The 144,179-nt window shown below is 36.8% G+C and overlaps 1 long non-coding RNA gene across 1 annotated transcript; it reads right to left on the bottom strand.

The window, feature by feature from the left end:
- Positions 1-37,465: 37,465 nt before the first annotated feature.
- On the bottom strand, positions 37,466-118,771 carry LOC123926715. Its single transcript, XR_006815303.1, has 9 exons — positions 118,662-118,771; positions 106,531-106,694; positions 59,883-59,927; positions 54,440-54,506; positions 53,709-53,784; positions 46,175-46,206; positions 40,818-40,928; positions 39,679-39,774; positions 37,466-37,880 (listed from the first exon to the last, which is right to left on the bottom strand). It is a non-coding gene; the product is annotated as an uncharacterized LOC123926715 (long non-coding RNA).
- Between the last annotated feature and the right edge of the window lie 25,408 nt (positions 118,772-144,179).

The following is a 144,179-nucleotide window of genomic DNA, read 5'->3' as shown; positions in this document are numbered from 1 at the left end:
CTACAGAGGCAGGTACATGTTTTACTAAATGCAGGAAACGTAAAAAGCTTTCTCAGATGATACAGCTTTCTGGTTTTCTTTAAGACCGTTCATCATTAGGTTTTTGGTGTTTCCAGTAACTTATTGCAATTTGATGAACCTACAAATTGAATTATAGATTGTGATGACTGGCTACACATTTGGGGATAAGGCTTGTAGCTTATAAATCTTTGTATACCACACCTAGAAGAATGCCTATAGACTGTGTTGAATACAGGATTTCTTTTTAAAATCTGGCAGTACATAGAATTATTTCTTCCTAACTCAGTTACCATCCCGCCACATGAGATATTCAATTCCGTCAAATCTCTATTCCTCCTTCTTCACTGTTTTCTTCCACCCTTTTATCAAAGTGTTCCTAATTGTGACAACTCTTTCCCTAAGTATAGAGCTAATGCCAACTAGTAATAAAATAATAATTTCTTTCTCTATCCTGCTATAGTTTTACATAGTGAGTAAATTAAAGGACAAAAAAAAGTTATAAAAATTTACATTTCTATGCTTACTAAAAAGCAGAATGATCTTTTATGGCTAAAAGAACCAAATCTGATTTTGAATCTGCAATCTGTCTTATCCGAAAAAGGCCTCCAACTCTACCACCTGCATTCATTGGCCAGCTCATGTTCCTATTACACTTCCAGAACTTGCTTCAAATTTTCTTCTCCATGAAGCTTAAACACTGGCTAAGTCTAGTGGCTCAGATTGGGCTATAAGAAAGAGCTTTAGAGAAGTTTCTGAAAGCTCCTTTCAAAGATTCTCCCTAAGTGATGGTCAAGGCATCAGAAATCTCTCTGTTAGAGATTTATTTCTCCACTTTAAGCAGTTGTATTTTCCAAATATCGCTGTCAAAATAAAAGTGATGCAAGTAACTATACAACTATTCAGATAACACTATACTTGACTACAAAGACCTAGATATTTGTGTTCTCTGACAAATGTAAGCCCTTCAGGAAACTGTTAAGTTCTTCTAAAAAATTATCTTTTCTTAACAAGTTTTATTTTGGACAGCTAAAAGTACTTTCAAGTAAACAGAAGGATATCATTCATAATTTCATTGTATTTAGTAATTGTCAATATTTGATATAAACCTTTCTAAATGTATATATACATTTATGTCTGTATTATAATTATTTCACCTAACAATGTATTTTGAACATCTTTCCATGACACTTAGTATTATGTTATATTAGTATTATTTTTTATTGAATATATCATTGTGTAATCACCTCCTGTTTTTGAAATTTAAGTTGTGTCCTTATTTTTGCTACACTAAACAACATTGCATTAAATTCCTTATAATTAACTCTGAATATTATGACAGTTTCTTTAGAATAAATTAGAATTTATTATCTGTAGTTCCACTACCCTCCAAAATGTTGATAGGTGCTAGGTACAATAATTTTTGAAGAGTTGCAGGCCAGGTGGGACTTCAGAATGAATGGAGGAAGGGTCATTGGCAAAGATATGTGAAATGATGTAAATGATAAACTGCCTTTTTTTTGGTTTTATCAAAGCATTTCTCATCCTTTATAGAGTGGTATACCGAGTTGAAATTTGCTAAAACTCTGCTAGACAATGCTTTCTTTTTAGTGTTCTTTTGACTTGCCCACAGTCATTAGTCCACAGGCTCCCATTAGACTATTAGCAACTTATGACCAGAGGCTATTACCAAATAAAGACTTTATATTTCCAAAAAGGAAACGACATCAGATCTTTAAGTCAGAATGTTATCTTTACTAGTACTCTGAACCAGCAGCTTTTTAAAATTGCAAGGCTGCTGTATTTCAGAAAATCGAAGGATTTTTGTCTGCTATTGACCCTTCATTTGGCATGGTGCTAAATGTTTAATAATCATTATTATCTTAAAAGGAAGGCTAATGTTCTGTGATGGAAAAACACACACAAAAATAAGTAACATGACTTACATTTTTTAAAAAAGAAAGCTTTTACTCTGACAAATATTTCTGTGGACAGTTGTCATCAGTATATATAATATTTCTGAAAATAATATAAATAGCCTAGAGACCTAAATTAGTGAATGCAAATAGCTCTTTCTTGTGCACTAACAGTAACTGAATAGAAATCTCAAGCCATGGTGCTCACTGATTCTTCAAAACCAAATTAGTAAAATACCTTATGCACAATGGATTTTTAAACACCGTTGAAGTGTTCATCACAACTACCTGATGGATCAGTCTCAATTTAAGGGGTATGAAATTCCTGGACGCATTGGGAATCTTAAAGGAATCTAAGAGACTGGCTCAACATCTGCAAATGTATGCCACGTTCTTTAATGCAACTTGTTGGCATTGTCTATCTTTATTTTTGAGGAAAAGGAAATGCTGGGAAACAATGTGTTTGCAACATCGTCCCAAGGTACAGGTTCAGTTCAATAATTCAGATCTATGAATGAAAAGCAGAGCTCTTTCTTGGTACATTAATTATACTTTCAATAGGCTTTAAAATGGAGGAGTTATGTAGACTTCTTTTCTTAATTCAACAATTTTCTAAGAGGTCACTGAGAGCTTTGTCTTTCCTACAGTATTTTTTGGGGGAAAATGTGTTTTAATAAGTAAAATTATTTCTCAAGAGCATGAGGACTTGACACTGATAGACCAGAGCTGAAGATGCTCAGCACTGCCGGAACCTTTTGCATTAGTTCATATCCTCAGGAGTTTTGGACTGTCAGTGCTGAAGGGTTTGAAATTGGGAAATATATTACTCAAGTTTGCCCATTAAAATACCGGAGGAAAAAAGTACCGAGTTGCAGTCGGCGTGACGTGCAGTATGTGACACTGGAAAAATGCTATGAATTTCAGGGGTTGTCTGAGCATAGAATCATGTGATGTGACAAGTGCAGGCAACACACACACACACACACACACACACACACAGCTGATTTAACAGGAAGAGAAAATTCCATGGAAAAGCATTAGTGCATAAATTGTTCCTTCCCTGAACTCATGAACTCCAGGCTATTAATTCTTTGATGCAAAGTGTCAAATTTTGTCAGAAACGGAATACACTCTGACACTCTCTGCCAAATGGATAGATACCCAAAAAATGTCATTAAATGGTATTCGTGTTCTTACCACCTTACTAAAGGCTACTCGGAATTATTGTTGGCATGGGACTTTCTTGTTTAAAGTTCACCACACTTCATTGTCATAGGCATGTATTTTGCTATTTTGACTATTCACCATCATTTATATTGGGAAAAATCATTCTAACGTGGTATCCTATTTGATATTACAAATAGAAAAAAAATAATAAAGCCTAAGTGTCCAGAGAGGACAATGATGATATTGGTGGTCTCCCTTGAGAATGGTTGTAGAATTGGTGAGAATAATAATCCTATTCAGATTCAGTGACTTTTTAATGCACTCAGTGTATAAAGTCATTTAAAAATAATACAAAGCACGGTATCTATTGCCAGGAATCTTGCAGCAGGTTCATAAATACCAGGCTCAATTTCCTTCTCTGTATCAGAAAAGGGTAAAGAGCTCTTCTTCCCTCTCTTGTATTGTCTTTTAATATCCAGTTGCCCTTGGGCTCTATGAGAAAATCACTAACAGACCAACACCCGGCAAGGAGCCTATACAATTGAGTATGTGTTCACATTTCTTTAAATATTTCCTAAAAGATAAAGCAAAGGTGACACAAGAGATCCAAGAACACACAATTCCATCCCTAAAAGCATTCTCCAGGGAGATTCTCTTTCTCCTCTCTTATAATGGTCAAAACAAATGACTCTTCCTTCTGGTATATCCCTAGAAGAGTGCCCTTAGTGAATATACAACTCCTTACATTTGCAAAGTTCTATGACATATACAAGGAATGTTAATATATGTTATCTCATTTGATATTCACAACAATTAAATAAGGTAAAGTAGATAATAAATCCTCAATCAGAACCCGGTCTTCTGATTTCCAGGGCAGGACTTTCCATCTCGTCTCCAAACTTGGAGGTCAGAGATTGGGGAAGGTTGTTTCAAATGTCATGGTAGTGCTTCGTGGTGGGACTCATCAGACAGTATAATTCAAATTGTCTGCTATCCAGCTCCTGTCAAAAGCCTGGCTGAGATAGTAGGAGAATAAATTTCTGGAGATCAGTTTGGCAGTATGTGACAAAAGGTTTAAAAATGCTCCAACACTTTGACATAGCAATTCCACTCCTAGTAATTTATCATAAATGTGTGCAAAGATATATGTGCAATGATGGTAAGGAACGATCTATAATATAGGGAAAATTTAAACCTAAAGTCTAAAATTTAGAAATCAATTAAAACCCTGATATATACCCATATGGTAGAATATGAGAATTTAATTAAAAATCTTGCATGATGCTATTAATCGATTAGGGACTGTGTTCCTGATATATTTATAAATGAAAAATCAGATGTAAAAACAGCATATATGGTCCAATAGCATTTTTAGAAAGAAAAGTACACATTTTATGCATGAAAAAATATTGGCTACATATATGCAACAAGGTATAAAGAGTTATCTCTAGGTGGTAGGGTTAGAGGTCGTTTATCTTTTCATTTATCTGTTTCTGGTGTGTGTGTGTGTGTGTGTGTGTGTGTGTGTGTGTGTGTGTTCCCACTAGGCATGTGTTACTTCTGTACTTCAGGTTCAAATGTCTATACAAAAAGAAAGCCTAGATGAAAGAAGTGAAACCCACAGAAGATGTCATTAGAAACATGCTGTCCAGCCATTTCTTTAATTCATAGTTCTAACCTTCTGTTAAATTAGAGCACAAAGTTATTTTAAAATTTTTAAAATTTAATTATGGAAGAGAGTTTGTCTTTTCAGTTTGGAATGTTTCCATCTAGGTTCCAGAATATAAGGCGAAGTTGTAGAAACCCATTTTGATTTCTTTCTTTCCTTCCAGGTGTGCCAACATTTAAAGATGTACACAACACTTAAAAATAGATCTCAGGAACTATAATTGATCTTGTGGTTAGCATATTTTTTCCCTTCTTCATTGTTTCTTTTTTTTAAGAAATTTCTATTTGTATAGCATTATTAGATATATACCTTTTATTTTAACCCTTCTTATTGTTTTGGAAAAAAGGGATATAAGTTATGAAACAAATAATATAGCCCAAAGTGAATTTAAGGACTTTTTACTATCTGTATGAAAAATTGAGAAACAACACCTAGTTATGTGGCTATTGTGATAGAGTTGAAATTTTAGAAGAGAGTCAAAAACTTATTTAAAACCACGGGGACACTGGATATTATCTCTAGGACACTAGACAAATCGCAATTTCTCTGGATCTGTGACCCTATCTGAGAAATTTTTATAATAATACGTAGGAGTGGAAGCTGCTATTGTCTCACTTCAAAGAACTGTTTCTAACCTGTACCCTTAACTTGCCTCCCACTGGAGATACTGTAAAAAGTTAACTGCTCACCTTCCAGTCTCCTTTATGACTGGGTGTGGCCATGTGACTAGAATGTCTCTTGAGAAGATTTTTTTTTCTCCTTAAAAGAATACTTTACTAAAAGAAATAAATTCTGCTTGCTTCCTTCCCTCCCTAGTATTTGCTCCAACCCCCGTTCCTGCCTTGTTTTACCTGGAGCTATAAGAAACATCTTGCAAATACAAAATGAAAGTATAAGAACAAAGTCAACATGCCTGGAATGGTGGACGGACATAATGGAAGGAGCCTAAGCTCTTGATGGCATCACTGAGCCATTGATGCGATGCCAACAACTGACTACATCTGGACTTACTCCTAGAAAGGAGTAAACTCTTATTTGATTAAAGAACTGCCATCCAGACTCTATGTTACCTGCTGCTGAATGATCCTAACTAACAGTATCATAGAGTCGTGAGAATTAAATTAAGTGAAATAAATATGTACAATTGCTTTACATACTGTAAATAACGCTGCAGATCCGTTGTTATTTAGACAGGCAATAAAGAGCAGTGGAAAAAACATTGGATGTGGACTCAGATAGATTGAGGTTTGAATCCTATATGGTCAATTTATTAACTTATTAGACATTGTTCACTGGAAAATAACCTAACTCTGTGTATCACCTTTAAATGGAAATGCTAAGTATCTCAGAAGGTCCTTGGGAAAGCTCTTTACACAGGGTTTCATACATCTTGCTCAATAAATGTTGGTATAAGAGAAAAATTAGCAAGTGGCAGTGATGTGTGGTTTGAAAAGACTCCCTTTTTCTGAGTCAGATTGTCCCTTGAACATTTATATCACTATGCAAAGTTTAAGATACTATGAGATACTTCAGGATGCCCTTGTTAATAAAAGTAGTGGAAGGAGTTTTATTATCTTACTAAGTGTGATGGAGCCGGGAACCATTCTAAGAATTTCACATATGTTGACTGATGTAATCTTCACAGATGTCCTGTATCTATAAATCTGTTATACAGATGAGGAAAATGCGGTACAAGGAGGTTAAGAAATTCACTCCTGATTACATGCCTAATAAGTGCAGGAATCAGGATTCAAACTCCGCAGTTTGGCTCCAGAATCTGTGCTCTTAATTGTTAGTTAAATCTTCTGATAAGATTATTAAGCACGTTGCACTGAGCCCTCTATCTGAGTGTGGAAAATTCTGAATCTAAGTGATTCCTGCTTGCAGGTCAGCTGTACACAGAAAAGAGTGTAGGCCTACTTCCCATAGTTGAGCTTTTAGAAAAACATCGGGGACCATTCCATCTAGGAAATAGAGTGGCAATTCAGTTTCTAGTGAATTGAAATGGCAGAAGGCTCAAAATCCCCCTGGGGCTTCATCACATTAGAACTTGCTGGGCAAAGGTCCAAATCTAGGCTTTCTTATTGGGCTTTTAAATAATAGGATAAACTACTCCCTAAATAGATAGAGAAGCACTAGGGAGAACTCAGAGTATAAGTTCTAGAATTTGTCTGGTAGGCTATTCATTCTTCCTTCTTATAAACTTGCAGAGACTTTAATGGAGAAGACTTGTTGGTATTTTGGCCTCCTCTCCTAGGGAAAGAATGATACTTATCATTATTTTTTATTCCAATAAAATGAAATTTCTTTATAGAGATATGAGTAGTATGAGACATAAGGTTCCCATTAGGATGTCCACAAAAGTCCCCAGGGTAAGCAGGCTTCTTAGCTAGACATAGATCTATGTAAAGTTTTAAGAATCAGAGTAATTAAGGGCTTCCTTGAAATGGATATGATAGTTTCTCTCCTTCTAGTTTGTCTTCCTGTATTGCAGAAGTAGAAAATTAGAATATATCATTTCCAGAGTTTCTGACTGCTAAAGTTCTGGATGTGAATCAGATTTTGCCAATTAGATGAATTTGCATGCTATTGAGAAAGTGAAAAGAAGGACAGGGTCATCTTCATCCCATTTGACCACTTCTGCTGACTGTTGTGAAGGTGTATACCGGGAGGAGTGGGGTTGGCAGTGAGCCTTACCGCCTGTGCGGGGAAGGGGTGGCCTCGTAGGTTTCCAGGACCAACCTGAATAGTTCAATCACAGTAAACTGCAGGCAGCATCCTTAGGCAGAAGGAGGGCCAGCTTTAGTCTTCAGTTCTTGTATAAAATGAACCAAACTCTGATGTTTCTATAGGAAAAGTAAGTGTAAAGGCTTGTGGTCTTTGGTCTTTCATTGTGCTGAGGCAAATGGCACATGTTTCAGCTACAAGGATCTTGGTTGAGATGGTTCAGTAAGGGGAGGGATGGAAACCATGACAGATGTTCCACGTAGTCTACAGAGCCTTTAAGAATCGAGCTGCTGTATTGAGAGGAAACGGAATTTGATCCTAGCCAAGTAAGAAAATAAAAATGGATCACAGACACAACCTCAGCAGGCTGTAACATCAGAAGTTGGCAGAAGTCCTGAGATGGTGCTAGTTAGCCACAAAAGACATCTAGTCCACGGGGGAAGCCCAGACCAGCCTATCTCTGGCTGAGATGAGTGAGGTTAGAAAGCATACCATGAGCTACAGAGCTCCACATCATTTCTCTTCCACCACTGTCTCCTGTGCATATCACCCATATCCTGGAGGAGCAGAGGAGGCACTGGAAAGCTAGAACACTGGACATTTTAACCCACAATGTTTGAGTACTGGCTAAAGGAAATATTTAAATGATTGCATCAAAGTTTAGTAAGTAAGTTGAAAATTTAGATCTTCCTCCCAATCTGTTTGCTAGTAGGTGAATCATGGGAATGATCAGGACCAGTGAAGGACTGTAGCATCTATATATTTTTTTCTGATTGGAAAACCATCTGAGTATCTTTCTGATTCTATGGCATTGACTCTATTTAGTTTACTCTGACTACCTGTATCGCTAATTACCTGCTTTCAATCCAAGAAATAAGCAATCCACAAAGTATAAGTTTTGAAATAAGCGATCCACAAAGTATAAGTTTTACCTGGGTCAAATATGATACTTTTTTATCTGAAGAAGGGGAAAAGGGGGAAAGAGTTCTGAGCAGGGAAAGCACACAATATCTCAGCTTTCCCTGTTAGGATTTAAGGATACAGTTTTATTATTTTAAGTCGGTGGAATATTTGGAACCCAGACTAAGGCATATATTCAAATTTATGTACAAAATAAGGTTAAATCTACATTGGTTTTTTAAATAAATCTGGGACATAACTCACACAGTCAACGTGTATAATCAACGGCTCACTGTATATTTCTTAGATGCCATTTCACTTCCCAACCCTAATCATTGCAGGTGAAGGATTATTGTAAGAGGCCATCTGTGGTTCACTGACTTGCCTGGAGTGGGTTAACACTAAATGCACACTTTGTCAGCTGACATAACACTCATTCCCTCAGCTGAGCTTCTTTCTCAGCCTCCAACGTTGGCTGAGTGCAGTCCCCCTTTTCTCCTTATTTATTTTTTAAGAGATCCTGTAATGCAAATAGATGTATTCTTTTCTTAAGGTAACAGTTATTTTCCGCCCCCCCCCAAAATGTTTTACCTACTAAGTATAGTAAAACTCACTAATCCTTTCGCTGCATGCATGTGTTTTGAAATATATATCTCAGTCCTACTTTTAGCATTTATGCCTTTATCAGTTTAATGCCCTTTTAAAAGTGACTCCTGTTTTCCCTTTGAGATGCAGATAGTTTTGATTACTTTCTCTTGGCATATGTTAGTGGACCCCATAAAGGAATCATCATGCAAAAAATGCACCTGTGCCATATTCAGGGACATTCTGCAATTTGTCAGTGAACCCAGAGTATTACTGAGTATTTGTGTGTACTTAGAGCTAGTACAAAGAACTTACTCCCTGACCCTAACATTGAAAGCCATTTTCCTGGGAATCACTGTTCTGAAAAAGCCTTGTAGAAAATAGGATTTGTTTGAGAGTTGTTAAAAAAATATACCCAAATGATGGTTACTAAAGGAAAATGTCAGTGTTAAGGATCTACTTCCTTACAGCCAAAGTGTTAGTAGGATTTTGTTAAGCTGTGAAATGTCAGGAAAATGTTGGTACCTATACCATATTTCTTTGGTTATGTAGTTCTTACCACTGCCAACATGTGAGGTCCGGGCACTTTGCCCTTGTTCGTTGACTGACTGAATGATTGACTGACTCCTTCATTTATTCCGTTACTGTTTACAAACAGTGATGACCTCCTGGGTTCCATCCAGGTACTCAAGGACTGGAGGTACAACAACGAACCATACAGCTTTAGCTCTCAAAAGGCTCCACAGTCAAAGGAGACACACTAGGGTCTCCAAAGAGGTACGCATATTCATAAGTTGTCCTAAACTATCAATGGAAAAAAAATAGCTTCTACTTTTAGCTTTATTAAAAATTCAGATAAATATTAATTTCCTGATAACCAACATATGGATTATCATTAATGCCATAACTTGTTTTTTTGGGGAGATGGTCAGATGTCACTAACGTACAAGTTTCCTTCAGCAAGAGTGGGACTTCTATGATATGGGAGAGTTAAGAGTTGCATTCTCACTCGTTTATTCATATTCAGTTTATTTATATCATTTGGAGTTTATGTGTGCCAGGTTTAGTGGATTTATGGGTTATAATCTCTTAAAGGATAGGTTTTTTTTTTTTTACAAGCTTCTGTAATGTGACTCGAAGTGATCATGAAGTCTTGTATGTATATTCATTGAATATCTTGTGACAAAATATTTGAAGAGGCTACTGACTTTAGTACCAATAGTTAACTTTTGCCTGTTTTTAAGTTTCATTAAGTGTAAAGTTAGAGGATGCTAGAATATTCTATATCTTGATCTGGTTACAGTTACCTGGCTGTTTGCATATAAAACTCATATTGCAGTATAGTTAAATACACTTTATATACACTCTATGCACTCTATTGTGTGTATATCATTCCTTATAAAAATAAACTCAAAAACAAATCAATAGAACTATTAGACTTAAAGAAAAGTTATATAATTTTCCTCTGCAAAAGAAAATATATTCTGAATTTGCTGAATCTTTCAAAATGACTGGTTGCCATGCTTGTGTGCTACCTAGCAGACATTAAATGCACACACCCACCACACACACACACACACACACACACACACCCCCCACAGAATATTCCCTTCTATGTAAGGCTGACTTTTCAATAATAACCAAGAAAGTAATTGTTTTTCATTGGAAATTTAAACAATGGAGAGAACAGTTTGAAAATAGATATTTAGAACTGTTTCTGTCATCATGAGATTTTGTTGAAAAAAGAAAGCTGGCTTCTGTAAAACCTCTCATATGGCCATACTCAGAAAATTTTGTAGTAGGATTTTCTACCATGATAACAAATCTCTCAAATGAAGACTTTTCTATGAGCTTTGATCCCATTAAGAATTCTTTGAAATTCAATGCAATGCAGTTTTGTTGGCTTTCAAGAAAAAAATAGATCACATCAAGAATGAAAGAGAATTTCTTGATGAATTAAAAAACAACAACAATAACAAATTTTGTGTAAGCGGAGAATAGGGTCACCATACTTACCCAGTTCCAACAGTTTCACTTCTGGAATATATTTTCCAAAATTCCTTACACAGGCTTTTAACAAGATATATTTTACACTGTTCATTGCACTCTTATTTATGGTGATGGGGAATCAGAGACAAATGATGCCCATCACTGGAAAAGTGGATAGGTAAAAATGTTTTTGGATATTATGCATCAATTAGAGAAAATTAAATGTACATATGGCAACATGAATGGATCTTAAAAATAGAATTCTTAATGGGAAAAGTGAGAAACAGAATGAGATCTATAAGCCAGAAGCATTCATATAAATTAAAAATACATCCACACAAAATAATAATTCACTTCTATAAGAGCACAAATACACCAAAAGATAAACACTGATGTATTACTTCGGGAGGACTCGTAGGAGAATGAGATGAAGGCGTGGTGATAAAAGAGCGTAGATAAGGAAGTAAGAGAGGCTTTCAATGAATGGACTTTGATAGCACGTCATGTATGTAAAAGCATGATTAACTTTAACCTGTAATACCTGGGATCCCATGTCAGCACCCTACTCCTCCCTCCAAAAAGAAAAGGACAAACAAAAACCAAAACTATAAATGAGTATCAGAATTTTTGACTTGGAACCATCTATTCCAACTAGGACAACCATTAAAAAGTGGTATCAAAATAAACTGAATTCAGAATTGTATCTTTGAATTCTTGTGTCACAAGGTATTAAAGCAAGATTTTTTAAAAATTAAATATGTTACCACATTTATTAAGATCACAATGATACTATTGAATTTTATGACTTTCAGTGAAATTGAAATTGAGGTTTTTGTAACATAAAATAAGGAAAAGTACTTGATAATAATGTTTAATTTCATCTTTATTGCATGATTTTAGTTTCTATTTTGAATGTATACACAATGTGCATAAATATTACTACAGTAGTAAATGTATGTCATTTGTAATTATACAAATCAACATATATATTGAATATGTGTGCAACTTTTTTTTGCTGATAGGGATATGTAAAAATAAAAACTTCAGAAATGGCTTACGTCAATACCTAGAAAAAAATGATGAATGCTACAGTAGGTAAGAGGTATGGACAAACAAGACCTAATGAGAACCTAGTGGCAGACCAATCAGACTCTGCCCTTAATTTGGGAAGGATCAGAGGAGGTGTTTGAACAAAAGATAGAAAAAAGTGAGAGAGTGGGGGGCGCCTGGGTGGCTCAGTGGGTTAAAGCCTCTGCCTTCAGCTCAGATCATGATCCCAGAGTCCTGGGATCAAGCCCCGCATCGGGCTCTCTGCTCAACAGGGAGCCTGCTTCCCCCCTCTCTCTCTGCCTGCCTCTCTGCCTGCTTGTCATCTTTGTCAAATAAAGAAAGAAAATCTTAAAAAAAAAATGAGATAGTGGGATAATATTTTTAGGGTTTGCTGTATAAGTAAAAAATATATTTCTAAATGTATAATAGTATATACTATATATAATATAATGTGTAATATATAATATGTATGTATATATATATTTGATTTAATGGTACCTTTTTAGATCTATAATTAAAAGATTTTTTATTTTGTAGCTTTTAGTTTATACTTTGGAGCCTATTTTCCAGGTCACGGTTTTCTAGTCATGAAAAAATATCGTAGGTCACTGGTCTATAAAGCCAAATGGATACAAAAGCTTGTAGGCAGAAAAGAAATTATAAAACAACTTGCATCACATAGACCTATGCTGATGATTTTTAGGGGACACTCAAAGAGATATAGATAATGGAGAAACATTTTCAACTTTGTGTTCGGAAGTTTCTGATAGCATGGGAAGTGGCCCATTGGCATATTGGAGCAGATAACCCATAAGAAAGCTATTAAACTGTTATTCTTAAATTTCCTAGCATTCAGAGTAATTTATTTTATTTATTTTCACTGACTTGTTTTTGTTTGCTTTTTCCACTAGAATGCAAACTTCGTATAGGCAAGGACAAACTACATTCACTTTTGTCTATAGGTGTATCCAAGTACCTCTCACAGTGTCTGACACCAGGAAGGGACTCAGTATTTGGAGAGTAAGTGGATAAGGTAGAGGAGGGGGTATATTTGAGAGACATTTAGGAAGTGTGCACTTGTAGATTGTATTTGAAGTCTTTAAGACATTTGTGTTCTCATTCGCCCAGACAAGGCCATCAATCATAAGGTAAAAAACAGGCCATTTTCTATTTCAGTGTCCAGCCTGAGAAGGAATAGAAATCACTTGACTATTTCTATGTCTATGACGTGTGTGTGTGTGTGTGTGTGTGTGTGTGTGTAGTGATCAGTGTAATAGTCAAAGACTGAAAGACAGGGGTTCAAGATTTGTGACCTTGAGTATGTCCCTTGCCCTCTAAGTTTCTTCACTGGTGAAGTAAGTATAATAACCATCACTTCAGTGAGGTGTTCTGAAGAAAACTAAATGCAATCACATATAGGAAGATTCTAGCTGATTGTTTGTAGGACATAATCATTAGTTTCAGCTCACCACTGTTCTCTCCAAAGTTACATTTAGAACTGTTCTAGATACTGTGTGAGTAGAATGATCATATGAATTTTTTGCCCAAACGGTGATGCTTTGGAGAACACAAACTGCTAAACTGGAAAGGACATTGGAACCAAAAGCATAACTGGGATGGTATGGTCCAGCATATATGGTTATCCTACAGATAAAAAGTAATCTATTTGAAAGAATTTCTTCTTTTATGAATAAAGGATACTCTGAGTCATCCTGTTGATTAGAAAGAAACTGACAAATATCTTTCATGGGTGTAACTTACTGAAAATATAATGCATCAAATAAATATTAAAAAGGGATTTGCAGAGTTATCAATGTTGCAAAAAGAATAATATATTAATTTGTTCTTCATAGTAATTGTTACACTTTGTAATTCATATGAATTTACTTGTGTACAATATTTGTTTTCATGGGCCAGGAAGCATCATGAACACAGGGATCATGTCTGTGTTGTTCATCATTGCTAAGGTCTGTTTACCACAGGTTCTGATACATAGCAGCACATCCCCAAATAAAAATATAAGGCAAGTGAATAGAAAGAGTCACTAGGAGGCTTTTACAAACAGTGATTCTGTTACCTATTAGCTTTGAGATCTCGTCAAGTTTCTTAAACTCCCTCAATCTCACTTCTTTCATCTGCAAAATGGAGATAAATGACCCATCATGCTCTTATAGGATTAAATAAAAATAGTATGTGAAACACGTATCCCTAGTGCAGCCACATAGTATATGTTCAGTAAATGTTACCTATAGTAGGACCTGTTTGAGTAAGTGAAATGGAAACTAAGAGAAAGAAATTTACAAAACATTTATAATACCAAGGGCTTTTCAGGAACATATAGACGACACTGGACAATTGCCTCACTTAGAGTTTGAATTCTGACTTGCTACTTTTATACTAGTGACTTTTTGGTAGACTATTCATCAGAGATAAATTACCTTGGATTTTAGTAGGGGGCTCCATAGTAATGGGGATCAATAGATGGGGGTGGCCAGAGGCGTTAGTGCCCGGGCCGACTTAATGGGTCTTGGAAAGAGTTGTATTAAAAGCTTTTAGGGGAAAGCTCCCTGTTGCTGCTTTTTGTACTCTGTCTAGTACCTTAATGAATGCTGCCATAAAAGAGTGTTTTATCTCTGCATTATGAGCCCAGGTTTGACTGTTTGTGTTCTCAGAAGGATTTTAGCTGTCTTGGGATAAGATTTTATGAAGGGAAGAAAAACTCATATGGAAATATGATTTTTATGATGAGTACTAATCTGAAGAAATTAACAGCCATCACTGGCATTAAATCCCCAAATCAGAGATTTTGGATTGATTAAAAATACACACAATTCAAGCAACAGAATTTCACACCAGATTCTGATAGTATAATTATCTTTATATTATTGTAACATTTTGGGCTGAAGAATGGATTTGTTCTCTAGGATACTAAGAGCTTTGGGATAACAACATAAAATCCTAGTAAAGTTTTGTGTTTTCTTCAAGGTCACTCATACCTTTTAAAGCCTAAAGCTTACCCTTTACAATGATTTAAGTGTTATAGTGTTGAATATTGATTTAATTTTTAAAATATGAAGGCAATATTGTACCAAGCATTAATTGATATAACTTGCCTAACTTCTAGAGTGGGGTGGTATTCTAAAATAGCAGAGCAGAAGGCACTTCCTTTACATGTATCTAAGCTTTCCCTTTCACATATATAATTTGCTTCGTGAGGATTTTTCTATCTTGTTTTAGATTTTTTTTTCTGGGTTGTTTTTATGACTGTATTTATATATGGAGCCAGCACTTTAGCAGAGATCACTGAGAGCCCCTTTCCATACCCACTTATGATGGAGCTTAGTAAGTCTGGGAGGAAGTGTAGTATTGAATGCATTGAAAAGGTTCCCATTCTTTCCTCTCCTATGAGTTGTTTTAAAAAGCATAAACTGAAGAGCCATTAGCAGAAGCAATGCCGTTAAATTCTTTGGTTGAAATGGATTATAGGGGGATGGTTTATGATGATTTTACTGATAAATTGAAATTCTTCCTAAACTCAGCCAAAAATTTTATTTCTATTTTATTTTATTAATATCATGTGCAATCTAAACCTTATGATACACATTAATTATTGCATTTCAAAATATTGCTCATTTAAAACATCAATTTCTGAAATAGTTCGCTCACTTTTTAGAGTGTCACTATAGTAATGCATTTTTTTTTAGTAATGCATTTTAAAACAGTGATTCATTACATTCTGTTTTTAAAATTATCTAGTCCTCTAGAAAGTTGACTGTATAACCTCATCATTTAAAAAATTTTGTTTCCTCATTAATTTTGCTTGGTTTATTGACTAAGTTCCTTATACTTTTATTGGCATTTATTATGAGCTTTGATTAAGACGATAAAAAATGAATAAAACAATGATTGCATCTGATGACTCACGGTAGGTATAGTGAGGAAAGGGTCACTGAAATAGAGAACAGTACTGTAGACTGTTAAAAAGTTTGTGTAATTTTAAGCTACTAGTTTACTGGACTGACCTGATATATGATTTTTAAAATAGCAGTTTTCATTTTTTTCTGGTCATAAACTTACATATCTATTTAGGAAATTAATATTGTTAGCATTTTTGTGTATAAACTTTATCTTTTGCACATAAAATTGTAATCTGTAACTGTTGTACATGTTCGGGTACGTACTTCTTTGTGCTTGGTATTTTCTTTCACTTAACACTCTACCGTAAATATTTTTTCATGTCAATATTTATTATGCTATCATTTTATTTTCAATAACTGCTTTTTTCTCCATTATTTATATGTATGATGATTTATCTCTTTAGCCAGTTCTTCACAATTGATTATTTAAGGATTTTTAATATGAACATAAATAATATTTCAATGAAAATTTTATAGATAAATCTGATTGCTTTCTTTAGAAAAAATACTGGAAATAGGAATACTGAAGAAGTTGATTATAAGTCTGCTTTTATTTTAGAGAGAGAGATATCTCAAATATTCTTCAGAAATTGTGCCCTGTATAGGGTGCCCATGTTTTTTACACTTTAATATCCTTTTCAATATTTTCTATTTTTGATGAGTGAACAAATAACATTTTATTTTGTCTTTATTTGGTTAATAGTGAGATAGAATTTTCCATTTTTATTCATCATTTGTATTCATTAATGCCCTTTTCCTATGTCCTTATTTAGTTTGTAAGGTCTCAGAATTCTATCTCATAAAATGATTGACTATATTAGTTTTGCAAATTTGCCATCTTGATATTCAGAATTAAACAATCATACAACTAAGATGGCTAAACCTATCAGGCATGCCAGAAAGGGAAACCCTATGCACCAGGAACACAGAAGTCGCTGAGAGACAGAGCAGTGGTCATGTCAGCTGATGATATGGCAGGCCAGATGTGATCGAGATGGTGTGCAAGATTCAGTATTGCCACCCAGCTTGACTTCTGCCTCGCATGGAAAGGCAGGTTGTGAATGGCTGTAATGGAGTGAGTCTTTGTTTTGACTCTGGGTGGTAGAAAGCATCTCCTCTGAGAATTCAGAATCTACAACCTGTGATCCAATTAATTGGATCCCAATTTTACACTACTCAGTACTTGAAGAAACCCTGTGTTAAGAAATAAACATGGAAATTAATCTTTGGTCATGGACACATCTCTGGTGTCTGTTGGAAGCAAACGCAGAGCTCTCTGGAGAGATTTTAAAAGCTGGGATGTCCATAATAGCAATGTGCTTTATATAAGATAAGGTAATATAAAAAATTGTAAGACAAAAGATGAAATAATTCACCATTAATAAGATTTAGATAAAAAAAGAGAATTAACTGGGGCGCCTGGGTGGCTCAGTGGGTTAAGCCTCTGCCTTCAGCTCAGGTCATGATCTCAGGGTCCTGGGATCGAGCCCCACGTCGGACTCTCTGCTCAGCAGGGAGCCTGCTTCCCCCCTCTACTTGTGATTTCTCTCTCTGTCAAATAAATAAATAAAATCTTAAAAAAAAAGAGAGAGAGAGAATTAACTAACACCTGCCAAACTTAGGAATCTAGAACAGTACTATTAAAGAGACTGTAGAATAAGTATATTTAAAATTCATGTGATAAAATATAGAGAACAAGATGATAGGGAACTGATTAAGAACAAACAAATAGGTGCCATTTTGAAAAGGGACCAAATACAAATTCTAAAAATAGAAAAACATATTTGTTGTAATTTAAAACTTAATGAATGACCTAAAAAGCAGATCAAATGTCCCCAGAGTATGAGAGAAGAAGTTAACTAGAAGGGAAATGTGTGTATGTGGTGGGGGAGATACCATAATGTAGCACAGAGAGACAAAGATACAGGGATATGAAAGAGTGTTTTCAGTATCTGTTATTAAGGTTTCTGGAAGAAGTAAAGAGGATGACTCAGAATTTTCCAGAATTTCATATATCTCCAAGCCTAAAATACACAATTTCCAGAAATAATCCTAATAGCAATAGTAATAATAAATGGTAATTCATGCCACGATATCATTATTAAGTGAATAACATCAAAGACAAAGAGAAATTTTAATATCAGAAAAATGTTAATTAATTACAAACAATTAGACTAAAAATACACCTTTGACCTCAACCATGGAGGCTGGGAAATACTAGAGTTACAACTTCAAAGTACTAAAGTGAGAAAAAACTGTCAACATAGAAGCTTAAAATTAAACAATCTGTCCTTTAAGAATAAATTCAAAATGACATTTTAGAGAAACAAAGACAAAGTGCCACTCACAGGACTTACTAGAAGAATTATAAAATACAGTTTTCACTAAGAAAGAGCTTGAACCTAGGGGCAATGATAAGGGGCAATGATAAGCAAAGAACAGATAAACATGTAGGCAAATCTAAGTTGATATCAACAATATAAATAATAATAACTCATTTAGGTAGTGAAAAAACATGGAAGATCTAAATTATAGGCAAAAATGACACAGAAGATGGCAAAGAAGACTTGTATCATAGGTAGGTATGTAGGTAGAGGAATATTTCATTTCCAACAATATCAAATATATAATGTTAAAAATTTAAAATGAATGACTGAAAAAATTAGAAGTAGAATGAAAATAAATAAAATGGGGGAAAGGATTAAAGAAATGTCATTGATCAAAAAAATTTCAAGAAAGGAAACAAAAAAAGAAGCATAGAGAAACTATTGTAAATAAAATCACAGCATAATATGAAAAGCATATATCTAATATCAATAATCACACTGACATTAATGGAAAAAAAAACTGATTAGAGGGGAAAACAAACCGTAAGAGGCTCTAACTCAGGAAGCAAACAGAGGGTTGCTGGAGTGGAGGGGGGTAGGGGGACTGGGGTGGCTGGGTGATGGACATTGGGGAGCACTGTGAATTGTGTAAGACTGTACCCCTGAAACAAATAATACATAATATGTTACAAAAAAAAAACTCATTAAAATATGAAGACTAACAGGTTGTATTTGTACATGCATTATCCAACTATTTGCTATTAGCAAGAGATACAATTAAAAAATAGTGACTGGACAATGGAATACTATGCAGCCATCAAAAGAAACAAAATCTTGCCATTTGCGATGATGTGGATGGAACTAGAGGGTATCATGCTTAGTGAAATAAGTCAATCAGAGAAGGACAACTATCATATGATCTCCCTGATATGAGGACGCAGAGATGCAACATGGGGGGTTAAGGGGATAGGAGAAGAATAAATGAACCAAGATGGGATTGGGAGGGAGACAAACCATAAGTGACTCTTAATTTCACAAAACAAACTGAGGGTTGCTGTGGGGAGGGTGGGTTGGGAGAGGGGGAGGGGGTTATGGACATTGGGGAGGGTATGTGCTATGGTGAGTGCTGTGAAGTGTGTAAACCTGGTGATTCACAGACCTGTACCCCTGGGGATAAAAATACATTATATGTTTATAAAAAAATAAGAAATAAATAAAAAATTTAAAAAAAATAGTGACTGGAAAGTCTAACATGGAAGTAAAAGCATGGAAAAAGTTTGATAGGGGAAATGTTAATTAGAACAAAGCAGGTGTGGCCATATAAGCAAAATAGAATGAATGAGAGTCCAACTCTTTAATAAAATAAAGAAGTGGGTCACCGAAATATAAATTAATTCACCAGAAAGATGCAACAGTACTGAGCCTATAGACATTTCACAAATACAGCCTCAAATATGGAACATAAAGATTTTCTAAACGTTTTCTCAAGGATGGTTGTATATGTCCATTAGATCAGGCTTGTTAATTGTGAAAGAAGGGAGGGGGAAAAAGAGGAAACAAATTAGCATTGGAAGCAATATCTGGTAGCACAGCACCCTTTGACTTCCATTCATGCAGATGTTTATTATTTTTTGTCTAGGTTAGTCTCAGACACTTTCTCCTGACAGTCCAAAATAATCTTACAGTTTATTTTGTTAGGTTCCATATTAAACATTGAGATTATGACTGTAATTGCATTGAATCTGTAAGTTAATTTTGGAGAGGAACTGACACTTTTCCTTGAGTAATTGGACTTTCCATCAAGTAACATATTTCAGTATTTATTCAAGTATTATTTGTGTCTCATATTTTTCTCATTAGTTCTAAAAATTTCCCTAAGTCTTAATATTTTTCTTAACCCTTTTATGTTTTTGTTGTTCTGTTAATCTTTTATTATTTCTTATGATTGATTATAACATGAGAGAGCTTTTTTTTTCAATTAATATATAATGTATTATTTGTTTCAGGAGCACAGGTCTGTGATTCATCAGTCTTACACAATTCACAGCACTCACCGTAGTACGTACCCTCCCCAATGTCCATCACTCAGCCACTCCATCCCTCCCACCCCCTCCACTCCAGCAACCCTCAGTTTGTTTCCTGAGATTAAGAGTCTCTTATGGTTTGTTTCCCTCTCTGGGTTCATCTTGTTTCATTTTTCCCTCCCTTCCCCTATGATCCTCTGTCTTGTTTCTCAAAGTCCTCATAACAGTGAGAGCATATGATAATTGTCTTGCTCTGATTGACTTATTTTGCTTAGCAGAATACCCTCTATAGTTCCATCCAAAGAGAGAGCTATTGATTTGTATATTTACTCTGTATCTGGTGACTGTTGTGTGTTCTTTAACTTCCAGTCACTTTTCAGGTAACACTGATAGTTTTTCTAGTTAGGCTGGAGTATCATTTGGAAATAGACTGATTCTATTTTATTCTTCCTTACTGTTAACACTTTATGTATATTTCTCTTTAATAATGCAGTGTTGAGAAATGTTAGAATAATAGTTAAGTATTGGTAGTAAGAGTGGGTACCCTTCTTGTATTACTAAATACTTTTTACATTGATGTCAGGTATTGGCCTGAAGATTAATAATTATAAGGAAAAATTCATGTTCAATTCATAGCTTACAAAATATTTTTGATAAGACAGGAATAAACTAATTAAAGTTCTGACAGTCACTCACATTTTCTGATTTTGATTTTAAAGATACGGCGAACCCACCTGCTGCTCCGCCCCTTTCCCCAGATCCCAATATAAAATAGAAATGTTTTCTTTTCTGTGTTCTCTAACAGAACAGATATTATATTTGGTGTTTCCTCTCAATATTAAAACAATTGAAGTCCATTAACTTGAAGAGGGATATTTGGTTTGTTATTGATGAACATTCTTACTTACTGACTCCTTTTATTTGTCCCTTTAAATACATAGTATGTTTTGTAACCAACAATCAAAGAAAAAAAAATTTTTTTTAATACATTTTTTAAATACATTTTAAATACATACTATGTATTTAAAGAAAAAATTTTTTTTTCTTTGATTGTTGGTTACAAAACATACTATGTATTTAAAGGGACAAATAATGGCTTGGGGAAATCATTGTTTTAGCAACTCTTTCGAAATATTCATTATGTGTTATACACTATGCTCGGCACTATGAGGAGTGCATACGTAAAACACTAAATTGTGAAATAATAATGAAAAATTTCAGGCTTACTTTGGCATAATCGAAAAACAGGAGAATAAAAAACAGATCACTTTTGGACTTAACATCCACTTAGCTTTCCTTTAAACGTGTTTTCTTTATATGCTACACTCGGTTTATAAAGGTCTTATTCCTTGTGCACAGAAAAACAGCAGAGATGATAACTCCAAATATAGCATTAAGTGTCTGGTATTTTCTAGAACAAAAAGAATAATACATGAAAATTTTATACAGTGAATTATCTATCTCCTGCTATCATGTCAGTTTCTTGATTTATAAATGTCATTGCTGCTTTTCTGTATAGTAAGGTTACCTGGCTTTTCTTTGCTTGATTGGTTGATTCACTGTTAAAATAGTCCGAGAGTACTGAGCTATGAACAACAGTCTGGAGAATCTGGTGACTCTCAATGTAATGTCATCCAGTAACGTGAGTGGGATTTCTCCACTTTGTCTCACAGACATACAAATCATTCCTTATTAAAGAATCTATTTCCAAGTAAGATATTGAATTAGTATAATGCAGTTATAGAATCATAAGCCATAGTAATGGTCATTATATTCAACTCCTTCATTTTGAGAATGTGGAAACTGAGGTTCAAATAGGTTAAATAATATCCCTAGGGTGATGTGGATACAAAGAAACTTCCCTGGAATTGAAACATCTCCCTCACTGCCTGTCCAGTACCTTTTACACCACAGCACACTGCAGAATTTTAGAGGCAGGTTGTCCATTTTTAAAATTTAAATTATAATTCAGAAAAGAAGGGAATGCTTTTCTTCATTATTATTAATTTTCAGTATCTATGTCTCCTTACACAACATTCCATTCTGGAGAAACCTGTATAAAATAAATTTAGGTAAATTACCAGGGAGTATCCAAGCCCATCAAACTTTGTGAAGTGAGAATTTATCTCACAGTTGAATCTACTGAATTTGACAAATGCTTTAAATTTGTGATAAAAATTTAGAGAGAGAAAAGAAAGATGAGAGATGAAAGGAAGGAAGGGAGGGAGGAGGAAGGAAGGGAGAATAGAAGAGGAAGCCTAGCATTATCAGAGAATGGATATTAGATACAATATTTTCCTTAAGAAATTATTAGAAATTCCTCTCATGCATGACAGTGTTGGGCCTGTCAAAGCATATTTACCTTAAAAATCATATTTTAATAATTTTGAATTTTTAAAATTTTATCTATAATTTACTTTAGTGTGTCCTCTTTTGTTAGAATGCTACCCATCTGTCTTCATTCTCCTAATATTCATCTAAGTACTTTCCCACTTTCAGTTCCCAGTTGATTGTGGGTGATTATTTTTCTGTTATTAATTTTTCTTTTTATTTTGAATAAACTTTTTTGTCATAATCTTGACCACTTATTTCAAAAAATAAATGTATTATTAAAATATTCTGGATTTTTAAAAAAGATTTATTCATTTACTTTAGAGAGAGAGAGCACAAATGGAAAGTAAGTAAGGTACTGAATCAGCATAATATGGGGAAAGGGTAGAGGGAGAGAATTTGCAAGCAGACTCCCACAGAGCTGGGAGCCCCATGTGGGGCTTAATCCTATGAGCCATGAGATCAGGACCTGAGCTGAAACCAAGTCAGACACTCAGCTGACGAAGCCACCCAGGTGCCTCTAAAATATTCTGGATTTTTAAAGAAACCTGACAGCATTTATTTAGGTAAATGGATCTTGACTTGTCAAGTATAGATTTCTTTAATGGTTTTTAAGGTGAAAATACATCTTCTTACTTTTATTTTCTTCAGAATCCTAGCTGGACATATGTCAGATGGAATCTTCTGGGATTTTCCTCATGTAGGAAAAATCTGTAAAGGAAGCTTCATGAGGGCAGATACTTTTATCTATTGTCTTCAGTGTTGTATTGCTACAACCTGGAATAAGTTCTAACACATAATAGGTGCTTATGAAATACTTAATAAATTAATGAAAAACAGCACTTGCTGTATTTGCCCTTCTCAGCCCCTTTCTCCATGCAGAAGTTTGGAGCATGGGTGTGATGCTGGAGTCCATACTAAGCCATGGATACCTGGGCATTGGAATGCAAAGTTGGGAGAAGCATGAATCTCCAAGCCACAGAATAGCTCTTCATGACCTTCAAAATGCTTCTAACTTTCTTCCTTTTTTAACATCAGTGTTTTATCAATTTCAGGTGTACAATATAGTGATTCAGCAAGTCCATACATTACCTGATGCTCATCATGAGAAGTGTGTTCCTTAGTCCCCATCGCCTATTTAATCCAACCGCCCTCTTTCTCCCTCTCTCTTTTTCCCTTAGCTTATTTGTTTTCTTTCTTAAATTCCACGTATGAGTGAAATCATATGGTATTTTTCTTTGACTTATTTCATTTAGCATTATACTCTATAGCTCCATCCATGTCATTGCAAATGGCAAGATTCCATTATTTTTTATGGCTGAATAAATACATATATAATAAATAATTAATACACATTATTATATATATTTATATATAAATATATATTTAATAAATATAAACACACACACATATATATGTTTATTCCTAGGTGTCTTGTTATTTTTGGTGCAATTGTAAATGGGATTTTTATTTTATTTTATTTTTAAATGATCTCTACACCCCGTGTGGGGCTTGAACTCACAATCCCAAGGTGAAGAGTCACATGCTCTACCATCTGAGCCAACTGGTGCCCCAGTGGGATGGTTTCTTAATTTCTCTTTCTGCTACTTCATTACTGGTGTATAGAAATGCAACAGATTCCTACACATTGATTTTGTATCCTGCGACTCTACTGAATGCATTTATTTGTTCTTGAAGTTTTTGATGGAATCTTTCAGGTCATCTATATATAGTATCATGTCACCTGCAAATAGTGAAAGATTTACTTCTTCCTTACTGATTTAGATACCTTTAATTTCTTTTTGTTGCTTGATTGCTGGACTTCCCGTACTAAGTTGAATAAAAGTGGTGAGAGTGAAAAACTTTGTCTTGTTCCTGACCTTAGAGGAAAAGCTCTCAGTTTTTCCCCATTAAGGATGGTCAAGAAATGAGCAAAAGACATCAACAGACATTTATGCAATGCAAACATCCAAATGACCAATAGACACATTAAAAAATGCTCAACATCACTTGGCATCAGGGGAATACAAATCAAAACCATAATGAGATACCACCTCACACGGATCAGAATGGCTAAAATTAACAAGTCGGGAAATGACAGATGCTGGTGAGGATGTGCAGAAAGGGGAAAGCTCCTACACTGTTGGTGGGAAGGCAAGTTGGTGTAGCCACTCTGGAAAACAGTATGGAGGTTCTTCAGAAAGTTGAAAATAGAGCTACCCTATGACCCAGCAATTGTTCTACTGGGTATTTACCCCAAAGATACAAATGTAGTGCTCTGAAGGGGTACCTGCACCCCAATGTTTATAGCAGCAATGTCCACAATAGCCAAACTATGGAAAGAGCTCAGATGACCATCAGCTGACTAATGGATAAAGAAGATGTCACACACATACACACACACACAGGAATATTATACAGTGATCAAAAAAGGAATCTTGCCATTTGCAATGACGTGGATGGAACTAGAAGATATTGTGCTAACTAAACAAAATAAGTCAACAGAGAAAGATAATTATCATATGATCTCACTGATATGTGGAATATAAGAAACAAGGCAGAGGATCATAGGGGAAGAGAGGAAAAAATGAAATGGGATGAAACCAGAGAGGGAGCAAACCATAAGAGACTCTTAATCTTAGGAAATAAACTGAGGGTTGCTGGAGGGGAGGGAAGAGGGATGATAGGGTGGCTGGGTGATGGACACTGGGAAGAGTATATGTTATAATGAGCACTGGGTATTATATAAGACTGATGAATCACAGACTTGTGCCTCTGAAACAAATAATGCATTATATGTTAATTCATTGAATTTAAAGTAAGAAAGAATAATTAAAAAACATAAAAAATCTTTAGAGAGAAGGAAAATGATAGAGGTCAAAATTCAGATCTATAGAAAGAAAGGAAGAACACAGGAGAAGGAATATATTAAGATAAAAGGAAAAAGAAAAAAAGGATGATGTTAACTGGGTTTTTCATATATGAAAACATTATATTTCATATAATGTTGAGGTGTGTTCCCTCTAAACCTACTTTGTTGAGGATTTTTTATTGTGAATGGATATTGTACTTTGTCAAATGCTTTTCCTGTACCTACTGAAATGATCCTGTGGTTCTTATCCTTTCTCTTATTGATGTGATGTATCATGTTGATTGATTTGTGAATATTGTACCACCCTTGCATCCCAGGAATAAATCCCCCTTGATCATGGTGAATGATTTTTTTAATGTATTGTTGTCTTCAGTTTGCTAGTATTTTGTTGAGGATTTTTGCATCTATGCTCATCAGCGATGAGTTCTGTAGTTCTGTATTTAGTGGTGTCTCTGTCTGATTTTGGTATCAGGGTGATGCTGGCCTCAAAGAATGAATTTGGAAGTTTTCCTTCCTTTTCTATTTTTTGGAATAGTTTGAGAAGAATACTTATTAACTTTTCTTTAAATGTTTGGTAGAATGCACTTGTAAAGCCATTTGGTCCTAGTCTGTTATTGTTGTGAATTTTTTGATTATGGATTCAATTTCTTTGCTGGTTATTGTTCTGTTCAAATTTTCTGTTTCTTCCTGTTTCAGTTTATGTGTTTCTAGGAATTTATCCATTTCTTCCAGGTTGTCCAATTTTTCAGCATATGGTTTTTCATTATATTCTCTTATGATTGTATTTCTGTGGTGTTTGTTATTTCTTCTCTCTCATTTATGATTTTATTTATTTTTGATTTTATTTTCTTTTTTTTCTTGATAAGTCTAGCTAGAAGCTTATCAATTCTATTGATTTTTTTTTTTCAGAACCAGCTCTTGGTTTCATTGTTTTTCTTTTTTGTTTGTTGCTATATCATTTATTTCTGCTCTAATTCTTATTATTTCCTTCCTTCTACTGGGTTTCGGCTTTGTTGTTCTTTTGCTACCTCCTTTAGGTGAAGGTTAGGTTGTTTATTTGAGATTTTTCTTACTTCTTGAGGTAGGCCTGTATTGCTATAAGTTTCTCTCTTTTATGGCATCCTAAAGATTTGGGATCATTGTGTTTTCATTTTCATTTGTTTCCGTGTACTTTTTTTTTTTTTTTTAAGATTTTATGTATTTATTTGTAAGAGTGAGAGGGAGAGAGAGTGCATGCACAAGTAGGGAGAAGCAGCAGGCAGATGGAGAAGCTGGCTCCCTGCTGAGCAGAGAGCCTGGTGCAAAACTTACTCCAGGACTTTGGGATCATGAGTGGAGCCAAAGGCAGATGCTCAACTGACTGAGCCACCCAGGCATCCCTCCATGTAATTTTTTAGTTTTTCTTTTATTTTCTGATTGACCTATTTATTATTTAGTAACATATTATTTAACTTTCATGTATTTGTGGTGCTTCCAGGTTTTATCTTGTGGTTGACTTGAGTTTTATAGCATTGTGGTCAGAAAAGTTGTATGGTATGACTTCAATTTTTTTGAATTTGTTGAGGCTTGTTTTGTGGCCCAATATGTGATCTATTCTGGAGAATGTTCCATATGCACTAGTAAAGAATGTGTATTCTGCTGTTTTAGGATGGAATGTTCTGAGTATATCTGTTAAATCCATTTGTTCCAATGTGTCATTCAAAGCCATTGTTTCCTTGTTGATTTTCTGTCTAGATGATCTGTTCATTGATATAAGTGGGATATTAAAAATCCCTTACCAATATTGTATTATTATCAATTAGTTCCTTTGTTATTTGTTGTTTTAGGTATTTGGGTGCTCCTAACATTGGGTGCATAAATATTTACAATTGTTATATCTTTTTTTCAGGTTGTCACCTTCATTAGTATAGTGTCCTTTTTTGTCTCTTGTTCCAGTCTTTGTTTTCAAGTCTTTTGTCTGATATAAGTGTTGCTACTTTGGCTTTTTTTGACATCCATTTGTATGATAGATGTTTCTACAACCCCTCACTTTCAATCTGCAGGTGTTTTTAGATCTAAAATGAGTTTCTTATAGGCAGCATATGGATGGATTTTTTTTTAATCCATTCTGTCATTCTGTATCTTTTGATTAGAGCATTTAGTCCATTTACATTAAAAGCAGTTATTGATAGATATGTATTTATTGTCATTTTATAACTTGTTTTGTGGTTGTTTCTGAAGATTTTGTCTAATCCTTTTTTGTCTTTCATAGCTTGCTGATTTTTTTAGTGATATATTTGGATTTCATTCTCTTTATTCTTGGCATGTTTATTAGTGGCTTTTGACATATGTTTACCATCAGTTTGTATATAACCTCTTCTGCATATAGCAGTCTGTATTAGGTTGATGATCATTTAAATTTAAATCCATTCTTTACTCTTCTTCTCCCCACATTTTAGGTATATATTGTCATATTTTACATCCTTTTTTTTTAAACCAGAATTTGTATCTTTTATTTCTTATTTTTTTAATAAACATATAATATATTTTTATCCCCAGGGGTACAGGTCTGTGAATCGCCAGGTTTACACACTTCATAGCACTCAGCACAGCACATACCCTCCCCAATGTCCATAACCCCCCTCCCCCCATATTTTACATCCTTTTATGTTTTGAGTTCTTTGCTTTTTTTACATAAATAGTTGTGGAGTTTGTTCTGCCAGTGTTCAGGTCATTTTCTGGGATATTTAGGATGATTTGATAATTACCTGCATATGTTTGTGGGATGAGGTGAGCTAGGAAGCTCCTACTCTTTCTGTCATCCAGTCTACTCATCCCTCTGACTTTGGATGAAAGAGAAATGCAATTCTTTCTTTTTAAGAGATTAATAAGGCCAATGTTATTTGGAGATTTCTGTTACAGTGAACCTCATTCAAACCAATGAAGCTTTGCTTTTTAAAAAGGGTAGAAACTAATTGGTCAATTAGATGAAAAAATCTTATAAATCTCAGGTAACACAGTTTTCTTCCTTTGGTCAAAAATGAGTTTGATAACATTTGATGGACCTTGTCAATTTTATATTTTCAAAGCATGAAGTAGAAAGAAGCAAACAAGAAATGTTAAGCACTATATTTTGATATGTAATGAGTTTGTGTGTATGTATATCAAACCTCAGTAATAGTCCTATTCAAATAAAATATATTATATATACATATATATACATATGCATACATATATATATATATTTCTTTTCAAATAGGTATATGTTGTAGCGCTATTGGAAAAAATTAAGAAAGGAGTAGTCATAATATTTTAGTAACAAGTGTAATGTCTCTCAGGTGGTAAGAGGCAAATTTAAACCCTGACCTGAAGGGGCGCCTTGGTGGCTCATTCCCTTAAATGTCTGACTCTTTGTTTTGGCTCAGGTCATGATCTCAGGATCATGATCTCAGGGTGGTGGGATTGAGCCCCCACCTAGAGTACTGCATCAGGCTCTGTGCTAAGTGTTGAGTCTGCTTGTCCCTCTCCCTCTGCTCCTCCCCCTGCTTGCACACTCATTCTCTCTCTGTCTCTCTCTTTCTATCTCAAATAAATAAATTAATAAATAAAAGCTTTAAAAAAAAAGTCCTGACCTTAAGCCATGCTCTTTCCTCTCATAGAGAGGGGGTTGGGGGGATGGGTGAACCTGGTGGTGGGTATTAAGGAGGGCACGTATTGCATGGAGCACTGGGTGTGGTGCATAAACAATGACTTGGAGCACTGAAAGAAAAAAAAAAAGGAGTATGTGATAACCAGTAAGGGAAGACGTCTAGACCCTCCAATCCCCATCTTCACCTTGGAAACATAACATACCCAGATTAGACAACAGTTAACAATCTTTGGGGTATAAAAATTATATGATTTTAATTCAATATGTTGCATTAACAACATATGGGATATATTAGTTTAACAGTGAAACATTTCATATAAAGATGAAAGGCCATTCACATTGTCAGACCTCAATCTGTTTTATCAATGGCCAATTGATTCCAGAATGAATGAATGAATGACTTTTTAGCAAGTAGTTTAGTGAGAACTGGTATGGCCTAACTAAAGAACTGAAAACAATCCATATTACACACAACAAATTTCACTGAGGCTAGGATGGCTAAATTTGTAGATAGAAAGATTTGTAGGCCCAGAGTATCTGACTTTCAGTAAGTCACTGAGCAAGCTTGTGGAGAGGAATAAATAACAATGAAATAGTATTACAGAATAGATGAGGTCAAACATGGTAGGTGGGCTATATTCCAAGCTATTGATTAGCCGATTGATATAAATCAGAACCAGTACCTTTGCTCTGTAGTCACATTCCATATACACTTTGACACTGTTCCAATTGGTACAGAAAAATAAAAAAATTATCTTACACAGGTGATGTTGGAGGATTCATAATGGTAGCACAACTTATAGGCAGGGATGATTTTGCTCTTAAAACATTTTATATTTTTAACTTTAGCATGATGAATAAATAATATTTTACAACACGTGTCTTCAAAAACAGCAACTTGTATTAAGAGAAAATAACATTTTCCTAAAAAATTAGATGGCAAATTATAAAAAGTAGATTAGAATTCTTCCTTCCTTGTAAATTTCATTATTCCTAAAGGTGAAGATGGTGTGATTGCTGACATTAAACTCTGGCAACCTGTACAATGCATACATTTTGCCTCTTGAATGTCTAGGTAAGGAAACATATAGAGCAGGTGTACAGGTTGGAAATCATATGAGCTTTTCCTAGTTGCTGAAGCTGGTGAATAGCATGTTTCTATAGGTACTGAAAGAGGGTTGGGCTTATTGCAGACTGATCAATCTTGCTTAGTCGATTTTGTTTTAACAACAGCCAGAGCAACATCAAAAACCTTGAATATTGTCAGCATTGTATAGCACAGGGCAGACAATTGTCATAACATTTCCAGCTGTCACTGAGAAACTAAGCCAGATTTAGGGATAAACGATCATAATCATTATAGTGTTATATTTATTCCAGCCCCTTCATTATTAGTTCTGGATATGGCATGTTTATCTCTTAAATTAAGAATGATTTGTTCCCATGTAGTGCCTATCACTTGAGAATTTCAACGTGCTTTATGAGCGCTGGGCTGAGTTTATATCTCGCCCGGAACTTCTGCCAGAGCTCTTCTGAATCCCTCTGGAGCTCTACTGAGTGTGCTACTATTTCCTTAATGGCACTTCTCACTCAGATCATCTCTGTTGGGATGACAGGAAAGTCTGCTGAGGTTTGGAGGAAAATGTGAATTTGAATTTGGAGCACTATCTCTTTAATCCTTTCAGCCGTCTTTGAAGTAGAGAAGTGATGAGAATTATTGCATCCATTTTCTAGACTGGATTTCAAAGTGTTGCCATTGAAACCATTTCTGCAGGGGTGACTTGCAGGCCTTCGGCTGTCCTCCACCATATGCTGTCTCCCTGATATAAACTGAAGTGGGAAGAGAACAGAGAGAGATTTGGATCCCAGAGCTTGTTTCCATAAAATTAAGTAACATTTGATGTTTAGGCATTTGAAATGGATGACTTCGTGTCTTCTTTGTAAGGTATATGTCTAAGGTACTACACAAAATACTTGAAAGTAATTGTTTGAACTCTGTCCATTCTACCTATGACTGTCAGGTTTCTTATCCTTTTTTTTTTTTAATATCTGTTATTTTGACTCTCTTATTTTTTTTCTTTTGATCCAATTTGTTATGTTACCTTTGCTTCATACTTAAAATGTTATTGAATTATTATTTCATGGCTATCTATTCCTCAACAAACACTGTTGGAACAAGCGCCGCAACATACTGCCCGAGGGGCTGCATTGGGTGAGTAAAAGAAGGCAAAAGTGATTAATTTATTTATTTTAGAAGCCAAAGCCAATGTATACTTTAAAATAATGCTTTATATGCCATCTCAAAAATGCATCATAAATAAGTTGAGGTTTATATTTCACACACTTTTTCATCTTTGAAAAGATTTCAAATATATCTTCCCAACATAAATACACATGCACACACACACAAAGTTAAAGGAAAAAAAAAAAAAGCATTCTTGGAACTCTAGAGATAATCAGCACCAAAATCTGACATTTTTTCCCACTCTTTCCTTGTGTTAAAAACATACCACTTCTGTCAGTTATTGCTAGATATTTTTTTTAAATGCAGACTTATCCTTCTACCAAAATGGAAATGCCATTAAAAAAAAAACTTTAAAGTAGTTTTTCAAAAATCAGCATGATGGATTTTTAAATGTTTGCTCATCAATAATATCCCATCACAGAGACTGCACTGAAAAAGCATAAAATTCTATTTGTTTGGGACTGCTGGATGCTATAATGGCCCAATGGCTAATTGCTCCATAAAACCCAGAGGTAGTATTTCTTACACACCTCATTCTCAGAAAGCAGAATTTGATTAATTGATGCTGGATGGTTAGCTATCATAAGACGTGACATTTAGTTCATACAAATGAAAACTGGTTGAAAAAAATTGTGTGCAGAAGCATTGAAAAATAAGAACTGGAAGGGTCAAAGGGCAGCAGGAAAAAAACCTATTTGGCAGTTAGCTCATATTTACCTTATAAATTTTTTAATAATGGTTGATGCATTTTAATCTCTGACTGTCTTACACTACAAAGTGTAAGTCAATGTATAAGCTAATTGCAGCAAGCAAAAGTGGTATTTAATGCACTGGACACTTTCACTATCAAAGTATTGCATCCCTAATTAGTGTTTGTAACTGATGTGACAGCAGTTTATAGAGCACCAAAATAGTTCCTAATTTGTCAAGTGGGTCTGAAGCTTATGGCAGCTTTCTGATCATCTCCCTTGCCGCAGGACCTGAAAGCACCTTCAAAAAGCTTTCTCTCATTGATCTTTAGTCAGATGCTGACCGAAAAGCAGACAGCCCTGCCAGAAAGAAGATAGATAGGTGCTGCACTAGCATGAAAAACACCGCACCCTTAATGAAAAAGGTTCTTGCTTATAACTCATGTGTGTGTACAAACACATCCACACAGGGGGTTTCGATGGGGATTGCAGTCCTTGGAAATTAAGGGGAAGTGCATTTGTTATTTATTTTTTCATTCTTCTCACATACAATTGCCCACTATGAATGTCTGGAATGTACTAAACAGGCTATTTGTTAGTTCCTGCGTAGTTTCTTTTTTTTGTCTCTCACTAAGGTGGAAGGCTTTAATGATTAGCATATAATTCTCAGGAAGTCAATGAGCTAATACAGGCGCATAAGATAAATAACAAGTTGGGGTTGTTCTCAGGATAAACAAAGAATTATCTGATATAAATTGTGAGCTTGTTATAAGGAAATGTGTACTACAGATTAAAATCTCATTGCTGTTTTGTGACAATTCCCTTGCTGTCCTTTTGATGCAAAGGAAGTTATATTTGTATTTTCAAATACTTTATATACCATGAAAAATATCCAAGAAAAGTTACTAGCAGTACGCATTTGTCAACTACTTTTTAATTTGTCAAGTTAACAGAATGTATTACCAAAGATAACATGATGATTATCCCACCCACATCATATCTCTGCATCAAAGTCCAGGGTAGTGCACCCAGAAAACCATTTAGCAATTTGAAAAGGCACACTCTCAGCAGTTATGGGGACTGATTCATTGAAAAATGCAATCAACCCATCAATAAAGAGAGAAGGTTTTGTGGTTAGCAAGTCCAACCACCAAATTTTGCCACTTACTAGCCTTGCTAGTAAGTGGCAAATATTTTTATGCCTTATAAACAGATCTTCAGAATTACAAATCATTTTGCTCTACCTGTTAATTCAAGATCATTTCCAAGTCAGCTGTACTTTGAGATAAATTATGGGGGGAAACTGCATAAAATTTAGCTGACTATAACAGGGGAAATTCAAGCCCAACATGACCAAAAAAAAAAAAAAAAAAAAATCATCTCTCTCCTTTCCCCTTTCTTATCATCCTGTGTTTAATAGATTGGGAGATGATTCATTCTTTTACAAGAATCAGGAATCTGGGAGTATTCCTTGACATTGTATCTTTCTCCTAATTAACTCACACCAATTCTTCTCCAAGTCTTATATTGATCAGGTAATAGTTCTCAAATATGTTTACTACTCTCAATCTCCACTGACATCAGATTAATTTACCATCATCTGTAGACTGGATACTGCAAGGACCTGTTAATGAGTATCCCTTTATCCTACTCTATCTTGCACAAACTATTCTTTTTGTTTGTTTGTTTGTTTTTTAAAAACACATAATGTATTTTTATCCCCAGGGGTACAGGTCTGTGAATCGCCAGGTTTACACACTTCACAGCACTTACCATAGCACATACCCTCCCCAATGTCCATAACCCCACCCTCCTCTCCCTCCCCTCCTCCCCCCAGCAACCCTTATTTTGTTTTGTGAAATTAAGAGTCACTTATGGTCTGTCTCCCTCCTGATCCCATCTTGTTTCATTTATTCTTTTCCTACCCCCTTAACCCCCATGTTGCATCTCTACTTCCTCATATCAGGGAGATCATATGATAGTTGTCTTTCTCTGATTGACTTATTTCATTAAGCATGATACCCTCTAGTTCCATCCACGTCATCACAAATGGCAAGATTTCATTTCTTTTGATGGCTGCATAGTATTCCATTGTGTATATATACCACATCTTCTTTATCCATTCATCTGTTGATGGACATCTAGTTTCTTTCCGTAGTTTGGCTATTGTAGACATGGCTGCTGTAAACATTCGGGTGCCTGTGCCCCTTCGGATCACTACGTTTGTACCTTTAGGGTAAATACACAGTAGTGCAATTGCTGGGTCATAGGGTAGTTCTATTTTCAACATTTTGAGGAACATCCATGCTGTTTTCCAGAGTGGTTGCACCAGCTTGCATTCCCACCAACAGTGTAGGAGAGTTCCCCTTTTTCCACATCCTCGCCAGCATCTGTCATTTCCTGACTTGTAAATTATAGCCATTCTGACTGGTGTGAGGTGGTATCTCATTGTGGTTTTGATTTGTATTCCCCTGATGCCGAGTGATGTGGAGCACTTTTTCAGCAAAAACTATTCTTAATAAATCCAATCATGATACTCTTGCATAAAATATTTGATGCAGTTGTTCTTAAACTATTGTGGGCTGGGAGTCCCCCTTCATGTCTTAAAATTATTTACAGTCCCCTCAATTTTTTTGCTCATGTGGGCATATCTGTTGATATTTACTGTATTAGAAATTAAAGCTGAGGGGCGCCTGGGTGGCTCAGTGGGTTAAAGTCTCTGCCTTAGGCTCAGGTCATGATTCCAGGGTCCTAGGATGGAGCCCATGCCAGGCTCTCTGCTCAGCGGGGAGCCTGCTTCCTTCCTCTCTCTTTGCCTCTCTGCCTACTTGTGATCTCTGTCTGTCAAATAAATAAATAAAATCTTTAAAAAAAAGAAAAACAACCTGAGGGTTTTGAAGGGTCAGGGGTGGGAGGTTGGGGGAACAGGTGGTGGGTAATGGGGAGGGCACGTTTTGCATGGAGCACTGGGTGTTGTGCAAAAAGAATGAATACTGTTACGCTGAAAAAATAAATAAAATGGAAGAAAAAAAAAGAAATTAAAACTGAGAAAGTGAAAAATATTTATTTCTTAAATGATAGAATAATAATAACAAGCACATTATAATTTCTGTAACATTTTTTAATGAAATCTAACTATCTTCCAAAGCAAGTAATGGAAAGAGCAACATTGTTTAACATTTTGCAATGTCTTTAAGGTCTAGATTAATAGAAGTAGGTGGGTTCTCAGATTCTGCTTCTGCATTCAATCTATTACAATATATCACTTTCTTTGAAGCATATGAAGAAAATCCTGCATCTGAGAAATAAGTAGTTTGAAAAGGGAGGCATATCCTAATAGTTTTTTCAGATAGTCTTTTTTTTTTAACTACAACAAATATTTTATAAATCTCATTCTTAAATATTTGGTTTTTATTTAATTATTTAAGATAAGCTTTTCGATACTATACTAAAACTTTTGGTCAACAGATTTTAGTTTTTTAAGGAGAAAAAGTGCTTTTTGAACTGTTATTATACACAAATATTTCTTTTTTTTTCTTTTAAGATTTTATTTATTTATTTGACAGACAGAAATCACAATTAGGCAGAGAGGCAGGCAGAGAGAGAGAAAGGGGAAGCAGGCTCCCTCCTGAGCAGAGAGCCTGATGTGGGGCTCGATCTCAGAACCCTGGGATCAGGACCTGAGCCGAAGGCAGAGCCCTTAACACACTGAGCCACCCAGGTGCCCCACACCCAAATATTTCTTAAAGGTTAGTTGCATTGTGGAATCTGAAAACAGACCCATGAACTTTTTGTACTCTGATACATTAAAATTCATCAGTCTTTCTAGCATTGTGAATGGATATGGATCTTTTACCGATGAGTGATTTTAAACATCATGCACTCATTTGGAAAATATTAGTTCACAGAGTTATATAGATCTTCCCAATGTTGACACATTTCATTACACAATATCAAAATATCACATTTGTTACTATCACTACTGTATGTATCAAAAGTCTTTCTGTGTTAGGAATCTGTGAAGCTCATGGTAGTAGATACAAGTTTTCCAGAATTCACCTGAAACCTTATCATTTATAACAACCTGCATTTGTCTTGAAGTGACAGGCTTACTTAGTTCATTTTTGATAAAATGATTGCCACATACCAAGTCTGAATAAACCCTAGTTTGTCCACAAGTCTTTCTTTCGAGTAAAAGTGGTGTTCTGTCAAAAGAGTAGCTAGTTCAGCTCGCAACTCAAGTAATTGCACAAATGCTTTTCCTGGAGACAACTATCATACTTGGGTGTACACCCAAAGTCCTTTATTTCTCAGTTCGTATACAGAATATTTAAACGATGTATACTCAAAGGTTGATATTTAATAGAAGTGATCATTTTTACTACTTTACTAGGATATTCTTAAGTGAAATTGGCTTTCCCTCCCTCCTTTCCTGGGAGTACATTGGAGAATACAATACTAGTATAGTTTGGTGCCACAGCCTTGATTTTCTGCTAAGAGCTAGTGGTTTTCCTGCCATTGCTTTTGCACAGTCAGTGTAAATGTCAGTACAGTTTGTTCCAGAATAAATCATAAAATTCACAAGAAGTATTCAACTCTGAGTATATCAGTACCGCTTGTGTTCGTGGTAAAGAATTCGCATAAAATAAATTTTCTTCAATAATCATTGAATTATTTTATGCGAATTCTTGCTGTTGATACCATATGCACACAAACAAAACAACAATCCAAACACATCTGTGTATTGGTCCTCTTATAAGGCAAAAGTACAATTCTACAGAGCAGATACAAACTCAGTCTCTATGTTTACAGTTAAGTCTTTTTTAAAATTTTTTTTTAAAGATTTTATTTATTTCACAGATTGTAAGTAGGCAGAGTGGCAGGCAGAGAGAGAGAGAGAGGAGAAAGCAGGCTCCCTGCTGAGCAGAGAGCCCGATGCGGGGCTCGATCCCAGGACCCTGGGATCATGACCTGAGCCGAAGGCAGAGGCTTAACCCACTGAGCCACCCAGGCACCCCTACAGTTAAGTCTTTAATTCAGTACAGTACTGTGTAGTTGGAAACTGTCAATGCCATGACTCCTTTTATTGCCTTTTTATCCAACAGGTATTCAGCAGTGCCAGCCCTACAAGGCTTTGTTAGTTCTTTTAACTAGTGTATGCCTGTATTCATCCAATGCAAAGTATAACTTAACCCTACAATGCTTTAGTGACTTTTTTATTTCTGGTATACAGAATGGTGAACCATTTTTTTCTCTAAAAGTTCATTTTTCCTGGGGTGCCTGGGTGGCTGAGCATCTGCCTTCAGCTCAGGTCATGATCTTAGGGTCCTGGGAATGAGTCCCACATTAGGCTCCCTACTCATCAGAGAGCCTGCTTCTCCCTCTGCTGCTCTCCCTGCTTCTGCTCTCTCTCTCTCTCTCTCTCAAATAAATAAATAAAAATCTTTTAAAAATTTAAAAAAATAAAAGCTCATTTTTCCTATATGTAGAATATTCAATTCCTTTTCCTTTAAACTCTAAATGGTTGATCTCAAAATGATGCCTTAATTTTACTGGCATCATAATACTGTTCCAGAAGTTCTGTTGCAGAAGACACTGTAGGGTAAATTTTTAACACCTATAAAGCTGAGAGAAAGGTAGCTTTTGTCATATTTTCATTTTTTATTTACAATTTTGTTCAGTTTCTTTGGAGTAGGTTCTTCTTTTCTGTGAATAAGAGAACTCTGGTATGTCAGTTTTATCATTGTGGGCATCTTTAGACCTAGATGGTGTAGCTGTAGGTTATGAAAGCAAGTCTACTCTCTTTTTTGAAGTGAATGATCCATCCTAAAATATAATAAAAATTCATTGTAAATAAGCTTATTTTATTTTAGAATAAAATATTTAACTAGAAAATAGAAACAAAAAAGTCAACAACTTAGAACAGGTTTCAAATTTTAAAAACATATTGTAAAACAACACATATAAGTATGCTTAGTTCTTTATGTGTTTCTGCACAGGTTGGAAGAAAACTTTAGGATTTCAAAATAATAATTTCTTGAAAGATAATGAGGTTACAGAATCATAGCCAGTATATCCAAAAATAGCTGGTAAAAGCACAGTAGAAATACTGATAAGGAACTGAATTAATCTCTGAAAATATACATGTTTACATCTTGAGAAAACACAAAAATACACATAGCAACCCAAAAAATGATATCTTCATTGTCTTTGTTGCCTCTGGAAATCTCCACTATACACTGTTAAAGAAAGGTCGTATAAAAAGTGAGTGGTGTTTTAGAATTATTATGAAAATTGTTCTGACTCCTGGGACCCCCTGAGAGAGCCCCAAGGACATTTAGGGATCCTCAAACCACGTCGTGTATAACTTATTTAATGGAAGTACTCCTAAGATTAAAGTAATAATCTCTACATGCTTGGGAAAAAACCCTCCAAGGTTTTACTTCTCTGTACAGTTCTATGCTCACCTCTAATCAAGCTGCACAGACTCCACATCACATTGTGTCTGGCCCAGGGCCTGACCCCAGGGCTCACTCTGCCTGCACAGTGTTCCACCTGCCCACATCACCCAACCTTCCATCAAGTCCTCACTGCTTGGCTTCCTTTGGCTCTTCAGGCTGTTTTGATTCATAGCTCTAAGGCCCAAAAGGGACTTTGTGCTCACGATTATGCCTTATTTATTATTTTCAGATACCATCTGTGCTTTTCTTGTCATGGTAGAGGACGTCTTCATTCTCCTACACACTCCAGCCTACTCTCCTCGTCTCTTCTCAAGTTTGTACTCTAACAATTTTTAGTTAAAACAGTATGTTTACATTACTTTGTCTATGTAAATATTATTCACTGCATAGAAGAGTAATATATTAAGAATATTTTTATACATTGCAGTTTTCTCCTGAGATGACTAAAAGACTTATTTTTCCTCATGTGTACTATACTATAAATACATATTAGAAATTTTTAAATTCCTCTATCAGATCTATCATGCATTTATCACTGAGCTATTTTTTCCCAAATATTAAGACCTACCATAAATCTATCAGTCCAGTTTTCCCCTTTAAAAAATTTTTTTTACTAAAATCTGCACTGGTTAATTTTTAGGTCTGCTACACAGCTGTTGTCCTGGCTTCCTTTCACCTCAATCCTGTGTTGAATCAGCTGCTTCCTGGACCCCATATTTTCCATTTTCTTGGTGAAAGAGAAATTTTGCACTCCAGTAGCTTTTTAAGAAAGAGGTATATAGGGGCAAATAAACTGAGTCTTTGCATGTCAGAAAATACCTTTATTCTAGTCTCATAGTCAATGGATAGATTATTGTTTTTCCTGAAAGTAGTGGAGAGAATGATACTAAGGGTATTTTCCACTGATACGCAGATTTTCATTTGATTCTTTTGTTAGCCTGAAATTTCACCCCTATCCCTACCACCTCTAGTGTACCTAAATCCTGAATGTCTTCAGTTTAAATTATATAGAGAATGTACTTTTTTCTGCAGATGTGTTGGAAGGTGGCAAAGGATGCTATTATGTTGCTAGGTGGCTCAGGGAGGACTTCTTATTGTCAATATATACACTTCCAGTACTTTCTTCATTCTAAGCCTTGCACCACAATCCCACCTTGCTTTACCTGGTGCCTCAAAGTACTGACGGTTTCAGGGGTTCACAGCTCACATCTCCATGGTGTACTCTTTGCTGGCATTTCCGTATAGCTTCCTCAGCTCTGCTAGAGAAAGAATTATTTCTCAATCTAATTTCTAGCTTCAAAGACCTTTAAAAAATACTTTTTACTTCCTTTGGTGATTTTCTTTATCCCTGTGAGATGTTGCATTTTTAAAAATTAAAAAAAAAAATCCTTCCTCTTATTTTGGGTTTGGGGAGAGAGAAAAGATAAATTCATGTGGGTAATGTGGCATTTTTTCTAAAAGTTTATTGACCCTAGAGAAATAATTTTGGACTTACGTGTGTAATATGTAGGTCACATATAAGGTGACCAGCTGTCTTGGTTTGCTCGGGACTAAGGTTTTCCTCAGATGCATACTTTCAGTGCAAAAACTGTTAAAGTTCAAGGTAAGTCAGAACTATGGGTTACCCTAGAAATAGTTTCATGTTATGGCATACTTAGAAATATTGCACTCCATCCTTTTTTATTTCTTCTAAAGATTTATTTTTATTTATTTGAGAAAGAGAGAGAGCATGTGGTGGGGAGGGGCAGAGGGAGAGGGAGAGAGAAACCTAAGCAGACTTTGTGCTCAGCGCAAAGCCCCACGCAGGGCTCAATCTCTTGACTCTGAGGTCATGACCTGAGCTGAAACCAAGAGCTTAACTGACTGCAATACCCAGGGGCCCCAGTACTCCAATCTTCTAAATGGGAAGCTTTCCTGTTATTAAAATATTCCCCATGGATTCTCATATCACCCACTGATATCTGTTGAGTATTAATATGCATAATGCATTGCTCCAAGCACTTCAGAAGAAACATGTCAAATATCAACCCTATAAACTGTTCTGATTTTTTGTCATATATATCTATCTATCTATATATATATATATATGTATATATATATACATATATATATCATACATATATTTCAGTTGGGTAAAGGCACACATTCTAGAAAAGGATCTCTCCGTCTGTCCCACTATGGCAGGTGTTGTCCTTGAGAGTTTTCCTTTCTCTCTCTGTCTCTTTCTCTCAATGTAGATACAGATATATCCTAAAGTCATCATTTTTTTTTCTTTTTTAAATTAAACTCTACTAATCCTTACCTTGGATTGTCACATTTTGGGTTTTGCTGTCACATCACAAGAGGGCGGGACATTAGACATTGTCTAATTCAGGCAGAGTGTCAATGTCACCATTACAGGCATAACTATATTCTGTGGAGAAAGAAGCCAGGCACCACAGGCATCAGAAACTGGATTGAAACTTCTGGGGTTGCAATTTAAGAGCTTGTCAGGGCCTCAGAAAAGGGGTAGGGATACAGAAAAACTCCAGTCCTTTTGGGGGAGAAAGACTGATAACTGGGAAATTCTGGGAGAAAAACAACTATACAGACTGAGTCAACTTGGTGGGAAATTTAAAAGGACCATAGGATTAGTGAAGTATGGCAAATTCTTAATCCCATGATCCTAACTGAGATAAACCATTGAAGTATTTCCTGTCTTAAGCAATGTGGTCAAGAATAATAATAATAATAAAAATAATATTATAATATATAATATAATATATATAATATAATATACATAATAATATTATACTGTACTTACGTATTACTCACCAGGTTCTAGACACTGTTTTTAGTGCTTCATGTATACTACCTAATTTAAATCCTCATGCTAATTCTATGAGGTAGCTATGATTAATGCTGTTTTTCAAATGAGAGGAGTGACTCTGATGATGTCGTCATAGAAAGCAAGTGAGAGAGCAGGGATTTAGCCCAGGGCAGATTGGCTCTGGCATCCAAACTTTTATAACTGCTGCCCCACCAGGATGTGAAAGCAGCTGAATGGTCTTGGAGAAGGCATGGGCCACATCACTAAAAATAGGCACGCTGCCCATAGGGAAAGAGGTGGGCCATGGTCTGTCACTTCTTGTTGGACTCCACTCTCATTTTAGGCACTTTTGCTTCAGCATGTAAATGTACTTAAAGTTAGCCTATCCATCGTTTGACTCTGTGCTCCTATTGATCCACCACCCTACCTCCTTTTTACCAGAAGAGATTCATTTTTACCCTTGTCATCTCTACTTTTTCTCCTTCATTCTTTCTGAAACTGATCTCATTCTCATATTTACTAAACTTCAGCACTATTCAGAACATTCTTTCCTGTTGATGTTACCAATGCCTTAAAAGCTGCTAAATTCCACAAACATTTATTTTATTTTTTATTATGGAGAACCTTAAAAACATTCAGAGGTGAAGAGAATAATATACTCTACTTATCAACGTATAACAATCCTGTTACATCTATGACCTCATCTACTACCCCAGTCAGATTATTATAAAGCAGAATCCTATACACCATAACATGTTATACCTAATTAATACTTTTGTATGAATCCCTAAAAGATAAACACTTCTGAATAATCATAATATCATTATCACACCTAAAAATTTAACCAAGACTTATATTATCAAATAACCTTACAATAGAATAACATTTCATCTTTCACATGACGTTCTTCTCTTTTAACCCTTAACTTCCACTAGACATCTCTGTAGCAATTTACATTAATATCTTAAAATCTCTTTGTATTGCTCCATAAAAAAATTCTGAGTTTTCATTCTGCTTTCATTCTGCAGTAAGACCCCTTTGTCAAACTAGATGGGATATCTTGCCTTTGTTTTTGTACATTAAAGACCACTTTTTGTGTCTTTCTCTTGTTATGCAAATGTTAGAGGCAGGTATTCTCCTGTCATTATTTGCCATTAATAGCCCCCTTTTCTTCAACAAACAAATACCTTCCTGTTCCTCAGGGCTGTGTATATGGCTCTTTTCTCACTAATAACCTCTTTCTGGATTTTCTTTTATCTATTCCTGACAATTCCCAGAGCTGTATCTGTACCAGACTCTAACATTCTGGTACTTTGAGTAGATTTGTTTCTCGGCTTACCAAGATTTAGATCTTTTGGGGAATACCTCAAGAGTAACTTGCTCCCTCTGTTCTACTATAGCTAACCAAAAACCTGAAATGTGCATAAATATCTGCCCAGTTATCCCTTTTCTTTTATAAATCTCTCACTCAGTATCCAAATCCTATGTATCATACCTTTTTGACATCCATGAAATGTGTCCAGTCTCCTAATCCCATGACCTTTTGCCTTCATTTCAAAATCTAATCATTTAATCATCTGACTTCTGTAAGCTCTTAGCTTATCTTATTTCTAGCTCTTTCCTTTGAAAACTATTCTCCATATTGTCATGACTGATTAAAATCCATCAGTATCTCATCATTGCCTTCCAAATAACATCCAGATTTATCACCATTGTATAAGATATTCTTCAGGCTTGACCCCAGTCTGGCTTTCCAAATCATTTTCCCAACTTGTACCCAGTGCTCCTCTTATATGGGACTGTTTGCATGATCTCCAAGGCCTCTCTGACTCCATTCTCTCCCTGCCCTCCTTTTCTTCCTCCATGCTAATATCTTCTCAGTCTTTGAAGACAGCTGGTACATCCTTCATCCTCCTTTCTGAGTTGCATTCTCTGCCCTTGGAGCTCTCTCCTTCATAGACCTCACCACACTCTGATGGAAATTGCTTTGCTGAATGTCCCCCCCCTCTAGGCTGTTATCTCCAGAAGGGCAGGGATTCTGTCCTGTTTATCTTCACAGTCTCATAACTTAGTATATTTCCTGTAATTGAATAGTACTGTATATAATTAAGTGAGCAAAGGAATGAATGACAAAATTACAGTCTGGTTGAAAATTAAAACTTTGAATTAATTAGGTTTCTATTAGAATAAAAACTAGCATTTTTAGCTGTGTGAGTTGAAATTCCTTATTCTGTCAGATACTCGGTTTCCTCATTGCTAAAAACAGTTGATACGAAGATTAAGCGAGTAAGCAAGGCTTAATTGATGGATATGCTTTCCCCACTGATAGGAATAAAAGACAGGGAAAGTTACAATTATTTCAATGTTTTGGGGTCTGTGAAAATGGAAGAACTGTTGGTATTCTACAAGACCTGGGAACGCAATCAATTTTGACAACTTTCTAAATCAGTCCAAAAACTTTATTATAGAGAGCTTTTGTTCAGTAGTATCTTTGAAGCTGGTTATTTCAAGCAATACTCTTACTTTTTTAGACTTAAATCTTTGGTTTATGTAGGCTTAAAATTACCAGTGACCCCAAACAAGACCATTGAATAGTAATAATGATAATGCCATGAATAATAAGATTAATGGAACATCTCTAGTAAAAACAGTCTAAAATGACTTTGAAACATACTGAAAAACTATTTCCAATCACATAGTAGCTTTGGGCAGTTACAAACAATAGCTTTAGACAGATTTACTTGGTGGTCAGTAATAGAAGGGTAAGGCGGTTCATACTGTTGGCAGAAGTTACCTTCAGTGATAAGTTCTGCAAATATGGTTAACCTTTTTCTGTGTTTGAAAAGGGTTATTGAGCACATTTAGATGATTCCAGTTTCCCATCCAGAGACATAGCAATCACTGCCAGTAGCACTCTTTTCAAATACAAAGGACAGTGATGTCTGTAATCATGTCTCTAAAAATTTCAGGTCATGCTTGGATTTATTTGACTGCACACACTCAAAGGAAACCTCCTCTGATGTTTCTGTTCACCTCTAAGGAAGATCTACTTAAATAGGCCCTTTTCTGAAAGTTCAGTTCTTGTGACTAATCTTGACCATTGGTATGTAAGCACAAAATCAAAGAACTTTGGAAATGGGGAGGAACTTCACTGAGGATTTAGTGTTTATATGGATGAGGAAATTGAAGCCCAAGAATTTTATGAAATGTCTTAGATTGTGCAGTTGGTACTAGGGTCAGGATCAAAACTCAATTCTACTGAATTTCAACTTGATATTTCTGGGCTCTGTGTCCAACAATGTTTTGGAAGTTCCCAGTGAGTGGATGAAGAAAGTTGATACTTGTCTCAGTAGGAACTTAAAAAGTACTCTTAACAGATGTATAAACCTTTGTAGGGACCAACAGTCCAAGGCAACATTTCCAAGGCCAGTAGCAAACTTGAAAAAATTCTAGGCTAAGAATGTTCTCCAGAGGAGGCTGATCTGAGAAGGAAGGATAGACGTAATCGTTGGGCATCTGAAAGATGGCAGAGTTCAGCTTCACAGTGGTGCCCGAATGGCTGCAAAAACACCAAAGGCCAATGCCAGGTTGAGAAAAGGAACAAGGGCCAGGCTTCTATTCTAGTATGGATTGGTTTGATTTCTAGAAGCTAGAGGCCTAGAAGAAGATGTTAGATGGATCAAAAAGATGTGATGGATACTGGTTTGTCGGCCAGAACCAAAAAAAAAATCCATGGCCATCAAAGCTTTGTGCAACCCTGGGTATAAAAGACATCAGGGGAGGGGGCAATTTCTTAATTCTATCATAGTTATTAGAAGGGGCTCCCAACCTATTGCTGAAGAGGATTTCGTTCCCCCAATATGACATAATATGAACTCTGAATCCTGTAATGCATACCTTCCACAAATTAATATGAACCCAATGTTGATAATCTCTCCAGGGGAAAAAGTCCACAGCATGTTGTTTGCTTCTGACCTCTAAACCTGAGTATAATGTAACTTCCACAATCTAGTTACTTGGCCTAGTGGCTTTGAATGAAAGTTTATTATGCCATCTCAGACATGTTTATGACCAGTTTTAGCCAGTGCAGGCTATAAAGTTACTTTTCCCTTGACCCAGTCAGTTAATTTTAAAATGCCTTGGGCCAAAACTCTCTGTGGGAAACAAACTTCTAGAATCACTAGGTAAAGTCTTAGTTTACATCGCTTTTGTATCATGCTATTTTCTTCCATAACCAATAAACGTGGCTGACTTTTTCACAGAAGTAACTCTTTCTATGTCCTGATTTTCAAAGAATTTGGTACCTTGGATAAAAATGAGTCAGATGTGTTGCTTAACCTTTTGAGTGGCATCAGCATGAACTTACTCTTGATTTGAGACTCCTCTAAAAAAGTATCCTTCTCAGAGGTCATTTCACTCTGACCATTTTTCTAAGTCATAAATACAAAGAAAACGAGCTTTTGAATTACTTACCATCTGGTGACTAGCTCCTCCTGAAATGCCTTCCACCCATCCATATTTTAATATCTTTTCTTTCAGTCGTGTGAGATACCTCAGCCAAATATATTGGTTTATCAGTTATTTTCCCGGCTTCTCTAGGCGGCATTTGTTATATGAATATTCATTCCCTTTCCTTCTAGGTCTCCCCCTCTTGTTGATGACAGCTTCACAGTTGCTGAATTACTAGGTCTGTATTTTATAGGCAGCACGAAAGGTTCCTGGACGTAATGTCCCCAGAGACCTGCGACCCTCCCTCTGAGAGACTCTGAGACCCTCTCTGTGAAAGACTCTGAAAGCTCATTTTATGGCTGTTGGTGTAAAATGGCAAAACACCAGACATAGACACCAACCTGGCGTTTGAAACCAAATTGACAGCTGTAACCTAAAGAGAAAAAAAAATGTGTAAAACCTTTTTCTGTAGTTAAAAATTAAAAGAAAAAAAACCTTACATATCTATATATCTCTATATATAGATACACACATAAAACAAAGTTTGCACATACTTGTGCTTATAAATACATAAGCTATATGAGCTGTAAATGTGAATATGAACCCCAGAAAGACCTTTCCACAACCCCTGTACACAATCACCGTGCCTTATATTTGTAGGCACAGGATCAAGGCACAATTGTAAGGATAATGTCAGCCTTTGGTTTCAGCTAACAGCCACCTGCTACTAGAGCTGAGCAATGAGCCTGTGCTGTGGCCAACTGTGGCGACGCGGTTACGTGGCAGGTTGTGGTGTTTTGGGTGCATGATAGGACACGACTGGAAGTCTCAGCCTTCTAGTTTACTCCAGAGCTGTCAGTCACACAGCAATCCCCCAGGTTTCATTTTCAGGACAAGTGAATGAATAAAAGGAAACATTAAAAAAGGTGTTTTCTTAAAAAAAAAAAAATAGAGTTGCTAAGACAGATAAGTGAATTGGCAGCACATTGGACTTGGCATCAAGCTACACATTTCATTACGAGGTTTACACCTGACAAAGCTTTCATTTTAATTTTTTGAGTTTCTTGTCTTTAAAAAGAAAACTCAATCTGTGTATTTCCACTTTAAAAATTGTTTTATATATATATATATATATATATATATATATATATATATATCTATATATATCTTGATTCTCTTCTCCCTTTTTTTATCCTAAAAATATTTATTGAACTCCTAGGGATATAGTCACCATTCCATCAGAAATAAATGGAAATGCATTTAGAACATCCTTTAAGATCTAGAGCTTATCAAATGTGAATGAGGCCTCTCTGATCCAAGTGTCGTTTTTACTCTCTGTTCAAGAGAAAAGGCAAAGCGATTCCAGCTATTTCACCTCAGTGTCATTTTTAGTTGCCATGACTTTTTCTTTCTGCTATTTTAAATCAGTGGCTTTTTAAAATATTAAAAAGTATAATATTAAGGTTGGCAGTGTTTCTAGTAAAGTGTTTCTAAATTCAGCTGTACAAATGTGATTCACCAGAAAGAGGAAAAATGCCAATTACCAAACAGAAGTTGTTGCTAATGTACAAACCACATTCCTGAATATTTGTGTTTATTAAACAGAAATCCAAACATCTCATTTTAGTTTCCAGAGAAAAATAAAAGGAGAACTTGACTGGAAAGTGGGTCAAACTTTCTAAGTTAATTTAAAAAAAAAAATAGCTCATAAGAAATGCTTTTACAACTGAGGAAGAATTAAAACAAAGAAGGCAGAGGTATATGAATTAAAAAGAAATATATACCAGAAACAAAATGTTTCCCTTTATTCTATTTTCTCCTCACATATACTGATCTGCCTTTCACTGGAAATTTAGGGCAAATTCAATGTTAGTGAAAGACAGAAGGGAACTCTACATTTAAGGAAGGAATAGAAGCCCATGAACTACTCGGTCCCTCGGGAAAGTAAAGAGAGCCTGGACAGGTTTCCCAGTGTCCCATCTTCCCCAAGCCAGTGTTCTGAAACTGCTTCCTCTACCTTACACACCCTTGAAGAGAGGCAAAACTAAATTAATTTTTCCACCTCAGTTCCAAAACTTTCACCCTGGAAATAGCTTTTCCTGGTCTTTCCCTCCTTCTTGCTGCCAACTCTGTCCCCATGCCTCTGGATCAAAATGCAATAAAGGGTTTATATCCTTTACATAAATATGACTTAGAAACTCCTTTGCTGTGTTCAGAGTTGTGACCTCTGCTCCAGCGAATTTATTCTAAGGAAAAATTTTGTGAGCTTCCCAGAATACTATACAATTTTACATATGTTTCTGCTGTGATAGAAATTGCCATTTGCCCAAGTACTTTTTATATAAATGCCCTCAAATTTCTAAGATGGTACAGTATGTTCCACCCACTTTTGTGACAGATGGAAGAGACATTTGGAGTTGTAAAATGTCTGTATGAAGAGCAGAGCCTTCTAATGTTGTCATTTTACCTCAAACTAATATAGTTTTCTCTACCCTAGTAAGGTGCTGAAAAAATAAATCAGTTTTTTATTGAGCGCCCAAATGCTTACAGCACTTTGTGCTTTTTTATTTTAGAAGTCCCCATACTCTTTCAGCGTACTTCTGTCCTAAGGCACTTTCAGTGGTCTACTAATGTCTTCTAATGTCTCTACTTTAGCTAGGATCTCATTTCATCTCAAATCTGCCTTCAACCTTGTTGTTCTTCTTTTGACAGAGTCCACATTTCTTACTGAGTGTGGCAAATGTGTCCCAATCAAAATATGTCAGAAACAAATTCACTGTCTTCCTGACCATTCATAATCAAGTAGATCCTTGTTACTTTTGATCCCATAGCATACTAATTAATACATATGTATTTATATATACAATATATGTATATATATACATGCACTGCTAATATGTGTACACACACACACACACATTATTTTTACCTGACTTGAATTCCCCTTTCTGTTGATTTCCAATATCCAACTAATTCCCAAGTCCTATAGAGCTCATAGACGTATTTCTAATATTTTTACCTGCCCTATTTTTCGATATTTGCAACTACCACCCCAGTTAAGGCAAACAACATTTCAGAATGGGACAGCTGGAAAATCTTCAAAGTATTCTCCCTGATCCTTAAATGCCCAGAACACCACTTTCAGAATAACCTGTCTAAAAAAATTTTTTTATTGTATTTCTATGGTGCTCTAAAATATTCAGTGGTTCTCCATTAGTTAAAGAACAAAAATCAAACTCTTGATCTGCTTCAGGAATTGTTACCCCTTCTCCTGCAATTCTTCATATCTAGCTAAACTGAAAGCCATGTAGGGAAGTGGAAGAAGCATTGGAGTGGGAATTAAGAGAACGGGATTATATTACTTGGTTTCTGACTGGCAAACAGTCACTGTCATATTTGACAGTGACTCTGCAATCTCTCTGATTTTCAGACTCATCCATAATATCAGGGGATGGGTTCAAGGACAATGGTCATAGTACATGGAATTCCTCCACAGGCTTAAATTCTATGATTGAAAAATCTAGAGTTCTACTGATTATTCCAAGAATATCTTATTTATTCTACTTTTACAGAATTGAATTCACACTACACATACTATATGCCATTTTCTTCATCTGGAATGTCTTCCTTTTTTTCTTATTTCCTGTTTGAATAACATTTCCCTTTCAGGGTCTGCCTCATGTTCCAGTATACCCATATGAAAGCATTCCAGATTATCACAATGAATTCTCCATTTTCTGAATTTCACCATATTCTATAGCACTGATTTTCAATCCCTGTCTCAACTTTAACACATGTAATATATAATATATAACATATGTTTCCCATTTTACATAATTTATAGCTGTTAATATCTTGGCCACTCCTCAATACATCTCAGCCATTACATTTCAGTATTTCAGTACTGTTTGGTTATTATTCCCAGTATCTCAGTAGAGCCCAAATGATGATTTCTTAAATTTCTTGGTCACTAAATTTACTTGTTTTCATTTCCAACAAATTTGACCAAAGTTTTTGGCCTTGGCCCTACTCTTTTATCCATTTGCATTGCTTTTATTTTCTTCTTTTTTAGATGGGTTTGAATTCTCAGTAGTGATCATGTATTGCATCAGTAGTGATTGCTGGAGTTTTGTTAGGAAGGATTCAAAAATTACCTCCAGCCTCAGCAGGAAAGCGTACCACAATGGATCAGCAGTTTCTCCTCTAGTGTAGATGTGGGAAGTGGCACCATAACTGCCATTCCCATACTAGCCCTTGGTCCTCAGTGTTCCACTGCCCTATTGTATGGCATTGTCTAGAAGGCAGCAGGACAAAATAGAAAGGGTTTTGGAATAGTAGACATAAGAATCTAGCTTGGATAGAGTGTGGGCTCTCCCCCACTGCCATTGCATAACTTTGACAACTAACAATCTCTCATCTTCAATTTCTTGAATATAAAATGGAGATTTCACATACAGTTCTAGAGAGCCTATAGGATTATTGAATATCATTTAAAATAATATTTGTGAAATTATTCCATAAACTGATGTAAAAAATATTAGACATTTCTGGTTTTTGCCTTTCACGTTTATAAAAAACTTAGAAAACAAGAGAAAGTGTCATAATCTTATGATTCCAATAAAACAACATTAGCATATTGATACATTTCTTTTCCCTTGCTTTCTCATATATCTTTTACAACCTGGATATAATCACATTAAATATATTTTACCATTGTTTTTAATTTTACTTTATTTTTAAGTAGTTTATTTCCATGATTTTTTAATAAAAATCATCATTTTAATGATTATATAAACTATGCCATCAGTCTCTGAAATCTCTCTTATTCCTATTACAATTGTAAATATATCTCTTCTCTGTTGTTTTTTTTTTTTCCATGTGAACTTAAGCTGGTTATTTGGTACAAATTCACTTAGTTTAGGAATGTCACATTCATTCATGGATCCTGCACGCATTTATTGACTATTTACTGTCACGTCCTGAGTTATATTCTAGTTATATAGTGAAAAGAAAAATTGTGGCTTCTGTCCTTACAAAAATGTATAGTCTTATGGGAAAAAGCAGCATGAATACAAAAATAAAATTTAAAAAATGAATACAAATTACTATAGAATTTCAGATTATAATGTTATGAGTGAAAAAAGCATAGTGTTATGAGAAGAAACATTTGAAGAATTAGAGAGTAGTAATTATTTATAATTGTGTTAAGGGAACACTTTTCTGAGAATGTGTCATTTCTGAAGAGCTAGGAAGACAGAATAATGAAAATCTGAGAGAATACGATTACGAGCAAAGTGAATTGTATGTGCCAAGGCTTGAAGTGGGTTTAAGGAATGAAGCAAGAGGACATTAGTGTGACTGGAATTTAGTGAACAAGGAGGAAATTACTGGAGATGAAGCTAGAGTGAGATCATGTGGCATGCTAAGCATTGTGTTGTCATGGAATGTGGATTTTATTTTAGGGGTAACAAGAAGCTTTGATGGGTTTTAAAGAGGGTAGAGCCATGCCCAACTTTGTCTGGCTGCCTTTCAGAGAATAGTTGGGGATGTGTAAGAGTGAATGAAGGCCTTACAGTAAAGCCAAGTACAGTAAGTCACAAGTCGAAGAAAATAGTGGCTTATTCTAGAAAGTGGAAACAGAGATGGAAAAGAAAAGATGAATTCAAAATAAGCTTTGGAAGTAGAACTGATAGAACTTGTGTTAGATTTGGATGTGGGACTGAGCGAAGGGTGACTATAAGAATGACTCCTTTACAAACTGTTGTAGCTTTGTCATGTGTCAAGTTGGATATGCCACACTCTGTTCCCAGATTCCCCTTTGTGGATGCGTCTAGTTAGCACAGGCCACAGAGTAATTCTTGTGAGATTTGGTAGCATAAAGGAAGGAGCTATTTGTAGCTCACACACGTTAGTGCTAATTTGCTGACTCACTTCCTTGGCATGAGGCAGGAACTGGGTTTGCAACTGCTCAACTTGCCAGTAGATCCTTCTTCAGTTTCTACAGCTCTTGGGCCAAGTTCATAGCAATATGATACAGGGCCCTGGCTTCTGCATGCCACCCAAACCATCGAAGTCAAAGGTAACAAGAAAAGATACCATGGTTTCTAGCTTATGCCTGATATCTGATGTTACACCCACCTTCCCTTCACGACTGCCTGCCCTGTGGACTTTAAGCCCTAATATCAGACGCAAAGACAGCAGCCTTATTTATAGAGAATGCTTGACCAGCTCTCACAATTATATAGGGTTAAATCTCTATTACAGTCACTCTATATGTAAAGATACGTGAGATATCTGTGTATAGCCCCTACTGATTCTGCTTCTCTTACTGAACCCTGACTGCCACATATAACAAAACACTGTTTTCATCTATAGAAAATTGCTTTGCTATTGAAAAATTACTGGCTGTTGAGGGGAGCAAATGCACCTTTATTTGTAGAAAAAATATCCTATGATATTCATGCTTTAAGGATTTTAAGAGAAAACTGGGCTCTTACTAGAGGTATGGGAAGAGTAAGTTCAGGTTCCTGGGCCTGATGTACTCCTAGAAGTTCAGAAAATTTTGTACCACTAGTATGCTAGCAAAGCTGTGCAATAATGATAGGAATAAAAGTAAAAGAAAAGGTGGGCGGAAGAAGGAAGAAAGGAGAAAGGAAGGGAAGGAACGAGGAGAGGCCACAAAATTGTTTTCAAAAAGAGCATCATATTTAATGAAGGACTAATATACCAAATAACTATTTATAAAATATAAAAAAAATATTTTGGAAGGCAAGGTTTTTTTTAGAGAGGAGGGTATCTTAGAGATTTCAAAAAAGAAAACACTTTCAATTAACTAACTATTATAATTTGAGCCCTGTTGACTCCACAGGCAGAAATTGTTGTATCTGAGAAGAGAAACAGACCATTAAAGAAAAACACACCATTTCAATAATACATCATTTCAGTGAATCAGTGTCAAATTTCAAAGGCTTTAAAAGGCATCACTGATGAACAAAAACCCCTAGATTTTAGTCAAATGATCTTTCTGTCACCAAACTATGACAACTTTAGACAATATGCTGGGAAAATGAATGCAGCACAGGTTAGAATCAAACCAAAGTTACATTAACTTCCACTGTTAATTCAGCAAAGGCATGCTCTACATCGGTGCTTAGATTGGATGGTAAAGCATTCATATTTACAGTCACAGGAACACAAGACACATTCCTCCCCCTACTAATTGCAATATCTGAGATTAATAATAATAAAAATCAAGTCTTCTCTTTATCTAAAGAGCCAAAGAAATTGTTTCTTCATTCTAAAGTACTCATAGCATCTAATATTTCAGCATCTTAATAATGCATGTGCATAATGCTGTTTTAACAACTTTACTGCATATAGAATAGATTAAACATGAATCAGAAAAGAGTATGTGCTGGTAACTTTAGTTCATTCATACAAATACTTATTGAGAACGTGTGTATGCCAGATATTGCACTAGAGACTAAGAGTTCAAAGATGAATAAATCTACTCCTGGTCCTCAAGTAGCTGATAGATTAGTGTTAGCTAACTGAGCCATTCACTGAGTAATCCTAAAATATCTGCACTTCTGCCTAAGTCTAATTAACCTGTCTTCAATTTCTCACTAGAATTTTGAAAAATAAATATGATTTAAAATTGCTTGTCAAGGCTTCCATGGAAACTGAAGTATTCATTCTACGTGCAAGGCAGGATTGCATTCCCCACTCCCTTTAAAGATAGAATTGGGGTCAAGGGTGGGAGGTTGGGGGAACAGGTGGTGGGTAATGGGGAGGGCACGTTTTGCATGGAGCACTGGGTGTTGTGCAAAAAGAATGAATACTGTTATGCTGAAAAAATAAATAAAATGGAAAAAAAAAAAGAAAAAAAAAACTAAAAAAAAAAAAAAAAAAAAAAAAAGATAGAATTGGCCGTACTTGCTTTCCCTGATGAAGTGGACCCAGTGGTGTCCTGGGACTTATATTGGCTCTTGCCAGCCCAAATTTGGCGAGCCTGTAGATGAAAATAGCCATTATTAACAACTAAATTATATAAACTGAGAAATAATTTAAATTTAAAACAAAGATAATAAATACCCAAACGCATCACTTACTAATTATTTCACTACATTTTACTATCGTGTATGTATTTGAAGGTATATGGTGAAAATGCTATATGATGGTCTGTATTTCTTCCTTACTCCATGGTGATCATGTTGGTAACTTGAAGTCAGTCACAGCGGGAGTATTTATATTCAGATATTTGCAAACACTACATATTAGTGGTTTTTTTCCTCCACAAAAATCTGGCTGATGTAAATTTTCTAGAATACTCCTGAGTGGGCGTGTAATGTATCATTTCTAGGAATAAACTCCCTAGCCCGTGTGCATCCTTCTTCCTGCTGAGGTAAGCATGAAAGTATGTGTTGAGTTAGAGCTTCCATCTAACTGGATCGCTGAGTCACTATGATGAGTAGAATGTGTGCCCACCAACCCCAATCCACAGACCTATCTTGGACTTGGGGCCTGAAAAAGAATTAATTTCTTTTGTTTTTTCTCTTTGTTACCATAGCTGATCTTGACTGATAAAAAACAACAGTAAAGTATTTCCAAAATACTTTTTTTTTTTTTTTTGGAAAGTGATACCATTACAATAGTGTAATACTTACTGCTATGCCCACAATTCGGCTTCTGCTCCACACTACTCATCTTCATTTTTTTGTTGGCAATTGTCATCTACAAAGAGAAAATATTTGCTAACATGGTTAACACTTACTAAAAATTCTCTTTCTTTAAGTTTAGCTCACTGAGTTGGCCCTTCAGGTGGTCTCCTTTTATCTATCAGTCTGACTGTAAACAACTCATTTCTGGGGCACCTGGGTAGCTCAGTTGGTTAAGTGACCAACTCAGTCTCGGCTCAGGTCTTGACCTCAGGTCATGAGTTCAGGCTCCCAAGCTGGGCTCCATACCGGACATGGAGCCTACTCAAAAAAAATAATTAAAAAAAAAACAAACCCAAAACTTATTTCTTATAATCTAACAAGTGGAGTTTGGATGTTACTTATTTTCTTACTTGCTAGTTAAACTTACCTAGAACTCTGTTTGCTCATTAGAAGGCTGCACATTAAGTTGGACATGGTCACTACTGTGAAAAATAATCAAAATTCCAACATGATCATAGCCCTCATACCTCCTATTGAAATTTGAGAGCCAAAAAATTAAGAGGGTGAGAAGTAGAAATGAGACAGGGAGTGGGAAAGGGGGAAAGAGAGGAATGTGATTTCAAAGACGTTGAGAGTAATAGTAACTCAGAGTTGCATCAGAGACAAGGTATATGAAGATTTTCCATATTTGAGAGGTTTTCTTGTTTTGAAAATGTTTTATTTTTTGAAGAATACAGAATTAAGCCATTTTAGTCAATATTCCTAAACTAAGAAATTTTCAAGTTCTGGAAGTTATCAAGAATAGACCAAATGTTACAAACATGGTGAAAATACAGGGATTTCAAAAGCATGAGTTTGAGAAGCTAGAACTGGGGTTGGTTGGCTGGACAAATGTCCCTTAAACACTGGGTATAGAAAAGCCTGGACCTGACTGCAAGTGTAGGAGAAAATGGGATTACTGCCTACAGTGTTATTCAGTGTTGACATAGGCTTGTCTCTCATAACTGATTGTAGAATAAAGACAATTACCTAATTTATTCAGGAAAGAACATTTCTAAAATTATCTAAATAGTTAAAATTATTATTATATACATGAATAGAAGTCAAAAATTGAGTTATTCAGATTATTTAAAAAACAGGAAACAGAGGGGGCGCCTGGGTGGCTCAGCGGGTTAAAGCCTCTGCATTCGGCTCAGCTCATGATCCCAGGGTCCTGGGATCGAGCCCCGCATCGGGCTCTCTGCTTGGCTGGGAGCCTGCTTCCTCCTCTCTCTCTCTCTGCCTGCCTCTCTGCCTACTTGTAATCTCTATCTGTCAAAAAAAATAAATCTTTAAAAAATAAAAAAATAAAAAAATAAAAAAAATAAAAACAGGAAACAGAGCTTGCCTTGGCACCAATAAAGCCCAATCCCCTACATATGACCTTGTTGAGCATTCTGCATTGTTCAAATGCATTGTTTTGTTATTAAACTCTGCTCTCTCCATAGGTAAATAACCTCTCTGCTCCCTGGGTCCTTTGCTTCTAACTTTTCCTCAAATGTTCAGATCTCCTCTAACCCAATTAAATCTTCTATTGGTACTGGGTCCTAGAAAGAAACATTGTCTTTTCCCCTGGAGTATCATGGTTTACCAAGAAGAATCAGACTCTTTTGGTGTTTTCTAATCCTGACTGGATTCAAGCAGTTAGTCATTAAGCTCCCTAACAGATTGACAGAGATGAAGTTGTGGTTCCTGAAGTGCAATAGCTAACAAGTTACTGCAAGTGGTTTGGTCAACAATTTGTATCTCAAATAGTATCTATATATTGACAAGATGATATTTCATACATAAATACTGTGTTTCCCATGTATGCAGATACTATTTGATTGAGGAATTAGAAATTTAGTTTAAAATATTCCTAAATTTGAACTAATCTTTTGAGTATTTAATCATTCAAAATTAAAAATGTGATTTTTATTATAAAGAATCGCTCAATTTAAAAATTGTACTTTTTTCTTCAAATATAGTTTTTTTTTTTAATTAAAACATGGTTATATGTATATAGTTGCTTACTTAGAAACCCAACTGTTCTAACTGTTCTCTTTCTGCCCCTTACCAGTAATTATTCTTCAAACCAATCTCCTTTTACCAGAATTTGGTGAAATTCTGTCATTCAGTGATACCTTCCTTTTTCTTTGCTAGGTATGATGCATTCACACCTTTGTATTCTTTACAACAATTTTAGATGAAGTTTTGTTAGGAAAGAGAGATAAACAAATGTTCTCAAGCTACCATATCTAACCAGAGGTCTCTTTAAAAAATGTTTAACGTCAAGAAGGGGCTCTCTTGCTCGGAAACATTAGGACCCACTGGTGAAGAGGAATAACGACAAGGGAGAATCAGGAAACCTAGATCTACATCAGTTTCCTGTACCCATTTAGTCCTCTGTGAAATGAACACTCAGGCTAGATGCTCTCCAGGTCTCCTCTTCGATGGTGCTGCTCTCCACTTGACAAATAGAATAAGGATGGGCAGACCTGCTACCTACCTAAGATACCATCAAATTGGGGAATAGGAAGAAAACAGGACTGGGTACTAAGAAGCTAATACCCAAGTTGAAAGAGAAACAGAAAACAAGGTGCTAGTAGGAGAAAGAAAGAATCTTGAAGCTGACAGAGTCAAAGTTGAGGCATAAATATTAAAGAAGCTTGTGTCAAGATCCAAGGAATACATGGACGTGTCCTAGCACACAAGGAAAATTGACTTGGCAGGAATGATTTGAACAGAACGAAAAGGAGAGATGGGAAACAAAGGCCAAGAAGTAGGTGGTTGTGGTCAATGACACAGGAAATAACTGAAGCCTAGATATGGATCCTGGTAGAGGGAAGAGCAAAGAGAGATTTTGTCTCACTTAGAGTGATAGGGATGAAAGCAACCATATGCCTTAATTATTTTTTCTGTAAAATACACTGGCATGTTTCTAATATAGAGAACGCTAAATGTTTCTAATAAAGGGAAGCTCTAAAAGAGTTTAATGAGAGATGAGGCTAGTGGGTTGAAATATGAGTTCCGAGTGAATGCAGATGAATCTGAAAAACAAAAACAAAGAAAACTCTGAAAAGGCTAAGCAAAATAAACAGCGATTTCAACTGGCTGGCTTTCTTCCTTGCGTTTGTGAGTCTAGATAAGGAGCTTTGTGGTGGTGGGAAGGCAGTGAAGCTTTAATTGCCTATTAACTGGCTCCTTCTGTTTATATCCTTTCTCTACTCTGTCGTCTATCCCCTGACTTGGCCACTGCCGCCTATGCTAAATGGATTCTGATCAGCTAAAAATCACACAGTAATTTAAGCTGGAAATTTTAGTTAAATCCAGTCAATTCCCCAACATCTTTTCAAAAGGATGAAGGTTTTAATCAGTACAATACAAACCATGGGGAATATGGGAGAGATCAGGTCAGAATGTGGGTCAGAAAAACTATAGAGGAAGTGCTAATGGGATAAGGACGCCTGAGCTTTTTATCTTATTAGCGCTTCCCATGTCAAATTAGCAAAATGGTTCAGGCACTAAAGTGTTGAGATAAAATGTTCATATGGTATGTGTTCCCCCAGAAGGATTCTCTGTGAGCCTCTTCTAAGGAGATTCAACTTTTCTTCTCTTTTCTTTTTTATCTTCAGAGGTGAGTGCAATTATGTAAGCCAGACACATCTACTTTGTATCCCAGTGACCTCTGTGGAAATACAGCTTAATCAGCAAGACCACTGCATTACAAAATTCCGGGGGGCACCATTCACAAAGAAGCTGAAGTGAATGGTGCCCCCTGGAGTTGTGCAATGCTGTGGCCTTTTATCCGGATAAATTTCCTTGTTGTAAAATGAAGTAAAGGATACATGTTCTAGAAGCAGCACCTTGAAGACAGCCTCATTAGAGTAATGGTATTTGTTTAAATAGCGGGGTGCACATCTGTGTCATCTGAGTATCTTTTTCCTCCTTTTTTTTTTCCTATGGAGGGATGATTGACATGTGACATAATATTAGTTTCAGGCATATGATATAATGATTCATTATTTTTATGTTTAAGTTGAAAAAGGATCACTGCAGTAAGTCTAGTTCACATCCTGAGTATCTTTTTCAATATTCACATGCCAGGTCCCTTTCCAATCCTATCTTTTGCATCACATGGATAAAAAATTAGACTTCTATAGGATGAAGAGAATTATTTTTAAAAGCCATTAATTTAATTAATATATATATAAAGAACTTTTCATGGGCCAGACACACTAGCCTTCTCTAAGTTAATTGACATAATGGAAGTAAAGCACTTGGAACAGTGTTATCTCTGAATATTACTATTATTATTCTTGAACATGGTAAACTCCTTCTTGCTCCAAGACTTCTGTATTGTTTTGTTTTAAAGCTACGATTTCCCTCTCTCTTGGCATGTTTCTCCCCCCTTTTCCATACGCTTACCTTCTGTAGCTTAATTTTTTCTTTTTTTTATCCTCCAGGTCCCAGCTTAAAAAATCACTGCCTAACTATTCTATCTAAAGTAATTTCTCTCCTCTCTCTCTATTTGTTCCTGTCTCAGCTCCACATTGGTTTCCCACATAGCACTTATCACCACTTGTCAGGATTTTATTGATTTATTTACTTATTTATTGTCTGGCTCACCCAAGGATGGGTAATCTATGAGATGGGGGAAGTGTGTAAATATTGTAGGACCTCAGACAATCTTTATTAAAAGAATATGTGAATAACCGATTGATCACAGTGCTTTAATTTTCCCAAGAAATATTCAGTATTCAGTTCACCTGGAAGTCTATTCATTTTTTTTTTTCCTGTGCTTTTGAGTCAGATTGTGAAACCAGTTTTGATGAGATGCAGTCAATGTGTTTACTGATTTCTTTTCAAATTCGAGAAAGCTTTAAATTCAAGAGAAATGTGTTGCCACATAAGTGGCAATTTCTTAATACTTTGTGGGAGTGGTAGCCTCATAAGACTCATGTGCAAGCTCCTCGTGGATCACAGCAAACATCCTGAAGCCTAAAGTCAAAATATGGAACGCTCAGTTATTGTATGTGAACGTATTCCTGATTCAATCACACAAATACAGTTTGTGTAAATGACACTATAAATATCCATATGTTCTAATTTTTTAGAAAGAGATGGCTTCTAGGGTGTTTCCTCTACCAAATTTCATTGACTTAGACACTATCAGATGCAATAAGTAGAGCCTGTTATGCCTTGTGTAATATATAAGATGTATATGGCATTGTTTTGCTGTGACAAAAATCAAAGACCCTCACATTGGTCGAATTTTTGCCACTGACTGACGTTCAACTCTGACTTCATCTGCAGTGGCCGTGATGGCACAGTCACGTGGTGGATGTAAGGTTGTCTGAGCCAGCCGCTTAGCAGGCAAATGGGGAGAGGAACTGATTTCCAAGAGAAGTTTGTGTGGGCAGCCACATACCTCAAAATCAATCTTCTCCATTTTTCAGCACACACACAAAAAAATCTGTGGAAATGAAAATAAGAACAGAAAATTTAAAGTAGCTTTTACAAAAACATAAAATAATGATTTGGGGAAAACGTACCTTGCTTCATGTAAACTTTTTATCCAAATACACACTGTCTCACTATATGTAAGACTATATACATTTCCTTATGTAACATCACATTCTTTGAATTTATGAAGAGGAACAATGTTATTCTAAATAATCTTCCTAGTTTTAATTTTTCCTCTGATGTATGCATTTCTGGGGTAGTATGAAGAACGTTACTTCGATTCTACTCTCTCTTTTCCAGCTTTCAGAAACGATTTCCGTGACTTAAGTTTCACTGGATAACTGAGAGCCATTCCTTCCTTGATTATCCTTGGTCCACAGTAAATATCTTTCTTTTCCTTTCCCTTTCTTCTCTTCCACCTTTTCCTTTTATCTTCCAAAAACCCATTATTATTTTCTCTAAACAACAATTCTCAGTTTCTTTTGTAGTCACACAACTGTTGTGAATATTAATGGTATCCTTCAAGGGGTATTATTTATAGCAGGAAATAGGGGTCTTTGATCAGTGTTTTTTCTTGAATAAAAACCTCATGCACTGTGGGTAGATTGTGTTTCTCTTATGTTGGGCATTTCGTTGCTCATTTCCATCTTTCCTTATATTACAGAGTTGGAGGCCGTTGGAGACTTTTAAGTTGTTCTTTTTAAAAAGCCTTTTTCCCCTTTATTATGTGATCTCTCTAATGCTGTCCCTGTGTATGGTGATGTCTGCCCTGGTTGGAAATCCTTTCGCTACACTCCCTAAAGGCAGCAAGTGATTCAGGGGGGAGTGTGTAATTTGTTTTGTACCGTGGAATTCCTGCCATGCCTATATGTATTTAGACCACAGGCAAACCAATAAAGTTGTCATAGAAACAAAGCATTTCATGAATAAATCAATCCATAACAAACTTGTAAACTTCAAACAACCCACTGTGCCTTAACAACACATCCGTTTACATACACAAAATAATCATGTTTGTAATGAGCAATGCACAATATTATTCTTTCCCATACATTTGGTCCTGTTTGCCATCTTATAAATATTCCTTAATGTATTTTTATGCAGCCTGTGGATTCCTACTGAGCTGGAATGAAATAAGTAACTCTAGCTGGGCATGATTATACTGGAAAAGTAGACTTTTAAAAATGTAGCTCATGGTGAACCCCAGTTCAAACACTCTGCTCAGAATACCTACTCAGATGACCAGAGGGAATTGAAACCATGGCTAAGCAAAGTTTCCTTATTTTGATCAACTCCAGTATTCTTTTTCACTTTTCGGTTTCCCTGTTTGGCTCTTACTACCCTGTTCTGCATACAGTGTCTTCAGAGAATGTGGCTGACTGGCAGGGGCAGGAAAGGTAGGGATAAGGGAGCTAGTTGAAAAATGACACTGAGTATTTTAAAAAGGACGTATGGTTTCTGCCAGAAACTATCATGACTGGTTTGGAGAAAGAGCACTTCGAGGAGGAAAAGATAATATTATTGTGTAAAACTTAAATTCCTTTCCAGATGGAAAAAAGACAAGAAAAAGGCATGGATAGGAAAGGAGGTCAGTGTAATACAAGTCCTCCGGGGCTTGCTTTGGCTTCCTGAACACGACAACTTTTCTTATTTTCATTCTGACTGAAATTCTCTCTGTGGCTACATTTAGGTCCTGCTTCCCATACATGGTACACTAGATTGACTTGTAGAGGTACCTTCCATTCCCAGGGGTTCAGTGAAGGCCTTTGACCATGACTTCATTGTGACATCTCAGCCTAATTAGACAGTTCCTGAATGCCTGTAATCACAGGAGCCTTCTATCCATATTTTATGGTGTAGATGTGAATTTTATTTTCCAATAATTGACTTCTGCTTTACTATGTTAAATCTCTCTTTTTGCCCCCTCATAACATCTGAGAAGATTCCATAACTTTTCAGTCACTGACAGTTATTAACAGTTTGTCTGATCTATTTATAATCTTAATCCCCTATTTCATTCAAAACTCTCTCTTCCACCGTCTAAGTGAGGAGGGTGGCTTTAGTCAACCCTCTTACTTTCCCTCTCTTACTCCAAGGGCTTATGTAGACCTCTGGGACATCTCTGTTCCTAAGGTCTACTCAGTTTAAACAAGAGGATGGACAGGGCAGGCTGAGATTTTCTTATGCTACCAGACAGACTCTTGCTCATTCTGGTCTCTGTGCTTTTCGTGACCTCTGCTACTAACTTTTAGTCTTGTGTAGATGGTGTTCATCATGTTCTTGTGTCTTCAAAGCTCATCAGCCGTGGATGACACCAAGATGTGGATGTTCGCCTGAAATTTGTGTGGATTTGAACCTGTGAAGGTGAAATTATTTGGAAATAGGGTCTTTGTAGATATCACCAAGTTGAAAGAAGTCATGCTGCATTAAGGTTGGCCCTAACCCAGTGACTGGTGACTTTGTGAGGCAAGGGAAATTCGGATAGGAGAGGAGATGCCCTGTGAAGATGGAGGCAGAGACGCAAGTGAGGCATCTGCAAGGCCAAGACCACTGGGGATTTCTGACAACCACCAGAAGCTAGGAAAAGGCAAAGAACGACTCTTCCCTAGAGCTTTCAGACGGGAGCATGGCCTGCCAGCACTTGGTTTTGTACTTCTAGCCTCAAAAACTGTGAGAGAATAAATTTCTATTATTTTTAAGCCCCCCTCCCCCCAGTTTATTGTACTTGGTACAGTAGGCCTGGGACACAAATAGTAGGCTCCATACCTCAGACTCCCTTTTTAGACAGAAAAAAAGCAGCAAGGACCTTTCAACATTCTTATACACCTCCAGATCCGTGTTCCAAACTGAAGTCGTCCTTTCCCTAAATCTGTTCTTCCGTATGTATCTCTAGCTCAGGGCTGGCGCTCGCCACCTCTGTGCCTCCAGCCTCACCCTTGAAAGCCGTCAGTTCGACCCTTCCCTTTCCCTTACATCATCCCTCCCCACACGGTTAATTCTTCATTCGCTTCAGAGTGAAATCCAGTTTCTTGAGGTTGATTATGCCTTCATTGTTTGCCATGTGGCTGCCTCACTTGCTGCACCAGCAACCACGTCCGTCATGATACTCTGCTTTCTGTGTTAGACTGCCTGTAGTTCCTCACCCATGTCAGCTAAGGAGATGGGCTCTCTGCTGCTCCTCGGGGCCCCAGCAGCACCCCACATAAGGTAATCACTGATGGTTTCTGCTCTGTCTCACTAACAATGAGGTCATCAGGGCAGATGCTTGGCTTTATTTATCTCTGCTCCCCTTCAGAAAAAAGGGAAAGCCTGCTCTGTCTGGAGAAATGAAAGGACAAAATGCATGGTGTGAGTAGAAGTAGGGCCAAGGGAGAAAGCTCAAGAAAAAGGAGATAAAACTAAAGAAAGATAGAGTAGCCTATGACGATGGGTTACTTCAACCCTTCTGGAAAGTCGGTTTTCCACAAACAGTTAAGGGATCATTCATGTGTTGATCATGTAATAAATACATGATAAGTGGCAGAACAAATGATGACATACACAAATGGCTTACTGTGCATCAGACCTATGCTAAGCACTTAACCTGCATTTCTCCCTTAATCTACATGGCAGCCTCATGAGACATATGTTTCCCTCTTATTAATGAAAGAAATGGCTCTGAGACATTAAGTAAATTTTCCATGGTCACACACTAAGTAAGTGGAAATGGGATTTGAATCCAGGTGTGTCTGAATCTGAAGATATGATTTTAACAACTAAGATCTGTTGTCCTTTTGTGTTACACAGGTTCTGATCATTATGGAATATTCTTCTACAGCTGAGAAGGTGCAGCTGCTGAATGCAGTTTTCCCTTATTGGCACAACATCAATCTAAAGTCGGTAAGGAATATCTTCATTAAGGAATATTCTGCCCAAGTTTCCTACCTCAGCAATTTATTTAATCTTTGCATCATGGAGAAGTGTGGTAAACATTTTTAGGATATTAAGGAGAAACTTTTAAACATTTATGGTGTGTGTTTCCTTGAATGTAAAACAGAATTATTATTGAGCATTGCTGTAAGTATTACATGAAATAATGGGAAAGGTTAATTTTCCATGTCTTTTCTCCACCTTTCTCTTGAAATAAAAAGATCAAGGAATTTTAGCTATGGTTTTCATATAGTACCATATAATTTATAAAAATGCCTTTATATTTACTTAATCCCATGGGAATAGAGAATTCATATTAAGATGTATTTCATGTAAGATCTACTATTAGGAGTAATGCATCTGACCAGCATATGTGGAGGGTTGAAAAGATACAGTTTCTGAGGGTCCTCACCATTAGGCTGGGCCAGATATTCCACGGCAGTGAGCGCCAACTCAATTCTGAGCCGATCCTTTGCTCTTGGTATCCCCAGGCACCCAGTGATCACTCAGCAGCTATCTGTGGACCACAGAGCATATCAGTGTCAACCCCAGTCCCCAGGGAAGCCTCGTGAGATAAGGACAGTATAGAAATACTTTCTCTGGCTTAGAGTTGTCTTGAATTTAGGTTTCAAAGAATCTAACTTAGACTTTAGACTCTTAAAATTCACTGGGTCAAAAGCAAAAGCCAGATCAGATTCCTAACCTGAAGTTTATTGTGTGCATTTTTTTCTCAGTAGAATATCCTCAGGACTCAACACCTTTTCAAAGTGGCTTATGAACCTTCAATGGTTCACGACTATTTTGCCTTAGGACTATTCTGAGGATTCTTATCAATTCCCGATTCCCAGGAGTCTGGCCCCATGATTCCCTCCTCCCACAGGAGCACTGTGAGGTGCAGTTAAGTCTGAGAAACTTTTTGAAGTATTTTTCAGGCTTTGTATAATTGACCTTATAGTAGTTGGATTTAATAATTTTTGGATGATAATTGTGGCTTTTGACTTCTGAATGACGCTGTCAGTTTTGAGCAGCGCAGAGTAGACATTTATGTATTACGGAAATTCAGGCTGCATTGAGGGTCTGTTCATTGAGGCTTTCTTCTTGAAATTGCCACGTAGCCATCTTTCCCACTTCAATTTCTGTAAACACTAAGTGAAAAACAAAATATATCCATTGAAGAGGGGAGTACATCTTTATTCAATTATTTGGTTTTTTGGGGGGGTGGTCCATCTTAACATATCTAGGACATAATTTTAGTTCAGTGTTTGTAACCTGAGAGACCCAGGTTCACATTTTGTGTTCTTTACTTACTTGAACTGAGTGGTAATGATAGTGAAGATAATAATATCTCATTCTCAGAATTACAGTGACAAATAACTATTTGCTAAGAGTGAGTACATGATGGTTTGGTGGCAAGCACTGTGCTAAGTGCTTTACATAAAATATCTTCAACGAATCCTTGAAAGAACCCGTGTTAAAGGTGAGAGAATTAAGGCTCAGGTGAGTAATGGCTCTAGGCCCCAAACACGGTCAGTGACAGAACTGTAATACACATCGCCTAGAGCAGGACCTCGCAGATAGCACGTGCTTACCACATAGTCGCCCTTCATCCTGTTTTCAGTTCAGGAGAAACAGTAAGCCTTGTGGGGTGAAGTTCGACTTTCTTTCTTCCTTTTTTTTTTTTAATAAAGATTTTATTTATTTATTTGACAGACAGAGATCACAAGTAGGCAGAGAGTCAGGCAAAGAGAGAGGATGAAGCAGGCTCCCGGCTGAGCAGAGAGCCTGATGTGGGGCTTGATCCCAGGACCCTGGGATCATGACCTGAGCCGAAGGCAGAGCCTTTAACCCACTGAGCCACCCAGGCGCCCCAAAGTTTGACTTTCATTTTGTTTCTTCTGGCTGCGCCCAACCAGCCTCTAAGCCACTCCTTGGGGCCTCACCCCGTGGTTTTCCCTCTTTCCAGCTCTCTATCAGAAAGGCGGATAACTTACTGAAAGGCATCTGCAGACATTATCTGGTAATTAGGCTCATTAATTTTATAGGAAATTCTTTAATTTTCTGTGGGGCCATGTTCTTGAAATGCATTATCTCCCTTTTATGACTTTGCTTGCCTCGGTGTCAGTAGAGATTAAAGGTAACATGCCCTGCTGGGAACAAACACAATTTTCCAGCAGCTGCATTTTGTTTTCCTTAATAATTAACAATTGCTGCTGACTAACCCTTGCAACATTAAATGCCCACCTTATGACAAAGGAGTGGGCATTGGTTTGAGGAACTCACAAGGGATATCAGAAAAACAAGTGTGATTAAAGCATTAAAGATTTAGAAGTTGACATTAGGATGAAAGGTGGAATTACAGTAAATATAACGCTGTTTAACATTAAATAGAATGTGTTGTACTTGAAACTGTTGTTCATTTCAACATTAATTATTAAAGGAACCTGACAACTCATTTTTAATTCACAACTAAAGACACAATTTCTTAAGATATAAATACAACAAAGGAACTCAGAGGGTTGGTGCTTCTTTATCGTTAATGATTCCATGTTTTTTTCTTGATATAATCTATAAACAAATTAGAATGGAATATGCCTAAATTGTATAAACCAGGCATAATTTGTGGTGATATAATGCCACTGGACAGAGAGATTAAGAAGTAAGTTAGGTTATACTGGAAATTGTTTCACATATTCCTCATTATTTCTACTTCTGTTTCTTTCTTGGAGATACACAATTCAAAGGGCATTTGAGGCAAACTTTGTACTTTATGTTTTAAATCAATCTTCTTCTGGAGGCAGGGAAAGCATGTTCATTCTTTGCTTTTTAGTGAGAGACAAAAAACAAATAATAGTATGATCAGATATACATTGCCAGGGTTTCTATGTGAAATTGGTAACCATTCAAATTGGATTTTAAATCTACTGTCCTTTAGAATCTGCATGATGGTTGGTGAGTAAAACTATGGAGGAAGTTCTTGAAGGCCAAATGACATTGTACAAATGTACCTGCAAGAGAGAGGAAAGATGGCCCAGTAAAGGAATTTATGGTGGGGGAATTCACAAGGGCAATTTCATGTTACTCTTTCTGGTAAAATACAATAAAAGTCAATAGTGCCACTGAGTGATTATGATTTATTTTTCACTTTAAAGAATGTCTTTGGATTGGTATTAGAGTGTTCAATTTAGCAGGGCCTGGATACCTTTATTGCATGACTGGAAGTTGTAAAATATTTAGGATCATCATTAAGAGTCTTCGAATTTTATCTATTTCAAAATAAACTGAAGTATGAAAAGGACTGACAATAAGTTACTGACAAACATGTAGTTTCCTCAGAGTATGTTCTTTATTTTCCTCTTGTTTGGGTTTCTCTCTTACGCTATAGTTGCTCTGTCTGTGCTGAGAAGGAGATACCTCTGGTGTGTGATAGCTCTCAGTATACTTAACATATCCTCACACACTGTGTCTGGGAGCTTAGGCTAAGTTACACTTCTGTAACAAAAGACCTCAGAATGCAACGGCTCACATTAATGAAGATGCATTTCTTGGTCATGTTACATCTTCACTGAGGGTTGGCTCTTTGCTCTGGGACTCGGGCTGAAGGAGCATCTTCAGTCTGAGATGTTAGTGTCGTGGCAGAGGGAGAAGGAAAGAGGGCAGAATCACTTGATGGTTCTTAATGCTTCTGCTTGAAAGTGTCATGTGTCACTTCAGCTTAAATTCTGTTGGTCAAAGGAAGTCACAAAGTTAATTCTGATGTTACTGGTATAAGAAGGAATAATCTCCTGTGGAAAAGGCAACCGCTTTCACGAACAGTCATGAAACTTGCCTGCTCCGCACGTACATATGTCCTGAAGTTTTTCTTTGGTTCTATGATTTGAGATATATGAACAAAAGTTTTTTGAGGGGGTTTGGGCTGAGGGCTTGCACCCCATCCTCCCTCTTCTAATCTTAAAAGGAGGATTATCATGCTGATTTTTATAATAGAAAAAAATTCAATGTGAATGACTTTTTATTTAGAAAAATCAAGCCTCGATCGGTGTGCGGGGGTTGTTGAGAAAACAAAATTCTGTCAATTGACCCTGCCCTCAGGAATATGGATCAGAAAAATTGGATAGGTCCTATCAATTGTGGCATGTGTTTATACTACCATCCTGAAATGCACATCTAGAATTAAGCATACCCTATGGCTATTAGGTTGGCTGTATTTCTCAGTGTGAGAGTAAGATGAAATAGTTACTGCAAAATATAAGGTCATTACCCTATATGGATAAAGGGGTAACTGCCCCTGAAATGAGTTATAAAAACCTCATTTTACAAAATAGGAAAATAAAGCATATTTATGATGACAGAGAATAATTTTTAGAATATCGCTTGAATCATGTTGTAGAGTTTGCAAAGTGCTTTTACAAAAATCATCATTTGAAGTAGGCAGGGTATATATTACTAGCCTCATTTTCTGTGTGAGAGAACTCGAGTTCAGTGAGGTTAAGTAACTTGCCTGAGGAAATGACAGACCTGGGATTCAAACTCAAACTTTCTGCTCTAAGTCCAGTATTCTCTCTACCAACATAAACGGCCTCCCAAATACACAATGCCATGTCCTACTCCCTCTCATTGTGAGAGAGAACAAGATGAGGACCACATCAGAAAATACATTACAATGGAAAAGAACACAGACTTCAGTGGAGTCTTGGCTGTGGTACTTCAGCTGATGTTACGTTTTTAGACGGGTGTCTTCAACTCTCCGTGCCTCAGGTTTTGTTTTTTGGTTTTTTTTGTTTTGTTTTGTTTTGTTTTTTACCTGCAAAGTCAGGGAGTTGGATAGTACTACTTTATAAACTTAAAAATCTACGGAGTCTTGTCATTCACTCTGGTCCCCAGGACCCAGATACCCACCAGATTAAGTAGGAGAATGCATTTTCCCTCACGTACTACATAAAACTGCCCTGGTGTTGTAGTGATCAATTTTGCTGTTGCTGTTAGCACCAGGAGCTTATTAAGAAAAGAAAAGAAAAGAAAAGAAAAGAAAAGAAAAGAAAAGGGAAAGGAGGGAAGGGAAGAGAGGAGAGGAGAAGAGAGAAAAGGAGAGGAGAGGAGGGAAGGGAAGGGAGAGGAAGGGAGAGGAGAGGAGAGAAGAGAAAAGAGAAGAAGAGAAAGATCCACTGAGTCATGTAACTGAGAGTCCAAGGTAACACAAGCTTCAGACAGCACTAAAAGCAGAAATTCAGAAAATGTCAGCCCTTGTTCTCCTGCTTTCTTGCATGTGCTCATTCTCTCTCCCATGCTTCCTTTCTCCTGTTCTTCTCTCCTTTCCTCTCATCCCTACTTGTCTCTGAAAAGCTTTAGTTTTCCTTATGGTTAGCCTTTTTTTTTTTTTTTTCATTTGTTGCTATACAGGGATGTGGTTACTGGTAGCTCCAGAGACACAGTTTTCCATCTTCTATAACATAACATGAAAGACCTCCTCTCCAGTCCAAATTGAAAGAGCTTTGGGACAGACTCTGATTGGCTCGGCTTGGACTGCCTGCCCTCCACTGACTAATTACTGGCAAGGTGAATGTAAATTCTGATTTGCCAGGCCTGTGTCATCTGCTCAGCCCACTGTCATGTATTTGGTAGGCCCTATAGAATCACACAGGCATGGGCGCCTGGTTGGCTCAGTGGGTTAAGCCTCTGCCTTTGGCTCAGGTCATGATCCCGGGGCTCTGGGATAGAGCCCTGCATCTGGCTCTCTGCTCAGCAGGGAGCCTTCGGCCCACCCTCCCCCCCCACCATCGCTTTGCCTGCTTCTCTGCCTACTGATCTCTCTCTCTCTGTCAAATAAATAAATAAAATCTTAAAAAAAAATAAATCACATAGGGATGAGGAATGGCGGTTTCCCAAAGAAATCAGATGCTGATATCAGAAGAATGGGGAAGGGGCTATTGTGAGAAAAGCACAGTAAATATTCACTGCACACAGTCAACATACATCTGACTTGTCTCACTTGACTCGGATTCCCAAATGAATGGAAGAGAACTTGATAATGAGGCAGAAAATATTAAGCTTCAAGATATGAGAGTATAAACATTATCATGGATGATACCCAGGTCATACTGCCCAACCCCTCCAATGAACTAAAGAGCATACAGATAATCTATTTTTGACAGTATTCTTAATTTTAGGAATTGATCACAACACACCCATACTTCCTTTAGGATTCCATTAGGAAAATCTCATATATAATTTTACTCATAAGACTCTTTCTCAAAGCCTGTTTTATGGACTTCTAGTCTTGGATCTGTGAGAGAAAGGTTCTATGGCAAAATTCTGTTGAGAAATGCTTCTTATTATGTTCATCCCTGGAGAGGGACAGACCTCATAATCTAGCTTTAGCACATTTAAAGTCATAGTAAAGAGACTTCGTTTAAACCAGCATTTTCCAAGTACATTTGATTAGAGAACACCCCAACCCCACACACACCAAAGAAAGAATGAAAGAAAGGTAAGAAACAGAACACGTAATGATATCCTGTGTAAGTTTTCTTTGGGTGGAATTTTGGAAAATAGTGATCTAAATCAATGTCGAAGCTGCATATATTTGTCTTATATCCCCTGGTGGGACAGGAAATTCTTCTAGTACTTACTTCCCTGTTGTTTAGAGTTAATACTTCTTTCAAATTTCATGAGAAGCAAATCAGCTTTAAATTACTTCTGCATGATAGGTTAGAATTTACCAAATCCATAAACTTTTTGCTATCATAAATACAGAACCTGGGATTTAGAGGCAAACAGAACCCCAACAACCACAAACTTATTGCAAAGAAATTATTTATGTGCAAGGGAATGTGTGGCGCATTTGAAATCCAGAGGTGAACAAGACAGGTACAATGTCCTTTGGATGGTGTAAATACTAGCATGTCCTTTCATCTCCGAGCTTCACTTCCCTCACATGGAAAATTGTGATAATATTACACACCTCTCAGAGCTGTTCTGGAAGTTATATGGAAGAGTGGTTGTCAAACAGAGCTTAATAATTATTAAAAATGTTTAAATTAATTTCTTTCTGAACATTATTGAGCATCTATTGAATGCAAGGACAATGCTAGGTGCTGGCAGCAGGGGAATTAACAACAAGAAAGAAAAGTGATCGTCTTGAGTAGAAAAATGCTTACAAAAATCTTAGGAAAGAATATGACTATTTACAAAAAGATAGACAATAAAAGGCAGCAAGTGGCAAGGACCAAATGAGGGTCCCAGACATTAAATACTGCAGAAGCTCAGCAGTGGGAGAAACCTGTGCAGGGGTAGTGAGTTCACACAAAGCTTTATGGGTCTCTGCTCCCTTGAAGAAAGCAGAGGAGGGTGAAGAACGAATTAGGAGAGGAAAATGGCATAAACAAAGCCACGGAAATGAGAACAGTTGGGCTTTCAAGGAACAGTGAATAGATGAATATGATTGTAGTGGATGAATTTGTTCAGCACAGGTAGAGTATAAAGCTGAGTGTGTAGATTGTCCTAAGAATGAAACACTTCAAATGAGAGACTGAAGCATCTATGTGCATAAAAGACATCAGAGATTTCCAAGGCAGGAAAGTGGCATAACAAAGCTAATTTTTCCAGCCAAGTAATATGGCAGTTGTATGCAAGAACTTAGACTTGGAAGGAAAATTTTAACTTTTAAAACTTTTGGCTAACATACTACTTCTCTTGTTGTTGTTGAACCGTGGTTTATCATTAAAAACAAGTAGAAAATATATGTCCCACAGTGGAGAACTGGTTAAATAAATGGAATATACAATGGAATATATCACAGCTACAAAAAATGACATTTTAGAAGAATATAACAAAAAAAATGTTCACTGTACTGAAAGCAAGTTACAAGACCATAATATACAGTGTGATCTCATTTTTAAAATTTTTTAAATTTTATTTTACTTTTTCAGTGTCCCAAGAGTCATTGTTTATGTTCCACACCCAGTGCTCCATGCAATATGTGCCCTCCATAATACCCACCACCAGACTCACCCAACCCCACACCCCACTCACCTCCAACTCTGTTTCTCAGAGTCTACAGTCTCGCATGGTTCATCTCCCCCTCTGATTTTTGACTCTGGGTGGTACTGTTATGGTTAGTCTTTATCTTTTTCTTTTTGCATATCTACATTTTCTGAATCCTCTACAGTAAGTTATATTACTTTTACAGTGAGGACAAAAATCTATTATAATTTTATAAAAGCTGACCTAGAAAAAGCCCTGTGGATTTCTAGACTGTGTGGAGTGTGGGAAGCAGCAAAGGAAGTGGCAAAGGAAATAGAGAATTCATATAGAATCAGCATTACACCCCAGCCTGGCAGCAAGGGGCTGAAACTGGAGCACCTGCCAAAAGTGGAGCTGTCTGAGCCCTCAGAAAAGGATTTGGTGCTATGAGTCGTTAATAGCTGCTCTTGAGAAGTGTGGTAGAGAGAAGCAGGAGAAGAGTGTGGTCATTCCATTGCTTAGGGTATCTCGTGACTGACCATACAGCCAGCCCCTGCGCATGCTGTATGCGCACAGGGGCACAGCCTCGCCAAGCGTCTTCTGCACCGGGCAGCCATTTTCGTGCTCGTGCCCTTGCAGCGGATCGCCGTCTAGACCGTTACAACCATCGCGGACTCCCTCAGCGCGGCAGGTGCCTCCAGAGACTGTTAAATGCAGATTCCTGGGCCCAGTCCCAAACCATCTGATAAGAGTATCTGGGGAGTCCGCTTTTGAAAGAACCTCCAGGGTGATTCTTAAGCATAGGCAAGTGGCAGAACCTCTAAGTTAGGGTGTATGCTAAATGCCGTGGATCTGGACGCAGAGTGGAGAGGACTGAGCCTGGGAGTTTCTGTAAATAGCACAGCTGGGTGTTTTAGTCAGGAGTCAGGAAGTCCAGGGTGTGAGAAACCATCCTTTGGAATCCAGCTGACACCAGGGCATGTGTTCTGGGAGCTTTTGGGGGCTGGGCAGCAGTACACAACCATAAGGTAAGAAAGGGCTTGGCTCCTGGGAGTGACAATCTATCGGAAGAAGCTTGCAGTCAGTTTCCCAATTGGCCTGAGCTGAGAGCTAGTGCAGCTCCCCTTCTCACGGGACCCCAAGCAGCAAGAATAAAGAAATCAATGCGCTGAGGCTCTCCACCTGTGAAGCTAAGAGCTGTTATAAAGTGGTCAGGATTAGATCAGCCAAAGCAAGGGGCCTCTTGAAGAGAGACTAATCAGGATTCAGAGACCAGAGGTTCTTATGGAATCGAGAGAGGAGACCTCAGGGGGCACCCATCCATCCCATTATAAAACACGTATAAATAAATTGTGCTGGATTGTATTATGGTTTCCAGTGATTTGCTATTCCTCTTCTAAAATCTTTATATTCTCCACCCACTGACATCAGGCTTGCCCATGTGACTTACTTTGGCCAATCACATCTACGTGGAATTGATGCAAGTTGCTTGTTCACAGAGATGTTAAGATCTGTTGTCTGGTTCTGCCATCTCTCCTACCTTTATTTTCTCGCAAATATACTTCTAAAAGCATTCTGGGGAATGTGTAGCTACCAGAAAATCTGGTTATCCCTAGTCATTCTGCATTGTCCATACACAGGGCCAAAAAGGTTCTGGTCTGCTCTGCTCTTATCATTTACAGCAGTAAATCCCCTCACCTGAGAAGTGGGTAGACACGAACTGGTTTCTCTTTCTGCCTTCTGCACCAAAGCTAAGGATCTTTGCACGAATGCTCTGACATTCCAAAACTCTTCTCTTCTCTTCCTCTGATAGCAGCAGGTGCACATTCTTCAATACAAGGGACAAGAGACATGCTACTTGGAATATCAGAGAAAAGTCTTCCGTTTACTTAATGAAGCAATCTTCCCTTGTAGATATTGTTCATTTTGAAGCACAGACCTTCAAATACTGCTCCTGGGATCGAATTCTTAAAGTTAGGGATGACAAGGATCAAGTTCTCTCTTCACCTCATGTTACCTCTCCAGGTAGAAGAGATTTTCACTGCATTGCCACGAGTTGGAAGTAGTGTGACGACTCCCTAGTAGCCAGACATTATCAGAGGCTGTGAAACTTTCACTAAGCTTATGAGGTTGCTTATGAGGAAAATAATTAGATTTAAAATAAAAAAAGACATCTACTGGCCTTCTTTTACAAATTCCAGAGATGGCTAAGAGCCTTGCAAAAACACCCCATTGCATTCTAGGCCAGTCCCAGGAGTGTCCTGATGACGGCTATTTTTGAACTAGTGGTGCATGCAAGGAAAAATCTGCTTTGAATGTAGATGAGTAAACAACTCAGTACATAGAAATTTGAATTACTAAAGAAACAATTTCTACATATTTCACCTTTCCTCCTATATTCTCTCCCGAAGCCACATGGTTAAGAAAACAATCTGAATCTGAATACAGATAAGCTAACTACTCTAAACATACCCCCCAAAAAAGAAGAATTGTAAGAAGAAGATTTTTTAACTAGAAAGTCTTTCTCCAAATTAGGATATTTCATAAGATGTGATGCTTTTTTTTTTTCTATTTTGCTTTTTTTGTTTATTTTTGTTTGTTTTCGCTGTTTTACGCTTCTAAACCGTAAGCACCCTGTTTAGAAGAAAACTATTAAATAGGAGCACCAAATAACAACTCATTCTCCCTTTTCGACATGATTTGTAGAGGCCAGCCCATCAAATAAAGGAAAGCAAATGAACTTGTCTTCCCGCTGGCCTTTGGAGCCAGACTGTTAATGGGAGGCCCTAGTCCATCTTTAAGAGATCTGATCTATTCAGAGGAAGACCATGGGACCACTTTCTCACACCTAATGGAAAGTGTAGAGTAGGGAAAAGACACAGGCTTTGTACCGAGATACTTATAAATTTAAATCCTGGCTCTGACTCTCATCAGCTATGTGAGCCTGAAAAATTAATTTCCCTGAACCTGTTTGACCATGTGCAAAAAACGTGACTGATGCGTAGCTATGAAGGTTAAAGATTATGTATATTACACATGGGTCAGATCTTGGCCCAGTAGATGCCCAACAAATTGCACTTCTTTCTTTTTGTGGATTATTTTTGTTTTTGTCAACTAAGACCATCTATTTGTCCACTCATCTAACCCTCCATCCATCCAGAAAATCAGAGAGACATGTAATAATAAAGCTAAATCTTTGTCTTGTTGTATGTCTCCTAATTACTATATGTGGATCATTGAAATTAAACATTTTTTTTCTTTCTGGAATAAAAAATAGACTATAAACTTTTGTAAGCTTAGACTTGAGCCTTAAGACTTTCACTTAAATGGACCGAGCTTTCGAAGCATGCTTATAAATAATAGAAAAAAGAATATGCATGTACATTCTAGGTAAAAATGTGCTTACCATTGAGTTTGTCAAACTGGAAATTCCTATTAAGTTTCTTTCTTGTACTGCTGCACTAACAGTATTTTACATAAGATCGTTTGTCTACACAATATGTCCTTATTAAATTTAATTGACAACTGAGAAAAAAATGTGGGTTACCAATTTAAGAGAATTAACACTTAAGCAAATAAGAATCAAACAAAACAACCCCCCCCAAAATTTCCAAAAAACCCACAGTCAAAACAAGATTATTAAAGTACAAAATGTACTTTGGTTATTTATTTTGACCAGAATTGTTTGGGTTTAATTATTTATGATAATAGTATACTTAGAAATGTACTGTAGGCTATTTTGTGGAGTAATGAAGTTTTAGTAATATGAGCAGGCAACACATTACTCTGCTTGCAAATCTTTTCTGAGAAGCTAGATGTAATATTTGATTTTTTAAATTGATAATTATGTTTGAGACTTATAAGGTTTAAGTACACACTAGTTTCCATATTCATATCTCAGTATACTGTATTTATTTTATGCTGCCATATTTGTGCATGTGAGTTATATGTAACTAAACAGAATGAAATCTGTTTCAAAGTGTACATACTCTTGTGATAAAAGACCTCACTAGTCCACAAATTTATGCTGGTCTGTGTGTTTCCTCCTACCCACTAGTATAGTTTATGATTTCTATGATTGTTCTGTATCGTGGGAAGGGATACAGAACAGAAGGCAGGGGAAGTGGACAGACTATCATTACTGTTTCCCAGGCTCCATCAGTACCGGCCACACTTGGATAACGTGCTGGTATCTTCAGGTATACGTTAATATCTTTAGGGAAACAAAACTTCAACTTGATAATGTAATAATTTCTAATCATTACATTATCATTAGAGGATGTTTACTGATGTTGCTGTTACCTCATAGTCCATTGATTCCCCAGGAACAAAAATATATGTTAAAGCTTCATAGTTTTTGCTTCTTCTGTGGAGTTCTCACTTTTTGCACACACCCCCATTCCCATCCTCACCAAACCATGCATGTGGACTCCAGTTTTGAGATCTTTTGTTTTTGTTTTTGTCAAGTTTAATATTCACCATTCTCTAGATGTGATAGGAGGGACTTGAAGCGTTTTCCAGGAATGTGTACACCAAGGGGATAATGGGAAGCAGGTGAGCAGAAGCCATATTGCTGACCTTTATCCACACTGGGAGATAATACCATAAAGAAAAAATAAATAAATAAGCTAGGGAGTTTTACTGTGTAACTTTATTGAGGAATTCCATGATTTACTGTTCAATATAGCAAGGCTTATCGTGTAACTTAGCTGTAGAACTCCCTGATTTACTGTGAAGCACAGTGGGGCTTATCACGTAACTATTATATGAGAGTCTTGACAAAGACAGGGTTAGGGTTTTGCAGAGCCCATTAAGAATGACTGACATGCTTTTCTCAAATGGACTAAAGAAGACTCTTGACTAGCAAACACAATTGTTATTTTCAGCCTCTGAAATTCCAGTATTTTAACTTTATTTGGCACAGATGTTAAGGGTAACTTCTGTGCCTACTTTATTTTTCTCTCATCATTTTGTAGCTAAGCTTCTGTCTTATAGTAAATAGCTATATGAGGTTTACTGTTTTATGATTCTGATATCCATTTTGCTGAATTTAAACTCTTTTTAAGAGGGACATTATAGCTAAAGAAGCAGAAGCACATTAAAACACATAAAGCACGGGATATTTCCATCTCCTGTCAGTCCCAGATGTAAGTCCTTCAGAGTCTTCCCTTGCCATTAAGTTGAGGTTGAAGCTTTATAGCCATTTACACAGGGACCCGGCAAGTTAGGTCCTGTCTCCTTCTTATGAAGACCACTGAGTGGATATGTGAATATTCTCCAACAAGGACTACAACCCCATATAGTATAACGTACTGATTTTCGCCACTCAAGAGAAACTAGAATTAAACAGGGACAATTGAAAAGAGCTTAAGCAATTTATGCTAAGACACTATGTCCCTTCTAAAGAGTTACCCATGACTTGATTATAAATTTCTTGAGGATAGGGACTGTGTCTTATTTTTTGAACCTTCGATATTTAGCACAGTGTATGGCACCTCGTGGTTACTCGATAACTTTGATTACGAATATGAATATCAATAATGCTGAACTACTTGGGATTTTTCTAGTTCACTGTAATTGTTTATGCTTCCATGTCTTTGCTGACTCCATTGGCTTTGCATGTACTTTTTGTTTCCTGCTCCATCAAATGGCCGACTCCTCTCCTAGTTCTAGGGTAAGGATTGGAATAATTCATTTTTGTCTCTCCTCTTTTTGGTCCCGAAGGATCCAGTATAGATGCTTATCACTTGTCAAACTAAATTCCAATCACATTTGCATGCCTAACACACTTTTACTCTCTTCTGACTGACAAAGACTATTACCTAATTTAATTTCTGTCACAAATTGGATAGTCAGTAGTTGAGGTTTTGTTTGTTTGTTTGTTTTGGGTAGTCGGTATTTTTTTTTAACTGGATGAGTGAATGAAGTTAATGAATCATAGTTGGTAGACCCCTCTTTTGCAACAATGAATGACAAAAATTCTAGAACTCTTTCAAGGAATCTTTGTTTTAATAAACAGTAGAAAGAATTAGGTCAAGAACAGGCTTAAAAAATGAGCAGTAAATGAAATAGTGAAAAACTTGAGTATAATGATGCGTCAGACACAGCATAGGATGGTTTAGGATTTGGCAGCAAAACTGTCTGGGTCCAAATCCTGATTTCTTAGTAGCAGTGAGATCTTAGGCAGATTACTAAACCCCATTTGTGCCTCAGTTTCTTTATCTGCAAAATACAGATTATACCTTCTTGTGGAATTATTATGAAGATTACATTAAATAGATATAAGGTATTAAGAAAAAGGCCTAATATAGAAAATATTGTGTAAGTGCTATGTGTAAGAAGAAGAAGAAGAGGAAATACTCTTTCCAAGAAGAAGAAGAAGGAGAAGAAGAAACACTCTTCCCAGAAGAGAAGCCCCTAATACATAGAAAGCATTATGTAAGTACTAGCTGTAATATTATTACATACTTTTCCCAGTCTCTATTTCAAATTTTATTTAGTAACCATGAGTATACTTCTTTGTTATTTAATGCCCATAGCATTTTCCAAATGGGTATTACTGTCTTAAAATTTCATTAATTGGAGATAAAGAGGAAAGCAGAAAAATATGTAATATTTAGGAAGGGAAAGTAGATTTGGTAAAATGAATAGTTAACAGGATTCTTTGAGATTAAATTTTTAGGCTGGAATCCTCTAAATTTTATATATTTTTCATTTTTTTAAGGATTTTATGTATTTGAGAGAGAGAGAGTGAATGAGCACACTAGCAGGAGGAAGGACAGAGGGAGAGAGAGAAGCAGATTCCTTGCTGAGCAGGGAGCCAGACAAAGGACTTGATTCCAGGATCCTGAGATCATGACCTGAGCCGAACGCAGACACTTAATCCACTGAGCCACCCACACACCCCGGGAATCCTCTAAATTTTATAGTTGGTGATTTTATTCTTGTATCTCTGGCTGGCAAATCTGTGCTCTTTCTGCTCTCTTCTTCATCCAGATTATGGCATCATAGAAAATGCGTGTACTAGAGCGTCCACCTTATGGAAATTTTCCATTTCTGTGGCAGTAAGCTAGTGCCGAGAAACTCCCTGTTAGTCGAAATAAAAATGAATCAATAGTAAGTCCATTGAAAGTCATAATTTGTCAGAACTCTGAATTCCTTAAGTAAAATGAAGTCCCAAAAATTATGTAACTATAATTAATTGTATGTATTCTAACATTTACAAGTTTGCCAAAATAATGTGCCTAATTCATCTACTTTTCTTAACTGCAAGTTTTCTGAGTACTTTTCTCAAGGATGAGCCTGTCACCGTAATGTTGGGAATCTTTGATTGTTCTGAGTCCACTTTCCCAGATCGGCAGAATGAGACACACATTTTGTCATTCCCCCCGGTTTGCTGGCATTGGTGTGCTTCCCTGCTGAGCCCTGGATCTTTTCCTTCACCCACTCAGTTCTTGGTGATTTCATCCAGTCTCATGGAGGTAAAAACCTTCTAGAACTTGGAAGTTCCCAAATTTAATCTCCAGTATCTCTCCCCTGAACTTCAGACTTGCATACCCAGTTTGTTAACCTACATCTCCACTTTGATGATTAATAAGCTTCTCAACGTGTTCAAAATAGATCTTTTTCTGTTATCCCTCAAACCCGGTTGAAACAGCTTTTTGTCTTCCCTTGATGGCAACACTGTCTTTCAGTTACTTAGATCAAAAGTCATTTTGACTCTTTTACTTACTTCATGCCCACATTTAAATGCTCAGAAAATCATCATGGCTCCATTAAAACATACCAAGAATCCAACCACATCTCACCACTGGCTGTGCTGGTGCTCTGACCTAAACTACGATGCCTGCCTGAATTCTTTTAATACTCCCCCGACGACGTGGATGGAACTAGAGCGTATCATGCTTAGTGAAATAAGTCAATCGGAGAAAGACAACTATCATATGATTTCCCTGATATGAGGACATGGAGAAGCAACGTGGGGGGCTAAGGGGATAGGAGAAGAATAAATGAAACAAGAAGGGATTGGGAGGGAGACAAACCATAAATGACTCTTAATCTCACAAAACAAACTGGGGGTTGCTGGGGGGAGGTGGGATTGGGAGAGGGGGAGGGGGCTATGGACATTGGGGAGGGTATGTGCTATCGTGAGTGCTGTGAAGTGTGTAAACCTGGGGATTCACAGACCTGTACCCCTGGGGATAAAAATACATTATATGTTTATTTAAAAAAAAAATTTGGAAGGGGAGGCGAACCATAAGAGACTATGGACTCTGAAAAACAACCTGAGGGTTTTGAAGGGTCAGGGGTGGAAGGTTGGGGGAACAGGTGGTGGGTAATAGGGAGGGCACGTTTTGCATGGAGCACTGGGTGTTGTGCAAAAACAATGAATACTGTTATGATGAAAAAATAAATAAAATGGAAAAAAAAAAATACTCCCCCAACTGGTCTACAGGCTTCTACCTTGTCTTGCTTACGTCTGTTTTCAACTCTGCCCCCAGAGTGATTCTGTTAAGACGTAAGGCAGAACATTCCTCTCTTTTGCTCAAAACCTTCAAATGAACCCTTACCCTGGAGTCAAAGCCAAAGACCTTATCTAGGTATAAGACCTTATGATGTACCCTCTCTCTTCATGAATTTATCTCCTAGAGCCCTCCTTTTTATTTACTCCACTTGGGCCACACGAAACCTGTGTGCTCCTTGTACATACCACCAGCACTTGCACTGTTATTCTTATGGCATGTAGGTGTCTTCGGAACCACCGTCAGGTCTATTCAAATAACACGTTTTCAGTAGCCTTTCCTGACCATCCTATAGAAGTCACCTCCCACATTCCCTGTCCCTTTATTTTTTCTTCCTGGTACTTATCATTCTACTCTAGAATTTACTGTAGATTTTCCTTAGTTTCTACTTATACCTTACTAAGATGCAAGCTTCATGTAGGATGAAGTTTTTTTTTCTATTTTATTCATTATTGTATCTCCAGTACCTAGAAGAGTGTCTAGTCACATTATAAACCTACAACAAATAAACCGTTGATTTAATCAGCCAAGAAAAATAAATCACACCTCAGCATAGCATCATAGATTCAATTGCATATTTATTATACTTTATTTATGCTTATTTACTTATTTATATTAATGTTAATATTTAAATACTATTGTAGATAGCCAACTATCCATCAGAATCTGTGATTTTCTGTTCATGCTATAGAATCTATGTTATAGACTGTACACTATGAAGTGATTACTGTGATACAGCTGCCCAACCAGGGACTGTAAGTCCCAGCCCCTCTTATATCCAGGTATGGTCAAGTGAAGGGTTCTTATCAATGGAATTATATGTGTCACTTCTAGTCAGGGATTTTAAGAGACAGGCAATGCCTTCTCCTTATTCCTCTTCCTCTTTTCCCTCCTTCTCACACAGAACCACTGCATAGCATGACAAATACAGTTTTACAATAGTGTTAGGATATTTTCAGTTTCAGTTCATTATTATTTATGTACTTGGGGATGTCCATGTATAGTGTGAGGAGGTTTTAGTTTGAAGTTTAGGGACATTTTTTTCTTTTTCTTAAAGAGACAATAGGAAAGAAATAAGCAAAGAAGATACATTTTAGGGCCCAGTGAGGAGATAATGGGAGGTGTGAAATATGACTGCCAAAAACAGCACCTCTTTCCTGGTTATGAATTTTTACTCATCTCATGTCTGTCTTAAAGAAATAAAAAAAAAAAAAAGGAGAGAGATAACAAGTGTATGATCTGAAAAGAGGTGTCTGTGTGTTAGGTAACCATTGCTGAGAGATAAAACCAAGAAAACCAATTAGATCTCTAAGCTTTAGAGAAAAAGGTCTTGTCCAAAGATTTAATATTTCTAACTTTAGCCCCTAGTGCCTTCCCTTTCTTATTGATCTCTGATAGTCTCGGGCTCACTTTCTTTAACAGTCACCCTAGCAACCCTATATCCCAGCAGATCTAAGAATTCTCTTTATGTTTTACACATAACTTAGTTGGGGAAAACAAGGCAGCTGGGATTTCTAACATGAAGAGATTTTCTTTCATAAGGGCTAGTTCCACTCTTAGAACAAAGATATTGGACTCAGGATGGAGGTCAATAAAAATTGTAACCTACTTGTAAAAATCTCTTTTCCTCTTTGGGGTTTCCAAACATCTTGCTGTACTTCCCGGTATTGTGAAATACTGACAACAAGGTTTCTGCCATCTTTAAGAGATTGTGTCCATTGCATATGCCGTAATATTTGTCAAGGTTATTATTGACTTTAAGGTTCAATAATCGAAAGAAGAAAAAAGCAGGAGTTGAGGTTGGGGAAAGGGTGGTAGGATTTCATTGAAGTCTGTAAGTCATTTTTAGTAATTTTAAAGTAATATCCAGGAGACTTCAAGCGGAAATTAATCAGGCAGTTGAAATACTCTGGGTAATATTATATTTTGCAATAATAAACAACAAAATGAAATGAAATATTATTCCATAGAGCTTAAGTTATGAGATGAAAACTTAAAATGCAAGACAAATGCTGAAAATATGAAATCCTGGACAAGACTAGGAAAAAAAGAGAAAAGTACCTTGTAATTTCTCTACAATTAAAATCCCAAGATGATCTATTACTTTCTATGTCCCAGAATTGATAATGTGAGTAGGGATTGTGCAGCCCTAGCCATTTCTACTTAATTGATGAGCTGCCATTTTGCTTTTCAGCTAGTCGTTCAGTAATTGTGAAGTTACGGTTTGATGTCTAAGTTGAATATGGAGGTCTTTGTGTTTTCCATTCTTTCTGTTCTTTGTTTCATTTCCCTAGTAAACCCAATAAGCTTTGCGATAGTATTTGAATTGGAAAAATTTAGGTCCTGCACATTTACTCCCGAGATTGTCTCCCTCACATTTAATTTGTACAATATAGCCTGATTTTTATTTTTTATGGAGGAAGGTGCTTTCAGAACTCTAGAGCATGGCATATATAGATGGAAAAGGGTTGGAAAAAAAGGACATGGGGATAAAAGAAAAATAGAAAATAGAAAGATTGAGAGGAAGGATTTATTGACAGTCTGTGGTTTCAATAAACCTGGGCTCAAATCCAGTTTATGAGCTGTTTGGTCTTGGAAAGTTACTTGTCATTTGTAAACCATAATAAGTTGGATCATAAGATGTTATGAAAGTGAAATTACATAATGTATGTTAAGTAATTGCTATAGAGACTTACAATCAATTTAAATTATTGCTATTTCACTATTATTGTGAAGAAGAGTAAAATAGAGGAAAATGTATTGCACCATTAATATATAGATACATGTTGCCAAATTTAAAAATATAAGAAGCAAGTGCTCTTTCCTTCACACTCTTTTTTCTCCTATGTTCTCTACATTCAGAATCCTGTCTCTCTTTTTTCCTCCAGTGTCCAAACGCCATAATAACACAGCTTTAAGAGTCATTGCAGTTCATTCATACTCTTTGAATTATGTTTACATCCATTAAATTGCCAAAATTATGTTTTATCTTTTTAAGAGACACCTTCTCCTTTATTTTCAAATCCTTAACAAATTCCCCTTCTGGATTTTACTTCGTTGAAAATGCTGTAGTTGGAATTGCCTGCAGATATATTATTCCTTTATTCAGAATTATTCTGTGATTCATCATGTGATGTCAAATCTTCATCAAATCTTCTCATGAGGAAACCAAGATGCTAAGATGTTATATTCTGTTTTCATTATTCTATCAAGGTCGCCGTTGTTAATTAGTATATTTAGCTTCCTTCTTTCATGGGTGTGGAATTTTAGATTGCTCTTCTTTTTTTCCTTCTACTACTTCATTATTTTACATCAATCTTCTGTTATAACCATGGTCATTGTGTTCCTCTTCAGCCTAGACAGAATCTGGCTCTCTCTTTTTTTTTTTTTTTAAACTTTTATTTATTTATTTGACAGAGACACAAGGAGAGAGGGAATATAAGCAGGGGGAATGGGAGAGGGAGAAGGAGGCTTCCTGCCAAGCAGGGAGCCAGAGGCGGGGCATGACCTGAGCCAAAGGCAGACACTTAACGACTGAGCCACCCAGGTGCCCCCAGAATCTCTTCTCAATGCTGTAACTTCATGATGTTCCCCTTGTGAAATCATGCTCAGACTCTTTTTAAAGAAAAATTTCAGTCAAAGTTTGCCATCTGGTCCATCTTCTATAGTAGACACCTGGCTAATGTCATGTAACAAATACAGGAGTGCTTCCTAAATATTCTATGAGCTCCCTGCTTTTTCCAGCATCACTTAAAAGGGGCTTGAAGTTGGATGATGAATTCTGGCTGCAGTGGAAATGAAGTAGGTCTGAGGTACTTAGAAGCTACTTGTTGGGATGGGAGTGTCACCAGATAGTTGCAAGAGTGTTAGCCTGAGGCCCTTAGTGGCCCACTGCCAACCCAACCCCAACCAGACCTGTACATATAGCACATGAGAAGTATATGCTGTTTGTGTAATGAGACTGAGATCTCTGATTGAAGATATTTCTCCAGCATGTCCTAGCCTACCCTAACTAATGTCCTTGGCTAATTAGACACAGTAGTAATTAACTCAATAGAACTAAGCCAACAATACAGGTGGTAACATGGATTAACTGGCTATAGGCCTACATTTCTCAGACAATAAATTGTTTCTAGAAATGGCGACTTTATCAACAGGATCAGAAGAAACATTAATAGAAGTTATGGTAATTGTATGCTACTTTCCAGTATTACATAGCGGTGCATAGCATACTGTTGCCAATTGTGAAATGGTGCCATTTATGGCTTTTGAACACTTGCAGTCTTAAGGTCAATAACACATACATGGCTGGTGTTTTTCCCATTTACTTGTTAATGCGTTACTATATTTTGTATTAGTTTCATTTTTTTCATACCCTACTTTATAGAGTTTTTCACATTTGACCTAAGTTCTAAATAAAAATGTGTGATTTGCAGATGCTACTGTACCGTTTTCATCTTTGAGTGCGCTGCCTACTTTTCACTTCAGAAAAAAATGAAATCAACTCTCTTTTCTTTGATTCTTCAAGCTTAATTGGAATGAAGCGCTCATGCTCAAATTAAGGGGCTTTCACTTAACTATTCTGCCTCATTTAAGAAAAAAAAAAAAAAAAGCCTTGTTAGCTAAGCTAAGACATGGGATTTGTGAATCCATAACTAGGAAAGCATGTATCACACAGCTGCAAAGCACAATAGGTATTTTGGTAAAGTTATATCTGTCTTAGGGATCTGCAATGTGAGTAAAGATGCAAAAATAGGATCCACTCAATAAAAACCAACCTTTGGCTAACTATAATTTCCTTTCTTTCTTACCTTTCACAAGCACTAATAAGCTACTAGAACTTTGGTTGATGTGAAAAATCTCACCAAATATTCAAAACTATAGTCACCTTAAGTAGTGTTGTCTACCAAGTCCATGAACTAACTCTGGTCATCAAAACTATTTAATTGTCAAAGGAAGGAATCTATCTGATGCAACATAATCATATGATTTTGACAAGGTTTTAACTGTCCCAGGGCAATTTTGTATTGATTTCTCTCAGTGACACATGTCTGGGAAAATTCTAAAAGGGAAATGGTTCTGATTTTAAAAGACATTGCAAACAAGGAGAGAAAGAATCTCTCCTTATAAGCCTGGTTGAGCAGATTGCTGGATTCTTATTCTCTCAGTGAAATTGTTTTGAAGCAGAAATGTTTATGTTTCTCTTATAATGGAGGGAGCTTGCCTTTGTAAATAGAGGCCGCAAGTTCTTGATTCTTCGCTAATTACCTGGTCCTCACACCTGAGTGTCATCCTTGACACCTTGGTTTCCCTCATGCCACATATATCATCCATCCTATCCTGTACGTATTTTTCTAATTTATACATGTCTTTCTGTTACAGTCACCAGCTTGTCTCACCTGGATGCTGGCAAAAGTTCCTTAACTAATAAAAAGCATCCATTCTGGCTTTCACTCTGATCTACTCTCCAAATTAGAGTCAGAATGAGTTTCACTGCGTCACAACACAGTTGTAAATCACCCAATGGCTTGTGAGTCATTTTTGAATAAAGTAAAAATGCTTTAATGAGCCTAAACACTTACAACCTGGGCTCTGTACAGTCTGATCTTGCCTCTACTCAGTCTTCCTCTCATTCTCTTTACTCCAGCCATAATGGCCATTTTCAGGGGCCTTCTGTCTTCTGCATACTTCCTTCCAGTACCAGGGCCTTTGTACATGCTGTCCCTGCCCCTGGAGTCGTGTCCTCTCTGCCACTCCCATCTCCCAGTCTGCCACACCATGCACACACCTCCTTTCCTTCACTGTCACTCTCGAGCCTCAAGCCTGGTTTGGTCACTGCTTTTTCATTGTCCCTGTTGCACTCCATGCCTCTCTTGGATGCCACTCATCACTATTGCCATTTTGCATTTCTCTGTGTGAATAATTAATATATGTCTCCCAGTGAAACTCCATACTACATGAGGGTAAAACCTGCCTGCTTTCCTCTTAATCCTGGCACACAATAGGTAGGCAACAAGTGTATATTGAATAAGTTGATGAGTCCTTAGAAATAAATCTCTGCTTGCTTCTCCGTAAACCCCCAAGATCTGTTGTACAGATGAAGTGAAATATTGTTCTTATAGTGTTTCCCACAGTGCCTGAAGTACCCTGTGATCTCAATAAATTATAGCTATGGTGATAATAAAAGTACAATGACTATATGTCATTTTTCCTCTTTTAAGTAGCAGCAAAGAGCCTATGAAGAAAATGATTGTTGTTGTTTTTCTTTCTTTCTGTTGACTCTTTAGTGAGCTAAGAGAGCAACTCTCTCTTATCCAGGGACAGTTCTGAGGTGGACAGAGAGGAAGGCAGGTGGAAATAAAATTAGCAGCTTTCCTACTGATAAAGCAGATACTGGAGAGCATAGTTTTATTCCAAGGCAATAATAGATCTTGCAGCACTCAAATTGAGACGGAGACTGACACTCTCACTGGTCAGAGTTGGCATCAGATAATCACGGGCTTTCCAGCGTCTTTGGGGCGAGGCCTCTAACACCCATTTTCCTGGGTGGCACCAAGCTGCTAAGACAACTTTCTACAAACAGGCAGCTCACCAAAACATGTGGGGCTGCGGCTGAGCCACATACTGCCCCAGTCCCTTCATCCACTTGTCAGACTAATCACTCCTCTTTCCACGGGAATCAGTGAGAAGGTTGGGAGAAAAACAAAAATTGCGGTGCTAATGGAAATCCTTCTACTGAAAAGAGAATCATGATATGGAGACTAAGAATTAGATTTCTTGCCTTGATGTATATATATTAGGTACACCTGCTTAGAATCCCTCAACTGCCCCTCTTTCCTTTTTTTTTTTTTTTTTTTTTTTTTTTGCTATAACTGCACTAAGTTGGCTCTCACCTTTCAAGGGGCCAGATGACAAAATTTACACATTCAGGAGCATTAGCTCCCGGTGGGTTAAACTTCGGCTATTGGAAAGTGAAAAGAGGCAGGAAACAGGTAGATAATATTTCCTCGCTTTCTCCCGTTGTGCACTGCTCTGAGATGCAATTTCTCCTCGTCAGTTCTTTGGAGAAGTCCTGCATAATGCAAAAATAATTCACGTTGAGCCATCGTGATGCATCAAATAGTGTTGCTTTGAGGTTTTCCTTGCCTCATTTCCCCATTTTTGCTTCACCCTCCACACCCTCAGTCAAGACCTTCCAATCCAAGCACTGGTATTTTAATCCTTGCCCCAGGCTTTACCTTCTGGAGGACTAATTCTAAAACAGGTATGTTATTTGATGTGAATTTTTAAAAAAATAATAGACTTTTTAAAAAGTCTTTGTATATAAATGGGAGATGGCTAGTTGTTCCCCCATTATCTATCTGTTCTTCCTTTCCTCTATCTTCATAAGACTTTAGCTGAGCACATTTCCCAAACTCCTTTTGAATTGGCAGTAGCTATGTGACAAGGTTCTGGCCAATGGAATGTGAACAGAAATTATATTTATAACTGTTGATTCTCATACTTAAAAATAACGTGTCTTCACTCCTTTTCCCCTTCTCATTAGCTGGAATTTGAACATGATGACTAAATGGGATCACTTCTCTTAGATTAAAAGGTGGAAGCCCTGTGTTAAAGATGGTGTAGGGCAGGGCAAAAAGAATTTAGTCCCAACTCCGTGAAGTGAGCTATCAATCAAACCTGGACTATTAAAGCTCAGACTGCCAAGTGAGAGAAACAAAGTTTCATTTTGCTTAAATTACAGTTCTTTTGGTCATGGTGGAGCAGCCTAACCTGTAGCCAATCCTAGATGTATATATTATATATTTTTAATTGCTTATTAAAGCAAGGTAATTAGAGCTACAAACCCTGTTGCTGCTTCTCCTCCTCCTCTTCCCCCCCTTTCCCTCCCTCCTCCTCTCCTACCACCTCCTCCCTCACCTCCCCCTCCTTCTTGTTCTTCTTCTTTTAAGAATTCTAACCCATGGAATGGGATAGGAGCATTTGGGAGGAGGTCAAGCAAAGTTCTTTCTCAACAGACATACCAGGCATTGCTCAAATTTCTTGCTCATGCAATAGTTCTCAGCCAGTCTTACATGCTGCAGATAGAAGATGGAGCACATGGGCCAGGTCCTGTGCTATTCAGGGACTGTGTACGCTTGTGACAGTAATTTTGTGCAGCTTTGTAATTAACACTTGCAATAAATCAATACACTGTGAAAATGAAATTTTCATTGTGGAGAAAACCTTGTCATGTTTTCTATGCTATGGGTACAATTGAGAGCGTATAAAGAGCAACTCAAAAAAGAAGAAAATTTCATGCCTTAGGAAGAAGCAGTACGCTTGTGTACTAAATATTGAACGAGCCTGATTCCTAGGGAGGAATCAGAAAAGCATCTTTATTTCTTTCTCTCAGTAACTCTTTCAGTGTCCTCAGTATGAGCTGTCCTCACCTTGCCATAGAAACATAGACAATCTCATAAGTTTTCCATTACTATCCAGGTAATAAAAAGCCCTAAACTTTCTTTTAGTCTCAGTCCAGTAATTTGAAATGTCTAGTCCTGTATATTAATCAATACTTCACCACTAGTCCCCTTCTTCCCCACCCGGGACTGGCTACCTGGCAGGCCTCCTGGGAAGAGGGCCTGTTGACCTCCTCACTCGTTCCCTCTCCTCAGCCCTTCACACTGGCTGCTCTCTCCTCGAATATGGTTGTGGTGTGGTGACCAGGAAAAGACTTCATTTTTGAGAAGTGGTATTCTAAGATGACTTCACAGTCTCTGGGCTTGGCTGATGTTTAATACTATCTTTCTCTTATAGAAGCTTTTGTGATTTCACTGGAGGCGTCTATAGTGCCTGCCCGGATTATGACTCTCAAGATAACCAGTGGTTCCCCTATGGATGACGGCCCCCAGTTCACCTTTAGTGATTCCCTCTGATAATATATGTGTCAGCTTTTTACTCCTAGGGTCTTTAGAAAGTGACTAAAGCAAGAGCCCCATCCTCCCTTTTTTAAGATTTTATTTATTTGAGAAAGAAAGAGAGCACTAGCAGGAGGGAGGGTTCAGGGAGAGGGAGAAGCAGACTCCCCACTGAGCAGGAAATCCAACATGTGACATGATCCCAAGACCTGGGATCATGACCTGAGCTAAAGACAGACACTTAACTGACTGAGCCACCAGGTGCCCCAACTGTTGCCATTTTAATACAATCAATGAGAATAAGCCTCCAGGATTTACCTTAATACAGATAAGGAATGCTTCTTTATGCTTATCTTACTCTAGGATCAAATATTTTAAATGGAATATAATAAATTCAGTAGCTCTTGTTGAATGAATGAATGATTGAATAAAAAGCTTGTCCTTCTATAATACAATCTTCTAGATCTCTGACCTTCTGTAATACAATTTTTCATTCATCCATAAATCTATGAACCTTGCTTTTGGTTCATTGATAGGACCAGTCTACAATCAGTCAACCATCAAGTGTCTGGTCAGCATGTGCTTTTTAGAATCAATTTCCTAGATGTTTTAAAAAATACAGAATATGCCTATGTAGTGGCTTACTAGCATAATTAATTTACAGTTTAACTTGGCAACCTTGACTACCCAGGAAAGATGATGTAAGAACCATGCTGCGCATAAAAGGTGAGGAGCTCACTGTATTCAGGATAATCCTCACAGACATAAATGAGGAGGCCGCTGTTTTTCCCCAAGATCTCCAATTTTATTGTTTATCAGTTGCCTTGCTTCCTTATTCATCCCGCTAATTTTATACTTATTTCTTAATCATACCACATTCAGGTGTGGAGGCAGAAGCAAAGAATAAGAGAAAGAAGAAGGAGGAAAAAAAGAAGGAAAAGAAGAAGGAGTGGTTATGGCCATTGCTAATTTAAAAGAAATTTGGGAAATGTTCAACTAAAATCTAATTAGCATAGAGGAAGGGGAGAACAAGAAATAGAGGTGGAGAGAAAGGGGAGTGCACTAGAGGGGACTCTTGACTGCCATTTATCACTTATCAGAACATTGGTGCGGGGGGTGTGTGTGTGTTGTGTGTGTGTGTGTAAGTTAAAATTTCCAAAGTAAGAATAAAGTGCTATTCCTTTTTTGCTTCTGCCATTTGTAAACATGGAGCAGAATTCACTTTTAAGAACTTCAAATGAAAATGGTTGAGTCAGAGAGTAAATAATGTTCAAAATTCATTTCCTGATCACCATCATGAGAAAGATATCATAGAAAATGTTTTGCTTATGTAATTTTCCTTCTTTTCCCTTTGAAATCATAATCATTGTTGCTAACTGGGGCTCCTATACGACAGTGTGCTTTTGTCTTCTCAGGGCAACAAGTCTCAGATAAACACAGGGGCTTGTTTTCTGCCACTAGTTGGGGTCAGGTTTTCTGCCACTAGTTGGGGTCAGGATCTAGACAATGGTCACCTGTATCCATGTTCTGTGACTTTTTTCTTCCCCATTTTTTTTATACCTCCCACCAAAATTCATGCAGGTTAAAGTTTAGTGCTCTCCTGGAGTCTAGGTATTCATCACACCTCCAAGCATGTTTTAAATTTAGTAGGAAACATAGTGGAGAAACTTCTCAAAATTCCTTTTTAAGAAAAATATAATTTATTTATACTGATTTGGTCTTGTACATTTAAGATCATTATTATTGTATTATTACATGCAGCATATAAACATAATACAAGTGCATGCTCTATGTTTAAAAATTGAGAATGGCACTAACATAACATATATAACATTTAACATGGGGATACACATAGGGATTAGAAGTGCAAGGAGTGACCTAGTGCTCTTTCTTCCCTGAAATAAATACAGAAACCTTTGAAATGTGGCCCAGCGAACAATCTTGCTAATATTGTCTTAGGGATTTCCTGAAGAATAATGTATTTATTTTATGTTTCTAGCAACTATATTAAATGTATTTCATAAACTGTTCTTTTAATGCTAAGTGAGCAGAGATTTGTTTGATTTTTACATAAATACTTTTATGGTTGGCTCCCCCCTCCCCCACTTCCCATCTTCCATTCTACAACAAAGATGGGCAGGAATTTTCCACGTATTCTCTGAATTGCAATTCGATGCCACATTAGGAAACTTTCATTTATGTTTAATATTTTCACTCCCATTTTCTAGAACTAGTGAATCCCTCAGAGTTACGTGGCAATTAGTGGTAAAATTGAGAGGAATCTAGAGTTTCTAAACATTTTCCTTCCTTAATCAAATTTTTTCCAGAAAAAAAAAAAAATGCCGCTTAAAGTAGACTGCTTGAGTAACTTAGGCAGGAAGAGTTAGAGAAAGCGATTAGAAGAGTGTGCTTAAGTTTGAAATTTCATTTTCTTTTGTGTTTTGGGCTTGGGGTTTTGAAGAGTAGGTTTGGCCTGGAGAGTTAAAAGTTTGGTGAGAAAAAAAAAAAAAAAAAAAAAAAAAAAAAAAAAAAAAAAAAGTTTGGTGAGAACACTGTTAGTGGAAAGAACTCCAGCTCGCCAACACTGGGGAGCTATGGAGGACAGGCATAAGAAAGGAGGGTAGTGAAATGTGGGTGAATACAGAGATAGCAATAACCACTAATAAGATTTCACCTTTGGGCCACCTGGGTGGTTCAGTCGGTTAAGCGGCTGCCTTCAATTCAGGTCATGATCCCAGAGTCCTGGGATTGAGTCCCACACTGGGCTCCTTGTTCAGCGAGGATCCTGCTTCTCCCTCTGCCTGCTCTGTCTGTCTCTGTCTGTCTCTCCCCCTGCTTCTACTCTCTCTCTCTCTCTGACTAATAAGTAATCTTTAAAAAAAAATTTTCCACCTTCTTTGGCCTTAGTGGCAGGCAACAAGCTATCATTTGGTTGCAAGTTTCTAGTACTGTCTGCCGTATGAAGAACCAAGCAGACGCTGCCAACAGTTCCTGGTGGTGTTTGAAGAGAGAAGAGACATTTATACAGCAGAGCATATCCCCATGAATGTTTCCTTATAATTTGATGGGGAAGCATAGAAATATATAGAGGTTGCTAGCCTGGATAGGGAAGAACTTGAAAAATTGTCTCACCTCTATATGTTAGTTTCTCTAATCACCAGATGAAGAGTGCCAGTGTACCCATTTTTCTTTCCTCATCACATACACATACGCTCAGACACACATGCACCCACACACAAAATTTCTCTGAGAGTATGGTAAATTCTTCTTAGCAGTTTCTAACCAACTTGCATTTGCCAGTCAGTTTCCCTCTTGTAGTAGGAAAAACTGATCCTGGCTGACTTAGGCAGAAGGGAATATTCTTTTTTTTTTTTTCAAAGATTTTTTTAATTTATTTGACAGAGAGAGATCACAAGTAGGCGGAGAGTCAGACAGAGAGAGAGGAAGGGAAGCAGGCTCCCTGCCGAGCAGAGAGACCAGTGCGGGACTCGATCCCAGGACCCTGGGATCCTGACCTGAGCCAAAGGCAGAGGCTTTAATCCACTAAGCCACTCAGGTGCCCCAGAAGGGAATATTCTTGAAGGATATTAGAAGCCTACAGAACCTATAGAAAGGCCAGATGCCAGGCTTGGGAGTGGATCTATGCTGCAGTGTTTCCACGGGCTGTGAAGCTGCAAGTATGGGGGTGGTCTTACAGTAAAGCTGTATGCCGAAAGCCTGCTTCTGGAATGCTGGAATGAATGACTCCACCATCATTTCTCTCATGGGTCATGTACTCAGATTCACATTCTAAGCCAGGACCATCTGATTGACCTAGCTTGTGTCAAGTGGCTGCCTCTAGGTTAAGACATTACTGGCCAGGACACCTGATTTCCCCCACATTGGAATCTATCCCCTGGAAAGAGGTTGTTCCCCAGCAAATAAATGAAGGTGCTGAGAAGGGAAAAGGGAAACCAGGAGACCTACCAATGAAGTCCCAACACATTGGATTGAGAAAGCAGGAGCGAGGGGGACGGGCCGCATCTCCATGAGGGACACTGTGCCTCCAGTGCTGCCAGTCTCACTGCAGGGGTGAGTTGCTCTCCCAGGGCAGCACTTGCCACCTGTAAGGGCACCTGTGATTTGGGAACTGTGAGTCTTCCTTCTTGTCTCATCGCTCTGAACCCCTTGGCTCAGCAGTCTCTGTGTTCTGTGGCACCTTCCTCAGCTATCATCTTACAGAGAAAGGTTTTAGGGTGTGGATGAAGAGTAAGTCTGATTATACGATGGCTATTCTCCTTCCAAGACTTATCTTGGGCAGATGAAGACAGTTGGGCTCATTGTTGCTAGAGTAGTCTGCGAGCCCACTATTAAAAATTGTATGTAACGGGAAAATGCTGTGACGATGTCGTTAAAACATGTTCAGGATGAAGAGTTATGTGCTGTTCATGCGAAAGTGCAGTCATTTGAAGACAGAAAAGGAGTAGAACAGGCAAGTTTTTAAAACCAAAATGGAGACTCTCTGAGCGATATTTGTTGTATAATTTATGTTGCAGACATTTTGAGCTACCTAATTGAACCATTACAAAATGTCATGTAATCAATGCTTTCTGAGTGGTGTGGAGATACAGAACACATGCACACATTTGGCAAAACTTGTCAAAGCCTTAACCTATATTTCTAAACGAAAAATAGATTTCTATATTGGAAGTTTGAACCTTATCTACTCCACATCCCACTTTGTGAAATTTACTTTCTGATGAGGAGGATTATAGATAATGTTTTCAATCCTTGTCTCACTTGAGACTTTGGAACTCTATGTCTCTCATTCTTTGTGGTGATTGTTGTGGCAATCTTCTCCCGGCCTCATCTTCTCTTTAAGTCACATCAGACTTCTTCCAAGCTGGCTAAAAATTGCCTTTGTGTTTGAGCCTCTGACTCCCTGCTCTTTCTGTTTCCCCATCCCCAGAATTTATCTGAAGTTGACTTCTTAAGTAGAATTCTTCACTGATGATTTAAAAACAGCCTATCCTAGAAATTGTACAGGTGATATACACTTTCTTACTTGGGCCTCACACTTAAATTCCCAGAAGCTAGAAATGCCCTAAAATGCTAACAGCCTGATGGGGGGAAGGAGTTAATTATCGGCCAGGGCCGGACCTAACCACATCTCATTAAAATGTCTGGTAATACATTCAGGGCATCAAGGAAGAAATGAAAAGAAAACATCAGAAGCCTAAGGATGAAAGGAGAGCAATACAATAATAAGAGAGGGCTTCTAATTTCTCAACTGTTATAATTTTTTTTTCTTTAGAGAAACACTCCCCACCCCCTTTCTGGCTTTAAGTCTGCTTTGTTGAAGAGCTATTAGTGTGCTAAGCCACAAGTCATTCATTGACAACAGCAATCAGAGTGGAATCAAGAAACACGAAGCCAAATTGGGTCTTAGTCACATTGGTTGTTATTTCCCAAGTATTGGACAAAGAAGTGATATGACTTCAAAGTCAATAAAGAGAAAGGTACAAACCAGTTAGAATATACATACACACACATACATACCTATATTCATACACACAATTATAAAATGAGACAGCAAAGTGTTTTTTTAGAATTTTTAACAACTTGATCTTTCTGTTTCTACTAATTCTATGAATATACAGTCTATTGAGAAGAAGACAGGATAGAAAGCATATCGTGATAAGAGGAGAATATGCAGAAATCCATAAAGAGGAAAGACAGGGGAATATTCAGGGTATAGCAAATTGTCCAGGTAAATTGCAGCATAGGATACTGGCAGGGGAACATGGAAGAAAGTGAAAGATAATGCATAGAAGAAAAGTAGAATCTATAAAAGAAAAAAAAAATCAAGAAATATCATGGAGAAATTTTTATTAACCTACTTTATGATGCTGTTGTGAGGATTTATATGACATATATATACATATATAATTAGAATATCACTGGATATATTCATATGAAATGCTTTAAAAACGAGTCACACTCCATTACTATTAAATAGTATTAGAATTATTAAGTAGTAGCTGATAGTGGTCTATTAGAAGTTTCTTTAAAGTAGGAAATGTTATAATGAAAGGGGATGAGTTCAGTAATAAATATTTTAACAAAAGGTGATGTATGCAATAAGGGATAGTAGAAGATTTACTATAGGGCTTTAATCTAGATCAGACCACGCTTTAGTTCACCGATCAAATCTGCCCATGGCCTAAATTTCTATTGGAACATAACCATACCCAGTTGTTTAGGGATTGTCTATAGCTGCTTTTGTGCTTTATGGAAGAGTCCAACAGTTGCAACGGAGACTACATGGCCTGCAGAGTCCAAAATATTTACTGTCTTGCCCGTTACAAAGAAGTTGCTGATCTCTGCTCTGGATGATCAGAAAAGTAGAATTCACTAACACTTACTATATGCCAGACACTGTTCCAATGTTACATGGTTTCAGTCCTTGAACAGCCGTATTAGAAAGACACCATTATTACACTCCTTGAACAGAAGAGCTGAGTAACTTGCCAAGGTTAGATGTTGGTGGTAGAATATAGGATTGCCAAATTTAGCAAATTAAAATACAGGACACCTATTTTAATTTTAACTTCAGATAAACAATGACTAATTTCTTTGTATAAATATGTCCTTTGCAATATTTTGGACGGACTTATACTAAAAATTACTTATCATTTATCTAAAATGCAAATGTTTCCTATGTTTTATCTGGCAACCACAACCCAATCCAACTGGTTCCAGAGTCCCCTCCTAACAAATATTATACTGTCTCTCTCTTAGAAGGATGGTGAGCCTATTTTAACAGTAATGGGGAGTCTTATAGGACACAGGAGGTGTTTTCTAGCTCATGAGTGACAGAGTTAATCTGTAATTTGAAAGGCAGAATTGGCTTTTTTCCCAGGAACATCTTAAAGATGCAGTTTGACTTTAGAAAGAGATTACATCAGTTCTACATTAGTTTCTTTATGATATTGTCCAAATTTAGTCTAGTGCTCGGAGAGTAGTTAGGACTAGACACATAGACTGAGTCACCTGAATGCTAGTGGTAAAAGAAACTAGAAATAAGTGATATGTCCAAGGAGTTCAGAGGTAGGTGTTGGCTTAAATCAGACTTGAAAGATCCTTCCAGATCTTTTCACAGTGCCAAGCTGCTAGTACTTAGCAGAGCTTTCAAAATCGATTTCATTTCCATAGTGGAGGCCCAGCCAGAATCACACCATTGCTCATCAGTATGTAAGAAAAAACTAATAGAAAAGAAAAGCTCAACACTTTCTCACAGTCTCAAAGGTCCTAAAATTTGTCCTAAAATTTCAGTCTGACTAGACTGATAATAACACTTTTGACTAAGCAGTAAGCGCTGCATATCCTTTTTGTTCTGAAAGATGAAGCCACAGATGTGGGATGTAGGATATTGAATAGTGCAGTCCATCGGGAGCAGTAAAATTCAGCACGGGCACAACTTACAGTTGACTTAGAGGTGTGGTGTGTTGCTGTTGGATCTCTGAGCCTGTTATAATGGGTTATTTTGCACAAAGTAGCTTGAACATGGTAAATGTTAGGTATCGTTATTGTAGTTGTTACAGACAATAGTCTGTGAGTCCAATTATATACAGGCAGTGCCCCAGACACTGATTTTGCTAATTGCTCTCCCTCAGACTTGGAATTCATTTTTATTCCAGTTGCATGTTTTTTTAATGAAAGAAAGAGATCTCTATGGAAGAGACCGAAATGCTGGTGCTTCCTGATGTAAGTGGTTAGATGAAGAGTCAGTTGTTGATATTGAGGAGAGAGCAATGTAAAAAAAAAAAAAAAAAGTGAAATTATATTATGTGAAATTATAGATTCGTGTTTTATAAACTGTCTCTTATAGCCTGTGTCTTGTATCCCAGGTAACAGTCAATGATTTCTGACAATTAAGTAAACATTTATTGAGTACCTGCTGTGTATCAGGCATGTGCTAAGTAATGAAGACATGGAAATGGGTAAGACTTGTTTCTAATCACCAGGCATTCAGTCTAAAACCAGGGACAGAAATTTACACAAGTGTCTTTGGATGTGATCCATCGTAGAACCACAGTGGGAGCCCAAAGGACAGAAAGGCAATGCTTCTCAAGGAGATGAAGAAATATTTCATAAAGAAGTGGCTCATCAAACTCATTCTTAATAGTTATGAAAGTATTTATCAGATAAAAAAGGAAGAGAGAATGAGGGCAGAAACTCATTGTAGCATTAGGGGAACACATGGAAGGAAGAAAGAAAAATTTGGACAAAGGAGTAGAAAGAGAATAGATAGAGCAGAAGTTGACAGAGTAGAGCTTGCAGGTCAAATCCAGCCCATGGTCTGTTCTTGTAAATAAAGTTTCATTGGTGCACAAACAAGCTCATCCATTTAAGTATTGCCCGCGATGGCTTTTGCATTACAATGGAAAAGCTGAGTAGTTGCTTCAGAGGCCAGATGCAGAACAGACCAGATGCAGACAGATGTAGAAATATTTCTTGTCTAGCCTTTAAAAAAAAAAAAAATTCTGATCCCTGCAATACAGCATCAGCCCATATTTTAAAAAAATTTCTCAGAGGATAAAACTAAAATTGGTGTGTTCAGTAAGTTAGAGTCACCTTGTGCCTCTTATGTGCTAGGCAACTGTCACCATGAATATGAATAAATGACTTAATCCCAAACTTTTGGGGTGCCTGGGTGGCTCATTTGGTTAAGTATCTGCCTGTGGCTCAGGTCATGATCTCAAGGCCCTGGGATTGAGTTCCACATCAGCCTCCCTTCTCATTGGAGAGTCTGCTTCTCCCTCTGCCTTCTGCTTCTCCTGCTTGTACATTCTCTCTCTCTCTCTGACAAATAAATAAGTATGATCTTAAAAAAAAAAAAAGTCCCAGTTGGGATGCCTGGATGGCTCAGTCGGTTAAGCAACTGCCTTCAGCTCAGGTCATGATCCCAGGGTCCTGGGATAGAATCCCACATCAGGCTCCTTGCTCAGCAGAGAGCCTGCTTCTCCCTCTGCCTTCTGCTTCTCCTGCTTGCATGCACTCTCTCTCTCTAACAAATAAATAAAATCTTAAAAAAAAAATTAAAAATCCCAAAGCTTAAGTATGGCCAATGTAAATGAAGAGAAAGACAATAGGCAAGTAGCCACGTAATGGCTATGATAAGGAAAAATACAAAGAATAAGGACATGAAAAAAGAGGGTATAGTTCTCTCTTCCCAGGTCCTCTGCTTTAGAAAATAGACCAGGGAAACAACTGGGCCTTGAAGGATGAGTAGGAGTTCTTAAAACAGACAAATAAATGCTCTATTTCTCTGACATAACAACATAATTTTTTTTTACATTAGCACTTAACTCACACTTTTAAAATATATTTTGTGCTATTTTGAATACCCTGAAACATGGTACTGAATAGGCTTATACTGTTCTTTTGACAGTGGCCGTTCTCCAACATATATGATTTTCACTCAGAGTTGTACACTACAATCCTAGAAAAGTCAGTAGTATTTAGAGATTTGAGTATTGCACATTGCCAGTATTATAGGAGGGCTTTTATTCCCGTTGCTCCCAGTCATAAGAACACTGGTAATAATTTGACACATCTAGAATAGCTGGTAGACTATATTTAGTCTTTTAAGCCCTCCAAAACCTTTTTCATTATGGCAAGAACACGTTGTCCTGGTGTCCACCAGAATCTTATCACAGAACTCTTATAATTTGACTTGTGGAATTTACGTAGCAAAAAGATTCTACAAATATAGGAACTAAAGACAAACAAGCTGCAGAGATGGTTATCCAAGACTCCATACAATACCAAAGGCAAAGGTTGAAACAATATATAGGATTCTTATTTGTGAATCAGTTTCCTTAAGGACTAGACCATGATCTCAATCTCCTTAATAAAGAAATGTTTCTTTACTATGTGTTAAATTTATACTTTGACCTCAGTTACTATAATAAACTAATACAACAACATGGAAATGATATCCAGAATATTCCCAGTTAGACATCCCAGAGGCTAAAGTCTCTAGTAAATACATTCACACACTGCATAAAAAAGAGTTTCAATAAAATACAAATACTTCACTGTCATGTATCCTTTTGTGCACTGAGTAGTTGGATATTGTATTAGAATATGTAACTTTAAAAAGCAAATATTTCGGGGCACCTGGGTGGCTCAGTGGGTTAAGCCTCTGCCTTCAGCTCAGGTCATGATCTCAGGATCCTGGGATCAAGCCCCGCATCGGACTCTCTGCTCAGCGGGGAGCCTGCTTCCTCCTCTCTCTCTGCCTGCCTCTCTGCTTACTCATGATCTCTCTCTGTCAAATAAATAAATCTTTTAAAAATAAATAAATAAATAAATAATAAAAAGCAAATATTTCAAACGTTCATCATGAGGCTTGTATATATTTTTAAGATGATGTTAATATGGTTCATTTCATACACACATTGTTTTTTTCAGTGAAATAAATATCCAGATCTCCTGGGCTGAGAACTTACTGTGCAATCTTTAAATAATTATCTGTGCTAGTGGCTTATTTCTAATTCCTTTAACAAATACCATACTTAACTGGTAATTTTTGTTTTGTCAGTAATATTTTTTTAATTTATTTTATTTTATTTATTTAAGATTTAATTTATTTATTTGACAGACAGAGATCACAAGTAGGCAGAGAGGCAGGCAGAGAGAAAGGAGGAAGCAGGCTCCCTGCTGAGCAGAGAGCCTGATGTGGAGCTCGATCCCAGGATCCTGGGATCTTGACCTGAGCCGAAGGCAGAGGCTTTAACCCACTGAGCCACCCAGGCACCCCTGTTTTTTTCAGTAATATTTTAAAAGTCACTTGTGTGGTTCAAAAATAGGATGTGATCTTGTTATTTAGATTTTTCTCTATCCACCTTATGATCAGTGAAATCACAGTCTACAGCTCTTCCATGGCCATGCCTTAGGAATTAAGGGGCCATGCCCACTTAATAACAGCAGGATGGAACATATAGGAGGAGGCTAAGAACTGGCACTTGATCCACACTCTTGGGAAAATGATAGTTTAAGCAGACTCTGACCTCTAGCATCCCACCTGGGATAGGACTCATTAGACTGCTTCCATCTCCACTAGGCAAAACCCCACCAGGCTCATCTTAGTGCAGACCATCTGGGCTGGTGCTGTTGCTGCATCCACCTTGGGAAGACTTGTGGTCAACTGATCTTAAGAATGCTTTTCATAATTAATTCCTTCAAAAATATTTTTTGACTGCCTACTCTGTGACAGGCACTGTCCTAGAAATTAGAGAAACAATGACAATACTGAGGAACTGGGGACAAATTTACTGACCTCATGAACTAGACATTCTAGTTAACTGAATTCTAAGAATAGTCTTTGTCCATTTAATCATAACAGAAATGTGGGACTGCAAAATGCAAGATGAAGAAATGAGAAAAGGGTAATAATCAAGAGAGTTCATTTGGAAAATGGAAAATGAAAAGGCAGGGTTTAATATTCATTCAGAATAGCAACAAAACCAGAAAACATGAACTATAAAAGAGAAAGTTTAGTAAACCAAGTTTGGCTTAAATGTCATACAATATCAGCAAATAAATAGAGCCCGAACCTCTTTCAAAATAAAATAAACATTAAGGAAAAGGTACAGGATTGTTTATAAAACAGTTTAAAAAGAAAATGCAAACATTTACACAAGAAGGTACAGTTGATGAGAAATATATACAAAAAATAATTTTAGTAATATATAGGTCATAGTTTATAGGCTATATGATTTTATATCTTATTTCATTATAAAAAACTCTATAGGACATCATATACTTCTACCTCACAGGTTGATGTTAGGAGAACTCTAACATGGCAAAGTATAGACATAATGAGTACAATGCAATCAAAAGAATAAGGTGACTTCAAATAAAATCATTTTGTATGAATATTATATGTATTCATATATATACTATAATATATATATACCATGTAATACTATATATATGCTATGTAATACTATGTACTACACTATGTAATACTATGCAATACTATATACTATATAATATACATATATATACTATGTAATACTACATCTATATACTATGTAATACTATGTATTATATACTATGTAATACTATGTATTATATACTATGTAATACTACATCTGTGTATATACTATGTAATACTACATCTCCTTCATGCTGTTATCCTATTTGTCTTTGCATTTTGTACTTAAAACAGAATTCCCTAGTGCAACCCCCAAAGAAGAGTTCCCCTGCAAGGTTCTTTTTGTTGAACTTTCAAGGAATATCAGTACATGGATATTTCAACTCAAATGGCCAAACCTCTTTCCACTTTCTCAGTATAAAGCTTCAAACGCACTTTCATTTCTTCCCAAACTCTCGTGCCCTGTGTCAACCATCTTGGTTCAGCCAAATATTCCACAGCCCCTACAGGGAACACCAGAAATCTCTGGTGGGTACTTTGGTAGTTCTTAGATCCTCCTTGCCATCCTTTCTCTCTGTGAGATGAGTATTTTTGTTGAATTGAGTTTGGAAAAATGGCATGTTTGCACTGTCAATTTATGATTCGGTTTCACTGCCTTTATTAAGACAAACACTTCCAAAAACATCTTAAATTTGAAGGAGGTTTTGTTTGTTAGCTTTAACTAGATTAAAAAGCATATGTTATATTAGGTTAAAGAAACTGGAGTTCTAATAAGCAAAGCTCAGCTTTCTGAACTCAGGAACCACCCCCCATTATATCTGGGGTCCTCTGGCCTGGAGATAACAATAAAGAAAGATAAGCCTGGCGAGAATATACATCCTTATTCCTGAGCCAGAATGGGGGCCTTTAGACAGTAGAGAGAGTGGCTTTTGTCACACAGTACGCCTCATTAGAATCACCTTGGGCAACTTCTTTTCAGAACTCCAATACTTGCCATTGGTATAGTTCCCAGAGTTTTTGATATATTGATATTAGGAGCTTTAGGTGGATTTGTAGAAATGTTTTTGTAATATCCAAGTACCATGATTTGAAAAAAAATTCATTTGAATGCAATCATCTTAAGACCACTGTGTTTGCAAGCAGCACCCCTAGTTCAGTGGAATAATTTTTCTCTGTTTATTCCCTTAAAGGTTCACAGAAATAGAAAAACCATGTGAGATTTCTTGGTGCAATTTCTTCAAATATTGAAGTCTCAAATTTAGGTGACAATATAAAAAGAAGAAAAGGAGGAATATGTTGTGCTGATTAGGTAACAAATTGAAAAACCATGGGGCATTTCTGCTTTGGAGAATGAAGCGGTAGCAGTGGGAAATAAAGGCCTATGTAAATCAGTGATGGAATTAATACATTTTAAAGGTTATCAGAGCAAAACTGCTGAATCCTATAGTTTGTCATCAGTAAATTAAATGCAAAATCACTAATTTAATTTGTATGAATTACCAGTTGACTTCTAATGTATGGAATAATAAGAACTCATGCTACTTTATGAGCTGGAAATAAGATTTTTTTTTTTTTAATTTTCAAAAGAGCAAAAAGACAAGAAATAAAGTTGATTCGGAGCCAAAATAGTCTTTTAGTTATAACAGTTTGTTGTCTTCTAGCAGAAAAAAAAATTAATTCTTGGGTTATATTTGTGATTTTTTTCCATTCAAATATAATTCAGATGAAATGCAGAAGGCAATTGAATTCCTCTGAAAAACGGTCTGGTTCTGACCCAAGAGAAGAAGATTCCAAGCCAGGGCAATGTAGGCGCACTGCAGTTTACCCAGGAGAACCATCTGCACTCTAGTTTCTCATCCTTAAACTTGACTGAGAGGAATAAGACTTGTTGGGTTTTTTTTTCCATATGTTTTTCAGTGAGCATGAGATTCTGAACTGTATGAAATTGACCTAACAAATGAGACTTTTGTGACAATATCTAGGATAGCAGAATAAATTCAAATTCTGGACTCTAGCAAAAATCAGAGTTATAGAATGTTAGAACTACAGGAATTTAAGAGATTATTTTTGTCCAGATACTCATTTTGTAGATAATGAAACAGAGACTCGGAGAGATAAGACTTATGGGAAGCTCTGTAGCTGGTAAGGAGCAGAGCCTGGACTTAAGGACATGGTATGAAGCCAGGGCTCCTGCCCTTTAATTAATTGCAATTTTAAGAGATTGCCATTGGAAGGGCACCCTTGTCTGCATACACTTCCACACACAGCACACACTCACTCATTCCTGCTTTGGAGAGTGCTTGGCTAATATTTACAACTATGATCTCATACCTATGGTGCCTGGTAAGAAGCATTCCGTGTAACAAAGGCTGCCCTCTCGTGGAGTCATATTTTTTCCTGAATGCATCCCTTCAGATATAATGTGTTGAGTATCTTCCTTAGCTGAGGGGACAGGGGGGCTTGCCTTCAGAAAAACGAGCTACAAAGTGGATTCCCTCTGCCTGTTCTGATACCTGAAAGATGTGCCTGAGCAGCTCTGGAAAGTAACTTTATTTATCTAACTGGCAAAAGAACTAAAGGATAAAAACCCAAGAGGGCTGAAAAAAAGATGAAAGTAATTTTACAAATTGCTCCCATAATGAACTGATTTAAAAAGTGATGGTGAATTCATTAAAACCAGACTGATTCAGCGGGTCATTTGGTTTTCCAGTAGGTGGTGGCAGCCCCGCACTCCCTGGTCACTTATGTGGAAAAGGGCTTTTGTTGTTGTTGTTCACCTTTTGCAAATGAATTTTTAGGAAATACCATCAGAAATACTATGATTCCCTTTCCTGTTGAGTTTATAAAGCTCATTTGGACACATGTGATAGAATTAACAAAATATGAGTCAAAAGGGACCATAGTGAACATCAGAATTAAATGCTATCCTTCATTTATGGGTGGGGAAATAGTCACAGTGCCTTGCCACAGGCAAGGTTCCTTAGCTTGGTATAAAAAAAAAAAAAAAAAAAAAAAGCAAGATTTAGAATCCAGGTTTCCCAAAATCTATATTTCCCTGTGCTTTACCCCAATCATCTGGCAGGCAGGCTCTAGCATCTGTGACCACTAATGAAATCCCAACCCCGATTCTTACAAATATTGTCCAGGTGAAGTTACTTACTTTCTCTGTGATGGTGTCCTTGCTGTATCATAGAAAAAAAAATAGTTTTATCTCATCAGGTCATGTGAAGATTAATAGTTTTAGCTCAGTGCCTGGCTTGACATAGTAGGAGCATAATAACTGTTAGCTCTTAGGAGGAGAAAATTCTGGACCAGTAGCAGAGACTACTGGAAAGAAGTCTCTAGTCGAGACTTGTCTACCTATAAAGGACTTCTTCCTAGATGTCCACCATAATATGATGATGATAATAATAACAATGTATTAAGTCACTTAATCTAACATTGAAATTTATTTTAATAAATTGAGGTATATATTGTTACCACCCAGACCATTTATTTTTTTCAGCAAACATTCATTAAACACCTACCAGGGAATTAAGGGTACATAATATGTTATCTCTGTTCTCAAAATTATTCACAATTCTTCCAGAATGTAAAATCGAAAAGGAAAAAACCTGATGTTTATATCGTAAAGGAAATGAGCCAACAGAGAGGACTCTTTAAAGATTCACACAATGAACAGGGAAAACCACACAGAGCTACATCTACTAAAAGAATGAAGCATTTTTCTGTTACTTCTCCTGACTGCTGACCTAAATGCAGAATGTGTTTCCCTCCCCCAAACTAGCAACAGAAATTTGAACACCGTGTTTGAGGAGGTTAGCTGTTCTGTTTCTAAGTGAGTCACAGGACAGCAACATGGGCCTCTGTGGGCTATTCTGGAAAGCAGATTTCGTCAGTGGACTTGCTCTGTTAGCTCTCTGGCTTGAAGCACAATTTGATCTCAGCACCCAATGTAATAAGTTAAAACCAGCAGAAGTCAGGGTACATCTACGCTTCTAGACTGGAAAGGGATTCTTATTTGTAAACTCTTCCAAATTCTCCTGTAGGTTATTCTAAGAGGAACATGCCCATGAAGTGTGATGGATTCATGGCTGGACAACTCAAGAACCTTCTTTCCTTTAATGCTGTCTGAAACACGTGTGTGCGCATGCACGCGCGTGCACACACACACACACACTGAACATGAAGCAAGTGAAGACAGAGGTTGTACAATTTTGCCTTTTTAAGAATTACAGATTTTTAGTGTTTGGAGGACATTTTTAGAATGATTTAGTTCAATATTCTCATTTTACAGTTATAGAAATTGAGGCATAATAACAATAATAACAGCATAACGATAATAAATTATAGTTATAATGTGCTCTCACATAAATGAACTCACTTGATCCTCAGAGAATTTTTGAAAGAAAGGTAACAAAACAAAACCAAAACAGAATGGATTGATATTGCACCTTAAATATATTATTCTTTAATCCTTTCACTTTTATAAAGATAGGAGCATTTATCTCCTCCTTTTTCCTGCTGTAAGTTGAATAAATTGTTTCCATTTCATAGGTAAGGATATAAGGTTAAGAGATATAAAAGGATATTCTTGATTGCAGACAAATTTCCTGGGTCTAAAAACTCAGTACGCCTCAGGATTCCTTGATTTCAGAGATTTGAAAAATATATATTTTTATAATATTTTATGCCTATCAAAATAGTTTCGCTTACATGGTCTAATTAGTCATATGACAACTCTGTATGATGGATGAAACCACAAAGAAATTGAAAGATTTGTTCAGTCTCATAAATAAACTGTGTGCTAGCACTAAAGCAATAATTGTGCTCTGAAGTTTCTTTCTCCCATAACAGTTGTTCTCAATCCTGCCTGCAAATTGGAATTATCCCAGGAGCTCTAAAAAGAATACAAGTGTCTGGGCCCCACCCCAGACTAATTGAATCAGCATCTCCCATGGGTGGCCCCTGAGTGTATTTTTTAAAGCTTTCCAGGTGATTCTTACAGCCTATGTTGAGAATCACTGCAACATATCATACATTTAAAGTTATTTTTTGTTCCACGCAGTCTGATTTCCTCTTCTGCAGTAATAGCTAACATTTTGGTAGCGTTCTGGAGGGAATGTGAGTTTCATTGTATTTTTAGCTCTCCACTGAACAGAAACAGTGCTACTATGTGTACAAGAATCTTGTAACATAGGTTACCAAAGTCTTATGGAATTGCCCACTCTAACAGCAAGGGGGAAAAAAAAAGAAGAAGAAAAAGAAAAAAAAAAAAAGTTCTCAACCTGTGCTACTCTAAGGCAGTCAAACAGTTTCTCTCTTCATATGGCACCGGATGACAAACATCACATTGCATGGGTAAAATCAGAGGAATAAATACTAAAAACATAATACCTTTGTTTTAATTGCGGCTGATGGTGGCTACGGCGTGAGCAGAAACTCCATTGCAGTATAAGACTCAGAACGCAGATGAGCACAGAGCTTGCTGCCTCTTATGCCAGAGCCCCTTGTGTATTATTGCTGGTATCCATGTGTAACAGATAGTATTGTGCACTGAGCTGGAAGATAATAAATAGATGTGAGATGATGATTTACAGAAGGGTGCTTAGAACTCCTTGAACCAGCAGGAGAAGAAATCTGTGCTGGTACAAGGTTGTACCGTCAAACTCAAAATCCTTTTTTTCCCTTTTTCTCCAGAGAGCAATTTCTCCAAGACATATCTTGCTTTCTGCCTTATCATCTGGAAGTTTAGTGGTTAATTACTAAAATGTCTGATCCACAAAATCCCTGTCATATTTTTGTTTCCTTCCTTTTGGTTGACTTTCTTTAAAGAATGTCTCATTTTAAATGAAGTAACCCTCACAAAACTGCCTGTACTTAGGGGTTTATATACAACTATTTTCACTTCTTTATAAAGGAATTCCTTAAATAAGAATCTTCCCTTATTTAAACTAGTGTGGCTTAACGAAATTGTATGTCTAAAATATGTACAATTTGAGATCTTAACAACAGTAACCAAAAAAAAAGAAAAAAAAAAACAAAACCAAAAACAAAAAAACTTTGAATTGGAAACAGTGAATTCTTTGCATGATTTGTTATGACATGATTGCTTTATTTCCTATGTTTCTCCTCAACAGAGAAAGAAACAATTCTAGAGAACCTGATGGTGATAGATATATTAAGGTGATTAATGATATTGTTAGCTTGATGGCTCATCTTTATCAAATGAAAAATAGATTATTTATCCAAGACTCTGCTCTTTTTTAAAAGTCATTCTAATATTAAATATAATCACAAGATGAAAACACTAACTAACATTGCCAGAAATGGAAAGTGATTTATTTAAAAGCTCGTCTTATACCAGATGTTCCATGGAAAAAAATGAGTTGCTGTTAAAGGTGAGTTTTATATGTAGGCTAAATAAACCAGCTTTCCCTCTCTCTCATAGTGGTTTACTTTAACAGAGTGATTAAGCAGCCTGTCTTTCTAGTCACGTGAGTAAGCACAAATCCCAGCTCCACCACTTGCTAGCTGTGTGACTTGGACAAATAATCAAACTCCATCATGCCTCAATTTCCTCATTGGTAAAAATGAGAGTAAAATCAGTACCCGTTCCACGGAGTTGTCCTGAAGCTTCAAGTGACTATGTGCTCCATAAATGTAAGCTGTTATTATGATCCTCAATCTGGTGCGTACCTCGTCAGTTATTTTGTATTCAGAATGCTTCTGATAAGATATGTACCTTCATGGGAAAACATGAGCATGATCTACCTGATTCATTTCTCTAATAATCCAATCAATTCATCACCCAGGATGGGGGTATCAGAATAGAGCAAAAGCAAGCCAAGGTGTGTTGAAGCAAGAGTAGGAGTCACTGTCTGTAAGGGCTTTGCTGTACAGAAAGCAGGATGATGCATCCTGTACAGAGCATAGGTGCCTGGTCCATTTACCTTTGAGAATAAGCTCTGCCTCTTGGAGTGAGATCGTCAAAAATGATATAATCTCTCTAAGTCTCTCTCTGTTCACTCTAAAGTAAAAAAGCTCTAAAGATTTAAATGGGATCGTATATGTGAAATACTTAGCTACATGTTAGTGCTCACTTATCATTACTGTTATTTTTAATCTTAGAAGAGAAGATAGAGGGATGCCTGGGTGGCTCAGTCAGTTAAGCGGCTGCCTTCGGCTCAAGTCATGATCCCAGCGTCCTGGGATCGAGTCCTGCATCAAACTTCTTACTCAGTGAGGAGCCTGCTTCTCTCTCTACCTCTGTCTACTTGTGCTCTCTCTCTGACAAGAAATAAATAAAATCTTTAAAAAGTAGAAGAAGGAGGAGGAGGAGAAGGGGGAAGAGGAGGGGGAGGAGGAGAAGAAAAAAAGATAGAGTAGGGATCCTGGGCAGGTGGGGTAGGGAAAGGTTAGGAACCACTGGATGAGGGCAGGGGACAGATTTGGGACAGTTTACAAAGAGGGAAGTAGTCAGGGTCTTTGAACACCAGCTGAGCCCTCTCATTCTCTGTCCCTCCCAGTGAACTACCAACCACCATCATTCAGACAAGTGTTAGTGAATCCCCTTTGTGAGCCGGGCGTTTTTCTAGGTGCTGACTTTAAAATAGATTGTGAGAAGACAATAGGCAGAGAATACCGTGGGAGAAGACACCTTAGCTAGAGGCTAAAGAAGACCAGCTGAAGTGGTAAAATGTGACTGGGCTGGAAGGAAGAGGAGCCAGCCACTTGAACACCTGGGAGAAAAGACTTGCAGACGAAGGGTCTTGCAGGTAAAAAGCCTTCAGATGGAAATGATCTTGGCCCATTCCCAGGGTAGTGTGACTGTCACATGTATTGGGTCATACCAGAGAGAGCAGCAGAGCCCAGGTTGTGGAAAGACTTGTGGGCCATGCGAAGAACCTGGCTACCAAGTATTATGTGAAGCCATGGGAGGCCTCCCTGGGAAGCAGCGGAATGAGGGGATGGATTTACCATGCAGGCTCTTGCCACGAGCTCAACAGATATCATCAACATGTGGCATGTACGTTTACAGACTTATCTCCATTCATTTATCCATGACAACAAGTCCAGGAGACTGAAATAGAGATTTTATTTTCCTCACTTATTCTCTCCCAATCCAACTGGATGCCTCATCAAGGCAGAATAAAATCACATAGTGGCAGAGATGTGGGGTCCGGTTTAGGTTTTTAGGATTCCAATCTTGAGTGGCATCTCTTACAAGGAATTCAGATCCCACTTGGCTTTGCAATCAGATTTATTTTATTAAATATATATTTTTTAAGTTCTGATTATTTTCATCCTGTTTGTTTTTCACACCTTGTGATTTCTATTTGATTTCCCATTAGGTCCTGCCAACTAATGGTAAACTCCTTGGATGTATGTGTTAGGCTTCTGTGAGTGGTAATAACCACAGTGCTACAAGAATCACTAAATGCATAAATATGACATGACTCCCTTCTCACCATTTCCTTCGTGGCAGCCTAGATTGGGCGTAACGGGAAGCCTTGTGAAGAGTTCCAATGGGTCTGTAGACAGAACCATTTCACCGACATCCATGAAGGTTTCATTGGCCCTCCCAGACCACAAATGGTTCTCACACACTGTGCCTCTCATTAAAATAGTAGGCATAATAATTCGTACTATATGCTAATTCCAGCATTTGCGATTCAATATTTGAAATATTTACAGTTTTCCTATTACTGACAAAAAATGCACACAGCCCAGAATGACAGCAGTCAAAGACAGCTTTACATACGTGCTCTGACCAGGAAAATAAAAGGAATTTCTTTAGAATGTAATGAGAGGCAGAAAGAAACACTGGTTCCTTTCGAGGCCAGAGGACTGGCATTGCTGGTGACGACGGCACTTGTGACTTAGCAGCAGAAGGTATACATGCTTGTCATAATGGTAAAGAGTTAGGAAAATTAAGTTGTGTTAATCCAACAAAATAAAGAAAATTTTCATTAACTGCATAGTTTGTAAGCACCACTTTTTTTTCCTTTTCTTTTCTTTTCTTTTTTTTTTACTGTTTGTTAGGAAGATGGAGGCATGCACTGGAAACACTAATTCTAATTATTACTGTAAGTGGGAGTTTTTGGCACAAGGTCAAGAAATAATAGGAGAATGTGTGAATCTCACTATTGAGCTGCAGTAAGCCTAATCATTTGAATAAAGCCAGTTGTTTTTTTCTTGGACCGTCTCTGGGCTGTTCAGTGTTCTGGACGAATCTAACACAATCAGACTGTTCTCTGGTGTATAACCACTTCCTGCTGACTCAGGGCAACTTGCTTCCTCTGCCGTTTATTAAAATGAAGCATTCGTATTAAAACCTCATTTTTTAGTGATGACCAAATATACATTAGTAATGACATTATTAAAACTATTTTGTTTCAAATGAACTTTCACACTAACGTGTTGCAAAGCGGCACAAACAAATCTATCTAATTTCGCTGGAGATGGTTTTAAAAAGCTTGCAGATCTTTCTGGCACTATTACAGAAGGGGATTTGATGTGTGTTTCAGGAGACAATCTAAGTTTTTATGGCCATAAAAAATGAATACTGTTGCCACTACTCCACACAGCAAATAATGTATAATTCATGATTTTTCATTAACATGCAAATGTGAAATAGTGTCTTCTATGTTTGCATCTACTAATAATCTATTAAATATTTAGAAGCATAGTAAAGAATACTAAAAATATTTGGTCTGGCTACTATTTAAGTAGTTTTTCTCCTCATTTTTTATTTGTCCATATATTTACACATGTAAAAATGTAGGAGACACAGACAAGCAAATAATCAATTCGGCATCTGGCATTTGTAAAATAAGACAACAGTCCTAATGTTTATACAGTTCTCAGTACTTTTAATAGCATTTTCACATAGAGTGTCTCAGCCAACCATAGCAACAACCACATGAGCCTAACATCCCCATTTCATGGAACCAAAAACTAAGACAGTGATTTCCTAGCTTTTGGGGGTAAATATTTGACCACCCAGCCAAGACAATATGCCAAATGTCTTGATTTGTAATTTGTTGCACCTCAGGAACTCACTAGAAACTCAGGTATTAAGTTTGAGTTCCAAGTGTTTGATAAATGTGTTTGGCTAAGACTATTACATATAGCTCACATTGGCTGAAGCATCTAAAATTTTCAGTATTCTTTCTAGGCTGCCAAGATTCTTCATTGGTTCATTCTACAAAGGAACATTTGAATTAACATACTGTGCTCCTGTGTGCTTAGCCTACTTCCAGGGGCCTGATGAGAGCTGGAGATGAATCAGACACAGGCATGCCATCAAGGGGGCCCTGTAGAGTCCAGAAGACAAGCTAATGACTTGATACAGTCCATGCCTTCAAGGAATTTGTCTTTGCTAGGGTACTATACTGTACTAGGATCTCTACCTAGGAGATGTGAAACTAAGGACGAGGTTCCCTTTTAGCAGTGTCTCCTCTACATACAAAGCTGGTCAGTATCTCCTTCCACCAGTTAGGAGAGTGACTTCCATTATAAACCCTAAACATATTAGAAAACAATCTATCAAGCTGAAAGTTTAGTAAAGGAATAGGGAAATAGCCACAAAGATTATACAAACAAAAAGTGATCACAGTGGTTTAAAGTCATCCCAGACTATTTTATGACTGTGCTTCAAAGACAGAGTACTTGGGCAAGGCTGGAAACCACAGGCATGGGCCATATTATCCTTGTTGCCTGGATAGTGTTGCCATGGCAGGCCCAATATCGTGTCTCCTCTTGTTGGGATCCTGTCTCCTAGAACTCCGCTGTGAGGATGCCATTTCCCCTTTGCTGGTGAATAATTTTCTGCCCCAGTATATTTTTGCCGAGCACATTTGTAAAACCTTCATCTCCAGACTTCAGTGAAGTTTCCATGCTGCATTACTCCTCCCAGATGTTGAGTCACCCTCCACAGGCACCATGTGGTATTTTTCATGGAGGCTTAGGAATTTCTCCCTCAGACTGGCAAGCGTTTGTTCTGCCCAGTAGCCTGAATATAGATAGGTGAGGTCTTAGTGGCCTTATAAAAGTAGACTTTTTCTTTTCCTGCTAGGGTCATTTCCTGTACAGTCACTGTGATTGATTCCTTTTGTGTAACATTGGTGTCTCTCCCTGTTGAAGTGAACTCTCACCTTTATAGAATTTTCTAGGGGACCATGCCCTGTTTATCTGAGGTCAGGTAACTGCAACAGACCTGTTACAATGAAGGATTTATTGTATGAAGTTATTTTTATCTTGTATAAAATAAATGTTTGTACTTTGCTAGTTCGATAATAATGTCAAGAACTTCTGCACATTTCATCCAAATATTCTAATTAATTTTGCTTTGGGATTTACTTGTATCACAATTCTCAATCATACATGACAATGGGTGTATCATTCAGTGTTCAGCCAGAGAAGCAGAACACCTTTGGGGTCCTTGGTATAGAGTAAGCTCCTGACAAATAACCACTTATACTGAATAAATGATCCTCTGATACTTAGAAAACAAAACGGATTGCTAATTTCTGTGACCAGAAAAATAATGGGAAAATTATCACAAAATGAATTTATGGGTGTAATTACCATCTGCCGTATCCATAACAAACATATCAAAGCTCCTTTCATGACAGAGTGAAGTCCTACAAATGAACAAGAAGCACAGTGATAAGCTACCTGGATTTTACCAAAGGACTGACTTCTTGTCCTGCACAATTTCCTTTTCTTTCAAACAGGATAAGTGTAGTTTAAACAGTAGTTCTCCTATCCAGATCAACAGACTAGGGCTGGGCTTGCTAGAGGGAGAATTTGTAAAAAACATTTCTTAAATGTTAAAAATTTTCTCGTCATAGAATTTTTCCCTTACCACTGTCATGACCATGCTAATTCGGTAGATATGTGGTAGGATATGACACATAGGAGACCTTTTTTGTATGTTATAAAAAAGAGCTGGGTGAATGAAACAATGCCTCTTATAGCCACATTAATAAGCATTGTTTTTATAGAACAACTTGGAGTTTGTGAAAAACGCTTTTTCCATGGGAGCCCTTACCATCCCAGTATTTCTGTTGTGGAGTCTCTTGTCAGCCCAGGACACAGAGCGATCTCACGGAGGAGCTGTGGAGCTTGTCCTCAGGAGCATTAAGGACAAGCAGGGATATCCGCTCAGCAGCAAGGCTGTCAGCCAATGTTTTTAAACTTGATTATATTAACATTTTAGAGAATCTTCAGTATAAAAGCATAGAAGATATGACAACCAGGACTTCCGAAGATAACTGAGAGAAATGTGCCAATAGGTATAAAAGAGGGAAGTTGTAAGTCAGTGGTGACTGGTAATTAATGGAGATCCTACAGTAGACACCACAGTAGATAATACTGGAGAAATGGAGATCTGGGGTGTGTGTGTGTGTGTGTGTGTGTGTGTGTCTACTCAGAGGCCGAAAATGATTTCCTGTTTGGTCAAAAGAGCAGAAAACATAAACCAAACAACCAAAAAAATGGTAGAGGATAAGTTGTTGGCCTGGAGAAGAGAATGAGCGGCAGGAATGCAGGGACTCTTCTGCATTCTCTCTGGGAAGTCCCTACGGTGTGTGGGATCCACGTAATAAAGAGAGTGAGCTCAGCTAAAGCTCTTCCAAAGCAGCTTCAAGGCCCCACAAAGCTGAGAAAACTGGCATATATACCCAGGATGACTTAGAGCAGTACAATAAAGAGTATGAATATCAAAGAGCACTATATTGAAGAATCTCAGGGAAAAGTCTCAAAGCCAGATCATTTCTCTCATGTATAGACACGGTGAATGAGGTGAAGGACATCCTAATACTGGCAGTCAGGTGCAGGCAATGGGACAAGAGACTGCCTTACCTAACAACTTGCACCTAACTTACTGTTATGAAATAGATTTTCTCTGTATTTAATTCCAGTACGGAACACTGTGCTAAGTGTACTTCAGGGAGGGGGAAAGAAGAAGTCTGCATGGTTCTGGGTGTCGCTCTTGGTAGTTAAACGTAAATAGAGGTGATGTTCATAAAAATCGCAATTTTAGCCCTTTGTGGCAGTGAAAGGATCACAATAATTATATGAGAACTACTAATGATCATTCAGATGGTGGGGGGCGGGGAGTCCCAGGTACCCAAAAACTATTTCTCAGGGAGGATGAACAAGCTTGTAGATAAGTTAAAAAATATTTCCATTCTCTCCCTAGGCTTTCTCCTTCTGCATCTCTATGATAACCTATCTAATAGCCATAAATACCGAGAGTACTGCACTGGTGCTTTGAGGCACAATACTGCTTAAACTCTTATTTCAGAGAGCATAATTTCTTCCAGACCTGACCTGATTTTTTCTTTCTTTTTTCCTCTTTTTTTTCTTTTCTTTTCTTTTCTTTCTTTCTTTCTTCCTTTTTTTTTTTTTTTTTCCTTAGCCCAGAGCTTGTCCTGATTTACATATCTGTACTGGCTGAATCGCATTTGTTTCCTAGGTCCAATTTTCAAGTTCCAAGCATTAGCAGTGTAACCACAAAGATCCATGATCTGACGTTTTATTTGATTTTTATGTGTTTGTTTTAATGGAAGAGTAGAAAAGGAGGAAAGAAAGGAGGGGGGAATATTTGATTTGCTGTCTCGCCAACACAATTCTAAAAAGCATTAAGCTGAAACTGCTACAAGTGTTTATTTTCTAACTCTTTCTTGTATAATGGGAACAGTCAAGATCTGAACACGAGTCGATACAAGGTTTGTGGTTTTATGATAAGCATATCAGCCAGTGGATAGAATAAACCCCAGTGACAGCTGTGATGGTTCTTGGAATCAGACATCCTTCAATAACATGTTCCCCTATAGCTTATAGACACTGTTGTAGAATAGGGTCAAGGCTTATGGCAGATGTTGAATATCTCTGAGCTATGTGAAATTTCTCTCTGTGGATCCGTGCCTAACAACCATTACATCAAACCACAGGTACAACGAAGCCTATTTCCCTCCTTGACATGCTATCGCCATTACTCTAGAGGCAAAGCCTTATGCTATTGCTAGCTGAAAAAGACACCTCTCTAAAAGCTGAGTGAGTACAGACAGAGAATTGGGAACAGTTGGGCTATTCCAGCCATCAGAATATAAAGCAATGCTTTTATCCAGCACAAACCACATAGCTCATTACAGTTTGATGTCTTGGAATGATACCTGAAATAACAGCGACACTATAAAAAAATAACAAATTTTGGGGAAATTTCTGTAATGTTAGCAGGCTTTATAGCTGTAATCTACATTACAACAGTAAATATGTTCTTTTCATAGAAAAAACTGTCATTGATTAATTCATTGAATGAAATCTTGTCATTGAACAGTCAGGCCAGATTTACTATCAGCATCTGGTAAAAGAAAGCTAGGAAGCCTGTAATTAACATGGGTCAGATGGCTTCCCAATATTGGAGAATTTTCATAATACCTGTTGTACTGCTTATCATTTGCCAAGAAATGCTGAATGAATAAAAATTCTCTCTAGGTACTATGGAGAAAGTTAAAGGAAGAAAAAGTAAAATTTTTATCCTTACAAGGTATTCTTGGAGAAACTAAATATATTTTAAGAATAGTGGCAGAAAAAATGCAAGCAGCAAAAATTACAGGAGTAATTTTAGTAAATAATAGTTTACAAAGGATATTATACTTTATCTCATTTGATAGAATAATATGGGGCCATTCTTATAGTCAGATCCTCCTAGCAGATCCTGGACTAGGAAATCTCCTTCCTCCCACCCCCACTCCTCCCACCTGCCAGCCCTGAGGGTATGCTTCTTTCCATACTTTTCTGTTGGTGGGCTACAGAGCAAATCTAGAAAACTTCATCAAGATCAAAAGCTTCTGCACAACAAAGGAAACAGTCAACAAAACAAAAAGGCAACCCACAGAATGGGAGAAGATATTTGCAAATGACAGTACAGACAAAAGGTTGATACCCAGGATCTATAAAGAACTCCTCAAACTCAACACACACAAAACAGATAATCATATCAAAAAATGGGCAGAAGATATGAACAGACACTTCTCCAATGAGGACATACAAATGGCTATCAGACACATGAAAAAATGCTCATCATCACTAGCCACCAGGGAGATTCAAATTAAAGCCACATTGAGATACCACCTTACACCAGTTAGAATGGCCAAAATTAGCAAGACAGCAAACAACGTGTGTTGGAGAGGATGTGGAGAAAGGGGAACCCTCTTCCACTGTTGGTGGGAATGCAAGTTGGTGCATCCACTTTGGAGAACAGTGTGGAGATTCCTCAAGAAATTAAAAATAGAGCTTCCCTATGACCCTGCAATTGCACTACTGGGCATTCACCCCAAAGACACAGATGTAGTGAAAAGAAGGGCCATCTGTACCCCAATGTTTATAGCAGCAATGGCCAAGGTGGCCAAACTGTGAAAGAACCAAGATGCGCTTCAACGGATACACAATGGAGTATTATGCCTCCATCAGAAAGGATGAATACCCAACTTTTGTAGCAACGTGGACGGGACTGGAAGAGATTATGCTGAGCGAAATAAGTCAAGCAGAGAGAGTCAAGTATCATATGGTTTCACTTACTTGTGGAGCATAACAAATAACATGGAGGACATGGGGAGATGGAGAGGAGAAGGGAGTTGAAGGAAATTAGAAGGGGAGATGAACCATGAGAGACTATGGACTCTGAAAAACAACCTGAGGGTTTTGAAGGGGCAGGGAGTGGGAGGTTGGGGAACCAGGTGGTGGGTAATAGAGAGGGCACGTATTGCATGGAGCACTGGGTGTGGTGCAAAAACAATGAATACTGTTACGCTGAAAAGAAATTTTAAAAAAGTGAAAAAAAAAGTTCTGTAGAAAAACGTGCTTGAATTTGCTGAGGGTTTGTAAATGCCTTTGACCTTGACTATCAGATATTGTTCATTCTTCAACAGTTTTTGACCTTTGGGTGGGAAACATTCTACTAAGGCCTTATAAGAAAAATTAGTCTGGAGAGTTTGAGGGTCTCATGAAAAGAGCATTAAGACACCCAGTGTCTTGATTTTAGTGTCTCATTAGGACTACTTCAAGGAAGAAAAAGAACTTTCCTGAAAAACTGGCTAGAGGCCCCAATCCATAGAAGACCCTCTGTAGGTTGGCCTCCTGATTTCCTGCATGGAAGGAAATCATCATCATGTATTCTCAAACTGCCGTCTTATCAGTTTGCAAGATATGTCACAATAGATATCAAGGAAAAAAGAAATGGGTACCTTAGAAGCCACTAGAGAATATATATCTTAAAAATGCAAGTACTTTGCATGATATATTTGTTTTAGTTTTTCTTGATTCTGCAGATTCACAAAACACATACATCCTGTGTCTATTTTCACTGGCTAGGAGCCTTTTATTTATTTATTTTTTAATCTGATTCATCTGAGCAGAAAGGAGTTTCTCGTTTTCTTTATCAACCTGTTTACATTTTAATTTTCTTTGCACTTTATTTTCCTAAGCATTTGTCATTCTGGGTACGGCATTCTGGAAATGAATCATTAGAAAGCACTACATTTGAATAGTTTAGCAACATTAAGCAGTTATCTCAAAATATTATAAACTGAACTTTTTTTTTTTTTATGTTTTGCCCCCAAATTCTTTTTTTTTTCCTTTTTATTTATTTATTTTTTTTTTCAGCGTAACAGTATTCATTCTTTTTTGCACAACACCCAGTGCTCCATGCAAAACATGCCCTCCCCATCACCCACCACCTGTTCCCCCAACCTCCCACCCCTGACCCTTCAAAACCCTCAGGTTGTTTTTCAGAGTCCATAGTCTCTTATGGTTCGCCTCCCCTCCCCAATGTCCATAGCCCGCTCCCCCTCTCCCAATCCCACCTCCCCCAAGCAACCCCCAGTTTGTTTTGTGAGATTAAGAGTCATTTATGGTTTGTCTCCCTCCCAATCCCATCTTGTTTCATTTATGTGACCATTTAAAAAAGAAATATGCATTTAAAGCTATTTACACAGGGAACTCTGTTTAGGTCTGCTATTTTCCCATTAGCAAAGTTTCCTAATTTAGAAATTAATAGACTTAGGGAATGGCCTAAAATTTTATTCCCTTTTTAAAACATGATATTACATAATTCATAATTCATCTGATTAGCTAAGCAGAATGTTTTCATATCTATAATTTCATGACTTATAACATGATAATTTGGGATAGAACTTGTCAGTTCTAAATCCATTTTTTTTTTAATTCTTGCTGTTTTGTTTTTTTTTTCTCTCCCAGTATCATAGCCAGAGTCCTTTCCTCTGAACTTTATTTTGTATCTTCTTCCCAATAGTGATACTTCAGGAAAAAGACCCTCACCATTCAGACAACAAGTACACACACACAAAACACAAAGTGGGACTTCGACATACATCTCCTTAATCTGATCTATGCAAACATCATAAGAACTCAATCTGAAGGATCCACATGATTTCCACATGTTTCCTCTTTCTTAAAGACACATAAATAGTGTAATGCCAAATAAAGCCACTTACCTCTTTTACTATAGAATTGAATTATTTGAGTTGTTTATCTACAGGGACTAAATTAATGGTCAGCCTGCCAAATCCCCACTTCACTTCATGTTGCATAGTCCTAGTCTTTGTTATGTGCCCCTGGGAGTTGTAGTTGAAAATGAAAGCAATTAAAGAGTTGCTGGGAATTAGTTTATTATTAGGGATGGCGTGCTTATCTGCCGGAAAGAGAAATCATGGCAGAAGTCTAAATGATAATGGCCATAAACATAGAGGTGGAAATGAAGATAAAATGGGGAGGAGAGAAGTGTGTGATCATCAAGTAAACACGTGTTTATTTTCATCTGTTCACTCAACACACATGTGTTGCATGCCTACCAGGGTCAGACACTATGCCAACCTCTGGGAATACAGAAATGAAAAAGTTAAAGTCTCTGTGATCGTAGCACTCGTGTTAATGGAGGATTCTAGAAAATATGTGGTAATGGTAGAGTGTTATGAAAGATATAAATTAAGTATTATGGGAAAAGCATGGAGAGTACCCCTAAATGGCCTGGAGAGGCTTGGGAAATGCTTCCAAAGAAAGTAAAGCTTGCTCTGCTCACGAAGGACAGTGTCATTATCTGGTTGCCTCTGACTGAAGAGAACTCAGGTGGAGGGAATAAGCAATGTTTACAAGAAGGAAGATATGTATTAGAATGTGGCACATTTTGTGAAATGATAATAAGGGTGCCTGTGTAAGGTAGTCTTAACACACAAAACCAGTAAGTCAAGAGGCAGATTGTAAAGGAACATCAATGTCCAGCTTTGAACTTTATGCTGAAGGCAATGAGAAGAGGCCATAAAATGATTTTAAGATGCAGAGTGACATGGTTAGATTTTTTAATTGACATCTAGTGCATGCACATAAGTCTCTTAGTAGTAGGTCTACTTTACTGCTGCTGATGGGATTTTGTTTTATAAGGTGAAGAAGACGATGGTATGGTATAGTGGGAAAGCCTTGCCTCAAGTACCCATGAGACTCTAGACAATGTTGCTGAACTCTCCTTGCACATGGAGAGATTAACTGGATGATCTTTCAGGTCTCTTATGCTTCAAATTGCTGTGTTCTCGTTTTTCCTTTTGAACTATACTACTTTATAAATATCATTAATGACAGACTGCTGTTGCCCTACCTCAATACTGAAGTGAGGGACAGCGAGTCACATGACTCAATGAGCCAATTACCAAGTTAGGTTTGGTGATATTATTCACTTAACGAAGCATTCTTGGAGGCAGAATTCTGATTATAAAACCCCACAGTGTACTGATTTGTGACAGAAGCCACAAGAGGATGGTACACATGGGAGGAAAATAATTAATTTCCACACCTCCTACTTAAGCAGGAGTCCAGCTATGTAGAATAAGAATAAAAATGAAATATTATAAGTCCATCTGTAGACTTTGTTTTTTTACTGAAGTGGGCCAATAAATTTTAACATCACTGCCAACTCAACTTTTACTTTAAAAAATTCAAGTAAAACATTCACAATTCTAGCTTTGTGGTGGTTTTAATAAAAAAAAAAAAAAAAAGAGGAATGGGGGAGTGAAGGACAGTTCCAGCCTCTGTGAGGGTGAGGTTTATTTAAAATAGAATTGACAGTTTATCTGATTTGAAATGAAGACACGTCAGTGTAATGATAATGCCAGGTAATTTCAATTCTGCATTCACAGGAGTACTTGGAGCACTTCTGACTATGGTTTGGCACTCTGACAGGGAGCCTTTTGAGTCTCCTATACCCACAGATAGCCACTTCACATTAATCGTAAAAGGCTTTCTGGAAAGTTAGAATCTTTGCTTTTTAAAGGACAATTTCAAAAGAGTTATGTACCACAGTTAAACTACGAAGTGATCTAGTAAATTCAAATGGAAGAAGGACAATTGTCCAGAGAAAGAGCTAGCATTTTAAAAGCCAGAGAAAATAAAACAAAATGCATTTGAATAGGTATTTCAGTTTGAACTAAGGAGAACTCTCAAATGCAAGGAGTGCATCATATGGGTTACTCAGAGATACCCACACAACATAAGTGACGAAAAGTGAACTAGTATAGAGGAGGATGGATCAGTTAACTCTCAAACTACTACGTCATTTATAGTCTTGGATGCCCTTATAAAAGTTAAATGTAAGTGATAGTGCATATGTATAAGACCTTCAGGTCATAAGGATGATACAGGGATATAAATTAAAATTAATTCTACCATCTATTCATGTTTAAATGGCTGACAGAATTAAAAACTGTAAAACAGTTAGAAAAAAATTCTTGAGCTCTCTTGACTAAATAAAATCTACCTCATTTCAGACTTTCAAATAATTTGCATAGAGCAATAGGGTCCAGTCTTAATTCTCATCTCAGTGATCCATCAGTTTAAAGATTTATCTTGATCACTATGGGGTCAAAGCAGTCAGTATAGTCTTTCTTCTACTTCCTTATAACAAAGTAACTGATTGTTTCAAGTCCTGTCATTAAGTAGATGGACTCCAGACTCCCATTTGCTTTTGTCAAAATAACTCTGGGAAGTTCCGATACCCAAAAAAAAAAAAAAAAAAAAAAAGTAGGGGGACTAAAATTGAATTGAATTTTAAAAAAATAATTCCATTTCATTACAGTAATATTCCAACTCTTTCTGTCTGTCTGTCTCTGTTTCCCTCTCTCACACACGTAAGAACACAAAATTAACATTGAAAACCATGGAGGATGTATATATTTAAAGACAGTATTAGAATATACTGTTAGAATTCTGGTATAGTCAATAAGCCTAACCTTTTTGTATTTAGCATACTAAAAGATTCATTTTTAGCTATGAGCATAGCAAAGGAGTTAACTCTTTGTGTACCTGAATCTGTGATTCATTCAATTATTTGACAAATTTTACTGAGTATCTATCATGTGCCATACATTATTCTGTCTCTTGGATGTATTATAACATTAAATTGGTTGTTTTTTGCCATCACAAAGCGTTCAATAATAAGACCATACAATTGTAGTGAAGTCATCCACATAAAATATTTTTTTAAACAGTCAAGTAAAAACTAATAAAAACAAAGCTATTATTTTATCAATCTTATCCTGCTTTCTCAGAGAATAATCCATGTGCTGATGTTTATTCATGGGTTTGTTATTTACTAAATAATTATTGAGTACCTGTTATGTATTAGATATTTTTTTAAGGCATGGGTAATGGAGTATGTCTGTGAACAAATCTATCCAAATCCCTTCCTTCACAGAGTTTATGTTCTAGTGGATGAAAGACAATAACTTTTATAGTTGTTAATGGTGACAGTGCTATGGGGAAAATGAGAGCAGACTGAAAGTGAGTTACAGGGAGTAGGTGTGGAGGTGGCAGTTTAGACTAAAGGGTCAAAGGTAGACTTTACTGGGTTGATACTTGAGCAGTAGCCCTATCACTGATTGACTTTCATTCCACTTACACTTGTTTAACTGGTTAAAATATTGGATATTGAGCAATTGGATAGATACTATCTGTGGTAGATGTCCAAAGATCTTCACAATCTAATCTCCAGAACCTATATTACCTCAGAAGGTGAATGACCCTTGGCAGATGCGATGAAGTTGATTAACTTGAGGATGATGACAAGAGCAGTTTATCCTGGATTATCAAGGTGGCCATAACGTAATCAGGAGAGTCCTTATTAAGAGGGATGTAAGAGGGTCAGAGTCAGGGACAGAAGATACCATGCACTGATTTTGAAGGTAACGGAAGGAACCACAAGATAAGGATATGCTGGGTCTCTAGATGCTCGAAAAGACAATGGGACAAATTCTTTCCTGGAGACTCGGAAAAGAACTAGTGTTGCTGACTCTTGATTTTAGTACCATAAGATTCACTCCAGATTGCTGATCTCCAGAACTTATATAAAAGAATAAGTTGGTCCTGTTTTAAGTGACTAATTTTTTTAATTTGTTTATTTTCAGCGTAACAGTATTCATTGTTTTTGCACCACTAATTTGAGGTAATTTATTATAGCAAAAATAGGAAACGAATACACTGTCTATGACTGTTCAAATGCAAGAGTCTCGCAGGCAGGTTATGTCTTATAAACACAGCATGACATATTGGTTAAGAACAAGGACCCAGAGCCTGGGTCTGAACCCAAACTGTGCCACTTGCTCTTCATGACACTTTGTGCAGTTATATGACCTCTCTGGACCTTACTTTCTCACCTAAAATGATGATGATAGTAGTATTTCCGGTACAGAGTTTTTACAAAGAACTAATATTTGTAAAAATGTTAGTAGAGTTTTAAAAAGATAACAACTCTTAAACTGGGTTCAGAGGCAAACATTGAACTTAATGTTATAGTTATGCCATTTTATAACTCAGTAAATGTGGACAAATCATATAACTTTTGTGAGAGCTTGTTTTATTATCTGGCAGTGCTATAGTACATTGCAAGGCTGTTCTGAGCAACACAAAAAAAGAATGTGTGAAAAAGTTCCATCAGCTTCATTCATTTAAAAATATTTAATGAATATCTACCATGCGTCAGTCACTCCTATGAGTCCTAGAATGTGGTGAGGACTATCACAGATAATTCCTTTCCATATAAAACTCTTATTCTAGTTTGGGAGATGGAAAATAAACAAGTACATGAATAAAGTAAATTCCGACATTAATGAATGTGTTATGAAGAAGGGGGAAAATGGAAGGCATTTCTAATGACCTGAATATGGAAATGAAGTTAATAATATCAATATGTCTGAAAAGGCGGGTTTTGGCAGAGGTGACAGCTATTTCTGTGTCTTTAGTGTTGATTTTAGTGTTCAAAAAAATCAAAAGGCCAGTTTGATTAAAGTGTAGTGAACGAGGGAGTGAATGGCAAAATTTAAAATCAGAGGTTTAGACATGTCCCAAACTTTGAAGTTTATTGTGCTTATAATAGGAAACCATGGAAGGGTTTAATTTTTTTTTTAAGATTTTATTTATTTATTTATTTGTCAGAGAGAGAGAGAGAGAGCGCGCACAAGCAGGCAGAATGGCAGGCAGAGGCAGAGAGAGAGAAGCAGTCTCCCTGCTGAGCAAGGAGCCCCATACAGGACTCAATCCCAGGACCCTGGGATGGTGACCTGAGCCGAAGGCAGTAGCTTAACCCAGTGAGCCACCCCGGTATCCCCATGGAAGGGTTTTAATCATAGGTTCTGATTTATATTTTTTAAAGTTTTGCTGAATGTGGTGTGGAATTTATTTGGAGCAAAGATGTGTTCCTTATTTTTTTTGTGTGTGTGTGTTCCTTATTTTTAATAGGAGTCTATATTCCTACACCATTCTTAGAGTAAATTTAGGTACAACACCAGAAATAGGTTAGGTAGGTTGTTTATGGAGGACAAAAAGATTTATATCAGTAACTGTCTATCTCTTATCTGTCTACCTATTTATCTATCATCCATCTAGATCTACCTTTCTATCTAGGATAAGCATAGGCAAATTATAGCCTCTAGACCAAACCTACTTGGTACTCTTTTTGTACATAAAATTTTATTGGAATACAGTATATAGATGTCCATTCATTTATATACTGTATATGGCTGGGAAAGTAGAGTAGTCTTAACAGTGACTATATAACCTTCAAAGCCCCAGGTATTCCATATAGCCATTTGCAGAAAAGAAGTTGCCAGTCCCTGATTATATATTTTGTACATTTGTGCCTGGGTGCTGGTTTCCCACAACAGGTAAGGCATCACTTGTCTTTTTCTAGACTCCTGGCCTACCTTCTCCTTGTTGCTCAGTTACTGCCAAACTTGACTTCAGTATTCTCTCATCTTTCTTGCCAGTGGCTCTGTTTTAGCTTCCACACCTTGACCTTTTTGGGTGGTTGATAACCACATTCTACCTTTGTCTTGTGATTCCTCTGACATATTCTAATTAACGGTTTGCCCCGGAACAATATATATATATATATATATATATATATATATATATATATATATATATAGAATTACATATGCAAACACAGTGAGATTCTATTCTGCCTTTTAACTTCACGGATTTTCAATATTTGAGTAGGTTCAAAATGCAAATAAAGTATTTTCTCCCCCCCCCCTTCATTTTTGACTACATATAAGCCCTTTAACATTTACACTGAGGATAAGGAAATCATGTAGCTGGAAAGCGAAAGCAGAGATCTCTTTTACTGGCAGCCACGGCATAGCATGGTCTCCGAAAGAACGGTTTCCTGGTCCTTTCCTTAATATTTCCCACATCTTCTTTCACTTCCCTAATTTTAAATAATCGACATCATGTTTTCCCTTTGTTCTGTTATCAATCATTCTGCTGCATGGTTATGAAAGAACAGAGGAGTTACTTAATTTTTCTGGATCTTCGTTTTCTCTGTCACAAAATGAGTAAAATAAAATTGTCTCTAAAATTCCTTTTGACTCACACATTCTCTAATATATTTCTAAGTCCTTCTAAAATTATGCCTTGACAAAAAAAAATGATCCTTGAGCAAATACATAGTGAATATTAAATTAGCTTACTTCTTTTCCAAGCTCCTGGGCAAGATAAAATGTCTGCACCACCCTCTCATGCCGGTGACACAAAGCTGCTGTTTTCAGTGGTCGTTGTTGAATATAGATTCACTGTCTTGATCTCTTTGGCTAGTTCTGTTAAGCACACCCGCTCGGAACTGGCTGGAATCACATCTCATGATGGTGATTCTTTCAGAAATGAAAAATGTTCGCGCCCTGAAACAGCTCCTTTTTCTTTCTGACAGAACAGCTAGGTCTCTGTAAATTCAGGAAGTTATCGAGTGTGCCTGCCAAGAGGTAGGGGATTTTGAAAATATTCTAAGTCAGATAATATTTTCTCAGAAATACGGAAAATGAAATCCTTAGTTTATATAACATGTTGTCTAAAAAGATAAAGGAAGAATAGATCCAAATGAAAAAGTGGCCTTGAGAAAATCAAAACAACACCAAAGCAGCCTTTCTGAGGCACCAGATTCATCTTTCTACTTTGCCATAGATTTCTTTAATCAGATGAATGTAACAAGTTGATTAGGCTTTACGAGCTTTAAGAAAAGTCAGAACCACTTATACTGAAAAATAGGACTCAGGATGTAAATTATTCACAGTTCATTAGACTAAGACAAGCATTTCTCAAACATTTCTCTATGCTTGAGAAAAGCGACATATTGAACTCTATTTTACTGTGAGGCTCAAAATGGCAATTAACAGTCTTAAGCTGCATATAAAACCCAATATGAACCGCATTTACAAGAAAATTGTGTGAGAATCAAATTATGTTATCTTTGGTTTGAAGAACTAAGAAATAATTGCCAATAAGTATTCATGTATAGGACCAATTTTTTTGAAACAAGTTATTTTAATTACTACTAGTGTCAGGAGTACGTGAGGGTGATTTTATTAGATTTAATGTGTTTAGTGAAGCTGCCTGACTGTAGCTGCTGTTCTTGATAAGACATTAGAATTTATTTTATACTTGCATTGATCATTGCAGACCAATGTTATAATAAAGCTATATTTTATTTTAAGTTTATCTCTCACGTTGCAGTACTTTTTAAAACTTCAGCTAAAAAAAAACAGAGCTGAATGATGAATTACACAGTATTATTTTTACAAGCTGCAGACCATCTACTGATACTAGTCAGAAGCAGATAAATGAATTTAGAGACTGCGACCTCCTCCCTATATTTGTATTAGGTAATGCCTGCTCAGCCTGATGAAGGGTCTCCCTGTTGTTTCTGTATGTACTGTCTGTTTTGGTACGGCTTCCAGTCCTTTGAAACTTCCTGGTCCTTGAAGAACACTTCTCCCCTCCTCCCCGCCCCCGCCTCCCCTGAAAGGCCCTTCCCCTACGTGGCACACAAACAAACAAAAAGTGTTTCAAAGAAAAATGAAACGAAACCCAAAGTGTACATGAAGCTACAGAAAGCGAACAAAAGAAACTGGAAATTCTCTTTCACCATATGCTAAGTTCTCTGGAAATTCACCCAGGAAGAGACAATCATTCTTTGTGGAGAGCAGATTGAAAATTCAGTATATCCGAGGTTGACATATGTGGGCTTCTTTTCACCCTATCTAAAAGTTAACTGCTTTCTTACTCAGGGTTATTTTCTACTTTCAGTCCTTGTAAATTGTCTTCACTCTGAACACCTAAAGGCTTGGCAAACATGTCTAGATTAATGTATTTACTTGCAGCTGTGAAGAGAGCAAAACTCAGAGGAGACTATATCTCAATGTTTATATTAACATCATGTGATATAAATTAACACTTTACAAGACTTTCATTGACTATTAATTTGCAGTTATTCTACAATGAAAGAGCTTTCAGATGGTCTGGGGAAAAAGTCAGAACCTGAAATAGAAGTGAACTGTAGTTATAAAAATAAATCTCGAGAAAGAAGAGAAGAGAAAGAAGAGGAATGTTCTAATCTTACCTTCATCATAATCTTATTAGCATTTCTAGTGAGTAGTTCAAGTATCAGTCTATAGTCTTATGACTCTGTCTCATAAATATGTCAGGAGCAAAGTATAGTTATTTTAATAGTCTGTGTTGGTGGACCATCATGGATTTAATTAAGAGACAACTAGTGTATGAAATATGACACAAAAGCACAAGACTTAATGGAGAAATGTTTTACTGCAGATTTAAATCAGGGCCACAGACTTAATGATGATCCAGGCTCAGAAATCCTACTTAAATTTAATTAATGCAGACTAGTGCAGACCTGTTCATATAGGAGAGAAAACACAGACATAAAAAAACATTAGTGATTTAAGATTCTCAAAGTACACTGCCTTATTTATAAGGTTATGGGAACACAGGTTATTAATAGCTTATTGTTTTGAATTTTATTATATGAGATCTTTAGAATGCAAGCCGTATAAAAGTCCTTTAAAACATTATTTCTAGCCTCTTCGTTTTTTGTGATGAAACACCACCTCCTTTACTTCTCAGCAAAAACACCAAAAAACAGAATGTAGTGTTAGCCATTTTGATCAGATAATGACTGAAGGAAATGCGATTTGATTGTGTATCCTTTCAAAGGAGCATAGGTGTCATTTCTTTAACTTAGCCTCATATATGGACATGAACAGAGGATGGACCAAATAGTAGATGATCTACATATTTCACTAAATAGTCCATTTTTTACATTAAAACACTGAGTTGAAAAATCTGGCATCTGTTCTAGCCATAACTTTACTATTATCCCAGGGAGAAACCATCACCAAAAACTTTATAAATCTATTGAAAAGAATACAATCCTTATTATTCTTAAGGACTTAACTTATGAGATATAGCCTCATAATGTTCACTTTTTCTTAGCGGACTTACACTAAGCCATACCTAGGATTACTTGTTTCTATTCTTAAATCAGATTTATATTTTATGTTCTGTTTTTGCTTTTTAATTCCTCTCAAACATGTCTTGTTCTTAAGTATAATTTTAAGGGACTCTGTGAAATGACTGTAAGTTCTTTATGAAGTCTTCATAACTGCTGGCATCCAGAACTGGAAATCGAGGCATGTTCAAGTTGTCTCAACATTTCCCTGGCATTTCTTTTGTCAATGACTCTTTCTGAAGAATCTGTATAATTCTCAGTGAACCAAATTGTCTCTTCCTTAATTCAGAACATTAACCATTAAGTGCATTTTTTATTTCATGTCTCTGTTCACTAGAAACAGAGAGGCAGGCGCAGAGAGAGAGGGAAGCAGGTTCCCTGCTGAGCAGAGAACCCAATGCGGGGCTCCATCCCAGGACCCTGGGATCATGACCTGAGCCGAAAGCAGAGGCTTTAACCCACTGAGCCACCCAGGCGCCTGAAGTATGCATTTTATATTTGCTAATCTCATCATTTCCCTTGATATATCTGGGAGGGGGGAAGTTCTCATTCACTTTATGAGGTTCTACAAGTAATTCATTGTGCTTTATGGCTTTGCTTATTTATTTGTACACCTTAGTTGAAGCAACCTATCCTCACTTGAGTTTCGTTTCTGGTGCACTGTTAGTTGTGAGGAAAGAATGGGTTATTTCTTCTTTTCCTTTTCTTTTTTTTCTCTTTTTTAAAGATTCCATTTATTTACCTGACAGAGAGAGATCACAAGTAAGCAGAGAGGCAGGCAGAAAGAGAGAGGAGGAAGCAGGCTCCCCGCTGAGCAGAAAGCCTGACTCAGGACTCGATCCCAAGACCCTGGGATCATGACCTGAGCCGAAGGCAGAGGCCCAACCCACTGAGCCACCCAGGCACCCCTCTTCTTTTCCTTAAAACTGATTGTTGGCATATGCTTCTTTATAATGTGTTTTACAACACATTATATAGGAATGTATACATCACATTATATAGGAATATTCTTTTTATTTATTTATTTATTTATTTGACAGAGAGAGATCACAAGTAGACAGAGAGGCAGGCAGAGAGAGAAGCAGGCTCCCTGCTGAGCAGAGAGCCCGATGCGGGACTCGATCCCAGGACCCTGAGATCATGACCTGAGCCGAAGGCAGCGGCTTAACCCACTGAGCCACCCAGGCGCCCCAGGAATATTCTTTTTTTAAATAAAAAAGATGATCTTGGGTGATTTTGCAAGTAATATCCATATTCAAACCTTTAGCATCCATCCATGTGTCTGGTCTTGAGCACTTCTAAGATCCAAATGCCACCAGATATGTCAAGTTTTCACTGTTGATTTGAGCAGCTTTTTGAGATTTTGATTAGGATAACCTTTAAGAGGCTGGTTGTTTTTAAGGCAGTTAAACAAAATAATCATAGTTTGTACTAACCTCTTATTACTTTAAAAAATAGTCATTGCAGTGGGACTTTAATAATTAGAGAGCAAGTTTTTAGCAGAACTCACCTTCCTGGCATGAAACAACCAGAAACCAATTATTCTGCATCATTAGATGTCTAATCAAAGCTATAAAATAATAATACAGAGTGCTTTGGATGCATATTTTTATGTAATCTAAACATTTATAAGACAAATATCAATGGTTGCAATTCAGATAGAAAAACATATACATAAAAGGAATTTTAAAGTATGGTTTACATGGCAGTGATCAAAAGTATAGTAAATCTCCTCTAATGTAACCCTGTTTTAGAAAATATTCAAGCTATGGGTTTCTAGCATGTTTGTATGAGATCTGTTTTTCATCTGTTGTTAGAGTAAATTATCTAAAAGTTCATTGTATTTTATTTCATTTCTTCATTTTTTTCCTTTTTATATGTATCATTAAAGCAAATCCTAAAATCACTTAAAAAGACCAAAATTTATTCCATATGAAAATGTTTGACTAAATCTATATCAATACAACTTATTTTATAGTACACACCAAAAAAAAATGCTTAGTAGAATGAATTTATGTAGGAATGCCACATATTTTAAGGTTCTTTTCCTTATTTGGAGAAAATTCTGGGGGTGCCTGTGTGGCTCAGTCGGTTAGTGGCTACCTTCGACTCAGGTCATGATCCCAGAGTCCTGGGATCAAGCCCCGTGTTGGGCTCTCTGCTCAGTGGGAAACCTGCTTCTCCCTCTCCCTTTGCCCACCGCTCTGCCTACTTGTGCTCTCTCTCTCTGTCAAATAAATAAATAAGATCTTTAAAAAAGAAAGAAAATTCTGTTTCCTATCACACAGTAGACTAAAACTGCACACTATAAAACTCTTAAACATGCTAGGAAAAACTATAGTACATCCTTTCAGAAGAATGTGTGAAATTTTAAGAAATTAAGTGAAATCATTTGATCATTTGTGGCCAGCCACAAACTGGAAAGAGAACCTCCTGGAGGTGAACCAGTGCTGAAGCTACTGAATACTCAGAGGGGGTTCAGTTCCTGATAGTCATGGTCTTGCTATTCAGTGCTGTTTCTCAAAGCAGCAGTATTGGCATCCCCTGGGTGCTTATTGGAAATGCAGAATCTTGGACTCCACTACAGACCTGTTTATTGGAAGTTTGTCTTTTAACAAACTACCCAAGTGATCTGTGTACATACTAAATCTGAGAAGGAACGTCTAAGAAGTCTAAACCACGGTTTCAGTTAATGTGTATGGCCAGGTAACAAAAGACAAAGCACTGGGCTCTCAGTGTTCAAGGGTCATATCAGAGACCTCTTTCACCAATAAAACTAGGGCTTAAGAAAGGTTATACCTCAGGAAAGCATAAAGTAGGGTGGTGGGAAAACTTCTCCTCAGGGGTAGACATCAAGAGAGTTTTATTGCTCTCAGCTTTGGTTGGCGGACAAAAGAGGAAAATATATGTCCATGAGAAGCCATAGCATTTAGTAGGCCTGTTTGTGATTTAAAAGTTTTCATTTTAATTCTGCAATCTGAATGATCAGATTATTCAGATTATTATTGCTTAAACTCAGCAAAGGTTAGTAATGCCTCAAGGAATCTGGCAAAAGCGAACAGAAATCATTTAACACCTGAAACCACGGTAAGATTTTGTGTCAACTATGCTCAAATAAAAGAAAGCTTTAAAAATAATAATTTAAGAACATGGGGAATGAGCAAAAAGTATAAATAAGCTGCAAGAGACTACCAAAATGGCCAGGTAAATTTGAAGGGAAAAAAACACAACTTCTAAAAATGGAAAATTTCATAATTTAAATTAAAAGCTCAGAAAAAAAAAAAAAGATTAAAGAACAGGTTGGACATTGTGAAAGAGTAAATTAGTGAACTAGAAGGTAGATATGAAGAAATTACAGAAAATTGTGGCTAGAGACACAAAATGATGGGTAAGATGAAATTAAGCATAAGAGACATGAGGGAAGGTATGAGACATCAGATTTTCAGAGGCAATAATGGAGCAAATGGGAGAGACTTGTAGCTGGGGGCCAGGGGGAGAGGGATCTAGAATTGATTAAATCTAGCCATCTTCAAATTTAGTGAGCAAAGAAATCTCAGAAAACAATTTAAAAAATTCATGTATGTAATAGTCAAAATACAGATTAACGCAGAACATATAAGCAGACAAAAAGATAAATTATGTAAAAGAAAAAAGAAGAGGAATAGTTGGTAGAAATAGGAGTAGAAAACAGTGAAATATTATCTCCAAAAACGCTAAAAGAAAACAATATTTGACTTACAATGATATACTGGGTTAAATAAAGACAGTTAAGGATAGCTTTTCTCATCTTAACCAACCGACTACCACTAAAGAACCTATAAAGAATGTCCTTCAATAAATGAGAAAAAAACAGAAAATATGAAATAGAAAACTCAAAGAAAATGAATTAAATGAACCAATCTATATTAGTGATTAAAATAAATAAACTAAATGTTCCATTAAAAAAGCATGGCTTCAGAAACAAATCAGCCAGTTAGGGGGTTGTAAAATTCAAATTCACACACAAAACATAAGAAAAAAGAACAATTTAAATTCTAAAAAAAGATACTAGGAAAACAATATTGTAAAGGTGACATAGTAATTTTTTTTAATTTTTATTTATTTTTTCAACGTAACAGTATTTATTGTTTTTGCACAACACATATAGTAATTTTTAATAGTACATATTTTTCTCTTAGCATTTCTAGCTAAAAATGAATGGTAAAGTTTCAGTTTATCAGATGAATATAATAATTATAATCATAGGTATCTGTTAACATTATTTTTAAATCTATTAATCAAAAGTTGACAGGAGGAGGAGAGAAATTGATAAATTTTAAAAAGTGTTAAAGTCTAGAAGATTTTTTTTTAAGATTTTATTTATTTATTTGACAGAGAGACACAGTGAGAGAGGGAATACAAGTCAGGGGAGTGGGAGAGGATGAAGTAGTCTTCTCGCCAAGCAGGGAGTCCAATGTGGGGCTTGATTCCAGGATACTGGAACCAAAGGCAGACTGCTTAACAAATGAGCCACCCAGATGCCCCTAAAGTCTATACTATTTGAGCAACACAATTAACAATCTTAATCTAGAATTTGTTCATTTAACAGATATTCACTGAATACCTACTCCAGTTTAACATACATGCAGCATAGAATAAAACAGAAAAAGGAAAGGTAGTCCTTATGGAAATTACTTATATAAAGATATTAGACACTGAACTCAAATAGATACATTATTTTCAAGCATAGGGAATATTTACCAAAATTGAGGGAATAAATCTCCAAAATTTCAAAAATTAGGATCATACAAATCAGGTCTTTTTTTTTTTAAGTTTTTTTTTTAAGTTTTTTTTTTTAAGATTTTATTTATTTATTTGACAGAGAGAGATCACAAGTAGGCAGAGAGGCAGGCACAGAGAGAGAGAGAGAGAGAGAGAGGGAAGCAGGCTCCCTGCTGAGCAGAGAGCCCGATGCGGGACTCAATCCCAGGACCCTGAGACCATGACCTGAGCCGAAGGCAGCGGCTTAACCCACTGAGCCACCCAGGCGCCCCAGGTCTTTTTTTTTTAATTTTTGTTTTTGCTTTTACTGAAATGCAATTAAGTTGGAAATTAGTAATGAAGAAGAAACTACAAAATTACACATTTCAAAATTAAAAACACATGTTCAAAAACATAATAAAATATGACATAACAAAACAAAACTGCTCTAAGAAAGTAAGACGATTAATTGAAAAGAGCAAGCAAAAATACTTTATTGCACAGCAGCAATTCCTAGAAGACAACTCTTAATACTCTTATTAGAAGAAAGTTGGATTAATAAGCCAAGCATGCACTTTATAAGTTAGAAGAAGAAGGAAAAATCACTAGCATAGAAGAAAGTAGCAGAAATTGATGTGATTAAAAATCAAAGATATATTAGAAATGATCAACAATGGAAAATTTGATAATGTGTCTAAAGACTAATGAAACTGAGAAATTTCCAGAACGATTGGTCAAAAATAAAAAAGGCAGAAATAGTCAATAATGAAAAGGTTCATAATAGACTTGAAACTGAGATAAAATATTAAGAAGAAAATATTTTACTTGACAAATAATTTTATGAGATAAAATATAAGAATTCCTGGAAAAATACAATTTGCTAAAACTGACTCAAGAAGAAATGAAAAATCTGCTTGCTTCGGTAACCATGAAAAAAAGAACACTGGATTGGTAAGTGAATTTTTTTAAATTGAGGTATAATTGACATACAATATTATTTTAGATTTAGGTGTACAGCATAGTAATTTGACATCTGTGTACATTGCAAAATGAGCACTACAAGAAGTCTGGCTACCATCTGTCACCTTACAAAGTTAATACAATATTATTATCTATATTCCTCATGCTGGACATTACATCCCCAGGAGTAATTATGGAAGTTTGTACTTTTTTTTTTAAGTTTGATTTATGTATTTGAAAGAGAGAGAGAGAAGGAAGGGCCAACAGGAGAGGCAGAAAGAGAGAGAGTCTCAAACCACAGCATGCTGAGTGCAAAACGCAATGAGGGGCTCAGTCTCACCCCTGAGATCATGACCTGAGCCAAAATCAAGAGTTGGATTCTTAACCTACTGAGCCACCCTGGTGCCCCAGAAGTGTGTACTTCTTTTTTTTTTTTTTTAAATATTTCATTTATTTATTTAACAGAGAGAGAGAGACAGAGAGATCACAAGTAGGCAGAGAGGCAAGCAGAGAGAAGGGGGGAAGCAGGCTCCCCGCTGAGCAGAGAGCCCGATGCGGGGCTTGATCCCAGGACCCTGAGACCATGACCTGAGCTGAAGGCAGAGGCTTTAATCCACTGAGCCACCCAGGCGCCCCAGAAGTGTGTACTTCTTAATCCCCTTTACCCATTTTGCCTCCCCCATCCTCCTCCCCTCTGACAATCACCAATTTGTTCTCTGTATCCATAAGTCTGGTTTTTATTTTGTTTTGTTTGCTTGCTTTGTTTTTTAGATTCCACATATAAGTGAAATAATATGGTATTTATCTTTTGTCTGTCTGACTTATTTCACTTAGCATACACCATTAAGGCCCATCCATGTTATTGCAAATGGTGAGATTTCCTTCTTTTTAATGGTTGAATATATTCCAATGTGTGTATGTGTGTGTGTGTGTGTGTGTGTGTGTGTGTGTGTGTGTGTGTGTGTACATTTACAGCACATCTTTATCCATTCATCCATCTATGGACACTTAAGTTGTTTCCATATCTTGGCAACTGTAAAAAAATGCATGAACATAGGGATGCGTATATCTTTTCAAATTATTGTTTTCACTTTCTTTGGGTAGATACCCAGTAGTGGAATTGCTGGATCATATGGTGGCTCTAATTTTAACTATTTGAGGAAACTTTGTACTGTCTTCCATGGTGCCTACACAAATTCACCACCAAGAGTGCATGAGGATTCCCTTTTCTCCAAATCCTTTCCTTGCCAGAACTTTTTCTTTTTTTTTTTTTTTTTTGGTAATAGCCATTCTGACAGGTGTAAGGTGATAATTCGCTGTGGTTTTAATCTGCATATCACTGATGATCTTGAGCATCTTTTCACATACCTGCTAGCCATTTGTTATGCCTTTTTTGGAAAAATGTCTATTCAGATTCTCTACCCCCTTTTTTTTTTTTAATTTTTATTTGTTTATTTACAGAATAACAGTGTTCATTGTTTTGGCATCACACCCAGTGCTCCATGCAGTACGTGCCCTCCTCATTACCCACCACCTGGTCCCTCAACCTCCCAACCCCCCCACTCCCCCGCCTCCCCTTCATAACCCTCTAGTTGTTTTTCAGAGTCCATAGTCTCTCATGGTTCATCTCCCCTTCCAGTTTCCCTCAACTCCCTCTCCTCTCCATCTCCCCATGTCCTCCATGTTATTTGTTATGCTCCACAAATAAGTGAGACCATATGATACTTGACTCTCTCTGCTTGACTTATTTCGCTCAGCATAATTTCTTCCAGTCCCGTCCATGTTGCTACAAAAGTTGGGTATTCGTCCTTTCTGATGGAGGCATAATACTCCATTGTGTATATGGACCACATCTTCCTTATCCATTCATCCGTTGAAGGGCATCTTGGTTCTTTCCACAGTTTGGCGACCGTAGCCATTGCTGCAATAAACATTGGGGTACAAATGGCCCTTCTTTTCACTACATCTGTATCTTTGGGGTAAATACCCAGCAGTGCAATTGCAGGGTCATAGGGAAGCTCTATTTTTAATTTCTTCAGGAATCTCCACACTGTTCTCCAAAGTGGCTGCACTAACTTGCATTCCCACCAGCAGTGTAAGAGGGTTCCTCTTTCTCCACATCCTCTCCAACACACGTTGTTTCCTGTCTTGCTAATTTTGGCCATTCTAACTGGTGTCAGGTGGTATCTCAATGTGGTTTTAATTTGAATCTCCCTGATGGCTAGTGATGATGAACATTTTTTCATGTGTCTGATAGCCATTTGTATGTCTTCGTTGGAGAAGTTTCTGTTCATATCTTCTGCCCATTTTTTGATATGATTATCTGTTTTGTGTGTGTTGAGTTTGAGAAGTTCTTTATAGATCCTGGATATCAACCTTTTGTCTGTACTGTCATTTGCAAATATCTTCTCCCATTCCGTGGGTTGCCTCTTTGTTTTGTTGACTGTTTCCTTTGCTGTGCAGAAGCTTTTGATCTTGAGGAAGTCCCAAAAGTTCATTTTTGCTTTTGTTTCCTTGGCCTTTGGAGACATATCTTGAAAAAAGTTGCTGTGGCTGATATCGAAGAGGTTACTGCCTATGTTCTCCTCTAGGATTCTGATAGATTCCTGTCTCACGTTGAGGTCTTTTATCCATTTCGAGTTTATCTTTGTGTACGGTGTAAGAGAATGGTCGAGTTTCATTCTTCTACATATCGCTGTCCAGTTTTCCCAGCACCATTTATTGAAGAGACTGTCTTTTTTCCATTGAATATTTTTTCCTGTTTTGTCGAAGATTATTTGACCATAGAGTTGAGGGTCCATATCTGGGCTCTCCACTCTGTTCCACTGGTCTATGTGTCTGTTTTTATGCCAGTACCACGCTGTCTTGGTGATCACAGCTTTGTAGTAAAGCTTGAAATCGGGTAACGTGATGCCGCCAGTTTTGTTTTTGTTTTTCAACATTTCCTTAGCAATTCGGGGTCTCTTCTGGCTCCATACCACCCTGAACGCGCCCGATCTCGTCTCTACCCCCTTTTTAACTGATTACTTTTGGTTTGGGTTTTTTGTTTTGTTTTGGGTTTTGGTTTTGTTTTTTTGTTTTGTTTTGTTTTGTTTTTTAGTAATTGAGTTGTATGTGTTCTTTATATATTTTGGATAGTAACCACTTACCAAATATACGAATTGCAAATATCTTATCCCATTCAGTAGGTTGTCTTTTTGTTTTGTGGATGGTTTCCTATGCTGTGCAGATGCTTTTTAGTTTGATATAGTCCCAACTGTTTATTTTTTCTTTATTTCCCTTGTCTTTGACTTACATCCCAAAACATCATCACTAAGACAGATGTCGAGGAGCTAACCACCTGTGCTTTCTTCTAGGATTTTTATGGCTTCAGGTCTGTGAAGTTGTTTTTGAGAATTTATGTATTTGACAGAGAGAGAATATTAGCAGGGAGAGGGGCAGACAGAAGGAGAGGGAGAAGCAGGCCCCCCATTGAGTATGGGGCCTGATGTGGGGCTTGGTCTCAGGACCTTGGGATCATGACTTGAGCTAAATGCAAACACTTAACTGACAGAGCCACCCAGGCACCCCTGTGAAGTCTTTAATCAATTTTGAGTTAATGTTTGTATATGGTATAATATAGTGGTCCATTTTCATTCTTTTCAGTTAGCTCTCCTGTTTTCCCAACACCATTTATTGAAGAGATTGTCATTTCCTTATTGTATATTCTTGTCTCCACCATTGTCAGTTAATTGACCATATATGCGTGGATTTATTTCTGGGCTCTCTATTCTATTCCACTGATCTATGAGTCTTTTTTCTGCCAATGCCATAATATTTTATTAATACAGTTTCATAGTATAGCTTAAAATAAGGGAAAATGATACCTCCAGCTTCATTCTTTGTCAATGTTCTTTGGCTATTTGGGATCTTTTGTTCTATACCAGTTTTAGAATTTGTCCTATTTCTGTCAAAAATGTCATTGGAATTTTGATAAGCATTGCATTGAATCTGTAGATTGTTTTTGGTAATATGGGCATTTTAATATTAATTCTTCCAGTCCATGAGCACATAATATTTTTCTTTTTATTTGTGTCTTCTTCATTTTTTTTCCCATCATTTTTTTTCGTCTATAGTATTCAGTGTACCCATCTTTCACCTCTTTAGTTAATTTTATTCTCTATAATGCAGTCGTGAATGGGACCATTTTCTTGATTTCTCTTTTTGATGTTTTCCCCTATTAGTATATAGAAATAAAACAGATTTTGTATATTAATTTTGTATACTAATTTTGTAATACTAATGCTAATTTTGCAACTTTATTGAATTTATTATTTGTTCTAACAGGTTTTTGGTGGAATATTTAGGGTTTTCCATATATTGTACCTACAAATATAGTGTCCTCTGCATAAGTGACGATTTTACTTCTTCCTTTCCACTTCAGATGACTTTATTCCTTTTCTTGTCTAATTGCTCTGACTAGGACTTACAATGTAGTATTAAATGAAAATGGGAAGAGAGGGCCCCTTATCTTGTTCCTGATTTTAGAAAAAAAGCTTTCAGCTTTTCACCATTCAGTATGATATTACTATGGCATTGATTATGTCTAGGTATATTTCCTCTATATCCACTTTGTTGAGAGTTTGTATCATAAAAGTATGCTAAATTTTTAAATCCTTTTTTTTCTGTCTCTATGAGATGACTGTATGACTTTTACCTTTCATTTTGTTAAAGTGATATATCACATTGATTGATTTGCAGATGTTGAACCATCCTTTCATTCCAGGGATAAATCCCAGTTGATCATAGTGGTTAATCTTTTTAATGTATTGTTGAATTTATTTGCTAATATTTTGTTGAAGATTTTTGTATGTGTTCATCAGGAATATGTAATTTTCTTTTTTTGTGGTGTCCTTTTCTGGTTTTAGTATCAGGGCAATTCTGGCCTTGTAAAATGAGTTTGAAAACTTTTTCTCCTCTTCAATTTTTTGGAAGAGTTTAAGAAGGATAAGTATTAAGTCTTTGAATGTTTGGTCAAATTCATCAGTGAAGCTATCTGGTCTTGGATTTTTATGATGGTAAATTTAAAAAATTAGGAAATTAAATAGGCTTAGAGGGAAAATGCAAACAAAATATGTACGTGCATAAATATTGAATTCCCTAAAAATCATAGCTGTTGGGAATGGCCAGCAATCCCTATACCGATAGATGAAAGATTACTCCAAACTTTGATATTTGGAAAGATGAAGACTCTTTGTCTTCTTTGCTCCCACTTTTATTGATCCTTCAGGATAATCATAAATCTTTATCACTATTTCTCAAGCTCATGATGTGTGACAGGGGTCTTACTGAAACTGGGAGGATCTGTTTACAGGAAAGATGCAATATCCTAACCCTGTGTTCTATGAGTTCTACTAAACATAGCCTAAGGAACAATGCCTACAGCTCTTAGATCTGAGGGCAGCTGTTTGGGCTAAGACAGCTTCAGGGCAGGCCTCGGCATTCCAAAGGCCTACACCTTTCTCCAAAACCTTCTCTGCCCTCAGTGGCTTCTGTGTTACATTTTAGCAAGTATTATGGATGATTTCATGCTCTACATTAACCCTAACATTTAACAGTAAAAATTACTAAGGAGTCTAATATCAAGCCATCTGTTACTGAGACTAGCATTTACTTTCTTTATATCACTTACCTCTGTACCTCATTGAATCCTCACCATAACTCAGGGCCAGCCCTGATAACAGAGGATCAGTAGTGCTTGATACAACACTTTCAACAATGATGAAATCAGAAAATATTGTTGAATCCTCCACCAAATGTGGGAGAGTTATCCTCCTCTGTCATAAGTGAAGGGAAATTAATAGTTCCATTTAACAAAGAAGAATATTAAGAAATAAATAATTTAGCTTCCTGATAACTAAGTTAAAACATTAATTAAAATTATTTGTCACCATTAAAATGACCAAATTTTTTTAAGTAATAAAGTCCAATGTTGGTAGGTTCCTAGAAACAGATATTTTCCTACACTGCTTAAGACATTTAATTGTAAAACATTTTAGATGGCAATCTTAAAAATGCTTAACTGTTGGATGCCTGGGTGGCTCAGTGAGTTAAGCTGCTGCCTTTGGCTCAGGTCATGATCCCAGGGTCCTGGGATCGAGTCCCTCATCGGGCTTCTTGCTCAGCAAGGAGCCTGCTTCTCTCTCCGCTTCTGCCTGCTTGTGTGCTCTCTCTCTCTCTCTCTTTCTGACAAATAAATAAATAAATAAAATCTTTTTAAAAAATGCTTAAATGTATTTATATTTTGAACAAGCAATTATACTTCTAGAAATGTACGCTAAGGGAATAGTAAAAATGTGAGTAAAGATAAAAAAATTATAGAAGGGGAGATGAACCATGAGAGACTATGGACTCTGAAAAACAACCTGAGGATTTTGAAGGGGCGGGGGGTGGGAGGTTGAGGAACCAGGTGGTGAGTAATAGGGAGGGCACATACTGCATGGAACACTGGGTGTGGTGCAAAAACAATGAATACTGTTATGCTGAAAATAAATTTAAAAAAAAAAGAAATAGTTGAAAAAAAGATAAAAAAATTATGTATATATTGTATATATAACATATATAAAAAATCTAAATATAAGAATTTTCGCCAACTTTATATAATATCAAACCATTGAAAATAGCCTAAAAGTCCAAAAATATGCTACAAATGATTAAAAATTATTATACATTTATTTCAGTGCTATTTCAATTTATTTCAGTGTTTTAAAGAAAATGAATAGTACAAAAATTATTAATGATTTCAAATTAAGTTCAAAGGGAAGTTAAAAATAATATATTTTTATAATACTTTTTTGAAAATATGTGTAAATAATTATATATGTAAGACTGAGTTTTATGAATATGTCATCTATTTTGGAATAATGGGAGAAATATATTGCTTATTTAAAATTTTGAAGTTTTAAATAATAAGATATATGATTTTTGGAATAAGGAAAAAAGTCATGAGTCAAAAAAAAAAAAAAAGATTGAGATAAGCCAGTTTGTTTTAAGAAAGATTAAAGCCCTGTGAAGTGAATTGTCATATTGGACAATGAAAATTGTTTTAGGTTGAAATAAGGTAGGAGACCATTCATAGCACAAAAATCCAAACAACTACATCTCTTCTCAGGATTTTATTGGGGAACAAAAAGTGACACTGTTTAGAATTAGAGTGCAAATTCCAAACACAACAGGGTACATGAGTTAATAGAAATTATTGTCATATCCATGTAACATAAATATTTTCAAATTACAGTCAGTTTTCTGTTCCAAACCACTGTGGAGCTTAGCTTGGTAAAGCGACATGAGATTCTCACTGTAAGTCAAGTGTTATGCTCATCACTGGAAAACTGCGAGGTCCTTGCCTCAGTCAGTTGAACATCCACGTTTGGCCCAGATCATAATCACAGGGTCCTGGGATCAAGTCCCACACTGGGCTTGCTTCTCCCGGATCTGCCTGCCTCTTCCCCTGCTTGTGCTCTTTTTCTCTCTTTCTGACAAATAAATAAATAAAATCTTCAAAAAAAAAAAAGCTCCCTGTTAGTGTTGGCACGAGGGTGTAGTGTTTCTAAAAGTGTGGTCCATCGCCGATTTCATCAGAATCACGTGGGTGGTGCCTCTTAAAAATGCAAGGTCTCAGTATGTTAACTTTACTGGAATTAAAATTTTAAAAAATAATAAGAATGAAAAATAACAAAAGGCCTTACTCCATAGATTTGTTATTTGGGACAGGAACCCACATTCACAAGAATTTCTTTAGATGCTTCTTATGTATACTGATATTTGAGACCTCCTTGTGTGAAGAAAGAACTATGAGCTTTTCAAACTAGATAGATCCAGATTTGAATCTTACTTCTTTATGTACTGTCTTTTTATAACACAACTTAGATTCTGCCACCAACCCCAAACTAAAACTATAGAACGATGATTTTATAAGGCTCTCATTTCTCTTTCCTTAATTTTCTTGACTTTACTTTCCTTCTTGCAATTCTCCTTTTCTTTTGACTTCTGCGATCAAACTCCAAATATAGTTTGCTTCTTGTCTCATTGATCATACCTTCTCTTTCTTGTTATTTATTAATTAACATTGAGTGCAAATTAATTAACTCACTGAGCCTGAGTATCTTCATGTGTTAAACAAACACCACCACCAACAACCAAATTGTCTCATAGATTTTTTGAAATTTAAATGAGATAACGTACATCACGAGCTGTGCCTGTCACACAGCTGAGAATCAATAAATGTTAGCTCTTGTTATTATAAGAGCTATAGTAGAGATAAACACAAGATGCTATTGGAACCCTTGGGAAAACTGGCAGTAAAATGATAAAAGGATTGGTCCACGGCCTTATGAGTGATGTCACCTGTTAGCTGGTTGAGCCTTAAATAAGTAAAAGTCAGGCAAGAGAAAGATTTCTACACATCAAACTGGGTTAATATTTTTGCTAAATTGATCAACCAGCTTAAGTAAATAATTGGTTCATTTTCAGAAATAATTGGTTGATCCAGTTAAGTAATTTAACTGATTTATTAGTCCACTTTTTTTTTTCATGTAAAAATGCTACATTTGTTTTCTCGATTTAAATTTTTAGATTTAGATTCATGGAGTCACTTTCCTGTGAAAAGAAAATGGCATGAACTGTAATATTACATTTAACTGAATATAAAAATAGCTGTTTTAAACAACTGAATACATTAAATTGGTGTAGATGGAAAATAATGGAAATTGCTTTACAAAGAACACTTTATCTCAAACCATTATCAGCTACTGGAAGATTTCTTGAACTGCATTTTAAATAATAATCATACAAGAATTGCAATAAAATGTTTATAGTGTTCTACATTCCTTTCTACATGAAGTGGAGCAAAATATCTCCATTACCTTAGAAATTTCTGGAGAAATAATTTCCTCACTTAGTTTTCCTGTACAGCTGTGTGTGCTGATTTTCCAGTGATCTGTTAGCTTCTCTCTATGGGTTAATCCTACCATTTGACAGCCATAGGCTATGGTCATTATCTTATTACTACTTGGGATTATTTAGGATACTTGAGATGTGTTTAGAAGCACAAGGTATTTCAAATAAACTTTAGATTCTGTTACTTATGCAAATTTGGGAGGACCTACCGTCTAAATCTTAGCCTAACTTGAGCTTTGTATCACGCATTAATTAAAAGGCTTAAAGTTGCAAGTAATATAAAATCCATCCTAAACGGACTCAAACAAAACAGGGAATTTTTTACTTCTCATAACTGAGAAGTATCAAAGCAAGTCATTTCAGGTGAGTCTTGATCTGGCAGCTTAATTACTTTATGTTCTATTATACATGGAAAAAACCCACGAAAGATAGTTTTATGTATCTTAATACGCCAAATGATCTATATTAAAAACCCAGATAGATCATTTCTAAGAAAAATCACCAAATGGAATCTATAATCCCTCTAATCCTACTATATAATATTTTTTATTCTAATTCGAAGAGGATACTGTAATATCACAATCACTTTTACTGGATCCTTCCCTGTATTAGATTGACAGGTGTTCCCTGAGCTGAACACCTCAGGGATGCTTATCAGAATCCTGTCCAGTTGTAAAAGCATTCATAATTAAAATACCTACTTTTTAAAATTATTCAATTCTAATAATGGAATAATGGAGTAATGCATATGAATATTAAGACTTAGAATTTTTGTGAAATAGATTTTATCATTTAGTTGCTCCAATAAAGTTTATAGAAAGAAAAATCAAGAATTCTTTCCTGATTGCTAAAACAGTTGTATGAACATTTATGGGAGAACCTTGGCTGTAGGTGTCAGCCATTTATTTTGATGTCTGTGCTCATTCACATATATAGGCTATAAAGCTCTTGGAAAGTGGAAGGTCTTATCTATGGGTAGAGAGCTCAAAGTGCTATGAGTAATAGCTAAATGTGGTTTGAATATTGTGTATATTAGGGAATAAAAGGAACGTGAACTTTTCATACAATTTTCTATTTTATTGTAGAGAATGATGGCATTTCCACTTTTGAGAATCCCACTGAAGCTAGTATTAGTGGAAGAGTTAACAAACTCACTCTAAAAATGGAAGATTAAGACAATCAGGTGAACTTTGAAAAGTTAGTTTAGTGTATTCACTGAACTTTTAAAAGCCTGGACACACATCCTATTAGATACTAAGTCATGACAGAAAGACAGGGTATTATGGTCAGAATCGTTCCCATACAGGTATTAACAACTGAACTACATCAAGGGACACACCATTAGTTCTGCTACATTCTATTCTTAGAAGTCTAACCCACACTCAAAAAGAAGAGAAGGAAGTAACGCGCCTTGAGGGGATGAGTAGGTAATAATTTGTGGAGGTATTTTTTTTAACCAGCAAAAAGGAAACACAAAGGGAAAAGATCTAGAAAATGAGCAGTCAGTACACAGAAGGGAAAGTCATGTGGACTTAGA

This window comes from Meles meles, chromosome 1 (assembly GCF_922984935.1).
Source record: "Meles meles chromosome 1, mMelMel3.1 paternal haplotype, whole genome shotgun sequence".
Classification (NCBI taxonomy): domain Eukaryota; kingdom Metazoa; phylum Chordata; class Mammalia; order Carnivora; family Mustelidae; genus Meles; species Meles meles.
Note: the sequence above shows the minus strand (reverse complement) of the source record. Positions and strands in the feature narration are given on the sequence as shown.